The 144,179-nt window shown below is 42.7% G+C and overlaps 2 protein-coding genes and 2 pseudogenes across 9 annotated transcripts; 2 read left to right on the top strand and 2 right to left on the bottom strand.

The window, feature by feature from the left end:
- Positions 1-4,133: 4,133 nt before the first annotated feature.
- LOC138419204 (zinc finger protein 665-like) lies at positions 4,134-23,615 on the bottom strand. The gene is made up of 5 exons (XM_069551636.1): positions 21,016-23,615; positions 17,668-17,736; positions 17,091-17,161; positions 13,754-13,880; positions 4,134-6,355 (listed from the first exon to the last, which is right to left on the bottom strand). Exons 3-5 carry the CDS (start codon positions 17,103-17,105, stop codon positions 6,030-6,032), a joined length of 468 nt encoding a protein of 155 aa, XP_069407737.1. The 5' UTR covers positions 17,106-17,161; positions 17,668-17,736; positions 21,016-23,615; the 3' UTR covers positions 4,134-6,029.
- A 14,890-nt stretch (positions 23,616-38,505) lies between these two features.
- LOC138419203 (zinc finger protein 665-like) lies at positions 38,506-66,476 on the bottom strand. 8 transcript variants are annotated; one of them, XM_069551627.1, is made up of 7 exons: positions 66,385-66,476; positions 64,215-64,273; positions 56,713-56,792; positions 55,418-55,500; positions 50,064-50,190; positions 47,751-47,798; positions 38,506-41,267 (listed from the first exon to the last, which is right to left on the bottom strand). In XM_069551627.1, exons 4-7 carry the CDS (start codon positions 55,430-55,432, stop codon positions 39,106-39,108), a joined length of 2,352 nt encoding a protein of 783 aa, XP_069407728.1. In that variant the 5' UTR covers positions 55,433-55,500; positions 56,713-56,792; positions 64,215-64,273; positions 66,385-66,476; the 3' UTR covers positions 38,506-39,105. The 8 variants fall into 8 exon arrangements, with proteins under 8 accessions (XP_069407728.1, XP_069407729.1, XP_069407732.1 ...); XM_069551628.1 differs by lacking the exon at positions 66,385-66,476 and adding an exon at positions 64,850-64,931; XM_069551631.1 differs by lacking the exon at positions 47,751-47,798.
- Positions 51,015-51,413, top strand: LOC138418519 (ATP synthase F(0) complex subunit C2, mitochondrial pseudogene; annotated as a pseudogene).
- Positions 66,477-114,730: 48,254 nt separating the features above from the next.
- On the top strand, positions 114,731-115,036 carry LOC138419491 (glutaredoxin-1 pseudogene; annotated as a pseudogene).
- The last annotated feature ends 29,143 nt before the right edge of the window (positions 115,037-144,179 follow it).

Raw genomic sequence — 144,179 nt, 5'->3', positions numbered from 1 at the left:
GAGACCACTGGGCCCGGGCAACACACAGAAACACACAAGCCGCAAATGCAAGGGCACTGGGCACTCAGTATGGAGACCAAGAAACTGGCCCTCCTGGGAAAACATGCCAGGAACTGGGGATATCACAAAGTTTTAAAGGTCCTTGAGATTCGGCTTGATTGAGCTCAGTGAAGAAATCACATTGAAAGGCCCCAATTTCACTGCCACCTGTTGTCCCTGACTGACCTAGTTGGGAGATACCCCAGCTCTTTAAGGAAGCGGGCCTCCCTCATAGCCCCTTAGATTCCAAAGCTTCTGGCCACTCTAACCACAGTAAAATCAGTATCCCCCACTCTGAGTAGATAAACTGCTGAAAGCAATGTGTTTCCCCACTACAGACATTATGAAGTCTCCCATTAACAGGATTACCAATCCTCACAGGCTTCCATTCTTAAGACCTTATTACCCAATCAGCCCACATGTTGCACATCAAGACCTGAGCCTATTAATAACCCTGACTCTACATCCCACACAGCTGTGTACAGCACTCTTGTCACTGGCTTTACAATTCTAGGACAACCTCCCTTCTCCGATTAATTTTAATTCATGAAGACAACCCACTCCTACTCAACTCTATCAAAGGTCTGTTAGCTAGAAGCATTTTCAACCAACTTTTTTATCCCTGACAGTATTCCACCAACAACATTCCCACAAATAACCAGGCCTCATTACTTGACGCTAACTGCTCCTTATCCACCTGCCCCACATAATCATCTTAGGTTTAGTGTAGCACTGACAGTCAACCTTGATGCACAAAATCTAAAACTATCCCTCAAATGTCTTCAGATTCTCCGATCTTGTAAGATATTTTCCCAGTATTATACACCAATTTACTCTGCACTTGCCAACAGTCCATAATTCAGCATTATCCACACTCGGTCTCACTGACTGGAAAACTACCAACCAAAACTCACTTCTTTAATTCAAATAAAACACTAGTATCAGACCAAAGAGGCGTCCCAGATGGCTCAGTGGTAACAATCCTCCTGACAATGGAGATGCAAGAGATGGGGGTTTTATCTCTGAGTCAGAAGATCTCCGGGATTAGGAAACGGCAAACCACTCCAGTATTTTTGCCTGGGAAATCCCATGGACACAGGAGCCTGGCGGGCTACACTCCATGGGGTCTCATAGAGTCAGAAATGTCTGAGCATAGAGACCATTTTATATTTGTCTTTGATTCTAGAGCTCATACCAGTAACCAGCATCACTGAAAATAATCTCCTAAAGTGAAGAGTGTCTGTAGTCAATTTATTACCCTGGTCACATAAACCAGAAAAGGACAGTAATACGCCTCCCTAGCCTCTTTCTGAAAGTGAAAGAGGAGAGTGAAAAAGTTGGCCTAAAGCTCAACATTCAGAAAACTAAGGTCATGGCATCTGGTCCCATCACTTCATGGGAAATAGATGGGGAAACAGTGGAAACAGTGTCAGTCTTTATTTTGGGGGGCTCCAAAATCACTGCAGATGGTGATTGCAGCCATGAAATTGAAAGACAGTTACTCCTTGGAAGAAAAGTGATGACCAACCTAGACAGTATATACAAAAGCAGAGACATTACTTTGCCAACAAAGGTCCGTCTAGTCAAGGCTATGGTTTTTCCAGTGGTCATGTATTGATGTGAGAGTTGGACTGTGAAGAAAGCTGAGCACTGAAGAATTGATGCTTTTGAACTGTGATGTTGGAGAAGCCTCTTGAGAGTCCCTTGAACTGCAAGGAGATCCAACCAGTGCATTCTGAAGAAGATCATCCCTGGGATTTCTTTGGAGGGAATGTTGCTGAAGCTGAAACTCCAGTACTTTGGCCACCTCATGCAGAGTTGACTCATTGAAAAGACTCTGATGCTGAGAGGGATTGGGGGCAGGAGGAGAAGGGGACAACAGAGGATGAGGGCTGGATGGCATCACTGACTCAATGTGAGTCTGAGTGAACTCCAGGAGTTGGTGATGGACAGGGAGGCCTGGCGTGGTGCGATTCATGGGGTCACAAAGATTCAGACACTGAGCTACTGAACTGAACTGAACTGAACACTCGAGAAAGAACTCCAGCTCCCCCACCAGTTGCAAAGATGAAATTCTAAGCTAGCTCCTGAACAAGTGTTTTGGTATATTTACAAAATAATCAAGTGCCATGTCTCAATTATGACTTTCCCCCTATAAATTACTATATATTTCCTGCATGATATATGTTACCTCAGGATTTTACACTGAAAGGAAATTAGACCATGGGCCTCTCAAGGTAACAACTGAATTTACTTGGGGAGGAAAGGCTGGGGGATTAGGAAGTTCTGAAGTGACCCGAGACCACAGATATAGAGTAGAGGGGACCCTACAGGCGGAGCTTAACAAGATTGAAACGCAAAAAACAGTACCTCACTATTCCCCGGGGAGTCCGCACCTACCAACTCTCGGCTTCAGGAATTTCTGTAAACTCACCTCCTTTGAGTGGAGACACCAGAGACTCCCAAGTGTTAGGTTCCAGAGGAAAGAGACAACGAAGGGCGGAACCTAGGACACAAGCCTGCCTCTGGAAGTGTGAGAGGCTGATCGGGGGAGGGTGGGGCCGGGCGGGGGAGGGCAGGGCCCTCCGTTTGGTTCCAGAGGTATCTTATCAGGGTTAAGTAGTACTTGAGGGTCCCTCAAAAAGTCTCGTATTGCAGCATTGATTGCTCATTGGTTTAAGTAACTGTAACACTTTTAATAAAACCTTAAAAATCTGTGGGATAATCACAATGGAAAGAAAGGTTTTGGCATAACATTTGGAATCCTGCATGTCCGAAGACAGAGGATGAGATGGTTTGATGGCATCACCGACACAATGAGTCTGAGTAAACTCTGGGAGTTGGTGATGGACAGGGAGGCCTGGTGTGCTGCTGTCCGTGGGGTCACAAAGAGTCGGATACGACTGAGGGACTGAACCAAACTGTACTTGGAGACCTGCTGATGAGGCTGAAGTGATTCAGAGGCCTGGGAACTGAAACCTGGTCTGGTGGCCAGGTTGGGGTTGGGTGGGGTTGATGTGGGGTGCTGCTGGGGTGGGGCTGGATGTGGGGTGCTGGCTGGACCCAGGAATATTCCTGCAATTAGAATTTAAGCAGTTTAAGTAAACAAGAACTGGCTTTACGTAGGGATGAAAAGCTAGAATGTGAAACACACAACTCTTAGAAAGGGCTACTTCATACTAACACTTCTAAGGAGAAAAAATGTCTTGACATTCCACTCCTTCAAGGATCAAGCTTATTAGTCACTGCAGTGGCCCAGTGAAAGTGCACTCTGAGGGGAAAGCAGGATTGAGAAAAGCAGGCAGCATACTGTGCTTTGGACATTCTGGCCTTGGTATTTCAGGAAGGGTCTCTTGGGTCCATCCACCTCTTCAGCAGGGCCAGAGAAGTTTGGCAGAGTCTCTCCTGGTTTTCAGATCTCCCAGTTATTGATTGATGACCCCCATTTTGTTTGGCAGTGTTTTAACATACATAGCGTCCAGTTAAATGACATGAGTAGAACTTCCCTGGTGGTCCAGTGGTAAATAATCTACCTGCCAATGCATAGGACCCAGGTTTGATCCCTGGTCTGAGAGGATACCACGTGCCTCACAGCAACTAAGCCCGTGCAACACAAGTACTGAGCCTGTGCTCTAAAGCCAGTGCTCTGCAACAACAGTAGCCACAGCAAAGAGAAGCCTGCACACAAGTAACTAGAAAGTCGTTTGTCCTTGCTATAACTAGAGAAAGGCCACGCGCAGCAAAAAGAGGCTCAGCACAGCCAACAACAAAAAAAAGACATTGAGTCCTCTGGACTGAGAAGCCACAGCAATGAGAAGCCTGCACACAAGTAACTAGAAACTCACTTCTCCTTGCTACAGCTAGAGAAAGCCCACGTGCAGCAAAAAGGCTCAGCACAGCCAAAAGCAAAACAAACAAACAAACAAAAAAACTGACTCCTCTGGACTGACCAAAAGAAGCATCAAAATGCTAGTCTCCAACCATACCCCAGCCAAGTTTCTCTGGAGAATTCATAGCCCGATTGCTGCTGCAAAAAGAGAAAGAAGCCAGCACAATGAAGACTTCGCATAGCCAAAAATAAATTTTAAACATTATTAAAGAGAGAAAAAAACTTTTAATGAGAAATGAACTCTTCTTTATAAAAGTTTCTGTTCCATGCTTATGATGACAAAGCTTCAAACACTTATATGAGAAAAACTTGTTTACATCATAATATATAATACTTAAGTCAGTACTTCAATGTAATGGAATGTCAAATTATTATAAGATCACTTCACAGTAATTAGGCAACTTATTTCTTGTTGAAAAATTGTAAAATATTTTCTCTCATTTCTTTGTTGTCTGTTTCTGAAAGATCTGTCAGTTGTGGACAACAAAGCACATTGTAAAATATAAAGTCTTAAGACATTAGAATTTATTTTCACCAAAACTTTCAACTTGGCACTATTTATAAATATTTCTACATATATTATCTGACTGAACTCAAGTGCTAAAGGAACTGTCTTTACATTTACAGGGCACCTACTATGTTCCCTGTCATTGTATATGTGCATTTTAATGTTACAAAAGTCTCAAAATAACCCACTGACTTACGTATTTGTTAGTGTAAGGCAGGAAAGAAATGTAAATTCAACATTAAATCTGGGTCATAACATGTGGATAGAAAAAGTAACGCCAAGGAAAAACTAGTGAAAAAAAAAAAACAACAAAAGAAATAGGATGGCAGGATTTAAGAGATTAGCACTGAAACATATATATTACCATATGTAAAAGAGCCTGTGGGAGTTTGATGTATGAGCGAGTGCTCTGGGACAATCTGGAGGAATACGGTGGTGACAGAGGTGGGTTCAGGAGGGAAGGGACATATGTATGCCTATGGCCTATTCATGTTGATGTACAGCAAAAACCATCACAATATTGAAAAAAAAAAATTAAGTGATGGCGAGTTAGGCCTGAACACAGAATCAAACCTTTCCCACACCTAACACATTTGTGTAGTTTTCCTCCAGTCTGAATTTTCTGAGGGTCAAAAAGTTGATATATTTTACCACATTCTCTACATGTCTAAGTTTTCACTGCCATATAAATTCTCAGATGATCGGCAACGTCATTCCTTGTGACTGAAGAGTTTGCCACATAATAGCATTTATGTGGTTTCTCTCCTGTAGGAACTGCCTAATGCTGAACATGCACTAGAAACTGCCACATTCATTTCACTTGTATCTTTTCTATGCAGTATGAATTCTCTGAATTATAAGGCCTGAACACTGACTAAAGGCTCTGTCACACTCACGACATTTGCATTAAAATGTTTCTCACAACTGTCACATTTCTAATGTTTCTCTCTAGTATGAATTCTCCGATGGTTTCTAAGTTCGTCATTTCAAATGATGGCCATGTACATCATACTTATAAGGTTTCTCTCCTGTCTGAACTGCCTGATGATGAGTTATGGATGACTGTGCCTAAATGGTTTGTCACAATTTTTATATTTGTAAGGCTCTCTCCAGTATGAATTCTCTGATGAACTGCAAGGTCTGAAGTTTGCCTGAAAGCCTTGCCACATACATCACATTTATATAGTTTCTCTCTCATATGATACCTCCAATGAATTATAAATTTTGCAGCTTGATTAAAGGCCTTGCCACATACATCACATTTATGTGGTTTCTCTCCAGTATGAATTCTCCAATGTATTGCAAGTTTTGTAGTTTGATTAAAAGCCTTGTCGCACACGTCGCATTTATATGGTTTTCCTCCTGTATGGATTCTTTGTGGTCTAGTGAGTTCTGAGTCCTGAAGAAAGGTTATGTCATACTCATTACATTTGTCAGGTCTTTTCTTTTGTGTTTCATGGTCTAGTAGCAGTTCTGAAGGGTGCATAACAGCATTCTCATGTTTATGAGAAAAGCCTTTGCAAACATTACGAGTTCTCTGAGACGATAAACCTGAGGCGCTGACGTTTGTCACAACTTGACTACATTCAAAAATTATTCCTTCAGATTGTACCATCTGCAATTCATCCTGAAAGGTGGATCCGGGCCTTTCAAAAGGTCTATTTGCTGCATCACTTCTACTATGATGATCTCTTCCATCAGTGAGGTTTTGTTATGGGATGTAGACATTCCTTTGTCATTTCTTTCATCATCTGTCCACAGACAGTCAAAGTCATGTATATTTCCCTGGATCTTCCTGAGGCGAAAATCTTTGATTTTAAGGCTTTCAGCTCTTCCAAACATCACTCTTTGAAAAATTTCCCCTTTCCCACTGTTTGCTTTTGCCTGTAATTTCTTGGTCATATGTATATGAGACATATCTACAAGACATAAAGAACCACAGGTATTCTATTAGTTACAATTCATAAATAAATTATTTCTTGTCAAACACATGATATTGTACCAAAAGACATATCCATCCTGAACAGAATTACGAATCTTCGTAATGATGATCTTAAAACTATAGAACACTAAAGGAATAGAACTCTTTAAAAAAGAGTGATCATGTGTAATTTAAATTCACTTTAGGGTAGTGTAGTTTCAAACACAATCAGAAAACATTCATTTTATGCAAACTCATGTCAGTTTGCAAAGGAAACGTATTTTCCCACCATGACCTCAAAGCTCATCCTACTTTGTATTAAACACACTGCTGTCTCATAATTGAGGAGAAACGAATGGTATATTGTACACATTTTATGCATACTTATACATATTTAAAAGGTAAAGAACATACAGGACTAAAGAGGTGACTCAGTGGTAAAGAAACTGCCTGCCAATGCAGAAGACATGGCACAGGGGGATACAATCCTTGGGTAGGAAAGATCCCCTGGAGCAGGAAATCACAACCCAGTGCACTATTCTTTCCTGAAAAAAATTCCATGGATAGGAAAGCTTGGTGGGGTACATTTCATGAGATCACAAAGAGTCAGACAGGACTGAGCACCTGAGCAAACTAGCATCAATCAGGCAATACACTGGAATGGTAAACAATGCAAAAGAAGCATTCTAATGAATAATGTGAAAAACAAATGGCAGTTAGTAACTGTTCCACAAATACTGCACTGAGAAAATAAAGAATTCTGTAAACTATATATATATCCATATATATATATATATATATATATATATATATATATATATATATTCTTCTTCTTCTTCTTTTTTTTACTGGACCATGTGGCTTATGAGATCTTGGTTCCCTGACCATGGATTAAATCCATGCTCGCTGCAATGAAGATACTGAATCCTATCCACTGGACTGTCACGGAATTCCCCAAAATAATTTTAAAAATAAAAAAATAAACACTTTTCTAAATACCTCTTAGAAATCTATCAGTAGATAGACATATAGGCATTTTATGACTATTGATAAGAACCATTAATAAGTGGTTCATGTAAGTTCTATTGTGTAATACAAAAAGACTGTCATTTTTTAAAAACAAAAAATAAGTGAAACATTCTCTGCTTACACAATAATCGTTCAATACATCAACTCCCTATCTACACAGTAACCTAAACTCACCCAGCTCATTGGTTCCAAGATACATGTAAAGGAACAAGCTTTCGGGCTTCCCTTGTGGCTCAGAGGTAAAGAATCCGCCTGCTAGTGCAGGGCACACAGGTTTGATCCCTGATCCGGGAAACCCCCACATGCCTGAGAACAACTAAGCCTGTAGGCCACAAGTGATGATTCTGCGCTCTAGATCTGGGGAGTCACAACTACTCTGCAAACACACAGAGACCACGCATTGCAACCAGAGAACCCACTAGAATGAGAAGATCATGCACTGCAATTAGAGGGTAGCCCTTGCTCGCTGCAAGTAGAGAAAAGCCCCTGAAGCAACAAAGACCCAGTGCAGCCAAAAACAAACAAATTTTAAATAAATCTTTAACATAATGTTATAAAGATAAAGGAATGTGATTGGAAAACCTAGTTAACTAGAGTCAGAGACAACTCTCTTGGGAACAAAATGTAAAATAACAACATACAAGATGTAATGTAGATGAGACATGTGACAATAAGCATGACAGGAAGTAAATATATCTTTTAAGCAAAAGTAACCTTTGAGGCAAACTCCCCGTGGTCCAGTAGTTAGGACGATGTGCTTCCACTGTAGGGGGCACAGATTCCATCCATGAATGGGGACTAAGAACCAGACTGCCATGTGGCACAGCAAAAAAAAAAAAAAAACAACTTCTAATGTTTTTCTATAAAACACACAAGAGTCTATGCCACCTAACAGCACTAATTACCACAGGAGGGGGACAAGGGGAAGTAAATCCCTGTGAAATAGCTCATCACATGCTACCCAAAGTCAAGCAACAAAATTGACAGGAGTCAAATGACAGATTGTTGCAAAATATATAAAGACGTTGCCTTTGGGACCTCTTTTCTTGGAGTCCAATTTCCATGAAACCTCTCTCTTTAAAAAAAAAAAAAATCACTTTGTTCATTTAGAAACAGCCATCTGTAGGTCAGAAGTACTTTGTGTTTTCTTTAATAAAATGTAATTTTGAGGTAGGATTTGGAAGGGCTGCAGGTTGGACATCTCCAATCAGCTACCCTCCTCTTGCATGCCCTGAGACAAGAGATAGGTGGGCTCTGTTGAGGAATTTACAGCCAACAAAAACAGGGTAAACAGGCAGTTTGTCTCTTAATTCAAGGGAACAATCATGGCAAGGACAAAGAAAGGAAAAAACCCTGTCTGATAAAGGAGAAGATACACAAGTAGGCGCCTTGGAGTTAAAAGTCAGAGGATCAGTCCAGGCCATAATGAATTTTGCTCCTCTGAGAAGCCTTTACTTCAAGATCCAGGGTGTGCCTGTGTACTCAAGGGGAGGATCCTGAGACAAACTAACCAGGGGGGACAAAGCAAGGTGATTGGCCCACATTTCTCATACCCTTCTTAGTAAAAACACATGTCTTACTTTCCTTAAGCAACCATGAGCTGTCCATTATATTGGCATTTTGTAGACTAGTGAACATAAATAACAGTGATAATGTCTAAGAATATTTACTCTCTTATAGAGAATATCTCAGGGTGGCACCAAACGTATTCATTAATAGTCCAAAATCTCTTTAGTTTGCAGGTAAGAGGAAATGTGTTTTCAGTAATCTGTGTTTCAGAATCTTATTTTATTTGGAAATGACCTAGATATTCAACGAACTTGCATCTCTTAGTTTAGAACAACCCTAGAAATTCAGGTTATTCACATCTGGAGAGATTATTTTAGACAGACATTTCTAAAGTATAATCATTCCTAACAGAGTTTATCTAAAAGTTTATCTCCAATTGCATTTGCATTCTTTCCTTAAAAGTTTCTTCACTGGAGTTACTTTAAGTGTTGACACTTACTTAACATTAAACCTAGGTACAATTAAAGTATTAGACAATGTTGAATCTTAATTAGATTAGCAAAGAAACATTAATACTAGATATTTAATATTGAATATTTCCCACTTCACGCGAACCTGAAAATCATTTAGGTTAATTTCTCTTGTAATTGTTTGATTTGTAAGTGCTTACTTTTTTATTTTAACAAACAATTGAATTAGAGCTCATTTACAAATTCACCTCAGCAATATTATCCAAAAACAAAGACATACACTGAGACAAACATACATGCAGATCGACAGACATGAGAGCTCTCAACTTTCCTGCTTGAGATTTAAAATGTCTCTTTCACCGTTTTCTTCCCACCCCCCGCCCCGTGGTTTAAAATTCTAATTTGCCCAAGACTGACATCCCTGGAAAAATGGGTTACGTACTTCAAGGACATGGCATAGGTTGCATGCTATGCAGGGTCGCTTCAGTCCTGTCCAACCCCCTGCAACCCCGTGGGCTCTAGCCCACCAGGCTCCTCTGTCCATGATGGGACTCTCCAGGCAAGAATACTGGAGTGGGTTGCCATTTACTCCTCTAGGGCATCTTCCCTACCCAGGGATCAAATCCACGTCTCCTGTGTCTCTCCCAGGGGTGGCAGGTTCTTTACCACTAGAGTCATCTGGGAAGCCCTGGCAAAGGTTAACTTTCAGCTGTTTTTTTCGGCAGGTCTTCTAAAAAAGCTTTCTGTTTTTAATTCCACTTGTAAAAAGAACCGGTTTTGCACTTTCAAAGAAAAAGAATTCATCTTAACCAGTTTTCTCCAGAGTCTAAACAATATGGCTATCCTGTATCAAACAAGTTATCTTTCCTTTCTATAGTCGTAGATTTATGGCTAAAATACAGATCAAATAGTGGTCAAATTGACTGTGATAATAGGGCCAGAAGGACTGATAAAAATCTTGGAACGTCCCTCCAAGGAGATGCGGGTGTTTGATCAGAAGAATCTAAAGGGGTAAACAAACTTGCTAGAGTGGAGGAACCTGGGTTCCCCCTTCCCACTCAGAGACTGGGGCAGTTAGAAGGGGACCGGCTGATGGAGAGGGAGACAGAGGGTTTGGGAGGGCTGTAAGGCCACAACAGGACAAAGAATGGAGAGAGAAAGGCAGTGGGGGGTGCTGCTGGAGCTGTGGGCTGGCTAAAGAGAGTCGACTTAAAAGTGAAGATTTGATCAGCCAAAACATAATGTGACATTGTAATATGGATAATCATCTTCACAAACTGCATAGTTCTTTTTTCAGTTGTAACTTCTCTTTAGACAGTTTTAAGTTGCCTTTATTTACCTCACGGTAGGCAGAGAGGAGGATCCAGGAGCCAACTTGGATGGTGCTAAGCCTGGGGTTGGTTGGCAAGGGCACTTACAAAGGCTGAACAATCTCAATATTTGTCCTCCATTTTATCTATGGTGCTGCAAGACTTGCACTCACAGGAGACAGTCAGGACATTCACACTCAGGGCAGTTTCCATGCAGGTTGGAAGCAATGTCAGAGGAATGCCATGATTTGTCTTGAAGCCTAAACAAGACTATTTAATCTCCCTAACACCTTGGTCAGTTTTCATTCCAATTCCAAAGAAAGGCAATGCCAAAGAACGCTCAAACTACTGCACAATTGCACTCATCTCACATGCTAGTAAAGTAATGCTCAAAATTCTCCAAGCCAGACTTCAGCAATACATGAACCGTGAACTCCCTGATGTTCAAACTGGTTTTAAAAAGGCAGAGGAAACAGAGATCAAATTGCCAACATCCGCTGGATTATGGAAAAGGCAAGAGAGTTCCAGAAAAACATCTATTTCTGCTTTATTGACTATGCCAAAGCCTTTGATTGTGTGGATCACAATAAACTGTGGAAAATTCTGAAAGAGATGGGAATACCACCTAACCTGCCTCTTGAGAAATCTGTATGCAGGTCAGGAAGCAACAGTTAGAACTGGACATGGAACAACAGACTGGTTCCAAAGAGGAAAAGGAGTATGTCAAGGCTGTATATTGTCACCCTGCTTATTTAACTTATATGCAGAGTACATCATGAGAAACGCTGGACTAGAAGAAACACAAGCTGGTATCAAGATTGCCGGGAGAAATATCAATAACCTCAGATATGCAGATGAAACCACCCTTATGGCAGAAAGTGAAGAGGAGCTAAAAAGCCTCTTGATGAAAGTGAAAGAGGAGAGCGAAAAAGTTGGCTTAAAGCTCAACATTCAGAAAAAGATCATGGTATCCGGTCCCATTACTTCATGGGAAATAGATGGGGAAACAGTGGAAACAGTGTCAGCCTTCATTTTTGGGGGCTCCAGAATCAGTGTAGATTGTGACTGCAGCCATGAAATTAAAAGACGCTTACACCTTGGATGAAAAGTTATGACCAACCTAGATAGTATATTCAAAAGCAGACATTACTTTGCCGACTAAGGTCCACCTACTCAAGGCTATGGTTTTTCCTGTGGTCATGTATGGATTTGAGAGTTGGACTATGAAGAAGGCTGTGCACCGAAGAATTGATGCATTTGAACTGTTTTGTTGGAGAAGAATCTTGAAAGTCCCTTGGACTGCAAGGAGATCCAACCAGTCCATTCTGAAGGAGATCAACCAAGGGATTTCTTTGGAAGGAATGATCCTGAAGCTGAAACTCCAGTACTTTGACCACCTCATGCGAAGAGTTGACTCATTGGAAAAGACTCCGATGCTAGGAGGGATTGGAGGCAGGAGGAGAAGGGGACGACCCAGGATGAGATGGCTGGATGGCATCACGGACTCGATGAACGTGAGTCTGAGTGAACTCTGGGAGATGGTGATGGACAGGGAGGCCTGGTGTGCTGCGATTCATGGGGTCACAAAGAGTCAGACATGACTGAGCGACTGAACTGAACTGAACTGAACTGAACACCCCGGTGTCTCCATGGTAAGAATCTGCTTAGTAATTTGGGAGACATGGGTTTGATTCTTGTTCTGGGAACATCTCACATGTCACGGAGAATAAGGTGATGAGCCACAAATGCTGAGCTTGTACGGTAGAACTACGCAAGCCCGTGTGCCTAGGGCCCAGGCTTCACAACAAAAGAAGCCACCACAATGAGAAACCATGTTCCCCACAACTAGAGAGTAGCCCTTACTCGTCTCAAACAGACAAAAGTCCACACAGCAAAAAAGACCCAGTACAGGCCTAAAAAAAATGACCTTGCCTTCATCTCTGTGGAGGCTACAGCACCACTCGAGGGTGCTGTACATTTCAGAGGTCAAAGAACAGAGCTGTAAGTTAGGGAGAAGAAAAATCTCCTGTGAGAGTTCACAAACATTAAACATCTGTTTTCTCACAGAACTCTCCCATTTGGAGAGTTTCCCAAACCCCATGAACGGTGTGGCTTCCTCTCTGTCCTTGTGACAGTTGACCTGTGATCACACTGTGGATACTTTCCCACTCATCTGGATGTTTGCTATTAGCATCTCATTCTCCACAATCCAGGGGTCTTCTTACTTGTGCCCCAAGAATGGAGATAACGTTCAGATCAGAAACAGAGCTTCCTACTCAGAAGTAATGCTATATACTGTGGCTTCTTCCAGAATCCAACCTCTCTCTCTCTCTTTTAAATAAATGTATCTGTTATTTTTCATAGATTGGTGTATTCATTTCTTCTGGATCGGGTGAGTGTTCATTGCTGCTTGGTCTTTTCTCCAAGTTCAGCAAGTAGGGGCTACGCTCCAGTTGCAGTGCTCGTGGTCCTCACCTGCTGTGGCTTCTCCTGGGCACGGGCTTCAGTACTTGTCCCATGTAGCCTCAGTAGTTGCAGCTTCTGTCTCTAGAGTGCTGGTTCGTAGTTGAGGCACACAGGTGTAGCTGCTCTGTGACATGTGGGATCTTCCCAGACCAAGGATCCAACCTGTGTCTCCTGCATTGGCAGGTGTAGAATCCAGCTCTTTTGTCAGCCAAGGAGTGAGGACATTACAAACTGACAGAAAAATACTTCTCAAATGAATTTACTATCTGCCGCCTTCTGAATGCACAGGGAACAGCAGGTATCTAGTTCCTACCTAAGAACTACTGAATCAAGAACACAGGGCTAGAAAACAGGCATCTGGATATTTCAACGTTTGAAATCAGCTCTATAAACACTAGCGCGGTGGAGAAACTCCTTGTGTATCACACAGTGGGCAGGTCACCTGAAGGAAAGACAAGTTTAAACTCCTGATACCAATCGTGAAGCTTTATATGTATGAGTCAACAAGCTTTTGAGCTTAGTCAAGAAAAACAGGGGATCTCAAAAGGTTCAGAAGGAACATGCAGAGGTACCCCAGGGCAGATCGCTACTTCAGAGGGAAGTGATCCTCACCCACAGACAGCAGGTTCCTGAGGGTCTCCACCATCACATCCTGGTACAAGGTCCTCTGGGCAGGGTCCAGGCATTCCCACTCCTCAGGAGTGAAATCTAGGAACACATCCTTGAAGCTCAACTGTGCCTGAAATGAAAACACATTCCATCAATGGGCCCTGAGGAGGATTTTTAGTTTCACACAAAATGAGAAGAGGTGAGAGGGGCAAAGCTCAACTCAGTTGAAGTAATATTCCGATAAATCCATTAAAAGCTGCTTGAAGCAAACTGTTGGTCTCTAATCTAATTTAAAATTTCCTCTTTTTCTCTAGGATTATGACATCCTGCAATCAACATGAATTTATCATGTATGTGGAAAATACATGAAAATTACACAAATTAAAACCAGCACTGGGTTGTCTATGCAGAAGTGTTACATACAACACACTGAGTGACACAGTGTCACTATCTAGAAGAGTTACAGCAAGACTCGTGTCTTCAGAGACGACAAAGTCCACAGTGACTGTAAAAGAACAGACATCGTGATGATGATGACACCATCACACTCACGACAGGTGTTTCAGCACGTCCTACACACTAAGCATTACTCTAAAGACTTCACACGGATGAATTTGTCATCAACAAACAGCATGTTAGAGAAAGATCTCGTCCACCTTACTGGGGAGAAAAATCTTTCACTCTAAGAAATAGCTCAGATCAAACCGTTAAGAAATGAGGCAACAGCACCTGAGCTCAGGTGGTTGGGAGTGACAACTGAACCTAAAGAATCAACCAGTTAACTAGCAGAGAAGGAAAGAGCATCCACAGAGAGTTCCCTGAGAATACCTGAAACAAGTTCAAGGAAGCTGAAATACAATAGAACAGCATAAATGGTCACGATACAGGGTCACACCCTCTCCATGGTAACCCACACAATGTCAATACTCTGACTACAGTTTACATCATTTATGTGATGATGTAGAAAAATCAGCGCCATGAAATACACTTAAGATACAACTGAAACTGCTACAAAGCATACACCATTATTTATGAGATGATGTTTTTGTAATAAAACCATGGAGTTACATATCCATGCATTCATGCATGCGTGTGTAAACACACAATTGATTGAAACAAGAGTTGTCATTATTTTTTTTTTCTTTCATTCTATCAGATTTCATTCACCATCAGCTTTGTGCCTCAAACTTGAAATACAGCAGTGAACATGATGGAACTTACAATCTAGCAGCCAGCCAGCCAATTTCATTCACAATTTTAACGTAACTACTGAAATAAGTGCTCTGACACAGGCCTGGTGCTAAACAGAAAGTCTTAAGCTACATTGAGAAATCAGACAAGGTCTCTGTGAGGAAGAAACTTAGGATTGGCAAGGTGGGAAACAGAAGAGTGTTGCAAGCAGAGAGAACAGCCTGAGTGCCGGCTCTGAGGCACGAAGATATTTACTGAACAGAAAGTCAGCCAGTGTGACTGGGACACAGGGAATGTACATGGGGTGATGCCAGGCAGAGGCTAATTTATGCAAGATCTATGGATTTAGGACTTTATTCCAAAAGCTACTGGAAGTCACTTAAGAATCTGCAAGAGGAAAGTTAGACACTTACATTTGTTTTTCAGAGCTCAATCCACTGTGTGTAGAAGTTGTTTACTGCTTACTCATGCCAGACTCTTTGCAACCCCGCTGAGGGCATCCCGCCAGCTCCTCTATCCATGGAATTCTCCAGGTAAGAATACTGAGTGGGTTCCCATTCTCTTTATTTTACGTCTTCATTCAGTAACTTTTTCAAAATTCTATCAACATTCTATTTCTTTTTCAAGCTCATTTATTTTGCTTATGTTGGGTCCTTGCTGTGAGTGGGCTTTCTCTAGTTTCAGCTCCAGTGCCCAGGCTTCTCCTTGCAGTGGCTTCTCTTGTTTTGGAGCACAGGCTCTAGAGAGTGCGGGCTTCCGTAGTAATGGCTCCTGGGCTCTAGGGCACAGGCTCTGTCATTGTGGCCCATGGGCTTAGTTGCTCTGGGGCATCTTCCAGGACCTGGAATGGAACCCATGCACCCAACATTTGCAGGCACATTCTTAGCCAGTATACTACTAGGGAACTCCTCAACATTATTTTATTCTAGTTCAAAATAAATAAATAAATTTAAAAAAAGTAATACAAGCAGAAAATAACATACAGATTTCTTTCAATCTTTATAAAATACCTGTATTGAAAAATATGTGGGCCTCCCTATGGGTAAGTGGTAAAGAATCCACTGGGCAATGCAAGAGATGTAGGTTGTTGCCTGGTCAGAGAACCCACATGCTGAGGGGCAACTGAGCCCATGAGTCTCAATTTCTGATCCAGAGCTGTAGAGCCCAGGAGGTGAATCTACTGAAGCCAGCGTGCTCTAGAGCCTGGGCTGCAAGACAAGAGAAGCCACCACAATGAGAAGCTGCGCACCGCAGCACACCGCAACCAGAGAGTGGCCACCACTTGCCAGATAGAGGGAAAAGACACTCAAGCAATGAAGTAAGAGTACAGGAAATAAATATATTTTAAAAATTATAATGTGGTTTTTATAATTAATTTTAGGTATGTTCTTATTAACAACATCAAAAATTTATCATTTTATTCCATTAAGAAAATACTGAATCAAAATTAGTAAAGTTGGAGAATTCCCTCATGGTCCAGTGGTTAACATCCCTCACTTCCACTGCAGGGTTTCAGGTCCGATCCCTACACAGTGAACTAAGACCCTGGAAGTTGCATCATGTGGTCAAAAAAGAAAGAAAGAAAAAAGTAGTAAACCTGATTTTACAGTTTAAATTAGATGGTCTAACGAAACACTCCCTAGCCCTGACATCTCTTTCTGAATGTTCCGTTCCATTCCCAAACACTTAAGTTTTCAAGGAGGTGCTCATTTAATTTTAATGTTCTGTAAAAAGTCAGAACTGATTTCCCCTCATTGGCCTTTCCTGCAGATTTTACCATGTACTGTACATGTTAATACCTGAGGTCCACCTACAGCTTCTCTACCCTGGTTAACAGAGAGCAGACAGCGCATCCAGATGGGCCCTAAGCAACCCCTGCTGCCCCACAGCACCGAGACCCCGTCTCCAACCCGTGAGTGAGAAGCCCTGCCCAGGACGGTGCCCAGGGGAGCCTCCTCACAAGGCCAGGTCAGCAGGTCATGGGGAGATGGGATCTAAGTGGAGAAAACAGGCCTTGAGGGAAGGCCCCGGGTGAGTGTGGGTGTACAAGAGTCAGACAGGATATTTCAGAGTCAGACATGATTAGCGTGTCCAGAGAAGGGGAATTCAGGAAGGACAGACTGAGAATCCACTGAGAATATGACCTTACCAGAGAAAGAGCCATGCCTGACTCCTGTTCTTTCCTCTTCTGGGCTTCTTCGTCCGTGAGTCTTCACAGTTCTATCATGAAAGTGGAAAACATGCTGTTTAATGCTTAGGGTCAACACACCCCCTTCCTGAGCCCCAACCACACACACAGGGAAGCCCTCACCATGAGGAACAGACAGTCCCCTGTGGCCACTGTCTCAGGCGGGACTCAGGACTGTCAACTCCTGCAGAGAGGCCAACATGGGACTTTCCCACACTTTCCCTCGGATCACACTCCCCTCCTGGTGAGGCCTCATGCACACAGCAGCAGGGGGTACCTCCGCTCACCCCACGATGCCCTTCAGGTCACACAGCAGGCCCTGGTCCAGCCCCACTCAGAGCAGAGTGCCCTTCCCTCCCCCAGGGCCTGGTTTCATTCTCACAAGTGGAGGCTAAGAGCCCTGGTGCTCAGTGCAAGGTCCAGATCGGAATCATCTGTGGCTCTGTGCACTTTCCTGGGGCGAGGCCCCACAGGAGAACCTGAGGAGTTTGTCTGATGAGGGAGGGGTACCAAACATGCCTAGACCCCCAACACATACCTTTCAGTAACAGCATTGCAGGCGGATTCTTTACCAGCTGGGCTATGTAGCTCAGAACACGTTCCAAATCTGGAAGAGCATCACATAAGGCCTCAGTCTGTTTATTTGTAGCTAGACCCAGAGCCTCAGTGTTTTGCACTGCAGCGTCTATTAAGTCTTTTATCTCAGTTATAGAGTTAATCTGTTTTTTAGTTTTGTTAGTATCATTTGGTCATAAGGGTGGCTTCCTTGTCCCTCAAGAATCAGAGTGGAGGCTAATTTAACTAGAAAGTCCCTTGAGTTAAAAGAGAGGTGACAGGCACAGAAATCGATGTAGAAACCACTGGCCATTGTTGGAGCATGAAGGGCGTTCCTGGAAAGCGGGCCCTGTGTTGGTGCTGATGTTCCCATTATGTATTTTTTATGGCTGTTAAAATTTCCAGCCCTTCGGGTTAAGACGGAAAGGACTGCGCTGGTGTCCGAGGAATTCCATCTCGGCCCGCACTTCAGTGACCCCCCAAACTTCAGCACTGTTTCACGGTGCTGTAGGCAGAGCCACTTGTGACCTCGGGGCCCCTCAGTGTGGGGAAACCATCCAAGGCTGAGGGGCCCTATGGATCTCAGGTGTCTGGGGCATTCCCTCCTCCAGTCCCCTGGCTGTCTATAAAAGGGCGAGTCCACCACAGTCTCTCCTCCAGTGCCCTTCTGTCCACACAGGGCATCCTGGGTTGGTCTGGGTACTTGTGGGCCTTGTGGTCCACCATGGCCAGCTTGGCCTGCAAAGGCTGACCTCCCCTCTGCTGGTCTCTGAGTGGACAAAGCTACAATCATCATTTCAGCCCTTTGTGTATTTCTCTGGGAGTGTTCAGCCTTTTCAACCATGTCCCTATTATCGAAAACTGAATAAGCCACTTGGAGCAAATCGCTCATAGGCGTCTGAGGACTAGCAGTTGCTTTTTGAATCTCGCTCCTGATGTCTGTGGCAGGGTGCGCTATGAAATGCATAGCCAAAAGGGCCTGTCCCTCGAGGGAGCAGGGATCCACACTCCTGTGTATATAGTTTGTCTGTGCTCTGTCTTTGTTGCTGTGTGGGCTTTTCTCAGCATGGGCTTCTCACTGCAGTGGCTTCTCTTGTTTCAGAGCACAGGCTCTAGGGCCTGGGCTTCAGTAGTTTCAGCTCCTGGGCTTAACTGCTCCATGACACATGGGATCTCCCTGGATTAGCGATAGAGCCCATGTGCCCCGCATTGGCACGTGGATTCTTTCCCAGTGAGCCACCAGGAAAGCCCCTGCTATATTTTTTAAAGCTTCTATCAACCTCTCTTGAAATGCTTTCCGATTTTCATCTCACCCTTGTCGTACTACCTGCACTTTTTCATAATTGATAGGTTTAACTGCAAGTGTTTTCATAACCTCTGTTAAACAATCATGTAGCCATGGACCTGCCTCAGGGACAGTGGCAGTGCCCCCTGCCCCCCGTGTGGCCCTGTTGGGCTCGGGCTGCCACTGGGGCAGCATGGACCCTAGCTGCCTGTGGGGGAGTAAAGTCTGCAAATCTCCCTTTGGATGAGATCAAAACGTCTCATTAACTGGGTAAACTCCATCCTGGAAAGTTCAGGGTTCTCAGAAAAATGTATCAATTTATCTTCTGCTGACTTATGGACAAGGAGATGGACAAGGAGAAAGGCGGAGAAAGATGGACATGGAGAAAGGGGCTTCTCACAGAGGCGGAGCCATGAGGCAGTTGGTCCATAACTCACATGCTGCAGGTGCTGTCTGGGCTGAGATTTGGCCCTTGGGTAACTCGGGGTACAGAGAAGGAGCTCCTGAATATAGTGGGCAGTCTCCCCACCCTTGGGTGCCCTTGACTCTGGGCCAGTGGCCTTGGCTGGAGCCCCGGCTGAGACAGTCCTTGCCATTCCCCTCCCTCGAGCAGTAGTTAGCTATCCAGATGTTACGTTCCTGTGTCGCACTTCACTGTGCAGTTTAATCGGGACTTCTGCTTAAAGCTTTAGATGTTATCCCATCCGAGTAGTCTCGCAGCCAGGTGTGAATGGCTGAGATACTGTCCCAAAGGAATAATACAGACTGTGTGTCCAGTGGCCTTGACAGAGAGCTTTCAGGAACTGGCCTGGCTGCAAATTGGAAGTAAAGGGTCGGGGGCGGGGGGGAGGGTAAATCCTGGAAGCTGATTCGCTTCAGTGTCCTTGTGCAGGATGTTGAGACTACCTCATAAGAGGCATTTATCCAGGCTGGACACAGTCCTTTAAAAGATGTCTTGTTTTTTTTCTGGACATATAGTCCCCTGGATATAAATTATGGGCATCTGATCTGCATCCAAAGATAGCTTACACTGCTGAGCTTCAGACCCAAGCCTAGAATATCTTCCTAACAACTCAATTAAACATTACAAGAATATGACAAAAGTGCCATTTTAAAAGTGAGTTTTAGACAGTAGATACTGATCTCAGCCAAACTAAAATTTAATATCTATTGAAACATAATTCCTTTTTTCTTAAATCACCCTAATTTGTCCCAAATGTAGCCAAGTTTAGATTAATTTGTTTGTAAAATGAGTCTGGTTAACTGATAACATAGGCTTGTAAAATTGGTCCAGGAAAGTGAGTGTCTTGATCACTAAAAACTGTACAAAGTACACCGCAAGTGAAAAACGCATTTCGAAAATATTTATTTATTTAATTTTGGCTGTGCTGGGTCTGCACTGCTGCTCAGACTCTCTATTCGCAGCAAGCAGGGGCTACTGAGGTGCACTGACTTCTCACTGTGGCGGCTTCTCTTTTGCAGAGCACGGACTCTAGGGGGCGTGGGCTTCAGTAGTTGTGGCTTCCAGGCTTTAGAGCACAGGCTCAGTAGTTGGCTCGCATGGGCTTAGTTGCTCCACAGCATGTGGGATCTTCCCAGATCAGGGATCAAACCCACGTCTCCTGCATTGGTAAGGGGATTCTTTATTGCTGAACTCCAGCAAAGCCCATGAGTTAATTTTTTTGCAGACAAACGTCACAACAAATGTACTTACTGCCTTTGAGTAAACCTGGGTACCATAAAAACATTGTGCTTAATAGCGATGTGTCTACATGACATGTCTCTATTAAATAACAAGAAAACAACAAACTTTAATGCCAGATATTAATTTAATACTATACGTTTCTTGGGTCATACAAATTCAAAATCCATTTAGCTTCATTTCTGTTATATTTAGAAATGTTTAATTTGTAAGCACTTTTTAAAAAGACAGTTAAACAGAGCTCACCTACAAATTAACCTGAGCAATACATATATCCCAATAGAGATCTCACAGTTTCACTTTAAAACTTAGTCATAAAACAGGCATTGCAATGCAAAACTTACCAGCTAAGAGATATTTGAGGACTTCTCTGGTGATCCAGTAACTAAGACTCCATGCTTCCAATGCAGTGGGCCCAGGTTCCATTCCTGGATGGGAAACTAAATCCCACTTGCCACAGCTAAGAGTCACTGCAGCCAAATAAATAATAAATAAGCATTTATTCTTAAAAAATACATAAATAACAGGTAAAATAACCTAAATTTATAGGCTTGAGTTTTAAGAGGGTTAGACTTAGAACATAGGAGAAAAATCCCCAAATTAAGAAGAACGTCGACTTTCAGATCCTGTGAGCAGCACTCAGACAGTAAAATTTCTTCCTTCTCACATACCATCTACTCTCTCCTGCACTAGTAACAAGATCCTTTTTGTGTCTCTAGACATCAATACCACATTTCTATGGCAGCCTGTGCTGACTGAAAAAAAAAGAAAAGATAGGACATTTGTGAGGCTTATAAGTAGAGGGGGAGAGGGTGCCGCCCAGAGTAATTAGTGAGCTACAGTTTTATAATAAAAGGAGAAGTGGGGAGGTGGAGAGTGTCCTTATCTCTCTCTTCTGCTTCCTCTTCTTGAGTTGTTGTTCAGCAGCTCAAGTTGTGTCCAGTCTTTGTGACCCCCTGGACTGCAGCACACCAGGCTCCCCTGTCCTTCACCATCTCCCGGAGCTTGCTCAAACTCATGTCCATTGAGTCAGTGACGCCATCCAACCATCTCATCCTCTGTCCCCTTCTCCTCCTGCCTTCAATCTTTCCCAGCATCAGGGTCTTTTCTAATGAGTCACTTCTTTGCATCAGGTGGCCAAAATATTGAAGCTTCAGCTTCAGTCCTTCCAATGAATATTCCAGGTTGATCTGCTTTAGGATTGACTGGTTTGATCTCCTTGCCATCCTAGGGACTCTCAAGAGTCTTCTCCAACACCATCACTCAAAAGCATCAATTCTTCAACACTCAGCCTTCTTTATGGCCCAACTCTCACATCTATACATGACCACTGGAAAAACCATAGCTTTGACTAGATGGACCTTGGTGAGCAAAGTAATGTCTCTGCTTTTTAATATGCTGTCTAGGTTGGTCATACTTTTTCTTCCAAGGAGCAAGTGTCTTTTAATTTCATGGCTGCAGTCACCTTCTGCAGTGATTTTGGAGCCTAAGAAAATAAAGTCTCTCACTGTTTCCACTGTTTCCCCATCTATTTGCCATACAGTGATGGGACTTCATGCCATGATCTTAGTTTTCTGAACATTGAATTTTAAGCCAGCTTTTTCACTTTTCTCTTTCACTTCAGTTCCTCTTCACTTTCTGCCACAAGGGTGTTGTTATCTGCATATCTAAGATTATTGATATTTCTCCCAGGAATCTTGATTCCAGCTGGTGCTTCATCCAGCCTGGCATTTTGCATGATGTACTCTGAAGCTAAGTTAAATAAGCAGAGTGACAATATACAGCCTTGATATACCTCTTTGTACTCCATTCCCAATTTCGAACCAGTCCATCGTTCCATGATTGGTTCTAACTGTTGCTTCCTGACCTGCATACAGGTTTCTTGGAAAGCAGGTAAGATGGTCTGGTATTCCCATCTCTTTAAGAATTTTCCAAAATTTGTTGTGATCCACATAGTCAAAGGCTCTAGCATAGTCAGTGACACAGAAGTAGATGTTTTTCCGACATTCTCTTGCTTTGTGGATGTTAGAAATGTGATCTCTGGTTCCTCTGCCTTTTCTAATTCCAGCTTGAATGTCTGGAAGTTCCTGGTTCATGTACTGTTGAAGCCTAGCTTGGAGAATTTTGAGCATTACTTTGCTGGCATCAACACTATGAAAAGGCAAAAAGATACGACACCGAATGATGAACTCCCCAGGATGGTAGGTGCCCAGTGTGCTGCTGGAGGAAAGCAGAGAAATAGCTCCACAATGTGTGAAGAGGCTGAGCCAAAGCAGAAACAACGCCCAGTTAGGGATGTCTCTGGAGGTGAAAGTGAAGTCTGAAGCTGTAAAGAACAGTATTGTGTAGGAACCTGGAATGTTATGTCCATGAATCAAGGTAAATTGGAAGTGGTCAAACAGGAGATGGCAAGAGTGAACACCAACTTTCTAGGAATCAGTGACCTAAGATGGACCAGAATGGGTGAATTTAATTCAGATGACCATTATATTTACTACTGTGGGCAAGAATCCCTTAGAAGAAATGGAGTAGCTATCATAGTCAACAAAAGAGTCCAAAATGCAGTACCTGGATGCAATCTCAAAAAGTACAGAAGGATCTCTGTTCATTTCCAAGGCAAACCATTCAATATCACAGTAATCCAAGTCTATGCCTCAGCCACTAATTCCAAAGAAACTGAAGTTGAACAGTTCTAAGAAGACTTACAGATTTCATAGAACTAATACCAAAAAAAGGTGTCCTTTTCATCATAGGGGACTGGAATGCAAAAGTAGGAAGTCAAGAGATACCTGGAGTAATAGGCAAGTTTGGCCTTGGAGTACAGAATGAAGCAGGGCAAAGCTAACGATTCTGTTAAGAGAATGCACTGGTCATAGCAAACGCCTGTCAACTACGAAGTGGCATTGACCAAGAGCACTGCCAGTGATTGAACAACAAAGGCGTTTGCCATCTGCCTCTATGGAGAGTGAACCCCATGCTCCTATAGCTGTTGTCCTTCAACAGCTGTGGAGTGAGGCACTCCATGATCCAGGGAATCCGGTGGGATGGAGAGATATAAATGATGATGTCATCTCAGATTCTATGGCAATTCAAAAAGGGGGACAAAATTGTTCAATTACTTCTGTTGCCTTACATTTCTATTAACTCTTCTAATAACATAAGGACAAGCAGATTCAGCAGACCAAAAACAATCCTTATGGACATCACTGGTATCTCAATATGCCTGACCACATATAAATATCAAAATTAATGGTACAAGATTTTCTGGTCTCCTCTACACTGCATCTGATATTACTATTCTTTCCAAACACTTATGGCTCAAAACCTGGCCTATAGAAAAAAATCTCTTGCCAAATTGTAGGAATTTCTCAAAGCAAAGTATAAGAAATTTATCAAAATATTCAAATCTACCCATATGAAGGACCAAAAGGCCAGCCTGCAACATTAAGACCTTATGTGATAGACGCACCCCCTTAATCTAATAGGAAGGGACTTACTTATGCAATGGCAAACTCAGATATACATTCCACATTTCTCCTAGGGGCCACTGCTCATTTAACAAAGAAGGCAATGATTAAAATAACTTGGAAAAATGACAAGCCTATTTGCACGAACAATGGCCCCTTACGAAAGAAACATTACAGGCTACTAGAGAACTTATAGACAGACAATTAGAATTAAAACATATTGAGGAATCTTACTCTTCTTGGAACTCGCCTATTTTTGTTATAAAAAAGAAATCTAACAAATGACATGTCTTAACAGACCTTAGAAAAGTTAATGCATCTATGAAACCCATGGGTGCACTACAACCAGGGATCCCATCACCTACTACTATTCCTCAAAATTGGCACATTATTATTACTGATTTACAAGACTGAATTTTAAATATACCTTTACACCATTTAGACCGAGATTCACTTTCTCTCTCCCTTTTCCTAATTACATCAGGCCTCATAAAAGATTTCATTAGACTGTGTTACTTGAAGGTATACCTAACAGTCCTACTATTTGTCAAAATTTTGTGGCCAAGGCTTTACAGCCAATATGACAGCAATTCCTTCATGCATATATCATTAATAATATACTGTAACTACAAAAGGAGAAGTGATATTTTTGACACTGAATGGCCATGATATTCATTCTTTAGACTCCAGAAAAAAACTGATTAAAATAAAATCTATTTGAAATTGCAAAGCCGGTTCTTCTCACATGTGCAGTTAGGAAAAGGTTAACTTGTTAAAATACTTTTTTGGAGCTCCAATTCTGCCTGGAAAACAAAAACAGCCCTAAGAAAAAACCTAAAGTTAACTCTTATCATGTCCCTGGGATACACAACCCACGCTATCTGGGACTCTAGGCATAAACAAATTGGTGGAACGAAGGGAAAAAAAAAAAGATATATATATATCAAAAAGATATTTTAAATGTCAAGTGGAAAGCTATATCTGTCTAGGTATAATTATCTATGACTCAATGTATGTCTTGGTTTTTGGATAATATGAAATTAATGAGCTCTATTTAAATTCAAGTTCACGTGAACTGAAAAAATTCAACATTAAATAAAATGTTTAAATATAATTTAAATCGCTGAAGAAGGCTTTCTTGTCTCTTCTTGCTATTCTCGGAAACTCTGCATTTAGATGCCTATATCTTTCCTCTTCTCCTTTGCTTTTTGCCTCTCTTCTCTTCACAGTTATATGTAAGGCCTCCCCAGACAGCCATTTTGCTTTTTTGAATTTCTTTTCCATGGGGATGATCTTGATCCCTGTCTCCTGCACAATGTCACAAACTTCATTGCATAGTTCATCAGGCACTCTATCTATCAGATGTCGGCCCTTAAATCTATTTCTCACTTCCACTGTATAATCATAAGGGATTTGATTTAGGTCATACCTGAATGGTCTCACGGCTTTCCCTACTTTCTTCAATTTAAGTCTGAATTTGGTAATAAGGAGTTCATGATCTGAGCCACAGTCAGCTCCTGGTCTTGTTTCTGTTGACTGTTTAGAGCTTGTCCATCTTCGGCAGCATAGAATATAATCAATCTGATTTCAGTGTTGACCATCTGGTGATGTCCATGTATAGAGTCTTCTCTTGTGTTGTTGGAAGAGGGTGTTTGCTATGACCAGTGCATTGTCTTGGCAAAACTCTATTAGTCTTTGCTCTGCTTCATTCCACATTCAAAGGCCAAATTTGCTTGTTACTCCTGGTGTTTCTTGACTTCCTACATTTGCATTCCAGTCCCCTATAATGAAAAGGACATCTTTTTGGGTGTTAGTTCTAAAAGATCTTGTGGGTCTTCATAGAACTGTTCAACTTCAGCTTCTTCAGCACTACTGGTTGGGGCATAGACTTGGATAACTGTGATATTGAATGGTTTGCCTTGGAGACGAACAGAGATCATTCTGTCATTTCTGAGATTGAATCCAAGTACTGCATTTCGGACTCTTTTGTTGACCATGATGGCTACTCCATTTCTTTTGAGGCATTTCTGCCCGCAGTAGTAGATATAATGGTCATCTGAGTTAAATTCACCCATTCCAGTCCATTTTAGTTCGCTGATTCCTACAATGTCGACGTTCACCGTTGCCATCTCTTGTTTGACCACTTCCAATTTGCCTTGATTCATGGACCTGACATTCCAGGTTCCTATGCAATATTGCTCTTTACAGAAAGAAGCATCGGACCTTGCTTCTTTCACCAGTCACACCCACAGCTGGGTATTGTTTTTGATTTGGCTCCATCCCTTCATTCTTTCTAGAGTTATTTCTCCACTGATCTCCAGTAGCATATTGGGCACCTACTGACCTGGGGAGTTCCTCTTTCAGTATCCTATCATTTTGCCTTTTCATACTGTTCATGGGGTTCTCAAGGCAAGAATACTGAAGTGGCTTGCCATTCCCTTTTCCAGTGGACCACATTCTTCAGCAATCAATGCAAAGAAATAGAGGAAAACAACAGAATGGGAAAGACTAGAGATTTCTTCAAGAAAATTAGAGATACCAAGGGAACATTTCATGCAAAGATGGGCTCGATAAAGGACAGAAATGGTATGACCCTATCAGAAACAGAAGATATTAAGAAGAGGTGGCAAGAATACACAGAAGAACTATACAAAAAATGTCTTCATGACCCAGATAGTCATGATGATGTGATCTTTAATCTAGAACCAGACATCTTGGAATGTGAAGTCAAGTGGGCCTTAGAAAGCATCACTACGATCAAAGCTAGTGGAGGTGATGGAATTTCAACTGAGCTGTTTCAAATCCTGAAAGATGATGCTCTGAAAGTGCTACACTCAATATGCCAGCAAATTTGGAAAACTCAGCAATGCCCACAGGACTCGAAAAGGTCAGTTTTCATTCCAATCCCAAAGAAAGGCAATGCCAAAGAATGCTCAAACTACTGCACAACTGCACTCATCTTACATGCTAGTAAAGTAATGCTCAAAATTCTCCAAGCCAGGCTTCAGCAATATGTGAACCGTGAACTCCCGGACGTTCAAGCTGGTTTTAGAAAAGGCAGAGGAACCAGAGATCAAATTGCCAACATCCGCTGGATCATGGAAACAGCAAGAGAGTTCCAGAGAAACATCTATTTCTGCTTTATTGAGTATGCCAAAGCTTTTACTATGTGGATCGCAGAAACTGTGGAAAAGTCTGAAAGAGATGGGAATACCAGACCACCTGACCTGCCTCTTAAGATATCTGTATGCAGGTCAGGAAGCAACAGTTAGAACTGGACATGGAACAACAGACTGGTTCCAAATAGGAAAAGGAGTACATCAAGGCTGTATATTGTCACCCTGCTTATTTAACTTATATGCAGAGTACATCATGAGAAACGCTGGACTGGAAGCAACACAAGCTGGAATCAAGAGTGCCGGGAGAAATATCAATAACCTCAGATATGCAGATGACACCACCCTCATGGCAGAAAGTGAAGAGGAGCTAAAAAGCCTCTTGATGAAAGTGAAAGAGGAGAGTAAAAAAGTTGGCCTAAAGCTCAACATTCAGAAAAAGAAGATCATGGCATCCGGTCCCATCACTTAATGGGAAATAGATGGGGAAACAGTGTCAGACTTTATTTTTGGGGGCTCCAGAATCACTGCAGATGGTGACTGCAGCCATGAAATTAAAAGACGCTTACTCCTTGGAAGAAAAGTTATGAGCAACCTAGATAGCATATTGAAAAGCAGAGACATTACTTGCCAACTAAGGTCTGTCTAGTCAAGGCTATGGTTTTTCCTGTGGTAATGTATGGATGTGAGAGTTGGACTGTGAAGAAGGCTAAGTGCCAAAGAATTGATGCTTTTGAACTGTGGTGTTGGAGAAAACTCTTGAGAGTCCCTTGGACTGCAAGGAGATCCAATCAGTCCATTCTGAAGGAGATCAACCCTGGGATTTCTTTGGAAGGAATGATGCTAAAGCTGAAACTCCAGTACTTTGGCCACCTCATGAGAAGAGTTGACTCATTGGAAAAAACTCTGATGCTGGGAGGGATTGGGGGCAGGAGGAGAAGGGGACGACCAAGGATGAGATGGCTGGATGGCATCACAGACTCGATGGACGTGAGTCTGAGTGAACTCCGGGGGATAGTGATGAACAGGGAGGCCTGGCGTGCTGTGATTCATGGGGTCGCAAAGAGTCAGACATGACTGAGCGACTGAACTGAACTGAACTGATAATTTAAATATAATTGTTTGCTAATCTAATTAAGACATGTCTTAAATCATCATTATATAATGCTTTTATTGTGCCTAGATTTAAGGTAAACTGTTTGCCAACATAAAAGTAACTCTTTACATATACACACATACATATATATATGCATATATATATAAGGGAGATGAAATCTTTTAGATAAACTCTAATAAAAATAATTATATTTTCAAAATCTCTACCTAAAATAATGCCTTAGGATTGGGTTAACTTAAATTCATAAAATTGTACTAAATGAAATAATAAAAGTTTATTAAATAGCTAGGTCAGTTCCAATAAAGTAAGATTTTTAAACATTAATTACTGAACACTAACTTCCTCTTAGAAAAAGTTTTTCTTACCGAAAAACTAAAGAGATTTTAGACTATTAATATATAAATACATATATTTATATAAAAATAAATATATATTACAATATATAATAAATATATTCACCAAAATAAAATGCTAATATACAAGACACTTCATAGTTGCTAAGGAGAAGATGTATGCTGTTAATAAAAAGGGAAGAACTGGCAAATAAAATGATGAATACAAACATATAAAAAAGGTTTCTGAGAAATGAAAGAGAATTTTATGGCAAATGGATGGAACTCATTACTCTGAACTCTCTTCCTCTTCCTTCTTACATGTCTCGATTATACAAATTCTTCCCTTATATAGGCCACAGCTCTCCAAGATGAAACTACATGACATATTATAACCCACCTGTTAGCTTACTTTGCAATGAGAACACCTAAGTCTATAAAAACTGACAATGGCCCTGCCTGTGTTTCTAAGCAGTTCAAACAATTTTTACATTCATTCTCTACTAAACATATTAGAGACACTTCTTATAATCCACAAACACAAGACACAGTTTAACAAACACATTACACACTGAAACTACAAACAAAAAATTAAATAAAGGGGAAAACACAGGAACACTTTTATCTTCCTTATCCAGAGCAGACTTTACTAGATTCCAACTCAATATATTCTTTAAGTGTATAACTATTGTTAACATAGCTTTATTTGTTTTAATTTTTTTAAACTTACCGCAAGGAGGTATCTTGACATGAGCAGAAAGACATTTCGAGGAACTGAAGGACTCTTCTCTTCCTCTGCCCATTTGGTACCAAGATAGATTGAATAAACAATGGAAATCTGGGAAATTAATCTTATAGGGAAAGGGGTATGCTTGTATTTCCCCAGATGCATCCAACAAACTCACATGGCTTCCTCTTTGGAAGATCCGACCCAAGGGGGCCCCTGGCCTTCAACACAGAAACAAGACAACAAAAACCCCAGGAGGAAGAAATGCCAATATAGGCCATGGTGGCTCTAAAGATCTCCAGAAAGCACCGCCCTTGGTGGCATCAACCTTATGATCTCCCCTCTTGGGGATAAATAAAAACCCTTACTCATCAATCTGAAAATCCAGTTTCTCAATAGAGAATGCCTCAGAGTCCTGAAAATATTTTTGTTGCTCTGCTTGCTTGTACCTGCCCCCCAATCAGGCTGAACTAATCAATCAATCACACTTACTGGGCTGACATACACAACCCCCCTTTACTTCAGGTTGTAGAATGGACAGAGAAAGGACCAATCGTATTAACCAATGACTCCATACATATGCCTTTTCCTTGGACCCTTAAAGGGCTCTCACACCCTGAAGAAGAAGGGAAACTAATATTTCTCTAGGTTATGAAGTCCTTCTTTTGGGTATGGGACCAGGAAAACTATGCATAAATGATAGCAGACAAACTTGGGCTTTTACCCTGCCTCCAAAAGAGGACTTTCATACACTGCTTAGATTCTTTATGCCCTTTCTTTGTCCGTGAACCATGTTTATACTACTGAAACTTTAGGGAAAGAGTTAGGGAAAAAACAAAGAACACTATGCAAAGGGTTTACTAATAAGAACTTTAAATATACTCTGGTTCGTTGGGACAAATGTCAGGCCAAATCAGGAAAATTAATGTTTGTGGCTAATCATACAGTTGTCGATTGGGGACCCCATGGTATGTGATTATCTAACTGCTCAGATGATATTAACAGCACTGTATGTGATTATGCTACTCAAGTAGCATAGAAGGTTAGTAACACTATAATGGAACATTACCATGACAAAGGACTTCTTGGGTGGCTTGACAGTGGAATGGCACCCACCTCGTCCTCGAATCGTCCTCGATAAACAGATTGGGCCTGAACATTGGGACACCTGGAAACTTGCTGCGAGCACCGAAGAACGTGGAACTTGGACTGGACAGTTCACAGGGACCAGTCATAGTCATAGTAACTATTTCTTTCGTAATAATCAATCATATTTCATACAAGCTTGTCTTCCCCCTTCCTTTTGTTCTAGCTATAGGAAGTTTACAATTCAATAAGACTTTTAAGTTCTGTAACTTGTACAAATTGCAAAATCATATACTTGTCTTAACTCCTGTTTCCTTAAGAAATGAATCCCTTTTGATTCTTTGATCTTGATGTAGTCAGTGGTTACCAATAAATCTCCAGCGGCCCTGGGAAGAAGGCCCCATGGCTGGACTTGCTTCCCGGTTACTTACTAAACTGCTCCAGTGATCGAGACGATTCATTCGATGGCAGATTCTTGGTACTTTGGGATTAATAGCTACTTGCACCACTGCTGCCGAATGGGCACTGCTTTACAAACCTCAATTCAAACACATAATTTTATCCAAAACTGAACTAAAGATGCTCATACTATGTGGGCCACTCAGATTCAGGTAGATGAGGATATTCATGATGAAATACAGGAATTAAAAACAGTCATCAAATGGGTAGGAGATCAATGAATAAATATACAAAAACAGGTGATACTAAAGTGTGACTGGAATTCTACTCAATTTTGTGTTCAGTTCAGTTCAGTTGCTCAGTCATGACCTACTCTTTGCGACCCCATGAATCGCAGCACGCCAGGCCTCCCTGTCTATCACCATCTCCCGGAGTTCACTCAGACTCACGTCCATCCAGTCAGTGATGCCATCCAGCCATCCCATCCTCTGTCGTCCCCTTCTCCTCATGCCCTCAATCCCTCCCAGCATCAAAGTCTTTTCCAGTGAGTCAACTCTTTGCATGAGGTGGCCAAAGTACTGGAGTTTCAGGTTCAGCATCATTCCTTCCAAAGAAATCCCAGGGATGATCTCCTTCAGAATGGACTGGTTGGATCCCCTTGCAGTCCAAGGGACTATCAAGAATCTTCTCCAACACGACGGTTAAAAGCATCAATTCTTCGGCGCTTAGCCTTCTTCACAGTCCAACTCTCACATCCAGACATGACCACAGGAAAAACCATAGCCTTGACTAGACAGACCTTTGTTGGCAAAGTAATGTCTCTGCTTTTCAATATGCTATCTAGGTTGGTCATAACTTTTCTTCCAAGGAGTAAGTGTCTTTTAATTTCATGGCTGCAGTCACCATCTGCAGTGATTCTGGAGTCCCCAAAAATAAAGTCTGACACTGTTTCCCGTTTCCCCATCTATTTCCAATGAAGTAATGGGACCGGATGCCATGATCTTCGTTTTCTGAATGTTGAGCTTTAAGCCAACTTTTTCACTCTCCGCTTTCACTTTCATCAAGAGGCTTTTTAGTTCCTCTTCACTTTCTGCCATAAGGGTGGTGTCATCTGCATATCTGAGGTTATTGATATTTCTCCCGTCAATCTTGATTCCAGCTTGTGCTTCTTCCATTCCAGCGTTTCTCATGATGTACTCTGCATAACAGTTAACTAAGCAGGGTGACAATATACAGCCTTGACATACTCTTTCTCCTATTTGGAACTGGTCTGTTGTTCCATGTCCATTTCTAACTGTTGCTTCCTGACCTGCATACAGATTTCTCAAGAGGCAAGTCAGGTAGTCTGGTATTTCCATCCCTTTCAGAATTTTCCACAGTTTATTGTGATCCACAGAGTCAAAGGCTTTGGCATAGTCAATAAAGCAGAAATAGATGTTTTTCTGGAACAGAACACTCTTGCTGTTTCCATGATCCAGCGGATGTTGGCAATTTGATCTCTGGTTCCTCTGCCTTTTCTAAAACCAGCTTGAACATCAAGAAGTTCACAGTTCACATATTGCTGAAGCCTGGCTTGGAGAATTTTGAGCATTACTTTACTAGCATGTGAGATGAGTGCAACTGTGCAGTAGTTTGAGCATTCTTTGGCATTGTCTTTCTTTGGGATTGGAATGGAAACTGACCTTTTCCACTCCGGTAGCCGCTGCTGAGTTTTCCAAATTTGCTGGCATATTGAGTGCAGCACTTTCACAGCATCATCTTTCAGGATTTGAAATAGCTGAACTGGAATTCCATTACCTCCACTAGCTTTGTTTGTAGTGATGCTTTCTAAGGCCCACTTGACTTCACATTCCAGGATGTCTGGCGCTAGGTGAGTGATCACACCGTCGTGATTATCTGGGTCGTGAACATCTTTTCTGTATAGTTCTTCTGTGTATTCTTGCCACCTCTTCTTAATATCTTCTGCTTCTGTTAGGTCCATAAAATTTCTGTCCTTTATCGAGCCCATTTTGCATGAAATGTTTCCTTGGTGCCTCTAGTTTTCTTGAAGAGATCTCTAGTCTTTCCCATTCTCTTCTTTTCTTCCATTTCTTTGCTTTGATCCTGTTCAATTCAATATAGGTACCTACAACTGGGAATAAATCAAATTTCATTTACAAAAAATACATGATAATGCCTCTCTGAATGTACAATTATTATAAAAAGAAATCTTTGAAACCTTTTCTAAAAATCTGCCCTCTTCCACTAATTTGCAAACTTTAGCTGAACAACTAGCTGATCAATTATCTGGGTTAGACCCATACGGATGGTTTCAAAGCATTACTCACGGCATTGGGCCTGGAACTGTAATTTTGGTGATTGTCTTGACAATTATATTTGTCATTCACCGTTGCCTTCATGCAAAAATTGTTAAAACTAAACAAACTCAAATGGTCAGAACCCTTTTTTACAAATATTATAAATAAGTGGGAATTGTCAGGGAATGTTTAACAGGAGGATTCCAACGTGCTGTTCCTCATAAATCCTCTGTTTCTTATCAGTTTCTATGGTCAAAAACCATTGGAAACCATTTCCAGGACTGAGGTCATCGGGTGAGACAGGCTTGAAACGCCTTCAGTATACATTCTCCTCACCTTGTAACCATTAATTCCTTGTTCCCTTTGGTAACGGTTGCCGTACGTTTGGTTTTCTGATCTTTATCGAAAGAAATTTCTTGTACAACAGCCTATATTACTCTAGAAATATCATTAAACCACCTTTGCTCCATTAGAGCTTGGGTGCCCATGTCTTTCTTTCTTTCTCTTTCTTTCACATTCTTATCGTCGACTCTGGACCGCCAGGTTCCAGTCCATTAAAGGACCCCAACAGATTCCAAAGCAATATGTTCTTTAATCCTATAACTATAGTTAATTCAGCATTATTTGTTTAAAATTTTTAAACTTGATGCAAGGGGATATTTTGACAAAGCAGAAAAACATTTTGAGGCATTCAAGGATACCTCCCTTCCTCTGCCCATTTGGTATCAAGACAGGTTGACTAAATGGAAATCTGGAAAATTAATATTACAGGGAAAGGGGTATGCTTGGATTTCTCCAGATGGACCAAACGAAATCAGTTGGCTCCCTCTTCGGAAGATCTGCCCCAGGAGAGCCACGGGCATTCAAGATAGAGAAGAAACAGCGAAATACCCAGGAGGAGGAGTTTCTAGTACAAGCCATGGCGACTTGAAAAATTTCCAAGAAACGCCGCACTCAAGGTCATCGACCTTATGATTTCCCCACTTGGGGACAGATAAAAACCCTTAATAACCAAGCTGAAAATCTGGTTTCTCAACAGAGAATGCCTCGGAATCCTGAAAATATTTTTGTCGCTATGCTTGCTTTTGCTTCCCCCGCTCAGGCTGACTTGATTAATCACATTTACTGGGCTTATATACCTATCCCCCTTTACTGCAGGTTGTAGAATGGACAGACATAGGACCGGTTGTATCCACTAATGACTCAGTACATATGCCTCCTCCTTGGAGCTTGGAGGGGCCCTCTCATCCTGAGGATGAAGGAAGATTAATTAACATTTCTCTAGGCTATAAAACTCTTCCTTTATGTATGGGCTCAGAAGAATTATGTATTAATGTTAGTCGACAGACGTGGGCTTTCATCCAGTCTCCAAAAAAGAACTTCCACACATTGTTTAGACTGTTTACTGCCCTGTCCTTTTATGAGAACCATGTCAATACTACCAACACTCTAGGAAAAGGACAAAAGTTGGAATGTAAGGGGTTTACTTAAAAGGATTTTAAATATACTTCTGTTTGTTGAGATAGATGTCAAGCTAAATCATGGAAATTCATGTTTGTAGCCAATTACAGCATTGTTGATTGGGGACCCTATGGTATGTGGTTATCTAACTGCTCAGATGATATTAACAGTACTATGTGTGATTATGTTACTCAAGTACATGGAAGATTACCAACAGTTCAATAACACTTCCATGACAAAGGACTCCTTGGCTGGCTTGATGGTGGAATGGCACCTCCTCGCCCTCAAATTGTCCTCAATAAACAAATTGGGCCTGGGCAATGGGACATCTGGAAACTTGCTACAAATATTGACGTTCTGTGACTTGTATAGGTTGAAAATTGTATACTTAATTCCTCTATTTCTCTAAAAAAAAAAAAAAGAATCCCTTTTGATTCTTCGATCTCGATGTAGACCGTGGTTGCCAGTAGATCTCCAACAGCCCTGGAAAGAGGGTCCCATGGCAAAACTTATCTCCCAGTGACTCACTAAATTACTCTGACAATCTAAGTGATTAATTAGATGCTTGATTCTTGGCATTTTGGGGTCAACAGCAATTTGCCCCACTGTTGCTGTCACAGACACTGCTTTACTAACTTCAATTCAAATACAAATCTTTATTCAAAATTGGACTAAAGATGCTCATATGATATGGGTCACTCAGGTTCAAAGATGAAAAAGTTCCAGATAAAATTCAGGAATTAAAAACAGCCATCCAAATGGTTGGAGATCAATTAATAGCTTTACAAAAACAAGTATTATTAAATTGTGATTGGAAATCTACTTAATTTTGCATCACTTCTCTTCGGTTCAACCATCAGTTCAGTTCAGTTGCTCAGTCATATCCGACTCTTTGAGACCCCATGAATCACAGTATGCCAGGCCTCCCTGTCCATCACCAACTCCCGGAGTTCACTCAGACTTGCATCCATCGAGTCAGTGATGCCATCCAGCCATCTCATCCTCTGTTGTCCCCTTCTTCTCCTGCCCCCAATCCCTCCAGCATCAGAGTCTTTTCCAATGAGTCAACTCTTCACATGAGGTGGCCAAAGTACTGGAGTTTCAGGTTCAGCATCATTCCTTCCAAAGAAATCCCAGGGATGATCTCCTTCAGAATGGACTGGTTGGATCCCCTTGCAGTCCAAGGGACTATCAAGAATCTTCTCCAACACCACAGTTCAAAAGCATCAATTCTTTGGTGCTCAGCCTTCTTCACAGTCCAACTCTCACATCCATACATGACCACAGGAAAAACCATAGTCTTGACTAGACGGACCTTAGTCGGCAAAATAATGTCTCTGCTTTTGAATATGCTATCTAGGTTGGTCATAACTTTTCTTCTAAGGAGTAAGCGTCTTTTAATTTCATTGCTGCAGTCACCATCTGCAGTGATTTTGGAGTCCCCAAAATAAAGTCTGACACTGTTTCCACTGTTTCCCCATCTATTTCCAATGAAGTGATGGGACCGGATGCCATGATCTTCGTTTTCTGAATGTTGAGCTTTAAGCCAACTTTTTCACTCTCCGCTTTCACTTTCATCAAGAGGCTTTTTAGTTCCTCTTCACTTTCTGCCATAAGGGTGGTGTCATCTGCATATCTGAGGTTATTGATATTTCTCCCGTCAATCTTGATTCCAGCTTGTGCTTCTTCTAGTCCAGTGTTTCTCATGATGTACTCTGCATAACAGTTAACTAAGCAGGGTGACAATATACAGCCTTGACGTACTCCTTCTCCTATTTGGAACTAGTCTGTTGTTCCATGTCCATTTCTAACTGTTGCTTCCTGACCTGCATACAGATTTCTCAAGAGGCAGGTCAGGTGGTCTGGTATTCCCATCTCTTTCAGAATTTTCCACAGTTTCTTGTGATCCACACAGTCAAAGGCTTTGGCATAGTCAATAAAGCAGAAATAGATGTTTTTCTGGAACTCTCTTGCTATTTCCATGATCCAGCAGATGTTGGCAATTTGATCTCTGGTTCCTCTGCCTTTTCTAAAACCAGCTTGAACATCAGGAAGTTCATGGTTCACGTATTGCTGAAGCCTGGCTTGGAGAATTTTGAGCATTACTTTACTAGCATGTGAGATGAGTGCAATTGTGCAGTAGTTTGAGCACTCTTTGGCATTGCCTTTCTTTGGGATTGGAATGAAAACTGATCTTTTCCAGTCCTGTGGCCACTGCTGAGTTTTCCAAATTTGCTGGCATATTGAATGCAGCACTTTCACAGCATCATCTTTCAGGATTTGAAACAGCTCTACTGGAATTCTATCACCTCCACTAGCTTTGTTTGTAGTGATGCTTTCTAAGGCCCACTTGAGTTCACTTTCCAGGATGTCTAGCTGTAGATGAGTGATCACACCATCGTGATTATCCAGGTTGAATATCTTTTTTATGTACAGTTCTTTTGCGTATTCTTGCCATCTCTTTTTAATATCTTCTGCATAGTGCTTACAATTGGGGAAAAAATCAAATTTCATTTGCAAGATATGCATAATAATGCTTCCTTAAATGTACAATTATTGCAAAAGGAAATCTTAGAAACCTTCTGTAAGAGTCTACCCTCTTCTAACAATATGGGAAACTGAACAGCTAGCTGATCAATTATCTGGGCTAGACCCTCAAAGATGGTTTCAAGGCATTACACATAGTATTGGATCTGGAACTATAATGGTGATAATTATCCTGGTGATTATAATTGTAACATACTGATGCCTTTCAATTAAAATTGTTCAAACCAAATAAACTCACTTTCTCAGGGCCTTTTTCACACAAGTATCTACAGTCACCCCCAACTATGAAAAAGTAAAAAAGGGGGAACTGTCAAGGGACATTCAACTTTAGAGGATCCAACATGCTATTTTCTTCTTTTGTGTGCTGTTTCTCAAGGACTCTATTCTTTATCAGTTCCTGGAAAACAGGAACGAGCAGAGCTGCACGCAGTTCTCAGGACTGAGGTCATGAGAAAGAGCATCTGCTTGGATTCCCTTCAGTGACTCCCTTCAGTGGCCTTTTACTTGAAGGTAATCTATTCAGTTATGCCCCTCTTCCTCAGGATATGGAATGCTTTCTGGCCCTTTCAAGATTGTTATTTGCTTCGCTTTTTCTTCAATGTGTTTATTGCCTAAAGCTGCCTTGTATAAAGATATATAAACATGCATTTTTGCAAATAAAGCAACCTTGTTTCACTCGAGACATGGGTCCCCTGCTTCCTTCTTCTCGTCAACTCCATTCCTCAGGTCCCAATCTACAAAGACTGTGACAGCTCTGTCTTCAATTTCCACAAATAAAAGTAAGTCTTCTTTAATCATGGATACAACAGTTATTTCTATCCAATAGAGAACATGACCCTATTCCTATGCTTTGTTCCTAGCACACCATCAGTCCCTGGTAACTCTCCCTCTCCTCCTACGAAAAGCCCAGGCCTTTTAACATCTTGCCTACTCTGTTCAAGGCCAGTTGGTAGAACATTATGTTTTATAACAGGCTGGACTATGTACGGAAGGGCTTCCTGATCCTACTGACCATGATGAGTCATGTCCTACTTTTACATTATTTTCTCCCCTCCCTGTTGCTAATTCACACACACTATTGAATTCTGTAATTCAGGCTGTGTGTTTTTCTAGGGAACAGGGATGTGAATGAATTGTGCCTAATGAAGTCGGTCCCTTCATCTCATTGATTTCTTCCCAGAGACCATCATGAAACGCATGTAGCAAATGCATTTGATCAATGATTTCCAAAGCCAAGCTCTTAGAGCTCACCACACAACAGTCCAATAAACTCAGAGACTACTTGTTGGGCAAGGAATAGTGAGTTTATTCAGAAAGCCAGGAAACCAAAAAGATGGCGGATTATTGTCCCAAAGAATCATCTTTGCTGAGGTAGAATTTGGGTTTCTTTTACACGGAAAGATCTCTAGCTTCTCAAATATGGAGTTACTGCAGTTGCTGAGTACCTGAACTAAAGTCATCAAAGAATACATATAGTGAAAAAGGTAAAGGATTTGCCACAATCACTGAGTCTGGGAAGTATGGCTCCACTATGTTCCTATGTTGTGTCTTTTGGGTAAGATCCTTGCCATGCACATTACATTGCTGTGTGTTTTCTCCAGGATAAATACTCTGATACTACTGGTGAAATGTGAGGATAGGGTTATTATTTTTTAAAAAACAGCTGTGAAATTGGTGAGGAATCTTCTAGAATGAATTCATGTTCTATACGACCTGACTAATAAATACATTTATATCTCCCTTCTATCCAGTATGAATTTTCTCATGAAGCCTAAGATGTTGCCACACTCATGATATTTGTATGGTTTCTCAGTAGGATGAATTCTCTGAGCAACAGTAGGGTGTGAAAGACTTCTACCATATACCACATTCACATGAGTTTCTCTCATGTATGGATTTTCTGATGTTTAGTGAGTGCTGAGACCTGAGTAAAGGATTTTCCACACTCAAAACATTTGAAAGGTTTTTCTGTATGTATTCCCCGATGTCTTTTAAGGTGTGAATTTCGACTGAAGAACTTGCCACACTCATTACATCTGAAAGGTCTCTCTCCAGTATGAATTCTCCAGTGATGTTCAAGATGTGGTTTTTGACCAAAGATTTTTCCACACTCATCACATTTGAAAGGTTTCTCTATATGTATTCTCTGATGTTTTTTAAGCTGTGAATTTTGACTGAGGAACTTGCCACACTCATTACATCTGAAAGGACTCTCTCCAGTATGAATTCTCCAGTGACGCTGAAGATGCGGTTTTCGACCAAAGACTTTTCCACACTCATCACATTTGTAAGGTTTCTCACCAGTATGAACTTTCTGATGCATTAAAAGGATTGACTTTAGACGAAAGGCACTGCCACACTCATCACATTTGTAAGGTTTCTCACCAGTATGAATTGTCTGATGCTTTATAAGGGTTGACTTTACAGGAAAGGCCTTGCCACACTCATCACATTTGTAAGGTTTCTCTCCAGTATGAATTGCCTGATGATTTAAAAGGATTTTCTTTAGACGAAAGGCACTGCCACACTCATCACATTTGTAAGGTTTCTCACCAGTATGAATTGTCTGATGCTTTATAAGGGTTGACTTTACAGGAAAGGCCTTGCCACACTCATCACATTTGTAAGGTTTCTCTCCACTATGAACTGTTGTCTGATGCCTTAAAAGGGTTGGTTTCAGAGGAAAGGCCTTGCCACACTCATCACATTTGTAAGGTTTCTCACCAGTATGAACTGTCTGATGATTTAAAAGGTTAGACTTTGCACAAAAGGCCTTGCCACATTCATCACATTTGTAATGTTTTTCACCAGTATGAACTGTCTGATGACTTAATAGGTTTGACTTTAGACGAAAGGCCTTGCCACACTCATCACATTTGTAACGTTTCTCTCCAGTATGAACTGTCTGATGCCTTAAAAGGGTTGACTTTACACAAAAGGCCTTTCCACACCATTCACATTTGTAAGGTTTCTCTCCAGTATGAACTGTCTGATGACTTAAAAGGCTTGACTTCAGACGAAAGGCCTCGCCACACTCACCACATTTGTAAGGTTTCTCACCAGTATGAACTGTCTGATGACTTAAAAGGGCTGACTTTACACAAAAGGCCTTGCCACACTCACATTTGTAAGGTTTCTCTCCAGTGTGAACTGTTTGATGCCTTAAAAGGGTTGACTTTAGACGAAAGGCCGTGCCACAGTCATCACATGTGTAAGGTTTCTCACCAGTATGAACTGTCTGATGAGTAAAAAGGGCTGACTTAACACAAAAGGCCTTGCCACACTCATCACATTTGTAAGGTTTCTCTCCAGTATGAACCCTCTGATGACGAGCAAGGTTTGAATTTTGGCTGAAGACTTTGTCACATATATCACATTTAAATAATTTCTTTCCTGTATGAATTTTCTTATGTCCTCTGAGGTGTGAGCTGTGAGTAAAGGCCTTGCCATGCTCATCACATTTGTAAGGTTTCTCTCTAGTATGAACTGTCTGATGACTTAAGAGGACTGACTTTACACGAAAGGCCTTGCCACACTCATCACATTTGTAAGGTTTTTCCCTCTGTGCTTTGAGTTCTTGTTTTATTCCTGAAGGATTCATAAAACCATTCCCATATATATTAGAAACACTGGTTTGGACACAAGGAGGAATTCTTTGAACTGGTGAAAATGAGAAACTGTTGTTGACAGAACTCTTAACTTGATTATATTCAGAAATCATCCCGCCAGTTTGAAATATCTGCAGTTTACCCTGAGACTTAAATCCAAACCTCTTTCCAAAGGGCTTGATCTCTGCATCCTTTCTATCATGCGAATCTCTTCCATCAGGCACATTTCCATTAAGGCTTACAGGTGTGCCTTTGTAATTTCTTTTGTCATCTCTCCCCTGACACTCAAAGTCACACATATTTTCCTGACTTTCCCAAAGATGAAAATGTTTGATTTCACAGCTTTCAGGGCTTCCCAGCATCAATGTTTGGAATGTTTCTCGTTTATCACTGTTCGCTTTGGGTTGTAAATGCTTCATCACATGTGTAGGAGAGATATCTACAAGATAAAAAGACTCATAGGTATCTTGCTCACAATAATTCAAAAATAAATGTTTCATGTTGAATATATATTACACCAAAAGTAATACTTACATCAAGTTATGAAACACTACAATGATGACCTTAAGTGTTTAGAAACACTAAAGGAATAGAATTCTTAACTTAAGAAAGCATAACATAAATTCACTGTTATGGTAGCCTAGTTTTAAAAACAATATGCCAAACATACTCACGTTGGACAATCTTATGCCAACTTTCAAAAACACAGTGTTTTTCTACCAGAACCCTTAGGAACGTATCAATCAACAGTTGTCTCAAATTGAAAAGAAAAATATTACACTATCATTGTATTTTGCAAACTTACTGTACATAAATAAATTCTAAACAATATATTATATATTATAACTGTAAATAATCCAAAACCATGCTTACCCAATTAATAATTAACTATTCATAATTGGTTGTTTACAATTGAAAACAAATAAGATAATGAAAAATATGACTAAAAAATTTTTTTGGAAACAACATAGTTTTTTAAATCTGCTATAGAACTATGTACCCAAAGAGAAAAGGCATTTTACAATGTTAACAAGTAGTATGTGTCAGGTGTATAGCAGAATACATGCGAAAAGACCATCATCTGTAAATGACATGTAAATTAAGATGTATAATATTCACCGGTATTCTAACAGCCAATAAACAATGCAACCCCTACATATGTTGTTGTTTTTCAGTCGCTCCGTCGTGTTTGCCTCTTTGCGACACTGTGGACTGTAGCTCACTGGACTCCTGTCCATCGCATTTCCCAGGCAAGAATAGTGGAGTAGGTTGCCATTTCCTTCTCCATGGGATCTTCCTGACTCAGGAATCAAACCTGCATCTTCTGCATTAGCAGGTGAACTCTTTACCACGGAGCCACCAAGGAAGGCTAATCTCTGCTGCTGATGCTGCTAAGTCGCTTCAGTCGTGTCCGACTCTGTGCGACCCCACAGACAGCAGCCCACTAGGCTCCTCTGTCTCTGGAATTCTCCAGGCAAGAATACTTGAGTGGGTTGCCATTTCCTTCTCCAACGCATGACAGTGAAAAGGAAAAGTGAAGTCGCTCAGTCTCTTAGCAACTGCATGGACTGCAGCCTACCAGGCTCCTCCATCCATGGGATTTTCCAGGCGGGATTTCCCAGGCAAAAATAGTGGAGTGGGTTGCCATTTCCTTCTCCATGGGATCTTCCTGACTCAGGGATCAAACCTGCATTTTCTGCATTAGCAGATGAATTCTTTACCACAGAGCCACCAAGGAAGGCTAATCTCTAGCCATGCACTATTCTTAATTACCTAGTTTAATGGCACCAAAATATAATAAATAAAAAGTGAGTGCTTTGTGTATTTATTGATTAGGGTCCGACACAATATTGCTGAAAAATGTTGCAAGTGAAACGCATACAAGATATAATGTAGTTAAGGTTCGACAGAAACCAAAATTCGGTAAAGCCATTATCCTTCAATTAAAAAATAAATAAAATTTTAAGAAGATATAATGTAGAGCTAGAACAAATAATTTCACAATTTGTATGGAAATACAAAAAACCTCAAATAGCCAAAGCAATCTTGAGAAAGAAGAATGGAACTGGAGGAATCAACCTGCCTGACTTCAGGGTCTACTACAAAGCCACAGTCATCAAGACAGTATGGCACTGGCACAAAGACAGAAATATAGATCAATGGAACAAAACAGACCTAGATGGCCATCAGCAGATGAATAGATAAGAAGGCTGTGGTACATATACACAGTGGAGTATTCAGCCATTAAGAAGAATTCATTTGAATCAGTTCTAGTGAGGTGGATGAAACTGAAGCCTATTATACAGAGTGAAGTAAGCCAGAAAGAAAAACACCAATACAATAAACTAACGCATATATATGGAATTTAGAAAGATGGTAACGATAACCCTGTATGCGAGACAGCAAAAGAGACACAGATGTATAGAAAAGGCTTTTGGACTCTGTGGGAGAGGGAAAGGGTGGGACAATTTGGGAGAATGACATTGAAACATGTATAATATCATATATGAAATGAATCGCCAGTCCAGGTTCGATGCATGATACTGGATGCTTGGGGCTGGTGCACTGGGATGACCCAGAGGGATGGTACGGGGAGGGAGGAGGGAGAGGGGTTAAGGATGGGGAACACGTGTATACCTGTGGTAGACTCATGTTGATGTATGGCAAAACCAACACAGTATTGTAAAGTAATTAACCTCCAATGAAAATAAATAGATTTATATTAAAAAATATAATGTAAAGTCGTATCATAAAGAACATGACAGAATATAGATATTACCTTTTTTAAACAAATAAATTTTGAGTATTTACTATAAAACATGTTCTACTGACAACACTAATTTGCTTTAAAAGGCTTGAGGTAAATTAACATGTTTTTCTCTAATTAGAGCAGGAGACACATCCAATTGGCCCACAAAGTGGTAAGAGAACCAGGATATGAATTTGAACCTACTGGGACGACTGATAAAAGTTATTTGTAAACATGACCACCCACCGAATGAATAGACTGCTCCTGCTGCTGCTAAGTCGCTTCAGTCGTGTCCTACTCTGTGCGACCCCATAGATGGCAGCCCCCCAGGCTCCCCCGTCCCTGGGATTCTCCTGGCAAGAACAATGGAGTAGGTTGCCATTTCCTTCTCCAATGCATGAAAGTGAAAAGTGAAAGTGAAGTCACTCAGTCGTGTCCGACTCTTCACGACCCCATGCACTGCAGCCCACCAGACTCCTCAGTCCATGGGATTTTCCAGGCAAGAGTACTGGAGTGAGGTGCCATTGCCTTTTCCGATGAATAGACTAGAAAATATTAAAAAAAAAAAAAAAACAAGGAACTTAGAAAATATCAAGGAAGATACAAGACAGAAGTAGTCTGTTTAACTATTATTCAACTATCCCATCTCGAAATGGGTTGTGAGTCATCATGGATGCACAGAGCGATTTAGGTCATGTCCTGAGAAACGTGTTCAATAAATTATCAGAGATTATCTTTACAGTGAGAGTATGTAGAAGGTGGAGGGATGTGATAGGTAAGAACAATGTTTCCACCCACATCAAGGTACTATGTGAGGACTGGTCAGGACTAAGAAAGGGCCTGCGTGGAGCATAGGGTACACAGGTGTATGTCAGATATCAGCTTATGACTGCATCTCTTTGTGAAAATAACTGAGAGCACAAACTAATATACTGACCTTAAAAGAAAAGAACTGGTTCAGCAAGTTTATGGGCATTATACTATGGGTATGGGACAGAAACAAGAGAGATTTTAAAAGTGACTGTGATATATGGAGAAAGCAGGATGATACCTGTTATACTATTTACAATGTAATGTATCCAACTCTGATTTTATAACTTACAATAGAATGCTTATATTCAAGAAAAACATACACAATATTCCAGGATATTGTGAAAGAATCTTATTAGCAGAAATCAGAAGGAAAATCCAGGAAAAGGCTATCTAAACCTGGGTTCCTCTGCCAAGTATGATTAACCTCTCTATTAGACATTTATTCCATTTCGTCTTCCACACATGGTCATCTCAAGACTGAGGAGTATCAAAGGAAAGGAGGGATTGACACTGACTCTGGAAGACGTTCCCAGTTACAAAAGCCTTTCTGAGGCATCCAACTCTTTTTTGTAGGAAAAGGCTTTATTCTCCTACACCTTCCCTGAGTTCAAAAGAGCATATTCAAACAGTTACTAATACATTAAAGGACATAAAAGGATGATCAAGTGGGATTTATTTCAGGGACGCAAGATTTCTCAATATCCACAAGTTAATCACTATGATACACCACAGTAACAGTTGCAGACTAAAAACCATATGATCGATAAGACTCAGAAAAGGTTCTGACAAAATTCAAGTGCCATTTATGATAAAAACCCTTCAGAAAGTCAGCACAGATGGACCCTACCTCAACATAATTAAGACTGTATATGTCAAACACACAGCTAACATCATACTCAGCAGGGAAAAACTGAAAGCACTCCCCTTAACAACATGAATAAGACAAGAATGTTCACTATTGCCACTTTTATTCAACATATTTTTGGAAGTCCTAGCCACAACAATCAGAAAAGAAAAACAAATAGAAGGAATTCAAGGTAAAAAAATAAAGAAGAGGTAAACTGTCACTATGATGCTACACACAGAAAATCCCGAAGATGCCACCAGATGACTAGACCTCATCAATGAACAGAGTAAACTTGCTGGATACAAAATATATAGAAAACTGCTGCATTTCTATACACTAATAATGATATATCAGAAAGTGAAATTAATGAAACAATCCCATTCACCACCTCAGAGAAATAAAATTCTAAGGAATAATCCTACCTAAAAAGTCAAAAGAATTGTACTCATAAAATGGTAAGATCAGAAAGTGAAATTAATGAAACAATCCCATTCACCACCTCAGAGAAATAAAATTCTAAGGAATAATCCTACCTAAAAAGTCAAAAGAATTGTACTCATAAAATGGTAAGATGCTGATGACTGATACCAAAGATGACACAAACAGATGGGACAAACATATACCATGTTCTTGGATTGAAAGAAGTAACACTGTCACAATGATCATACTATCCAAGGCAATCTACATATATAATGCAACCCTTATCAAATTAACAATGACATATTTCATAAAACAAAGAAAAACTTAACTTCTACCAAAATACAAAAGACTCTGATATCTAACATGATCTTGAAAAAGAAGAACAGAACTGGAGGAATCATGTTCCCTGAGTTCAGACTATACTACCAACTGACAGTCAACAAAGTGAAAGTGAAGTCGCTCAGTTGTGTCCAACTCTTTGTGACCCCATCAACTATAGACTACCAGGTTCCTCTGTCCATGGGATTTTCCAGGCAAGAATACTGAAGTGGGTTGCCATTTCCTACTCCAGCAGATCTTCCTGACCCAGGAACTGAACCTGGGTCTCCTGCATTGTAGTCAGATGGCTTTACCGTCTTAGCCACCAGGGAAGTGGTATGATGATGGCACAAAACAGAAACACACATCAGTAGAACAGGACAGAAATCCCAGAAATAAACCAATTTACTTAGAGTCAATTATTCTATAACAAAGGAGGAAAGAATATAGAATGAAGAAGTCTCTTTAATAAGTGATGCTGGGATAAATGGATAGTTACATGAAAAAGAATGAAATTCCAACATTCTCTAACACTACATACAAAAATAAACTCAAAATGTGTGAAACATCTAAATGCAAGACCAGATACTATAAAATTCATAGTGGAAAACAAATGCAAAACACTGACATAAATATCAGCAAAATTTTTTTGAATCTATCTCTTAAGAGTCATGGTAATAAAAGCAAAATCAAACAAATGAGACCTAATTAAATTTAAAACCTTTTTGCAAAGCAAAGGAAACCAAAAAAAGAATAAAAACTAAACTTTTGGACTAGAAGACTATATATGCAAATAATGCTACCTATCAGGAATTAATTTCCAAAATATACAAACAGTTCATAGAGCTTAATATCAAAACAAACAAAGAACCCAATCAAGAACTGGGCAGAAGATCAAAACAGATACTTCTCCAAAGGAGACAAACAGATGGCCAACAGTCACCTGAAAAGATATTTGACGTCTCTACTTATGAGAGAAATGCACATCAAAACCACAAAAATGTATCACCTCACACTGGTCAGAATGACCACCATCAAAAAGTCTACAAACAATAAATGCTTGAGAGGGTGTGGAGAAAAGAGAACCCTCTTACACTGTTGGAAGGAACATAAATTGGTACTGCCACTTTGGAGAATAGCATGGAGGTTCCATAAAGAACTAAAAATACAGCTATCACATGAACCAGCAATTCCAATCCTGGGCATATATCCAAAAAGGAAGAAAACTAATTCAAAATGATACATGAACCCCAATGTTTTTAGCAGCACTATGTATACCAGCCAAAACATGGCAGCAACCTAAATGTTCACTGGCACACAAAGGGATAAAGAATATGTGGTACATATATACAAGGGAATATTGTGAAGTGAAAATAGCTCAGCCATGTCCAACTCTTTAAGACCTCATGACCAGCAGCTGGCAGCCTACCCTGTCCATGAAATTCTCCAGGCAAGAACACTGGAGTGGGTTGCCACCTCCACAGCATAAAACACAATGAAGTAATGCCTTTTACAGCAATATAGACAGATTTAGGGATTATTCTAAGTGAAATGAGAGAAAGACAAATATCATAGGATATTATATGCTGAACTGAAATAAATGATACAAATGAACTTATTCACAAAATAAACTCACCAGAATGAAAAACAAACTTATGGTTACCAAAGGGGATAGTACAGGACGTTGATGGGGGCAGGGAAGGGAGAGATAAATCACCAGTCTGAATATTTACAAACTAATGTATATACAAAATAAATAAACAACAAGAACCTACCATATAGCTCAGGGAATTGTACTGAGTATCTTGTAAACTGCAGTATACCTGAAACACAACATTATAAATTTACTTAAAGAGTGGAGAAGGAAATGGCAAGCCACTCCAGTAGTCTTGCCTGGAGAATCCCAGGGACAGAGGAGCCTGGTGGGCTGCCATCTATGGGGTGACCCAGAGTTGCACACAGCTGAAGCGACTTGGCATGCATGCATTGGAAAAGGAAATGGCAACCCACGCCAGTGTTTTTGCCTGGAGAATCCCAGGGATAGAGGAGCCTGGTGGGCTGCCGTCTGTGGGTAGAGTCAGACATGACTGACGCGGCTTAGCAGCAGCAGCATACCTAAAAAGAATGGTTAAAGCAAAAACAAAAACACCCTTGCAGAGATGTTCAAAAGATGTTTCACAAAGGTGTAAAAACTACCAAATGGGGGAAGCAGTCTATGAAACAAGGTATGTTGACAAAACTGAATACCCACCAGCAAAAGAATTTACTTGGAACATTATCTTACACTACAGACAAAAAGGAACTCAAAATGGTTCAAAGACCTAAACCTAAGTCCCAACTGTATAAAACTCCTAGAAGTAAAGGTGCAGGAAATGTTTCTGGAAATTGGACCCACAAATGATTTACCAGATATAACACCAAAAGCACAGGCCACAAAGTAAAAGCAGATATCAATAAACTGAACTACATCAAAATTATAAACTACTCTGCATTAAAGTGCAGTGAGTTTGAAAAGACAATCAACAGTAAAAGAGAAAATATGTGGAAATCATACATCTGATAGTAAATGAGTACAAAGAATATATAAAGAATTTTAAGAGGGACTGATCACCAGTTCTACCATAGGGACCATTCCCCAATCAACCATCCAACGCATTGCAAATACAAAACAGAAAAACTAAGAGTAACACAGAAATTTGAACTCAATGATAAAATAAAAAAATACCTACAATGCACAGAACAATAGTGCAACCAACAGCCTCATAGATATGAGAATGTGAACTTGGACAAAGTTGTCCTGGGATAAATTCCTATACCATTTACAGAGGCTAAAATATATGGTCCTTGATACACATGAACAACACTGTCTTGGGGCCCTTGACAGAGTCTCCAAAGCCAGAAAATAACCTGGAAAGATGTATCAGGCTCTCGTGATACTTTCTCTCTCATCATCCTAGAACATACTGATCACTCTACTGGATAGCATCAAGTGGTGACTTTGTACAGAGCAAGAAAGTAACATTAGGAATACTGTCTCCATCACAGTTTTCTGTTACCTACTAAATCCACTCCACAGAGACTCACCAGAGGCTGCCAATTAAACATAGGTGGATTATCACAGCAAGGAAACCAGATAAAATTTCAGACCCTCAGGAATATATTTCAAATAAATTGAAGAGGTAAAATGATACAAAGTAAGGAGAATGGAACATCAGGTATAGTTGACATTCTCAGACTGGGTAGAGCAGCACAAGAGTAAAACTAATACAACATGAAGGTCAGACATTACAGCATCTTGAGATGGGACCATGCGCTCAACCTACAGATGGCAAGCTAAGAGCCTGCGAGATTCACATATGCTCCCCTCGTAGGATCTAGGATCAAAAAGACGATCTCTCTAGCCAATCTTACACTTTCCTAAGTAACAACCACAGAGGATCCAATCCACCAACTTGTCCCACTCCTAAACAGAAAAAAACACCCCTTTTGAGATACTCGTTTTTCTTTATATGTTGTATTTTTGGCTACTTTTATATCACTCCCTACTCTCCAGAGCTTTTTCTCAGGCTCTAATGTGGAGATAATATTCAGATCAGAAACAGAAACTCTGGGACTCCCCTGGTGATCTAGCGGTTAAGATTCTGCATTTCCAATGCAGGGGGTGTGGGTTCGATCCTTAGTCAGAGAACTAAGATCCCACATGCAGAATGGTGCAGCTAAAAAAAGTAAACAAGCAAGTGAAAACAAACAAATAGATATTCAGAGTTATCAGAAGAAAGAAATCTAAAGTGCTGTGGATTTTTTTAAACACTGAGCAAAAGTCAAAAGGAAGAAAATAGGAAATTGGGGTTTTTGGTATTTTTTTTTTTAACATTTGCCAGTGAGCTTTGTACATAATTAAGCTCTGGGACAACCTCAGATATTACATGAAACAGACACAGCATCTGAAGAAGGTCAGTTTAACCTTCTGAAGCTGTCTCATGCCCCAGTCACCAGAACTCTCACATGAAAGACATCAGGGCCTTCCAAAGGGCACACAGGGAAAATGCAGATACCCAAGGGCAGCTCTGGAAGGAAATCATTCTCACCCAAGGAGAGCAGGTTCCTGTAGGTCTCCAGCATCACGTCCCTGTACAAGGCCCTCTGAGTAGGGTCCAGGAATTCCCACTCCTCCTGAGTGAATTCGATGGCCACATCCTCAGAGGTCAGTCGTTCCTGAAATGAAACAACATGTCACCAAAGGGGCCAAGAAAAGTTCTCATTTTCATGCAAAAGAGAAAGGGTAGTAAGGTGTATGGATTGACTTGGTTGAAGCTTGTGTTCTAACAGATCCATGCAGGGGTATCTGGAGAAATTATGGATCTCTAATTTTAATTTCTTTGCTAAGACCTTATGAGATCCTCCAATTAATATGCGTTTTACATCAGTGTTCAAAATCCATGCAATATATAAAAATTAAGCTCAACACTGTTTTGCCTATACAGAAGTGTCAGATATTATGTTCTACCCAGTGAGTGCAACTCATTATCTCGATGAGGTACAGCATGAGTGGTGTCTTCAGAGACGACAAAGTCCACGGCACTATTAATGGAAAGGTCAAAATTTTCAGGTATGATGTAGATAATAGGAGCAAGGACCAAATGTTTCAAGGCTTCCTGTTGCTCTAAATTACTGTAGTATTACTCTAAACATTAAATAAGTATTTTACAGGCAAGAACCTGTCATCAATATAAAAGCTCATTAAAGGACCGTCTGTTCCCACCTTACAGAAGCAAACCTGTGTCACAGACACTCTGAGAAACTCGACTCAGATCAAGAAGGTAAGAAATGTTACATCAAGCACCTGAACTCAGAAGCTTGGGCTCAGCAACTGAAGCTTAAGCATCTAACAATGAAGTAATACAGAGAACATTACAAGTCCTTTGACAGAGGGCTCCTAAAGAAAACTTGAAAGGAGTCCAAGGTGAGCCTCTTCCCTGCCACTCTGTCTTCTCTGCAGGGAAACCAGCTCTCGGGCCTCCAGTCTTCATCCCTTGAAAATGGACACCTGCAGCAAATTCGTCTCTACCCCCTCCCTGATCGGGAGAACCTCCCTCCTGTTGAGTGATCACTGTCCACAGTGGTGGTGAAGGACCAGAGACACTGACTGATGAGAGCCACAGCAGCTTTGCAGCCCCAGGTCCCTGGACCACCTCACTTATTTCTAGCCACAGCTTCCAAGCCAGTGCCATTTCAAAGGACTCTGACACAGCAGCCAAGTTCCCTGGAGCTGGAGCTGCCACACCAGGGGTGGCTGGCTCTGGGGCTGGAAGTGGGACTTTGTTTGGGAGCTTCATCACTGTTATGCCAGGCACCCTTCTCTGAAACAGTAGCTCTTCTACACCACGGGCTTGGCCCTCTCAAAGGCCATGGGGCTCTTTTGCCTGATGGTGGTCTAGTTCATCTTCTTCACGATATGAAGGAGCTATTTCCACCTCCCGTAGTTCTTTCTCCTATGTCTGCCCTGTATGTTCCCTTTCCTGTAACTCCCCAGGCAGCCTGGGGAAAGTGGTGGGCTCAGGGTTTGACAGAAGGAAAACAAATAAATATTGTATTAGTATGAAAAAAAAAAAAAGTCCAAGGTGAACAATGTGGAATGGCATGAAAGGTCATTATAGATGTGGATACAGAAACACAACTGTTAGTAATTTACTACTTAAAACACTAACAGGATTGTTTAGAAAATTTCAAGGCCACAAATTATACAATTATATTTGTATACAAATTATACAAATGATAACATAATTTCAACTGAAAAAAAAAAGGTGATATATAGTTTTAAAATCATGATGTCTTCTATCTAAACCACAGACTCGCACATGCATGCATGCTTATTATAAAAAATTAACTGACATGAGAGGATTCGTCTTTTGACAGATTTTTTGGACAATTTTATATCATCCTTTCATTCACATGTGCTTCAGCATCTTTCAGATGATAAAAATGTATACTTTGTACTCAGCTGAGTTTTTCAACAGGATTCTATACTAGGCTACAAAAAGAAAACTGGTAAAAACATTAAAAAAAAAAGAATACTTGAACTCAATTCATAATAAAATTACCATATACAAAGATACAAATATAATTTTATCCATTTAGATTTACATAGCAAGGCATTAACAAAAGCCAAAGACTTTGTTTTTTCTTTCCATTAATAAAACAGTGATTTGAAATTAGAAGAGTTATTAGATCATGACCAAAATAAATATCACAATAGCAAAGTAAAAAAACTTCTTGGAGAATTAAAAATCATGGCAAAAACTAACATGAAAAAATATAGTTATTAAGTAAGACTATCTCAAGAAATATCATGATAGGAAGGAAATATTCAATACATTCCTTTTGAAATTACAGTGGCATGAAAGGAGCTGTCCAGGGTGCCTGTCTTTCACCACCATATGATGCACAGGAGCAGGGGCCACTAGAAGAACTAACAGGAGGAAAAAACCAGGGCAAGAAACACAGAGTTTGTCAGAGAGTTGAAACAGGTAGTACTCACAAACCTAAGGACATGGACAGGTGAAAAGTGAAAGGATGGAAAAGGTCCATCCTAAAGAGAGCAGGGGAGACTGTTATAGCAGACAAAATAAACTGAAGAAAAAAAAAAGTGCAATGAGATAAATATTGCATAACGATAAAACGGTCAATTTACCAGAAAGTTGTAACAAGTGAAAATATATATACGTCTAACATTAGATATCTCAGAAAAATGAAGCAAACATTGAACTGGCATGTACAGATCACACTGCCCAAGAAAAGCAGAAAACACATGTATCTCAAGGACACAGAAAACATTCTCTATGAGAGACCACACGTTAGGCCAAAATTAACCATTTTAAGAGACGGATACCATAAAAGTATCTTCCCTAACAACAATGAAATAAACACAAGAAAAAAAGAAAATTCCTCAAATGTGAACATTAAACAACTCACTCTTATACCACAAATGGGTCTAAGAAAAAAATCACATGGAAATTTTTAAATACACGGATGAAAACGAAAAGACAACATTACAAAATTTATAACACACAGAGAACACTGTACTAAAAGGCAAGTCTGAACTGTTAAATGCTTACAGTACAAAAAAGAAAAGATCTTAAATCTGAAATCTATTTTTAGACCTCTAGGAAGCAGAAAACAGAAAACAAACTAAACTCAATTTAGCAGAAGGAAAAATGTAAATAAGAAAGATTAAACCAGAGATACAACAGAAAGTAGAAAAATATAAAAATCAACAAACCAAGAGGTGATCTTTTGAAAAAACTGTATAGGAAAACCCCCACCTAGACTAAGGACAAGAGAAAAAAATATTCAAATAATTAAAAATAGATATGAAACAGGAGTGATTACAACTGAGGTCAAAAAGATAAGGAAGTATTATGACTGATAATGACTATAAATGACAGAATATAGGAGATACTGGCAAATTCTCAGAAACATACAAACTATTTTACTTATTAAGAAATAAAACAATTGAGAAGTGTTAAAAGTGAAAGTAATAGCCATCCAGTCATGTCTGGCACTTTCTGACCTCATGGACAGTAGCCCACAAGGCTCCTCTATCCATGGAATTTCTCCAGACAAGAATACTGGACTAGAGAGCCATTCCTTTCTCCAGGGAATCTTCCGACCCAGGGAGAGAACCTGGGTCTCCTGCACTGAAGGCAGATTCTTTATGATTTGAGTCACCAGGGAAGCCCATTATAACTAGAGAGATTTAAAAAGTAGTCAGAAACCTCTAAGAAAAATACAGGACCAAAATCTACCAAACATTTACAGAAGAACTACCACTAATCCTGCTAATTCTATGGAGCAAGCATAGTTCTAATAATTTGCTGATTTCCCAAAGACACAAGAAAGGAAAACTAGAAACCAATACCCCTGACGAATACTGATGCAAAATTAAAATACTTGCAAACCAACTTCAACACATATTAAAAAGAACTGGGGAAACAGACACAGAAAACAGATGGAGGTGGGAGGGGAGGAAGGAGAGGGTGAGATGTACGGTGAGGGTAACATGGAAACTTACATTACAATATATAAAGTATAGAGCCAATGCGAATTTCCTGACTGACTCAAGGACTCAAACAGGGGCTAACAACCTACAGGGGTGGGATAGGAAGGAGGATGGGAGGGAGGGGACATATGTATACGTATGGCTGATTAATGCTGGTGTTTGGCAGAAAATAACGACTTCTGTAAAGCAATTATCCTTCAATTAAAATAACTTAAATAAATAAATAAAAAGATCTGACACCATGACCAAGCGGATTTTATTCATATAAGGCAAGGAGAAGTCAACACACAAAAATCAATTAATATGACAGATTAAAGGAGAAAAAAAAAACCAGGATCAACTCGATGCAGAAAAAAAACATTTGACAACAATTTGACAACCTTTCAAGATGGAACACTCAACAAACTACAAACAATAAATTATACCAACATCAACATAATCAATGCCATTATGAAAAGAGTACAGCAATGGAGAAAGAATGAAAGCTTTTCCTCTGAGGTCAAGAAGAAGGCAAGGATGCACACTCTGCACTGCAGTTCAACACAGCACTGAAACTCTTAGAGCAATAAGATGAGAAAAAGAAATCAAAGGTCCCCAAATTAAAAAAGAAGTAAATGTATCTTCTTTCCCACATGACAAAGTTTCATCAGTAAAAATAATAGATTACAAAAGAAACATGCTATATCAAAACAGATTCTTTAATAACCACACAAAGTGTCAATCAACCAATTAACTCATTATCAAAATTTCCATGACAATCTTTGTAGAAGCAGAATAAAACATCATGAAAGTCATAGAACTATTCAAAGAGCAAACAGCAAAACTCTTGAAGAAGGAAGATGGACGTCTTTCTATTTCAACACCTATTACAAAGTAATCAAGGTGATGTGGTACTGGTATAAAAACAGACAAATAAACCAACTGAACAGAACACAGTACTCAGAAATAATTCTTTGTGTATATATATATGTAAGGTATATTCACAAGGATGTCAGATACACAAAAGGGAAAGGACAGGCTCAATTGCTCAGATTCTCAGATTTTACCAGCTATTCCACGTGCAGTTTCCTTACCCTGGTTGACAGAGCAGACAGCGCATCTAGATAGGCCCTAAGCAATCCCTGCTGCCCAACAGCACTGAGACCCCAGCTCCAACCTGTGGGTGAGAAGCCTTGCCCTGGACGGTGCCCAGAGGAGCTTCCTCACAAGGGCCAGGTCACCGGGTCATGGGGAGATGGGATCTAAGTGGAGACGACAGGGCCAGAGGGAAGGCCTCGGGTGAGTGTGCATGTACAGGAGTCACACAGGACACTCCAGCGTCCAACACGATTAGCGAGTCCAGAGAAGGGCATTTCAGGAAGGACAGACTAAATATGACCTTACCTGAGAAAGAGCCATGCCTCACTTCTTTTTTTTCCTCTTCCTTAACTTCAGGGCTTCCTCAGGCAACACGAGTCTTCAGAGGTCTATCATGAAAGTTGAAAACATGCTGTTTAATGCTTAGAGTCAACACATCCCCTTCCTGAGCCCCAACCACACACACAGAGGGAAGCCCTCACCATGAGGAACAGACAGTCCCCTGTGGCCACTGTCTCAGGAGGGCCTCAGGACAGTCAACTTCCGCAGAGAGACCAACATGAGACTTTCCCACACTTTCCCTTGGATCACACTCCCCTCCTGCTAAGGCCTCATGTACACAGCAGCAGGAGGCACCTCTGCTGACTAGGCAATCTCCTTCAGGTCATACAGCAGGTCCCAATCCATCCCCACTCAGAACAGAGTATCCCCTCCTCAGCCCAGATCTCAGCCCTCAGGACTGCGAGGGCTCAAGACTCCTGATGCTCAGTGAGGGATCCAGACTGGAATCAACTGGGGCATCTTAAACATTCTCGAGCTGTGGACCAACAAAAACTATCTGAAGGGGAACCTCTGGTCAGTGGGTACAAAACATGTGTGTCGGGAGCCGCGTTAAGACATTACTGACAAAATGGAGGCACGGCCTCAACCTCCTCTCCTTGTCCCGCAGGCATGGACCCTGGATGAAGGAGTGAGGTCTTGTGATTCTGACTTGTTTTTTCCTTTCCTCGGTTGAGTTGACTGAAAAGAATGTTAAGGTGCTTACTGTCCTTGAGAGGAGCATGAGAAGGCACAAAGCCTTCTGCAGTTGTGCCCAGAGAATAATCCGTAAAGTTAACCATTGACATTTGTTCAAGGATCTTTACAAATGTTTATGGCAACGGAAGTTTGCCGAATTTACGGTTTAGAAATAATTAAGAATACTTAGAAGCTAAAAATTGAAGGAATGTGGTAGTGCTAGCATGTTTTACTATAGCTTTACAGATTAGGAATTTCAGAGATACTAATAGCTAGAAGCCTTTTTAGGGGATAGTGAGCTTAGGATGCTAGGGGCAAACAGGATTTAGAAAGATAAGAAATAAACTGAGGAAATGTGGTTTGCAGCCCAGACATAAGCATGAGTTACAATGTAATCATAAGTTAAAGTAAACAGGATTCTGAGAGAATAGCTGAAGCAGAAACTCTGTTTGAAGGGCAACAATGTTTTATAGAGACAATAAATCTGGGTGAGGGGAAACTGAAAATGCCAAACCTCTGAGCTAATGCTTTTGTCAATGTATAAAAGAGAACCTGAAGCTTGAAATAAACATGCAGTCCCTTACCTTGAGTCAGAGGCTGCATCATTCTCCGCCAACACCGCTCAAATCTTCAGGCTGATTCCCTGGCTGCTGGAGCTGGGACTCTGGCACATGTGTATGCAAAACGCGTCATCAGTGAAACGTGAACCCTGGACTGAGCACCATTCAGAGGAGAAAAGCACCGCCCCTCAACTCTCTTTTTCTTTCCCAGCCTTACTAAGGTGTAACTAACAAAAATGGTATAAATGTACTGTGTACAAAGTGATCATGTGATAGACTCATACACTGAGTAATTATTATAGTCAAGGAAGTTACACTTCCACCTATGACTACACTGTATTATTTCTCTCTGGGCGAATTTCAAAGATATAGAAAAACTACCAGCAGCATGCAGTACCTCAAATCCCCAGAACTTACTTATTTTACAACGGAAAATCTCCACTCTTTGACTACCAGTGCCCCATTTCCCCGTCCACCCACCTCCTGGTAACAGCCTTATTACTCGATGGCTCTATGAGTTTGACAAGTCTAGTTTCCACATAGTGCCTGTCCTCCTTTGTCAGGCTTATTTAACTTGGTATAATGTTCTCTAGGTTCATTTATTCTGCCATAAATGCAGGATCCTTGGTATTTATATTCATATACAGAGGAAAAAATAGTTCATGAATATACAGTATATAATAAACATTTCTATACCACACTTTTGTAACCTATTCTTTTGTCAAGAGACATCTGGGCTTTGTCTATGCCCTGGCTACTGCAAATCCAGTTACACTCATGGGACTGTGGACATATCCCTGAAAAACTGATTGCTTTTCCTTTGGATATCTGTCAGAAATGGGTTTGACACACTGTAGGCCTCTTCTGCGTTAATTTGTTAAGGAACTTCCATTTTATTTTCCAACATAGCAGTACCATTTACATTACCACCAACAGAGCAGTTAAGATTCCATGTTTTCTGTACTGTGCCTGTATGTGTGTTTATTTTGGGAGGGACAGGAGTGGATAACACAGAACCCAGCCTGGCAGCAAGACAGTTGCAGCTGCATCTTCTAGAGGACAAGCCTCCAGGCTGCAGATCACTGTGGCATCACTGCCCTCTGATTTTTTGGAGCCATCCTCCCCTACATCACAGGACTTTATGATTCTCCTCAGGCTGGGCCCAGAGATCCCTACTGACCAGGACCACCTTGTAACAAGCATTCTGTGATCTTAACCTTAGTACTCCTATTTTCCCAGCAGGACTCAAACAAACTTACAAACTTTCATGGTGTCCAACAGAGTGTCCACAGAGCCCATAATAAGCCTCTAACCCTCTTACACAAACACAAAGCATTCCAAGCCCTGATAGCTCACGCATGAGGCAAAATACAAAAGAGGACACCCAAGGATCCACAGACACAAGACACCATATTTTCATTTAGAGTGAGTGATCCAGGTCAAACATCAAAATCTCCAAAGACTATGAAACAGAGGGATAATTCCAATGATGCACATGGCCCACTGAGAACTCGGCATCTTCCAAGGAAACACTCCAGATTCTCTTGATATCTTCCCAAATGCACATGAACCTTTCTGCACCGGCAACCCCAAGTACACAATGATACCAAAGTTGATGCAAAAAATGACTTGAGATTTTCCCTGTTACTCTACAGTGCCTGCCTGCTAAAAGAGCCAACAAAGGCCAGGGAGTGGAGTGGATGCTGGGGGCACCTGCTAGAACCAGCCCCTCAAGCCCAAGGCTCCCATCCTCCTGCACCCACAGCTGCCTGCAGGCTCAGCCCAGGCCACCGTTCTAACAGTGGAAAAGACTTCTCTTGGCTGAATTCCACGTTCTTCATTGCTGCTCACGTGTGGTCACGAGTTGTCAAATCAAACCTGTGCAGGCACATGTTAGCCTCAGCACTGCTGTCCTGGGGAACACGAGCTCAGGCAGTAGAACCTCAAACCACTCCATGCAGGCTCTCCAACAAACTCTCTTCCAGGTGCCCCAGCCTGAACGGAGACATTCTCTTCCAACAGATCCACACACCCCTTGTCCCTGCAACTACACTTGGGATGGGCACACGCTCCATTCACTGGGCTCACCTTGATGCTCCCAAGTACTGCCACAACCCTCCTGCAGACCTCACCTGGCTCCCTCCGCTTTCCCCATTTGTCTACCTCTCCTCCCTGATGACTGGACTAAGCAAGACTAAAGCGCACAGGGGTTTCCTGGCAAAGGGGATCACAAGAGTGCCCACGAGCTACCACCCAAAGGACACTGCACACGCAGTATGAAAATCAAGAGATTGACCCTCCTGGGAAAGTCTGCCACCACCTGGGGACATTATGGAGTTCACGTACAAAGGCGTTTGAGATGAGGAAGTCTCAAAGCAAGGGTCTCCAGGTCCCACTATCTTCTGTTTTCTCCACCCACACCTACTTGGAAGATATTCTAGCTCTTGGGGGTTGCAGGGGGCTCATCCTCAGTGCACTGAAATCACAACGTTTACACGGAGCACATGAACTCCTAGATGGCAAAGCTGCTGTCCACGATGGTGACTGGTCTCTGGATGGAGAGAGCTTAGATCTGGGGGCTGCAGAGGATGAAACCCAGCAGACTGAACATGGGGACATCTTAGACCACTGCTTGAGGACACCAGTTCTGTAGGGCTTTTCAGGACTTCCTATATTTCTTGGCTCATCTTTTGAGTAATTAAGTAGTCACAGGGGGCAAAGATCAATTACAGCTGAAATGTCTAGAACATGGGAAACATCTTCATCACCTGCCCTGTTCTCTTGGTCTTTCCTGAGGATTATTCAGCCCAACCCATAGTCCTGTCATCTACAGACATTTCCAGTAACAGGTACTGCAGCCATGCTGGGAAGAAGAGGAACACTATGAGCCCTAAAAAGAGGGGAACCAGGAAGGACTCAAAATAACCCATGAAGAAGGGCACTGACTTCTGCTGATGGCAACTGATACACAGGCAATAAACTTGGGTAACATGAGAGAGACTGTTAGGAGGGGTTGGGGAGACCTCCCTGAGCCTAGACTTGAAGGGTGACAAAGGGCCTGAGGCACGGTGACCTGAAGGTGAGAAAAGGAACTACAATGTCAGACAGAAATGGTTTGGGTATTTGGAAACAGAAAAGGTAAATGGGACCAGGACAGGCTGAACCATGAGCAAAGGGTCAGCTCCCAGGATGAGGCTGGAGGCACTGACAGGGCCCTGAGCTTGACAGAGGGTTGTGGAGAAAAAGCAAGGAGTCAAGCTTTTGACCCAAGAACAAATGAAAGCAGTGGAGGTCTGAACGTCAGGACATAAAATAAAATCTCCCTTCAGATTTAGCCTTATTCATAGAAGTCACCTAATTCTGAGCCTGTGATCCTGCCTCCATCCTACAGTTTTCCCTTTCGTTTTTCATTCAGGGAGGACTGGGATCTATTTAAAATTCTCATTACCACCAGAAACTCCCTCCAAACCAGAACTGCCACACACAGACACACAGCCAATTTGCCTAATCATTTCAGGGGTCAGTGTTGCTCACACTCAGAGATTCCACTCTAGTCTCTCATCTGCATGTTACAAGTGGGCTCCCTCAGGCCCAGAGAGAAGTCATTTACGACAAGGTCTGAGCTGAGTGAAGAGAACTGGGTATAACTGAATAATGAAATGGGAGACTGAAGGGCAAGTGAGCCAAGTTTGTCCTTATTGCCCATCCCATTTAAGACCAGGAACATCTGTCATGTATCTGAGCAAAAGAAACTTTTCTTTCAAGATTGGGTCAAACTGATACCAAGCAGGTAATTCTTTATTATATGACTGCAATAAAATATTTTAAAAATACAGAATTGCAAATATATATCCACTGGTACAACAAACATTGTAAGGGGTCAGCTTGGAAATAGGATCTGAGTAGTCTTTTTCATTATGAAGAGAGAGGCTCTGTTGGAAGGTTCCAGGTCAATCCAGCCCATCCTTCCTCATTTGCACAGAAAAGTCACAAAGGGACCTGAGGGAAACATCTTCATATCACCGCACAACTCACTTTTTTTCACTGATCATAGAAAATGGAGAAAACAGACCATTAGACTAACCAGTTAAACTAGGTGTTTTGTTTTTTCTTTTTTTTGAAAGGAAAGAATGAAGCATTTTGGTGGTTTTATCATGTTAAATGTTCTTTTATTTTCCCATTTCTCAAAGAAATGCCTTTAATTGCACAAGATCTAATGTCATACCTCCGTCATTCTCTGGTAAAGAGCTGAGACCAGAAATATCCATTTGTGTGTGCACACATACACACATACACACAATTCATGTCTTTGGTAAAACCACAATTGAAAATATGTCTATTTTACTACAAGATGTTGAGAAGGTAACAGGCAGGAAGGCCAGGGGTCTCCAAATGGAGGAAATAGGCTGCAAGTGTCAGACATTTTTATCTCTCTTAAGCAGCAGGAGGAAACAAACAAGCAATATTTTTTTCCTTCGCTATTCAAATCTAAAAGGAGGTTTCTCTTAAAATACTGTGTCCTTATAATAACACCTGGGGTCCGACTCTCAAGACAATCAGGACTGAAGGTGCCCAGGGGTCCCCACACAAGCTCCTGTCCTAATTACACCTGAGGAACCCCAGGTATTAATAACTGTGGGGGGCCAAGCCGTCGATTTCCTTTTAGATACTGGGCAACTTACTCCATGCTTACTGAAGCCCCTGGCCCACTTCCTTCCGGATCCGCTTCTGTAATGGGACTGTCTGGATGAGCTAAAGGGTATTATTTCAGTTATTCTTTGTGTTGTAACTGAGATTCTGTGCTATTTTCACACGAATTTCTGATTGTGCCAGAGTCTCCCTCACCCCTTTTGGGGAGGAATATACTGAATAAGGTCCATGCCTCTGTTTTCATAAATACGGAGCCCTCCCTTTCTCTCCCTTTAGTTGAATAAAATGTAAATCCTAGAGTATGGACTGATGGAAAATCTGTGGGTCGAGCACAAAATGCTATTCCTGTAGTTGTCAAGCTCAAAGACCCACTTATTTCCACATAAGCAGCAGTATCCACTGAAACTTGAGGTTAAGGGTTAAAACCCATCATCGAAAATTTAAAGGAGCAGGGATTATTAGTTCCCTGTAACAGTCAATGCAACACTCCTATTTTGGGTATAAAGAAATCAAATGGTAAATGGAGACTAGTTCAAGATTCCAAGAAGGCAATGGCACCCCACTCCAGTACTCTCGCCTGGAAAATCCCATGGATGGAGGAGCATGGTAGGCTGCAGTCCATGGGGTCGCTAGGAGTCGGACACGACTGAGCGGCTGCCCTTTCCCTTTTCACTTTCATGCACTGGAGAAGGAAATGGCAACCCACTCCAGTGTTCTGGAATGGAGAATCCCAGGGACTGGGGAGCCTGGTGGGTTGCCGTCTACGGGGTCGCACAGAGTCGGACGCGACTGAAGCGACTTAGCAGCAGCAGCAGCAGCAGTTCAAGATTACAAATAATAAATGAGGCTGTAGTTCCTTTACACCTCATGGTGCCTAATCCTTATACTCTATCATCTGAAATTCCTGAATGAGCCAAATATTTCTCAGTAATTGATTTGAAAGATGCTTTCTATTCTGTGCCTTTGGCGGAGGAAAGTCAATTTCTATTTGCCTTTGAAGAGCTAAGCAGCCAGCTTCTCAGTTAACCTGGACAATTTTGCCCCCGGGATTTTGTTAAAGTCCTCACTTATTTGGACAAAGTTTGTCACGGGATCTACAAAACTTTAATGGCTTCGAAGTGGTGCTGTTACAATATGTAGATGATATTTTGCTCTGTGCTGAGACAGAGGAAGCTTGTGCCCGAGCCTCAGAAGATTTCTTTAACTTTCTGGCAGGCTGCAGTTATAAGGCATCAAGAGAAAAGGCTCAGCTTTGTCAACAATCTGTTAGATATCTGGGCCTAATCATATCAGAAGGGACTAGGGCCATAGGCCCTGAGAAAATTAAACCCACACCAAATCATCCCCTACCTATGACTTTAAGACAATTGAGAAGATTTCTGGGAATCACAGACTACTGTCATATTTGGATTCCGGGTTATGGGGCACTTGCCCGGCCTTTATATAAACTTATAGCTGAAACTCAGCAGGCCCAAACAGACAAACTGCTTTGGTCTCAGATACTCAAAAGGCTTTTAAGGTCCTTCAGACTGCCATCCTGCAAGCTCCCGCTTTGAGCTTGCCCACAGGGTCAGGATTTAATTTGTTTGTCACTGAAAGAAAAGGTATGGCCTTCGGAATTTTGACACAAGCCCGAGGGCCTCACCAGCAACCTATTGCTTATCTAAGCAGAAAAACAGATGTAACTTCACATGGGTGGCCCCACTGCCTAAGAATAATTGGGGCAGCGGCTTTATTAGCACTTGAAGCTTTAAAAATAATTAATCGACAAAATCTTACTGTCCTGACTTCTCATCATGTGAATGGAATCTTAAATTCTAAGGTTAATATTTGGATGACAGACAGTAGGCTTCTTAAATATCAGTCATTGTTGTTAGAAGGACCAGTAACTAAGCTTAAAGTCTGTGGACATTTAAATCCTGCCACTTTCCTTCCTACGTAGGAAAATGAAATAGCTGATCATGACTGTTCCCAATTTCTAACTTTAAACTATGCAGCTTGGGAGGATTTAATGGATACTGTTAGGTAGGTAGAACAGGGAAAAGGAGTCCAAAAAAGCGGTGGCTACAAGACAAAGAAGGGAAAAGCCCCAGGGGAGCCTGGTGGGCTGCCATCTATGAGGTCGCATGGAGTCGGACATGACTGAAGTGACTTAGCAGCAGGAGCAGCAGTGACTATAATGGCACCCCACTCCAGTACTCTTGCCTGGAAAATCCCATGGATGGCGGAGCCTGGTAGGCTGCAGTCCATGGGGTCGCTAAGACTCTAGGAGTCGGAAACTACTGCATGACTTCACTTTCACTTTTCACTTTCATGCACTGGAGAAGGAAATGGCAACCCATGCCAGTATTCTTGCCTGGAGAATCCCAGGGACAGAGGAGACTGTTGGGCTGCCGTCTATGGAGTCGCACAGAGTCGGACATGACAGACACGACTTAGCAGCAGAAGCAGCTCCCCCATTCTGACCCTCTTCCACCTCCCTCCTCACCAGATCTCTCTGGGTTGTTCCAGAGCACTGGCTTTGGGTGCCCTGCTTCATGCATTGAACTTGCACTGATCATTCCATTTTACATATGGTAATTTACATGTTTCAGTGCTATTCTCTCAAATCATCCCACCCTCAACTTCTCCCACTGAGTCCAAAAGTCTGTTCTTTACATCTCTGTCTCCCTTTGTTGCCCTGCATGTAGGATCACTGGTACCATCTTTCTAAATTCCATATACATGCATTAATATATAGTATTTGTCTTTCTCTTTCTGACTTGTTTCACTCTGTATAATAGGTTCTAGGTTCATCTACCTCATTAAAACTGATAAACGAGGTGACACTTTTGCTAAGTATGGCACAAAATAGTCTAAGATGATTTACTACTTACCAAAGAAAATTTCAAATGTATGAGATGAAGGGAAGAAAGCACTCAGGCAAGGAATGAATCTGAAAAAAATTTGAAAAAAAAAAAAAAAAAGAATTATTTTTAATCTAATAATCTAGTGTCAAAGTTTAAAAAATTGTGGAGAATAATCATATTTAGAAAAGGATGGTAAGAGTAGAATACTGGAAACTAAAAAAGCTTATTTCTGAAGTTAAAAATGAGTACAGAAACGGAATGAATTAAGACCTATTTCAACCTACAAAAAGCACCATACATAAAGAAAGGAGAAAATGTGAGTCTGTTTTTTGTTTTTAAAAAGTGTTCCTTTAAAAATGCTACCCAATAATGATACAGTGGATAAGAATCTGCCTGACAATGCAGGGGACATGGGTTCTATCCCTGGTTCAGGAAGATCCCACAAGTACAAGCAGCTAAGCCGGTGCACAACTACTGAGCCTGTGCTTTAGAACCTGGGAGCCACAACTCCTGAGCCCATGGCACAGCACAGCCAAAAAAATTCATTAAAAAAAAAAATGCTACCACAGAGTGACACTTTAGAGTCAGTCATTTCTTGCCCCAGGTCTCTTCTTCCCTGACCTCTATCTTATGATAGGACAAGGGAAGGGGGTCACTCACACCTCAGTGAATCAAGCCACTGCCCCAGGCTCAACAGGGTTTGCAAATGAAAGTCATCTTCTGCCACAACTAATAAAAAAAGACACAAGCATTATAGACAGGAGTTTTGAAATTGTCATTCTCCTCTGTATAACTAAAAAAATCATCTGTATCCAAACAACTGGCCACACCTGGATCGAGCTTACCCCTCTGTTCACCTATCTCCCTATTTCATCTGGGTCTTGGTGTCTCTTTTTCTCCCCCTCTGCTCTCCTGCTGTTCCCGTCCTATTTCCTCCCTCACACGTGTCCTGTCCCAGGCTGCTGCAATTCGTTCCCCCTCGAAATGCTCTCTCTCTCCAACCTTCCTGAGTCTTTCAAAAATCCATACCTATGTCTGCCTCTTTCTTCCCCCATTTCGGCTCCCTCTCTGCGCTCCAGATTACTCCCCTCCTCTCGCTGTGACTCTCCCTTCCTCCCCACTCTCTGGCAGGCCAATGGCTATGCTTCCTTCCAGCCCTTTCTTCCTCTGCTCCTACCTTTCTCTGCCTACACCATAAAACCGGCCACCTCAGATTGAGATTTGAACCCTTGTGGCAGGACTCCAACCGGGTGAAAACACAACTCGGGACTCTAAACGGAAGAGGCCTGGACTCAAACCCGGCTGAAATCGTTAGGGACTCTCCACCTCTGACGTCCCTCACCGCCCTTCGCCTCCCCGCTCCCATCACTGAGACAGGGCAGTTCTCCCTATGCTGTTTCCCAGTCCCTGGAGATCTGGCTTCCTAATTTACTAATACTTCTCTATTTTACTCACTTGGCTATTTTCAAGGCTTAACCTCTCAGTTTTCCCATTGGTTCTCCCTGATGCTTTTCTCCTCGGTTTCAGTTATTTCTCTCAGTCCTTCTGACTCTGCCTCTCCTGATCCTCCTGCCTCCTGAATTTACTGAGTGGGCGACAGAACGAGACGCCCCCGGACCGGAAGAGCACCTTTTCCCCCGAGTTGAATTGGGAATGGAACAGCACTGGCTGTCACATGGCTGGCCCAGGTCACCTACCCTATCCGGGCTGAGGGGACGGGCTGACAGGAAAGGGGGCTGCTGCGGGGCAGAAGGACTGGCCTCAGGAGACGCGAGGACAGAGGGGCTGGGAGGGAGGGGGCTCAGGAGCGGGGCGGCCTCTCCGGAATCCCAGGACCGGGGAGAGGGCGCGCGGCCTATCTCGGCTCTGCCTCCAGCGGTCGAGAAGGCGACGCGGCGGGCGCGATTCCAACTCGCGAGAGAGGGCTTTACTGGGCAAGGCCAGAGGTCAAAAAGGGGATTAAGCAGGAATATGTAGCCAGAGGTGGTGTCTACGCAAACCGAGGGCCGATACCGCCTCAGCAACACTTAAAACCCAAACGAAAACATAACTGGGCCGCAACGGCAGCGACAGCGTTTATTCGGGGCCGAGCACTGGGTGCCAGGGTGTTCAGGTCGCTGGCAATTCCCACACCATAAGGACAAGTGAGCGGGGGCGGAGGTGGGGACTGGAGGGGTGGCGAGCTCTGCAAACTTACTCTTGAAGGAAGCTTAGACGCCGCTCGGGGACCTCGGCTCTGCGCTCTCCAACTTCCGGCTCCGTGTGAAAGGGCTTTTGGTTTTAGAGCCCAGGCTTCCGACGAGGGGCGGGGCGAGCACTCGCGGTGCGCAGAGTTCGTGGGAGGGGCGGGGCGCGGGGCGCGGAGGGGGCGGGGCCTGTTACCTTGACAGCATTAAGTTACCATCTGTAACACTGCTCAGGTAAAAGCTTCAAGTTATGTCGGAAGCCAAGATACTTCCTCTTAAGACTAAAAGGGCTTATTCTCAATAAAAAGCTGTTTTTCACAGCATGTTGTGCTCAGATCCTGCTAGTGAGGGTGAAGCAACTCAGGGATCTGGGAACTCGGGCAGTTTCAAGAAACAAAAACGAGACTAGTCTCTGTATTACAAACACTCTGTATTACTCTGCCTGGGTAGAAATGGGCTATTCCCTACTCATACCCTACAAAACAGCAAACTTAACATAGTGCTGGGTTCAACAAACTCAGGGTCAGTACCTGGGTGTCTGAGATGGAGGACTTAAGGGATGAGACCATTTGGGTCACTAACCACAGCCTTTTAACAGCAAGAAACTTTAAATGATTAAAAACTGCATTATTGTTTCTTGTATCCAACGTGTTTAATTATTTCCCCTTTCTAAACCCAACTCTTTAAACAGTGTAAAAAGGGGGTTATATAAGCAACTCTTACAATGATAAATATCATTGTGTAAGTTTAAGCTACAGAGAAAATATTAACTGATACGTATACTGTGAAACAATTATCACAATAAGTTTGCCTAGAATCCATAATTTCATATGAGTTCAGTTCAGTTCAGTCGTTCAGTCGTGTCCGACTCTTTGCGACCCCATGAATTGCAGCACGCCAGGCCTCCCTCTCCAGCACTAACTCCCGGAGTTCACTCAGACTCATGTCCCTCGAGTCAGTGATGTCATCCAGCCATCTCATCCTCTGTTGTCCCCTTCTCCTCCTGGCCCCAATCCCTCACAGCATCAGAGTCTTTTCCAATGAGTCAACTCTTCGCATGAGGTGGCCAAGGTACTGGAGTTTCACCTTCTTCCTTCCAAAGAAGTCCCAGGGTTGATCTCCTTCAGAACGGACTGGTTGGATCTCCTTGCAGTCCAGGGGACTCTCAAGAGTTTTCTCCAACACCGCAGTTCAAAAGCATCAATTCTTCGGTGCTCAGCCTTCTTCACAGTCCAACTCTCACATCCATACATTACCACTGGAAAAACCATAGCCTTCACTAGACGGGCCTTAGTCGGCAAAGTAATGTCTCTGCTTTTGAATATGCTATCTAGGTTGGTCATAACTTTTCTTCCAAGGAGTAAGCATCTTTTAATTTCATGGCTGCAGTCAGCATCTGCACTGATTTTGGATCCCCCAGAAATAATTCTGACACGGTTTCCACTGTTTCCCCATCTATTTCCCATGAAGTGATGGGACCAGATGCCATGATCTTCGTTTTCTGAATGTTGAGCTTTAAGTCAACATTTTCATTCTCCACTTTCACTTTCATCAAGAGGCTTTTTAGCTCCTCTTCACTTTCTGCCATAAGAGTGGTGTCATTTGCATATCTGACGTTATTGATATTTCTCCCGGCTATCTTGATTCCAGCTTGTGTTGCTTCCAGTCCAGAGTTTCTCATGATGTACTCTGCATAGAAGTTAAATAAGCAGGGTGACAATATACAGTCTTGACGTACTCCTTCTCCTATTTGGAACCAGTCTGTTGTGTCATGTCCAGTTCTAACTGTTGCTTCCTGACCTGCGTACAGATTTCTCAAGAGGCAGGTCAGGTGGTCTGGTACTTCCATCTCTCTCAGAATTTTCCACAGTTTATTGTGATCCACACAGTCAAAGGCTTTGGCATAGTCAATAAAGCAGACACAGATGTTTTTCTGGAACTCTCTTGCTGTTTCCATGATCCAGCGGATGTTGGCAACTTGATCTCTGGTTCCTCTGCCTTTTCTAAAACCAGCTTGAACATCAAGAAGTTCACGGTTCACGTATTGCTAAAGCCTGGCTTGGAGAATTTTGAGCATTACTTTACTAGCATATGAGATGAGTGCAATTGTGTGGTAGTTTGAGCATTCTTTGGCATTGCCTTTCTTGGAATGAAAACTGACCTTTTCGAGTCCTGTGGCCACTGCTGAGTTTTCCAAATTTGCTGGCATATTGAGTGCAGCACTTTGACAGCATCATCTTTCATGGTTTGAAATAGCTCAACTGGCATTCCATCACCTCCACTAGCTTTCTTTCTTCATAGTGATGCTTTCTAAGGCCTGCTTGACATCACATTCCAGGATGTTTGGCTCTAGGTGAGTGATCACACCATCATGATTGTCTTGGTCATTAAGGTCTTTTGTGTACAGTTCTTCTGTGTATTCTTGCCACCTGTTCTTAATATCTCCTGTTTCTGTTAGGTCCATACCTTTTCTATCCTTTATCAAGCCCATCTTTGCATGAAATATTCCCTTAGTATCTCTAATTTTCCTGAAGAGATCTCTAGTCTTTCCCATTCTATTGTTTTCTTCTATTTCTTTGCATTGATCGCTGAGGAAGGCTTTCTTATCTCTTCTTGCTATTCTTTGGAACTCTGCATTCAGAGGCTTATATCTTTCCTTTTCTCATTTCCTTTTCACTTCTCTTCTTTTCACAGCTATTGGTAAGGCCTCCTCAGACAGTCATTTTGCTTTTTTGCATTTCTTTTCCATGGGGATGGTCTTGATCCCTGTCTCCTGTACAATGTCACGAACCTCCATCCATATTTCATCAGGAACTCTATCAGATCTAGTCCCTTAAAACTATTTCTCACTTCCACTGTATAATCATAAAGGATTTGAATTAGGTCATACCCCACACACATATGGACACCTTATCTTTGACAAAGGAGGCAAGAATATACAATGGAGTAAAGACAATCTCTTTAACAAGTGGTGCTGGGAAAACTGGTCAACCACTTGTAAAAGAATGAAACTAGATCACTTTCTAACACCGTACACAAAAATAAACTCAAAATGGATTAAAGATCTAAATGTAAGATCAGAAACTATAAAACTCCTAGAGGAGAATATAGGCAAAACACTCTCAGAAATAAATCACAGCAGGATCCTCTATGATCCACCTCCCAGAATTCTGGAAATAAAAGCAAAAATAAACAAATGGGATCTAATTAAAATTAAAAGCTTCTGCACAACAAAGGAAAATATAAGCAAGGTGAAAAGACAGCCTTCGGAATGGGAGAAAATAATAGCAAATGAAGCAACTGACAAACAACTAATCTCAAAAATATACAACCAACTTATGCAGCTCAATTCCAGAAAAATAAATGACCCAATCAAAAAATGGGCCAAAGAACTAAATAGACATTTCTCCAAAGAAGACATACGGATGGCTAACAAACACATGAAAAGATGCTCAACATCACTCATTATTAGAGAAATGCAAATCAAAACCACAATGAGGTACCACTTCACACCAGTCAGAATGGCTGCGATCCAAAAATCTGCAAGCAATAAATGCTGGAGAGGGTGTGGAGAAAAGGGAACCCTCCTACACTGTTGGTGGGAATGCAAACTAGTACAGCCACTATGGAGAACAGTGTGGAGATTCCTTAAAAAATTGCAAATAGAACTCCCTTATGACCCAGCAATCCCACTTCTGGGCATACACACCGAGGAAACCAGAATTGAAAGAGACACATGTACCCCAATGTTCATCGCAGCACTGTTTATAATAGCCAGGACATGGAAACAACCTAGATGTCCATCAGCAGATGAATGGATAAGAAAGCTGTGGTACATATACACAATGGAGTATTACTCAGCCGTTAAAAAGAATTCATTTGAATCAGTTCTGATGAGATGGATGAAACTGGAGCCAATTATACAGAGTGAAGTAAGCCAGAAAGAAAAACACCAATACAGTATACTAACAAATATATATGGAATTTAGGAAGATGGCAATGACGACCCTGTATGCAAGTCAGGAAAAAAGACACAGATGGGTATAACGGACTTTTGGTCTCAGAGGGAGAGGGAGAGGGTGGGATGATTTGGGAGAATGGGAATTCTAACATGTATACTGTCATGTGAGAATTGGATCGCCGGTCCGTGTCTGACGTAGGGTGCAGCGTGCTTGGGGCTGGTGCATGGGGATGACCCGGAGAGATGTTGTGGGGAGGGAGGTGGGAGGGGGGGTCATGTTTGGGAACGCATGTAAGAATTAAAGATTTTAAAATTAAAAAAAAAAATTAAAAAAAAAATGAATTAGGTCATACCTGAATAGTCTAGTGGTTTTCCCTACTTTCTTGAATTTAAGTCTGAATTTGGCAATAAGGAGTTCATGATCTGAGCCACAGTCAGCTCCCGGTCTTGTTTTTGCTGACTGTATAGAGCTTGTTCATCTTTGGCTGCAAAGAATATAATCAAGCTGATTTCGGTGTTGACCATCTAGTGATGTCCATGTGTAGAGTCTTCTCTTGTGTTATTGGAAGAGGGTGTTTGCTATGACCAGTGCATTGTCTTGACAAAACTATTAGCCTTTGTCCTGCTCATTCCGTATTCCAAGACCAAATTTGCCTGTTACCCCAGGTGTTTCTTGACTTCCTACTTTTGCATTCCAGTTCCCTATAATGAAAAGGACATCTTTTTGGGGGTGTTAGTTCTAAAAGGTCTTGTAGGTTTTCATAGCACCGTTCAACTTCAGCTTCTTCAGCATTACTGGTTGGGGCATAGACTTGGATTACTGTGATATTGAATGCCTTTCCTTGGAAATGAACAGAGATCATTCTGTCGTTTTTGAGATTGCATCTAAGTACTGCATTTTGGACTCTTTTGTTGATCATGATGACTACTCCATTTCTTCTAAGGGATTCCTGCCCACAGTAGTAGATATAATTGTCATCTGAGTTAAATTCATCCATGCCAGGCCATTTTAGTTTGCTGATTACTAGAATGTCAACATTCACTCTTGCCATCTCTTGTTTGACCACTGCCAATTTGCCTTGATTCATGGACCTGACATTCCAGGTTCCTATGCAATACTGCTCTTTATAGCATCGGACCTTGCGTCTGTCACCAGTCACATCCACAACTGGGTATTGTTTTTGCTTTGGTTTCATCCCTTCATTCTTTCTGGAGTTATTTCTCCACTGATCTCCAGTAGCATATTGGGCACCTATCGACTTGAGGAGTTCCTCTTTCAATATCCTGTCATTTTGCCTTTTTATACTGTTCATGGGGTTCTCAAGGCAAGAATACTGAAGTGGTTTGCCATTCCCTTCTCCAGTGGACCACATTCTGTCATCCTCTCCACCATGACCCACCCATCTTGGGTGGCCCCAGAGGGCATGGCTTAGTTTCACTGAGTTAGACAAGGCTGTGGTCCGTGTGATTAGATTGACTAGTTTTCTATGATTATGGTTTCAGTGTGTCTGCCCTCTGATGCCCTCTCACAACAGCTACCGTTTTACTTGAGTTTCTCTTACCTTGGATGTAGGGTATCTCTTCATAGCTGCTCCAGCAAAGCACAGCCACTGCTCCTTACCTTGGACGAGGGGTATCTCCTCACTGCTGCCCCTCCTGACCTTGATCGTGGAGTAGCTCCTCTCAGCCCTCCTGCACCCGTGCAGCCACCACTCCTTGGACGTGGGGTTGCAGCTGGCAGAAGAAACTGTAATTCAATACTGTAGTCACTGCCGAAGGGGACTTCAGCCAGGGGACTGCTCCTTGGAGAAAAAGTTACGATAGAGCTAGATGGTGTATTAAAAAGCAAACGAATCACGTTGCCAACAAAGCTCCCTATAGACAAACTATGGTTTTTCCAATAGTCAGCTAGGGATGTGATTAAAAAGGGGATTTAAGAGTTGGTCCATAAAGCAGGCTGAGCATAGAGAAACTGATGCTTTTGGATTGTGGTGCTGGAGATCAGTCTTGAGAGTCCCTTGGAGAGCAAGGAGATCAAACCTGTCAATCCGAAAAGAGACCAACTGTGAATATTCATTGGAAGGACAGATGCTGAAGCTGAGGCTCTAATACTTTGGCCACATGATGCAAATATTGGACTCATTGGAAAAGACCTCGAGGCTGGGAAAGATTGAAGGCAATAGGAGAATTAAACAATAGAAGATGAGATGGTTAGCTAGCATCACCAACTCAATGGACATCAGTTTGAGCAAACTCCAGGAGATGGTGAGAGACAGGGAAGCCTGGCGTGCTGCAGTCCACAAGGCTGCAATGAGTCAGTCATGACTGAGCGACTAAACAGCAACAACACATCACTGATACAGCATAGACTGAGGATTCCTAGAGTGTGTCTCTGGTTTTTTCCCAGGGAAACAGGGAGCTGAGCTGGGGGTCTTAAATCAGCGATAATGAGGAAGTGTGGCTTTTGGCAGTAAGCCTTTTCCTGGAAGTGAAGTGGGAGAATTTTTTAATCTTTGCTCTTTTCCATAATTATAGGATCTGAAGTAAGCTTCAACTCCGTCATCATAAGCTATAATACCAAAAAAAGTCAAAGAAGTTAAATATACATGCACTAGTTTAAAACAAGGAACCTTAGGAATATTAACACAATAATAATAAAACAACAACAAAGGCCTGAGAACCTCAGTGTATGTACCTTAGAACGTCAGTGAGGGGCCCTGCGTGTTCCTTTGGGCTGTGTTGTGTCTGGTCCTGTCACATCTTAGAGACATCAGAATGTGTTGAAAGATGTTCCTCTGAATCAACAAGTCAGGGGTCTGGGTTGAAGCAGAACCCAGAGGTTATACTGACGCCAAAATCTTGGCTCTCTCTGCACAAATGCCAAACTGAAATACAAATGCAGAGTTATCGAAGAGTAAGAGTGGCTTTCTATATGTTTGAGGATAAAAGGGCACACTTTAGGCCCCCTCCTTGGTGAGTAGGGAGAGGTTATATTGTCCGCTAGGGATATATGCTAAGGATCAAGGCAGTAACAGTCTAGTCTCAGTGTACAAAAAAGATCTTCACGGCCCAGATAATCACAATGGTGTGATCACTCACCTAGGCCCAGACATCCCGGACTGTGAAGTCAAATGGGCCTTAGAAAGCATCACTATGAACAAAGCTGGCGGAGGTGATGGAATTCCAGGGGAGCTATTTCAAATCCTGGAAGATGATGATGTGAAATTGCTGCAGTCAATATGCCAGCAAATTTGGAAAGCTCAGCAGTGGCCACAGTATTGGAAAAGCTCAGTTTTCATTCCAATCCCAAAGAAAGGAAATGCCAAAGAGTGCTCAAACTACCGCACAATTGCACTCATCTCACACGCTAGTAAAGTAATGCTCAAAATTCTCCAAGCCAGGCTTCAGCAATATGTGAACTGTGAACTTCCAGATGTTCAGGATGGTTTTAGAAAAGGCAGAGGAACCAGAGGTCAAATTGCCAACATCCGCTGGATCATGGAAAAAGCAAGATTTCCAGAAAAACATCTATTTCTGCTTTATTGACTATGTCAAAGCCTTTGACTGTGTGGATCACAATAAACTGTGGAAAATTGTGAAAGAGGTGGGAATACCAGATTACCTGACTTGCGTCTTGAGAAATCTGTATGCAAGTCAGGAAGCAACACTTAGAACTGGACATGGAACAACAGACTGGTTGCAAATAGGAAAAGGAGGACATCAAGGCTGTATATTGCCACCCTGTTTATTCAGCTGATATGCAGAGTACATCATGAAAAACGCTGGGCTGGAAGAAACACAAGCTGGAATCAAGACTGCCAGGAGAAATATCAATAACCTCAGATATGCAGATGACACCACCCTTATGGCAGAGAGTGAAGAGGAACTCAAAAGTCTCTCGATGAAAGTGAAAGAGGATAGTGAAAATGTTGGCTTAAAGCTCAACATTCAGAAAACGAAGATCATGGCATCAGGTCCCATCACTTCATGGGTAATAGATGAGGAAACAGTGGAAATAGTGTCAGACTTTATTTTTGGGGGTCCAAAATCACTGCAGATGGTGATTGAGTCATGAAATTAAAAGATGCTTACTCCTTGGAAGGAAAGTTGTGACCAACCTAGATAGCATATTCAAAAGCAGAGACATTACTTTACCAACAAAGATCCCTCTAGTGAAGGCTATGGTTTTCCCAGGGGTCATGTATGGATGTGAGAGTTGGACTGTGAAGAAAGCTGAGAGCCGAAGAATTGATGCTTTTGAACTGTGGTGTTGGAGAAGACTCTTGAGAGTCCCTTGGACTGCAAGGAGATCCAACCAGTCCATTCTAAAGGAGATCAGTCCTGGGTGTTCTTTGGAAGGACTGATGCTAGAGCTGAAACTCCAATACTTTGGCCACCTCATGCAAAGATTTGACTCACTGGAAAAGATTCTGTAGCTGGGAGGGATTGGGGGCCAAAGGAGAAGGCAAGGACAGAGGATGAGATGGCTGGATGGAATCACCAACTCAATGGACATGAGTTTGGGTAAACTCCAGAAGTTGGTGATGGACAGGGAGGCCTGGCTTGCTACAGTTCATGAGGTCGCAAAGAGTCAGACATAACTGACTGACTGTACTGAACTGAAAAGACAAGGAAATAGAAACAGCAGAGGATACATCACCAAATTGGCTTCTGACCCACATGCCGACTGGAGCAGCCCTGGGAAGTCCCAAGACACAGCACATCAGGAGTCTCAATCGGGTAAAGATCCCCAGCAGCCTGTCCACTCCATGAGTGGGGCTTTAACACTGCAGTTTGGGGTTCCTGCTTATCATCCCAGGATGCAAACTGATATCATCAATCTGTGAGGAAACAGAAGCTCTGGTTTCATCTTAATGCTGTTTGTTTTGACTTACAAAACTTGGATGTTCCTCAGCCTGGGGCTGGGTTGGTCAGAGCCTCTTTGAACAATCTCAAAGTTGAACAGTCTCAAGATTTGTGTGCTAACTTATCTATGGTGCTGCAAGCCTTGCACTCACAGCAGGCAGTCAGGGTACTCACAGTCAGCGTGTGTCCAGGCAGGTTGGAGGCACTGCTTTGTCTTGAAGCCTAAACAGGACTATTTCTTTAATTTCCCTAACATCCTGGTGGCCACATGGTGAAAAGTTAGCTTGCCAATGCGGGAGACGTGGGTCCGATCTTTGTTCTGAGAAGATTTCACATGCCAGGGAGCAACTAAGCTGAAGGACAGATACTGAGCCTGAGTAGCGAAACTACTGAAGTGCGTGTGCCTAGAGCTGGTGCTCATAACAAAAGAAACCATCGCAACGAGAAGCCATGCACCCTGCAAGCAGAGAGTAGCCCCCACTTGTCTGAAATAGAGAAATGGCCATACAGGAAATAGACGCCCAGTACAGCCAGAAAAAAAAACACCCCAAAATCCTTGCCTTTGTCTCTGTGGGCACTAAAGCACCACTGGAGGGTGATGTACATTTCACAGGTCAAAGAACAGAGCAGGAAGTTGAAGAGAAGAAAAATCTCTTGTGAGAGTTCACACAGAACTCTCCCACTTCAAGAGTTTCCCAAACTCAGTGAATGGTGTGGCTTCCTCTCTGTCCTTGTGACAGCAGACCTGAAATCACACTGTTGATCCTTTCCAATTCATCTGATTTTCTGCTAATTAGCACCTCATTCTCCACAATCCAGGGATCTTTCTCGTGCTATAAAAATAGAGGTATGATTTAGGTCAGAATCAGAAATTCCTGCTCAGAAGAAATGTCATACTTGGCTTCTTCCAGAATCCAAACTTTCTTTTTTTTTTAAACAAATGCATTTGCTATCTTTAATAATTTTGTTTATTCATTTACTTTGGCTGGAGTGAGTGATCCTTGATGCTTGGACTTTTCCCCAAGTTGGGTAAGTAGGGGTTACTCTCCAGTTGCAGTGTTTGGCTTCTCATTTGCTTTGGCTCCTCCTGGGTGCACGGGCTTCAGTAGTTGTCCCATGTGGGCTCAGTAATCGCAGCTTCCAGGCTCTAGAGTGCTGCTTTAGTAGTTCAGGCCCACGGGCTTAGCTGCTCTGTGACATGGGATCTTCCAGACCAGGGATTGAACCTGTGTCTCCTGCATTGGCAGGTGGAAAATGCCAGCTCTTTTGTCAGTCAAGAAGTGAGGACATTATGACAGACAGAAAAATATTTCACAAATTACTTTACTATTTGCCTCCTTCTGAATGCACAGGGAACAGTATAATATACAGTATAATATGTATCAGGTGGGGAAGGCAATGGCACCCCACTCCAGTACTCTTGCCTAGAGAATCCCATGGATGGAGGAGCCTGGTAGGCCACAGTCCATGGGGTCGCTAAGAGTCGGACACGACTGAGCGACTTCACTTTCACTTTTCACTTTCATGCACTGGAGAAGGAAATGGCAACCCACTCCAGTGTTCTTGCCTGGATAATCCCATGGACGGAGGAGCCTGGTGGGCTGCCGTCTATGGGGTTGCATGGAGTCGGACACGACTGACGTGACTTAGCAGCAGCAGAAGCATGTATCAGGTATCTAGTTCCTTTCCTAGAGTTACTGAACCAAGAACACAGGGGTATGAAACAGGCAACTGGATATTTCAAAGTTTGAAATCAGCTTTATAAACACTCAAGGTCTGGAAAAACTCCTTGTGTATCACACAGTGGTCAGGTCATCAGAAGGAAAGACAGGTTTGAATTCCCAACGGCAAACACAAAGCCTTACATGTCCGAGTGAACAAGGTTTTCGTCTCAGTCAAGAAAAACAGGGCTCCCAAGAGACAGCGAGGGAAAATGCAGATACCCCAAAGTAGATCCCTAGTTCAGAGGGAACTGATCCTCACCCACAGACAGTAGGTTCTTGAGGGTCGCCACCATCACAACCTTCTACAAGGTCCTCTGGGCAGGGTCCATACAGTCCCACTCCTCGGGAGTGAAATCTATGAACACATCCTTGAAGGTCAACTGTGCCTGAAATGAAAACACATTTCAATGGGCCCTGAGGAGGGTTCTTATTTTCACAGAAAAGGAGAAGTGAGACAGGTAAGGTCAATTCAGCTCAAGAAATATTCTGATACATCCATGCAAATCTATATGGAGCAAATTGTTGCTCTCTAATTTAATTTCCTGTTTTTCCATAAGATGATGATATCCTTCAATCAACATGAATTCATCATGGGTGTGGAAAAGATGTGAACAATATACAAGTTATAATCAACAGTGCGTCATTGATGCAGAAGTGTTACATTCTACACACTGAGTGACATTCACTATCTACATGAGTTACAGGAAGACTGCTGTCTTCAGAGATGACAAAGTCCACAGTGGCTTTAAAAGAACACAGACTGTGATGAGGATGTCATCATCACACTGATGAGAGGTGTCTCAACACTTCATACACACTAAGCATTACTCTAAAGCCTTTATCCATATGAACTTGTCATCAACATAACAGCAACAGTAGAGAAAGATCTGTATCCATCTTACTGGGGAGAAAACTCTGTCACTCTAATAAATAGCTCCCATCAAACAGTTAAGAAATGAGGCAACAGCACCTGAGCTCAGGTGGTTGGGAGAGACAACTGAACCTAAGGAATCAAAGAGTTAAGTAACAGTATAAAAGACCATCCCCAGAGAGTTCCTTGAGAATACCTGAAACAAGTTCAAGGGAGCTGAAGTGCAATGGAACAGCATAAATAGTCACTGTACAGGGTCACCCCCTCTACCCCCCAACCCACACAATGTCAATAATCTGACTATTATTTACATTATTCATGTGTTGAGGTGGAAAATATTAAAGGCCATGGAATACACACTTAAGATACAACTGTAACTGCTCTAAGCATAAACCATATTTATGAGATGGTTTTGTACTAAAATCATGGAGTTACACATCCATGCACTCATGCATGCACATGAAAATACACAACTGACTGAAACAAGAAGAGTTGTCTTTATTTTTTCTTTCGTTCAATCAAAACTCAGCAAGTATCAACTCTGTGTCCCTAACTGGGAGTACAGCAGTGAACATGACGGAGCTTACCATCCAGCAGCCAGCCGGCCAATCACATCCATAATTTTAACATCACTATTTTTATATGTTCTCTGAAACAGGCCTGGTGCTAAGAAAGTCTTGACCTACATCAACAGAAAGTCTTGACCTACATCGAGAAGTCAGACAAGGTCTCTGTGAGGAAGAAACACTTCGGATTGGCAAGGTGGGAAATGGAAGAGTTTTGTAAGCAGAGAGAAGAGCCTGAGTGCTCTGACACAGAAAGATATTTACTGAACAGAAAACCAGCCAGTGTGACTGCACCGTGGGAACGAGGATGGGATAATGCCAGGTAGAGGCTGATTTCTGCAAGGCGTATTAATTGAGGACGTTATTTCAAAAGCAACTGGACATGACTTAAGAATCTGCAGGAGGAAAGTTAGAGGTTTAGGTTTGTTTTTCAGCACTTACTCTGCTATGCGAGGAAGTTGTTGTTCAGTTGGCTCAGTCATGTCAGACTCTATGGGAGTCCATGGACTATAGCCTGCCAGGCCCCTCTGTCCATGGGATTCTCCAGGCAAGAAAACTGGAGTGGGCGGCCATTCCCTTCGCCTGTATTTTGGCATCTTTGGGACATTAAAAGTGAATCAAATGTAAGTTTGATTCAGTAAGTTTGTTAACATTCTATTTCCTATTTAGAGCTTATTTGGTTTGTTTATGCTGGGCCTTCGTTGCTGTGATCCAGCTCTCTCTACTTGTGGCTGCACTGCATGGAGTTGTGTCTGCAGTGCCCAGGCTTCTCACTGCAGTGGCTTCTCTTGTTTCGGAAGACAAGCTCAAGCATGCGGGCTTCAGTAGTTAAGGATTCCGGGCTCCAGAGCACAGCCACAGCAGTTGGTGGGCATGGGCTTAGTTGCTCTGTGGCATCTTCCAGGAATTCGGATGGAACCTGTGTCCCCTACATTGGCAGACACATTGCTATCCACTGTATCACCAGGGAAGTCCTCAACATTATCTTATAGTATTAAAAACATGAAAAGTAGTACAAGCAGAAAATACAGAAAATACTTTAATCCCAATCTGTATCAAATACCTATATTTAAACATAATATGATGGCATCCCCGGTGGCTCAGTGGTAAAGAGTCCACTGACCAATGGAAGAAACACAGGTTGTTGCCTGTTCCGGTAAGATCCCACATGCTGAGGGGCAACTAAGCCTGTGAATCGCAACTCCTGAGCCAAGGCTGTAGAGCCCAGGAGGTGAAACTACTGAAGCCGGCGTGCTCTAGAGCCTGGGCTGCAGGACAAGAGAAGCCACCACAATAAGAAGTGTGCACACCGCAACCAGAGTGGTCACCGCTCTCCAGAACTGGGGAAAAGACACTGAAGCAACGAAGTCAGAACAGGAAATTGATATATTTTAAAAATCATAATGTGATTTTTATCATTAATTTTAGGTATGTACTTATTAACAAACCCCAAAATTTATTATTTTATTCTACTAAGAAAATATTGAATCAAGATTAGTAAAGTTGGAAAATTGTCTCTTGGTCCAGTAGTTAAGATCTCTCACTTCCACTGCAGGGTTTCAGGTTCGATCCCTACTCAGCTAACTAAGACCCTGGAAGCTGAATCATGTGCCCAAAAAAGAAAGAAAAAAAAAATTAGTAAGCCCGATTTCACAGTTTAAATTAGGTGATGTAATAAAACACTCCCTAGCCCTGCCATCTCTTTCTGAACGTTCCATTCCATCTCCAAACACTTAAGTTTTCAGGGAGGTGCTCATTTAGTTTTAAATGTACTATAAAGAGTCAGAACTGATTTCCCCTCATTGGCCTCTTTGGCAGATTTTACCGTGTACTGTACATGTTAATACCTGAGGTCCACCAAAGCTTCTTTACCCTGATTGACAAGAGAGCAGACAGCGCATCCACATGGGCCTAAGCAACCCCTGCTGCCCAACAGCACCGAGACCCCATCTCCAACCTGTGGGTGAGAAGCCCTGCCCAGGACGGCGCCCAGGGGAGCCTCCTCACAAGGGCCAGGTCACCGGATCATGGGGAGATGGGATCTAACTGGAGACAACACTCACCCGGGGAAGGCCCTGGGTGAGTGTGCGTGTACAGGAGTCAGACAGGATACCTCAGAGTCAGACACAATTAGCGAGTCCAGAGAAGGCCATTTCAGGAAGGCAGTGTGACAATCCACTGAGAATATGACCTTACCTGAGAAAGAGCCATGCCTAACTCCTGTCCTTTCCTCTTCTGCGCTTTTTGACCATGAGTCTTCACAATTCTATCATGAAAGTGGAAAACATGCTGTTTAATGCTTAGGGTCAACACACCCCCTTCCTGAGCCCCAACCACACACACAGAGAGGCCCTCACAGTGTGGAATGGACAGTCATCTGTGCCCACTGTCTCAGGAGGAACGCAGGACGGTCAACTCTCACACAGAGTCCAACATGGGACTTTCCCACACTTTCCCTCGGATCACACTTCCCTCCTGGTGAGGACTTATGTACACAGAAGCAGGGGCACCTCCACTGACCCCACGATCCCCTTCAGGTCACACAGCAGGCCCTGGTCCAGCCTCACTCAGAGTAGAGCACCCTCCCCTCCCCCAGGGCTTGATCTCTGGCTCAGAAGTGGAGGCTAAGAGCCCTGGTGCTCAATGCAGGATCCAGATTGGAATCATCCGCGGCCTGTGCACATTCCTGGGCCGAGGCCCTGCTCGAGATCTTGAGGGGTGTGACTTTTGGGGGAGGGGCAAAAACATGTCCTGGCAAATGCCTCATGATCTCATTTGAAGTCTGGGTTGATCACTAGTGAAGGATTAAGGCCAGGCCACCTCCCACTTTCTTCTTTTAAAGCTTTACTGAGACTAACAAGAAGGGTTATGTTTACATATACCATATACCATGTGATCACGTGACATGTGTACCCTGTGAAATATTTATCACAATCCACGAACCAACACATCCATCACCTCCAAACGCCCATGTTCTGTGTGTGGTGAAAACACTGATGACGGACTCTCTTGACAAATTCCTAGCATGCAGTAACAGAACAGGATTAACTACGGTCAGCGTGCTGCACACACCTCCCCAGGACGCACTCATTTTACAACTCAAAGTCTGTACCACCCTTCCACCAACATCTCCCCAACCTCCCCAGCTCCCAGCCCCAGATAACCACCATCCCACTGTCTGGTACTAGTGAGTTTCACTTTTTTACATTCTACATATAAGCAAGCACATATAATATCAGTCTCACCCTGTCTGTTCTAATTCACTTAGCATAATATTCTCTACATTCATCCAAGCTGTCCCAAATGACAAAAATCTCCAACTACACAGGAAGGGATAAGAAAACCCTCCTCAGTGATCAATGTGAAGAAATAGAGGAAAACAATAGAATGGGATAGACTAGAGATCTCCTGAAGAAAATTAGAGATACCAAGGGAATATTTCATGCAAAGATGGGCACAATAAAGGACAGAAATGGTGTGGACCTAGCAGAAGCAGATGATATTAAGACATGGCGAGAATACACAGGAGAACTGTACAAAAAAGATCTTCATGACCTAGATAACCACGATGGTGTGATCACTCACCCAGAGTGAGAAACCCTGGAATGCAAATTCAAGTGGGCCTTAGGAAGCATCACTATGAACAAAGCTAGGGAGGTGATGGAATTCCAGCTGAGTTATTCCAAATCCTAAAAGATGATGCTGTGGAAGTGTTGCACTCAATACAACAGCCAATCTGGAAAACTCAGCACTGGCCAGGGGACTGGAAAAGGTCAGTTTTCATTGAATCCCAAAGAAAGGCAATGCCAAAGAATGTTCAAACTACCACACAATTGCACTCAGCTCACATGCTAGCAAAGTAATGCTTAAAGTTCTCCAAGCCAGGCTTCAACAGTATGTGAACTGTGAACTTCCAGATGTTCAAGTTGGATTCAGAAAAGGCAGAGGAACCAGATATCAAATTGCCAACATCCAGTGGATCATCAAAAAAGCAAGAGAGTTCCACAAAAACATCTACTTCTGCTTTATTGAATCTGCCAAACCCTTTGACTGTGTGGATCACAACAAACTGTGGAAAAATCTTAAAGAGATGGGAATACCAGACCACCTGACCTGCCTCCTGAGAAATCTGCATGCAGGTCAAGAGGCAACAGTTAGAACTGGACATAGAATAACAGACCGGTTCCAAATTGGGAAAGGAGTTCATCAAGGTTGCATACTATTACCCTGCTTACTTAATTTACATGCAGAGCACATCATGTGAAATGCTGAGCTGGATGAAGCACAGGCTGGAATCAAGATTGCCAGGAAAAATATCAGTAACCTCAGACATGCATATGACACCACTCTTACGGCAGAAATTGAAGAAGAACTAAAGAGCCTCTTGATGAAAGAGAGAGAGTGAAAAAGTGGGCTTAAAACCCAACATTCACAAAACTAAGATCATGGCATCCGGTCCCATCACTTCATGGGAAATAACTGGGGAAACAGTGGAAACAGTGACAGACTTTATTTTGGGGGGCTCCAAGATCACTGCTTATGATGACTGTACAAATGAAATTAAAAGACGCTTGCTCCTTGAAAGAAAAGCTATGTCTATGACCAACCTAGACAGCATATTAAAAAGCAGAGACATTACTTTATCAACAAAGATCTGTCTAGTCAAAGCTATGGTTTTTCCAGTAGTCATGTATGGATGTGAGAGTTGGAGTATAAAGAAACCTGAGTAGCGAAGAATTGATGCTTTTGAACCGTGGTGTTGGAGAAGACTCTTGAGAGTCCCTTGGACAGCAAAGAAATCCAACTAGTCAATCCTAAATGAAAGCATTTCTGACTATTCATTGGAAGTATTGATGCTGAAGTTGAAACTTCAATAGTTTGGCCACCTGATGCAAAGAACTGAGTCACTGGCCAAAACCCAGATGCTCAGAAAGATTGAAGGTGGGAGAAGGGGATGACAGAGGGTGAGATGGTTGGATGGCATCACCAATGCGATGGACATGAGTTTGAGTAAGTTCCAGGAGTTGGTGATGGACAGGGAAGCCTGGCATGCTGCAATCCATGAGCTGGCAAAGAGACAGACATGGCTGAGCAGCTAAAGTGAACTGAATATGCCGTTACAAATAGGTGTGTATATTTGCCTGGGTTACCAATGAGGACTTCCTTGGGAGCTCAGAAAGTAAAGAATCTCCTAGCAATGCAGAAGACCCAGATTTGATCCCTTGGTTGGAAAGATCCCCTGGAGAAGAGAATGGCAACCCACTCCAGTACTCTTGCCTAGAGAATTCCATGGACAGAGGAGCCTGGCAGGGTACAGTCCCTGGGGTCACAAAGAGTGTGACATGACTGAGTGACTAAGACTTACACTTACATGTTTTCACCTGGATCCTGGGGCTCTTTAATCAATAGAAATAGATATGAGACCAGAGGGGAATTTCAAGAAAGGCTTTACTGGGACTCTTGCTGCAGTAAGGAGAGACAGAAAAAGAAGTGTGTGCCCTTGCTCCTCCCCAAAACGGGGGTGAGCTGATCTCTTTGGTTAAGGCTGGAAGGAAGCTGAGGTGATCTGCCCCGCCTCGGGCCCCCTGGTGGTGCTGTGAGCAGGGGTCACGGGAAGTGACCTGATTTTGCTTCTGGAGCCTCAGAAATCAAGCTTGGTTTGTGGTCCTTTTACTTATTGTTCAGAATTGCTGTCTGCTCATGAATGTGGGTATAGTTTCTTTGTTCAATTACACATCCTTTGTGGTCTGTTGCCCGAGAAGATGTTCGTCCAGGTGCAAGAACTGCAGTAAAAGGTCCCAGGACCCAGCCTGTCTCATAGACACATCACGGTTTGATCATCCACTCGGTTGAGAACAGACATTCAGGTTCTTTCTACAACACATGGCTGTTGTGAATCATACAGTATGGGTTACGGGAGTGCAGGTTACTCCTTCAAAATACTGATTTTTGCACAGGATTTCCCTGGTGGTCCAGTGGTGAAGAACCTGCCTAGCTCTGTGGGGGATGTGGGTCCAATCGCCGGTGGGGTAACTAAGATCCCACAGGCAGCGGAGTGACTAAGCCCGAGCACCACACTAGAATTTCAGTGCACTGAAACCAAAGATCCTGAAGGATGCAGGTGAAGCCAAATACATAAACAGTTTTTAAAATTTTCCTTTTCTTAGCTGCATAATTAGAAGTGAGATTGCGCGATCCTATGCATGTTCTATTCTTAATCTTTGGGTAACTCTGTACTGTTTTCCATGTACCATTGACATTGCCTTCAGCCGTTTACAACCATTAACTGTACTGTGCATGGACATGGCAGATGCCCGAGATCTGTAAAGATGATGAGAGAACAGTAGAGGAATCCACTGGGCTGGCAGCAACAAGTAGCAGATGAGTCATCTCCAGAATAAGCCTCTGTACTACAGGTTGCTGTGGAGCTGATAATCCTTGGATTCTAAGAACAAGCCTTCACTGCATCATACAAAACTTCTGCCATCAAAGCTGAGGCCCAACCATTACCCTCTGAGGCTGAAAGAAACTTCGAAACCTGCATCTGGGCCAACACACTTCCCAGAGACCTAGTAATAATCCACCCATCCTGCTATGCAATCCCCAGAAGGTTCCAAGCCTTAACAACTCCTGTGTTAATGATGGAATAATATACACGAAGACAGCCAAACACCAACCAGACTCAAGACACCTTATCAGTTACAGTGACCCCACCAGCCCCAAACTGTCATCACCAAAATCTAATAATACAAGACAGATGTGTAGGCTGATGCACACACCCCAGTGCAACTTCACCATCTTCCAAGGAACATGCCAACTTCTCTTTTTTTACCTTCCATCTGAAATCTTCATCAGCAACTCAAACTAATAGAAAAACTATAGGTAATCCGCAAAGTGATCTCTGGAATTTTAATGACAGTTATTCTATGGGCCTGATTCTAGCCCTCCCTAAAGACCCCACAGAATCCACTGTGTGGAGGGGGTGCTGTGGGGCACCTCCTGGATCCCAACCCCTTTCGCTGAGACCACTGTGCCCATCCCCCTGCACCCACACCTCCCTGTGGGCTCAGCTCAGGTCTTGATTCTAACACACTGCAGGGTAAGAGTCCTCAACCCAATTCCACTTCCTTCCTTCCTCCACAGGTGTGATCATGCGTTTCCCAATGAAACCCAGTCGTGCAAACCTCAGTCACAGCATCTGTGTCCCAGGGAAACTGAGCTAAGACACTATGGCATGCCCACCATTCCACGCAGCCCACAATTGGCCATGAGCCCACATCCAGGTCCTCCAGGTAGAACTGAGACCACCTTTGTCAACAGTTCCACACATCCCATGATCCCACAAGTATGAATGTCTCTCTCTTTCTCTCACACACACACACACATACACACACATACACACACACCCCCATTCACTGGGTTCATCCAGAGGCCTACTCTTGCTGCCACAGCTCTTCTGGAGACTGTGACAAGCTCCCCTTCACTTTCCCCCAATTTTCTACCCCTTCATGCATGGTTGAACAAGAGGGCTAAACAGCAGAGACCAAGGGCATGAGCATCGCAGCAGAGTGGCACACAAGCTGCAAATCCAAGGACACTCGGCACTCAGTACAGAGACCAAGAAGCTGGCCTCCTGGGAAAACCTGCCAGCAACTTGCGACATCAGAAAACTTTACAGGCCCTTGAGATTTGGTTGGATTGAACTCAGTGAAGAATTAACAAAGATAGAGAGACCCCAGTCTCACTGACCCCTGTTCTTCCCAGTGAGAGCTAACTGGAAGATATCCCAGATCTTTAAGGAGGGGTGGGGGGAACTCTCTCATATTCCCTTGGATTCCAAACCTTCTGGCCACTCTAACCACAGTAAACTCAGCAACCCCTGATCTGAGGAGATAAACTGCTGGAAGGCAGAGCTGCTGTCTAAGACGGCAACCGGTCCCTGGGTGGACAGAGCTTAGAAGACCTGGGGGCTGCAGTGAGCAGTGACACAGCAGACTAAAACATGGGGACACCTCAAGACACTAGATCTATCGGGCTCATCAGGACTCCCCATATCTTTTTGCTTTTCAGTGATTAAGTGTCCACATGGGGTAAGGATCAATTAGAGTTGAAATGTTCAGAACAGATACAGGAACCATCATCACCTACTCTGTCCCCTCTGTCTCCCCTGAGAATTCTTCAGCCCAACCCACATTCCCAGTCCTCACCTCCAGAGTGAGATGCTGTGAGCACCCAGGGAGGAAGAGGAACACGGTGCATCCTTCAGTGGAGGAAAAAAAGCAAAGAATCCAAACAGTCAAAGGACAAGGGCATTTCTGATGAAGGCAATTAATATAGAGGCAGGAAACCTGGTTAATGTGACAGAGAATATGAGAAGGAGACGGGGAGACCTCGCTGGCCTAGACCTGAAGGAACAGAAAGAGCAAGGGCCACGATGATTAATGACCAAACGCAGGTGTAGAAACTAAGATCCAAGACAGAGAAGGTTTTGGTGTCTATGAACAAGGACTAAGTGAATGTGACCAGGACAGACTGACCATAAGAACAGGGTCAGCTCCCAGGATGAGGCTGGAGACACTGGCAGCGACCTGAGGGTGACAAAGGGCTGTGGAGCCACCTGAGGAGTCAGGATGCTGCCCTGAGGACATGGGGAAGCCAGTGGAGGTGGGAGGCCTCCCTGCAGATTGACCGTTATTCATAGACGACATCTGCTGATAATCTATCTCACTCTAAGCATATGTTCCCGCCTCCATCCTACTGTTGTCCTTTTTCATTTTGCAAAACTGGGACCCATTTCAAATTCTAGTAACAACTGGGCCCTCCCTCCAAGAAGAACTGCCACACACAGTCACACACCCAATTTGGCCAATCATTTCAGCAGTCACTGTTGCTCAGATGCTGGACCCGAGGGAAACATCATCAGATCACCTCATTGCTCACTAGTTACCAGATCACATAAAAGAGAGGAAAATGGAGAATCAGACAAACTGCTTAAATTAGGTCATGACTCTTAATATGAAAGATCACTGACATTCTTCCTAAGTACTCATCAAAACAGTCTACATCTCTTTACTAGTTACCAGAAAAAAGCTTTGAAAATATAACATCAAGAAGAAACAGCAAATGGGACTCAAACATGAAACAAGCCTAACCTGAATCAGCTTGTTAAAAATTTTTCCACTGAAGAATTAAGGTGTCAAGTGAAAAAAACACTTTTGAGAACACAGCATACTTAGAAAACAATGACATGAATTAACTACAGGAGGGCAACAAATCTTATTTCAGAAGCGAATAATTCTTTATGTCGGTATTGAATGACCTAATCTATCCCAAGCTACAAAAAGAATTAAATGTAAAGAAAGGAGAAAGCAAAAAGGAAAATGATCACCAAGAACATATTTAATGTTCCTGGAAAAGGTACCATGTAGTAAGAGAGTCAGTCTGTTCTGCACATGGATATTATCTTCTAATACAAATAATTACAAAAGGCACAAGCCTTACAGACAGAACTTTTGCAATTCTCATCTGTATAATGTAAAGAAACAAGTTTTAAATTTATTAGATCCTAAAGCCAAAAATCAATGTGTTGGTTTTGTCACTAAGTCGTGTCAGACTCTTGTGATCCCATGGACTGTAGCCAGCCAGGCTCTTCTGTCCATGAGATTCTCCAGGCAAAAATACTGGAGTGGGTTGCCATTTCTTTCTCCAGGGGATCTTCTGCACCCAGAAATTGAATTCGGGTCTCCTGCATTGCAGGCAGATTCTTTACCGACTGAGCTATGAGGTAAGGCAAAAATGCATCACGACTTCATAATCCTTATCCAACCAATTCAGCACTCTCCTGGATCCAGTCCCCTCCCCCACCTGCACACTACTTGTTTCCACTTCATTTAGTTCATCTGCTTCCCTACTTCTTTCTCTGTCTCCCTTTCTCTTCCCCTCTGCTCTCTGGCTGTCCTCCTCTCTGCTTCTTCCCTGACTCCCATCCGACCTCTCACTGCCATCTGTTTCCTGTAAAATGCTTCTAATCCAGCCTCCTTGAGGATCCCAAATCTCCTATGAATTTCTGCCTTTTCCTCCATCTCTGCCCTCCCTTCCTCCCAACTCTCTGGCACCCCCAAGTGGCTATGCTTCCTTTCACCTTGCTTGCTTTCTCAGCTCCTCCAATTACTGGATGAGTGAAAGTCGCTCAGTCCTGATGACTCTTGCGACCCCATGGCTGTAGTCCGTGGAATTCTCCAGGTCAGAATACTGGAGTGGGTAAGCTGTTCCCTTCTCCAGGGGATCTTCCCAACCCAGGGATCAAACCCAGGTCTCCCGCATTGCCAGCGGATTCTTTACTAGCTGAGCCACGAGGGAAGCCCGATCACTAGGGAAGCCCGATCACTAGGAGTCCCCTTTCTCTCCTGCAAGGTTCCAACTCTTGTATCCCCTTTAGGGGCTCTCGGTGTGAACCGCCTCTCCACTGTCGCCCTCTTTGGGACCCCTGATTTACAGCCCCTCTACTTGAAGGGTATAGAAGGGGTCGGCAGAGGATCAGATAGTTAGATGGCATCCCTGGACTCAATGAACATGAATTTGAGCAGACTCTGAGAGATACAGGGGTCGCCAAGACTGGGACTGAACACCACCTTCCTATTTTGCTCGCCTTTAACTCTCCGGAGATCCTGCTTTTCTCTAAACTTCTCTCCTTGCCTACCCGCAACCTTCAAGACTTCCTCTCTTTCATGTTGCCTTCTCTTCGCAAGTTCCTAACCAATTCTCTTGTCATCGATTCTTCCTCAGGCTTTTTTCAGTTTTCTTTTTCTCTCGAAGTTGATGTCTTTGCTTCTAATGACACCACACTCGACCCCACCCCACCCCACCCCACCCCCACTATTTCCAGAAATGGGGGCTGAAGAAGCCCTCCTTCTGCAAGAGCCAAATTCCAGCTGGAATTTGGCAGGGAAGAACCACAGGGGTCAAGTGGCTGGCCCAGGTCACCCACCCCGACACAGGATCAGGGGGAAGGTCATTATGAAGACAAGGCCGAGGAGACACAGGCGCTGAGAGGGAGTGGGTCTCAGGAGCGGGGCGCGCTCCCCAGAATCCCGGGACCTGGGAGAGGACGTGGCCTCCAGGGGCCGAGAAGGCGAGGCTGAGGACCGCGGAGCGTAAATACCCACCTCGTGGAAGAGAATTTTATGGGGTGCAGGAAGTGCAGAGGGGACAGTAAATGGTTTTAAGATGGAAGGAGATGCCAAATGCAGCGTTTCGGAGCTCCAAAAGCAGAAACCAGCTTCAGTGCAGACTTTAAACCAAAAGGGAGGCGCCCCTTCACCGCCCACGGAGACGTCTGAATTTGCTGGGGTTGGTGGGGCGGGCGCAGGGATTTAGAGGCAGCAGAGACCCTCAGACCCGGGGTACCGAGGGAAGCCGAGTGAGAGCGGCACGTGTGACTAAGAAGAGAGAAACTCACGCCGCGCTGCTGAGACAGCTGCACCGCCGGCTCTCCGCTTCCGGATGTGGGAAGCTGCGCCGGCCGGCAGGGAAACGGCGGGGGCGGCCTGGGGATGCGGCCTAAACGGAGACAAGCTGTCAGGGTGCGGGTCGTGGAGGGAACCCGGGTCTGCCCTGCACCTTGCGAAGGTGAGGTGGGCGGAGCCGAACAATTCAATAGGGTAATCTCTGAGGAAGGTGACTGCAGGAAACTTCCTGGAAGGAAAGTTAAAAAGCAAAGGCATCACACTGACAACAAAGGTCCCTATACTCAAAATAACGTAATGTTAGTTGCTCAGTCGTGTCCGACTCTTTTCGACCCCATGGAGTTGGACTCCTCTGTCCGCCAAGCTCCTCTGTCCCGGGAATTCTCCAGGCAAGAATACTGGAGTGCCTGCCTATTTCCTTCTCCGGGGGAGCTTCCTGACCTAGGGATCAAACCATGTCTCCTGCAATGCAGGCACATTCTTTACTGTCTGAGCCACCAGGGAAGCTCAGATATAATTAAGTGCGATGGAAATAGATGAGATGAGTGGCAAATTCAAGTTGTGTTTTTGGGAATATCATGGAATTTTCCCCCCCAATATTTTCCATGCTTCGATTGAATCCATGGATATGCAGATAGGAAGGGTCGACTGTACTTTCTTCTCTCCAAATATCAAATTCCTAGCAAATATGTAATATCATATAGAGTTTTAAATTAAATTCACGGGTTTTTGTTTGATTTTGCTTTAACCTGTCATGAAACATACTGCCATTGAATCTTTGGATGTGGCATCTAACCAAAAACAGCTGCATATGGTAACCCTCTGTATGAGAGGTGTAAATAGGTAAGAAGACATTTTTGTGGACTATTTTAAAAACATGATAAATGGCATTATCAACATTATTCACGACTTAAATATTATGTATACATTACAGATCATCTCCATTTCAACACTTATGTAAGGGGAGCACTAGAAAATAAAAATTTTATCATGTTCTTATGCAGTGCTTAAGCAACTGAATGTTTTATCTGAAGAACCTAAGATATAAAAATTAGAATCAAAGTTTTGCGTTTTGAATGCTGGTCCATAAAGAAGGCTAAACATACAAGAATTCATGTTTTTGGACTGTGGTGCTGAAGATGACTCTCGAGAGTCCCTTGGACAGCAAAGCGAGTCGTCTAGGACCATCAATCTCTTGGAGTTGCTTTGAGGAGGGCAGGAAGAACTGCATCTTGAGGCCTGTCAGCCATCTTAAGACAGCAGCTAAACTGAGCCTGAACTTGGCCCAAGAATGAGGAAACCATCCTTAAAGTAAAACCAGGTCTCCTTGGAGACCTCTCTCCCCACAGATGGCAAAGATTGGAGTTAAGGTCAGGCTGCCCCAGTTAGATTAACAATGAAGATATCCCCCTTGACGTAGAATTACTGTTCCCCTTTAACCTTGTTAGTTTTCTCTACACCTACATGCTCTAAAACTAAATCATACACATCAAAAAAAAGTTGTGAACATGTGAACACTCACTTAGTGAGGGGTATAAAACCGAGTCTCTGGAAAATGTTGGGGTCCTTGTTCGGAACTGATTCCCCTGGGATGTGCTGGGGTAATAAACTGTTGTCCACTGTCTTGAGTGTCCTCCGAGGTGTGCTTTGCGACTCTGGATTCTCATTTTTCCATAACAAATCCTAAAGGAAATCAACCCTGAATATTCCCTGGAAGGACTGATGCTGAATCTGAAGCTCCAATACTTTGGCTACCTGATGTGAAGAGCCGACTCACTTGAAAAGACCCTGATGCTGGGAAAGATGGAAGGCAGGCAGAAAAGAGGATGGGATGGTTGGATGTCATCACGGACTCGATATACAGGAGTTTGAGCAAGTTCCGGAGATGGTGAAGGGCAGGGAACCCTGCCTGGTACAGTCCATAGGGTTGCCAAGAGTCCGACAGGACTGAGCAACTTAACAACGACCCACTCCAGTATTCTTGCCTGGGATCCCATGGACACAGGAGCCTGGCAGGCTACAGTCCCTGGGGATCTCAAAGAGCTCTGACTGAGCACTGCGACCATTTTATCTTTCTCTTTGATTCTAATGCTCATACAAGTAACCAGCATCACTGAAAATAACCTCCTAAAATGAAGTCTTTGTAGTCAATTTACTACCATGCCCATATAAAACAGAAAAGGATAGTAATACATCTCCCTAACATTCAAGAAAGAACTTCAGCTCAAGCACCAGTCCCAAAGCTGAAATTCTAAACTAGTTCCTGAACACGTGATTTGATATTCATAAAATTTTCAAGTGCCATGTCATAATTAAAATGACTTTTTCCTTATAAATTACTATGTGTTTCATGCACTGTATCTGTTACCTCAGGATCTTACATCGAGAGGAAATCAGACCCTGGGCCTCTCACAGCGAGGGCTGAATTTATTTGGGCTGGAGGAAGGGGTCAGGGAATAGGGAGGCGTGAAGTGGCTGGAGACTATGGATAGGGAGGAGAGGGGATGCCACAGGCGCAGCTTAACAAAAAAAGCAAAAACAAGTACCTGACGTTTCCAGTGGTCGACCGCAACTACCAAGTCTCAGCTTCGGGAATTGGCTGTAGAATCGCTTGCATGGAAGTGAGGATGCTACACTCCTCAGCCATTGGTATCAGAAGAATGCCGCAGCGAAGGGCGGGGCGTAGGGCACACGCATGCCGAGCCGGCCGAGCCTGGCCAAGAAGACACCTGCTGTGTTCTTCCTTTCGGTTCCCAGGTATCTTGTCAGGGTTTAGAAGTACATGAGGGTCTTTCCCGTCTTGTGTTTCATCATTGATTCCTCATAACTGTAACAGTTTCAAAGTAAAAACTTAAAATTCTGTGGGATAATTGCGTTGGAGAGAAAGGTTTCCTCTTAACAGGATTCCTGCTGATGAGGCTGAAGCAGTTCAGTATGGGAACTGAAACACGGTGTGGTGGCCGGGCTGGGGGTGGGTTGGGGTGGGTGGGGGTTGATGTGGGGTGGTGGCTGGACCCAGAAATATTCCTGCAATTAGAATTAATTTAATCAGTTTAGTAAACAAGAACTGGCTTAGTGTACGGATGACAAGCTGGAATGTGAAACACACAGCTCTTAGTAACACCTCATAGTAACACCCAGAAGGAGAAAAATATCTTGACATTCCACTTGTTCAAAGATCAAGCTTATTAGTCACTGCAGCAGCCCAGTGACAATGCACCCTGAGGGGAATGCAGGCTGGAGCAAAACAGGTACCATTCTGAGCTTCTGACATAGTAGCCTTGGTAAATCAGGAACAGCCTCTCGGGCCCATCGTCCTCCTCAGGAAGTCCAGGTAAGTTTAGGGGAGTCTCTCCTGGTTTTCAGATCTCCCAGTTATGGGGTGATGACCCCAAATTTTATTTGGCAGGGTATTAACAGTTAAAAGACACAGGAGGATCCTGGTTGAAAGTTACTGGGATTTGCTCAGTTGAAAGCCACTCAGTGACACTTCCCTGGTGGTCCAGTGATAAAGAATCCACCTGCCAAAGCATGGGACACAGGTTTGATCCCTGGTCTGGGAGGATACCATGTGCCTTGGAGCAACTAAGCCCGAGCAACACAAGTACTGAGCCTGTGCTCTAAAGCTTGTGCTCTGCAACAAGAGTAGCTATAGCAGTGAGAAGCCAGCACAGCAATTAGAGTAGTCCCTGCTTGCTGCACCCAGAGAAAGCCCACGTGCAGCAAAAAAGGCTCAGCACAGCCAAAAGAAAAAAAAAAAAAACATCGAGGGATCTAGACTGACCAAAACAAGGAGATTCAGAATGCCAGTCTCCAACCAAACACTAGCCACGTTTATGTATTTTATGTACAGAATTTATAGCCCCTGCTCACCGCAAGGATAGAAAAGCCAGAGACACAGTGAAGACCTAGCACAGCCAAAAATAAATTTGTAAAGTTATTAAAGAAGAGAGAAAACATTTCCTGTCATGAAAACTGCATTCTTCTTTATAGAAACTTTCTGTTCCATGCTTATGATGACATAGCTTCAAATACTTTTGAGAAAAACTTGTTTATATCTTAATATATGTCATATACATATAAACATCATGAGAAATGCTGGACTGGAAGAAACACAAGCTGGAATCAAGATTGCCGGGAGAAATATCAATAACCTCAGATATGCAGATGACACCACCCTTATGGCAGAAAGTGAAGAGGAACTAAAAAAGCCTCTTGATGAAAGTGAAAGTGGAGAATGAAAAAGCTGGCTTAAAGCTCAACATTCAGACAATGAAGATCATGGCATCCAGTCCAATCACTTCATGAGAAATAGATGGGGAAACAGTGGAAACAGTGTCAGACTTTATTTTGGGGGGCTCCAAAGTCACTGCAGATGGTGACTGCAGCCATGAAATTAAAAGACGCTTACTGCTTGGAAGAAAAGTTATGACCAACCTAGATAGTATATTCAAAAGCAGAGACATTACTTTGCCGACTAAGCTCCATCTAGTCAAGGCTATGGTTTTTCCTGTGGTCAGTTACGGATGTGAGAGGTGGACTGTGGAGAAGGCTGAGCGCCGAAGAACTGATGCTTTTGAACTGTGGTGTTGGAGAAGACTCTTGAGAGTCCCTTGGACTACAAGGAGATCCAACCAGTCCATTCTGAAGGAGTTCAGTCCTGCGTGTTTATTGGAAGGACTGATGTTCCATGTACTATTTACATTCCCACAAACCATTCACAAGAGTTTCTGTTTATCTGTATTGTGCAAGTATGTGGCACATGCACGTGATTTGGAAAGACATGGCGAGAAGCCCACTGCACTGGCAGCAAGAAATAGCAGCTGCATCATCTCCAGAATAAGCCTTTGTACTCCAGATTGCTATGGAAATGATGGTCCTCAGAGTCTACGAATAATCCTTCCCTGTGCCCGTGAGCTAAGTCGTTTCAGTCATGCCTGACTCTTTGCGACCCTATGGACTGTAGTCCACTAGACTCCTCTGCCCATGGAGTAGGTTGCCATGCCCTCCTCCCGACTCAGGGATCAAACCCGCGTCTCTTATGTCTCCTGCATTGGCAGGTGATTCTTTATCACTAGCACCACCTGGGGAGCCCGATCCTTCCTTACATCCTGAGATTTAATGGCCCCTCCCTAACGAAATCCCTCTGCCATCAAAGTTTAGCACCATTTTCCTTCTAGGTTGAAAGACCCTTATGAAATTTCATCTGGTTCAACACACTCTCCACACATTCAGTAATAGTCCATCCATCGTACTATGCAATCCCCAGAAAGATTCCAAGCTTTAACAACTCAGGCATTTATGATGGAATAATACACATGAAGGTGCCCGAGCAGCAAACAGGATTCAAGACAGCTTCTTATCAGTCACGGTGACCTCAGCCAGCCCAAAAACTGTCATCTCCAAACTCTAATAATAAAAAGAAGATGTATATGCTGATGCACATGTCCCAGGGAGACTTCAACAACCTCCAAAGATACACTGCAAGGTCTTTTTTCCCTTCCAAATCCATCAGAAACCTTCTTCATTACAACTCAAAATCACAGAAAATACTAAAAGTAACCAATAATATCATCTCTGGGATTTTACCAACAGTTATTTTAAGGTTGCATAGTGATTCTTGCTCTTCCAAAAGACATCACAAAATCCACTCCATGGAGTTGATGCTGTGGGGAACCTTCTGGATCCCACCTCCAGGACCAATGCACCCATCCCGCCCTGTGGGCTCAGCTCAGGCCTTGATTCTAACACACTGCAGGGTGACAGTCCTCTTCCCAAGTCCACTTCCTTTCCTTCCTCCACAGGTGTGATCATGACCTTCCCAATCAACCAACACACACAAACCTCAGTCACAGCATCTGTGTCTCAGGGAAACTGAGCTAAGACACTGTGGCATGCCCACCCTTCCAGGCAACCCACAATTAGCCATGAGCCCACATCCAGGTCTTCCAGTCAAAACTGAGACCACTCTTGTCAACAGTTCCACACAACGTGATCCCACAACTGTTGCAGGGAAGAGCCAATTCTGATTCCAAGTTGGAATGGTTTCTTTGCCTTGCTTGTCACTGCTGTGGTTATTGTAATCCTCCATAATGGCTGGCCTCAGAGGACCCTACCTCTTGGCCTAACTGTTAAACTAAAGTGCCTTTGTTGAGCTCACAGGGGGATGCTCTGACCTCCCAACCTGTGAATGGCTGCAGGAAAGAAGAGATGAACACAGGAGGCTGGCTGTCCCTGAGATGTACTGCAAGACTGATGGCCCTTTACTGATGGCCCTTTTTACCTTACTTCCCCATGGCCTCTCCCTCTTGATCCTCCCTTCTGACTTTATTTCCTCACTGCTTCTTTCTCTGGTTTCATAAAAGAATCTGGCATCCAGACACCAACAAGATGGCTATTTTGAGATATTAGTTAGCCATCTTCTTGGTCGGTGGGTTTTCAAAATGAAGTCCCATTGTTTGCCTCAAGAAGTCGTCTCCCCAAAGCACTGGCCTCTCTCGCAGGCAGCAGAGCGAGCCTGAACTGGGTCACACCACTGTGCTTGCAACACACGCATACACCATTCATAGGGCTCATCCAGAGGCCGAAACCTGCCTCCTCTCACAACTCTCCTAGACCCCCGATAGCTTCCTCTCCACTTTCCCACATTTTTTCACCACTTTTCTGTGCTCTGTTCAGCAACATGGCTAAACAGTAGAGACCACTGGGCCCAGTCAACACACAGAAACGCATAAGCCGCAAATGCAAGGGCACTGGGCACTAGTATGGAGACCAAGAAACTGGCCCTCCTGGGAAAACATGCCAGGAACTGGGGATATCACAAATTTTTAAAGGTCCTTGAGATTTGGCTTGATTGAGCTCAGTGAAGAAGTCACAGAGAAAGGCCCCAATCTCACTGCTGCCTGTTGTCCCTGACTGACCTAGTTGGAAGATACCCCAGCTCTCTAAGGAAGTGGGGCCTCCTTTACAGCCCCTTAGATTCCAAACCTTCTGGCCACTTTAACCACAGTAAAATCAGTATCCCCCACTCTGAGTAGATAAACTGCTGAAAGCAATGCGTCTCCCCACTACAGCCCTCATTATGAGGTCTCCCCTTAACAGGACTGCCAGTCCTCACAGGCTTCCATTCTTAAGATCTTATTATCCAATCAGCCCACATGTTGCACATCAAGACCTGAGCCTATTAATAACCCTGACTCTACATCCCACACAGCTGTGTATAGCACTCCTGTCACTGGCTTCACAATTCTAGGACAACCTCCCTTCTCCGATTAATTTTAATTAATGAAGACAACCCACTCCTCAACTCTATCAAAGGTCTGTTAGTTAGAAGCATTTTCAACCAATGTTTAATCTCTGACAATATTCCACCAGCAACATTCCTACAAATAACCAGGCCTCATTACTTGACGCTAATGGTTCCTTGTCCACCTACCCCACCTGCCCCACATAATCATCTTAGGTTTAGTGTAGCACTGACAGTCAACCTTGATGCACAAAATCTAAAACTATCCCTCAAATGTCTTCAGATTCTCCGATCTCGTAAGATATTTTCCCACTATTATACACCACTTTCCACTGCACTTGCCAACAGTCCATAATTCAGCATTATCCACACTCGGTCTCACTGACTGGAAAACTACCAACCAAAACTCACTTCAATTCAAATAAAACACTAGTATCAGACCAAAGAGGCTTCCCAGGTGGCTCAGTGGTAACAATCCTCCTGCCAATGGAGATCCAAGAGATGGGGGTTTTAATCCCTGTGTCAGAAGATCCCCAGGATTAGGAAATGGCAACCCACTCCAGTATTCTTGCCTGGGAAATCCCATGGACACAGGAGCCTGATGAGCTATGCTCCATGGGATCTCAAAGAGTCGGAAATGTCTGAGCATAGAGACCATTTTATATTTGTCTTTGATTCTAGAGCTCATACCAGTAACCAGCATCACTGAAAATAATCTCCTAAAGTGAAGAGTGTCTGTAGTCAATTTATTACCCTGGTCATATAAACCAGAAAAGGACAGTTATATGCCTCCTTAACACTCGAGAAGGAACTCCAGCTCCACCACCAGTTGCAAAGATGAAATTCTAAGCTAGTTCCTACCAGTGTTTTGGTATATTTACAGAATTATCAAGTGCCATGTCTCAATGATAATCACTTTCCCCCTATAAATTACTATATATTTCATGCATGATATGTTACCTCAGGATTTTACACTGAAAGGAAATTAGACCACTGGCCTCTCAAGGTAACAACTGAATTTACTTGGGGAGGAAAGGCTGGGGGATTAGGAAGGTCTGAAGTGACCCACGACCACAGATATGGAGTAGAGGGGACCCTATGGGTGGAGTTTAACAAGACTGAAAAGCAAAAAACAGTACCTCACTATTCCTGGGGAGCCCGCACCTACCACATCTCGGCTTCAGGAATTGCTGTAAACTCACGTCCTTTAAGTGGAGACACCAGAGACTCCCAAGCGTTAGGTTTCAGAGGAAAGGGACAAGGGGTGGAGCCTAGGACACACACCTGCATCTGGACATGTATCCAGATGTGTGTCTGGACGTGAAAGTGCACCCTGAGGGGGAAGCAGGATTGAGAAAAGCAGGCACCATACTGTGCTTTGGACGTTCTGGCCTTGGTATTTCAGGAAGGATCTCTTGGGTCCATCCACCTCTTCAGCAAGGCCAGAGAAGTTTGGTGGAGTCTCTCCTGGTTTTCAGATCTCCCAGTTATTGATTGATGACCCCCATTTTGTTTGGCAGTTTTTTAACATACATAGAGCCCAGTTAAAAGACACTGAGTAGAACTTCCCTGGTGGTCCAGTGGTAAATAATCTACCTGCCAATGCATAGGACCCAGGTTTGATCCCTGGTCTGGGAGGATACCACGTGCCTCAGAGCAACTAAACCCGTGCAACACAAGTACTGAGCCTGTGCTCTAAAGCCTGTGCTCTGCAACAACAGTAGCCACAGCAATGAGAAGCCTGAACACAAGTAACTAGAAACTCGCTTTTCCTTGCTACAGCTAGAGAAAGCCCACGTGCAGCAAAAAGAGGCTCAGCACAGCCAAAAAAAACAAAAAACAAAAAACTGAGTCCTCTGGACTGACCAAAAGAAGCATCAAAATGCCAGTCTCCAACCAGACCCCAGCCAAGTTTCTCTGGAGAATTCATAGCCCGATTGCTGCTGCAAAAAGAGAAAGAAGCCAGCACAATGAAGACTTAGCATAGCCAAAAATGAATTTTAAAGATTATTAAAGAGAGAAAAAAAACATTTAATGAGAAATGAACTCTTCTTCATAAAAGTTTCTGTTCCATGCTTATGATGACAAAGCTTCACATACTTATATGAGAAAAACTTGTTTACATCATAATATATAATACTTAAGTCAGTACTTCAATGTAATGGAATGTCAAATTACTATAAGATCACTTCACAGTAATTAGGCAATTTATTTCTTGTTGAAAAATTGTAGTATATTTTCTCTCATTTGTTTGCTGTCTGTTTCTGAAAGATCTGTCAGTTGTGGACAACAAAGCACATTGTAAAATATAAAGTCTTAAGACATTAGAATATATTTTCACCAAAATTATCAACTTGGCACTATTTATGAGTATTTCTATGTGTATTATCTGACTGAACTCAGGTGCTAAAGGAACTGTCTTTCTTTACATTTACAGGGCACCTACTATGTTCCCTGTCATTGTCGACATGCATTTTAATGATACAAAAGCCTCAAAATAACCCACTGGCTTATGTATTTGTTAGTGTAAGGCAGGAAAGAAATGTAAATTCAACATTAAATCTGGGTCATAACATGTGGATAGAAAAAGTAACGCCAAGGAAAAACTAGTGAAAAAAAAAAAACAACAAAAGAAATAGGATGGCAGGATTTAAGAGATTAGCACTGAAACATATATATTACTATATGTAAAAGGGCCTGTGAGAGTCTGATGTATGAGCGAGTGCTCTGGGACAATCTGGAGGAATACGGTGGTGAGAGAGGTGGGTTCGGGGGGAGGGGACATATGTACACTTATGGCCTATTCATGTTGATGAATAGCAAAAACCATTACAATATTGAAAAAAAAAAATTAAGTGATGGTGAGTTAGGCCTGAACACAGAATCAAACCTTTCCCACACCTAACACATTTGTGTAGTTTTCCTCCAGTTTGAATTTTCTGAGGGTCAAAAAGTTGATATATTTTACCACATTCTCTACATGTCTAAGTTTTCACTGCCCTATGGATTCTCAGATGATCTGCAGGGTCATTCCTTGTGACTGAAGGGTGTGCCACATAATACCATTTATGTGGTTTCTCTCCTGTATGAACTGATGCTGAACATGCACTAGAAACGGCCACATTCATTTCCCTTGTATCTTTTCTATGCAGTATGAATTCTCTGAATTATAAGGCCTGAACACTGACTAAAGGCTCTGTCACACTCACGACATTTGCACTAAAATGTTTCTCACAACTGTCACATCTCTAATGTTTCTCTCTAGTATGAATTCTCCGATGGTTTCTAAGTTCGTCATTTCAAATAAAGCACCGGCCATACACATCATATTTATATGGTTTCTCTCCTGCCTGAACTGCCTGATAATGAGTCATGGATGACTGTGCCTAAATGGTTTGTTAAAATTTTTATATTTGTAAGGTTCTCTCCAGTATGAACTCTCTGATGAACTGCAAGGTTTGCATTCACACTGAAAGCCCTGCCACACATACCTCATTTATATGGTTTCTCTCCAGTATGAACTCTCTGATGAATACCAAGGTTTCCAGTATGACTAAACGCCTTGCCACACACATCACATTTATGTGGTTTTTCTCCAGTATGAACACTCCAGTGAACAGCAAGGTTTGAACTTCCTCTGAAAGCCTTGCCACATATATCACATTTATATGGTTTCTCCCCAGCACGAAGTCTCTGATGAACAGTAAGGTTGGCAGTATGACTAAATGCCTTGTCACATACATTGCATTTGTATGGCTTCTCTCCAGTATGAATTCTCTGATGAAGTTCAAGTCTTGCAGTTTGATTAAAGGCCTTGCTACATATATCACATTTATACGGTTTCTCTCCAGTATGAACTCTCTGATGAACAGCGAAGCTTGAACTTACACTGAAAGCCTTGGCACATATACCACAATTACATGGTTTCTCTCCAGTATGAACTCACTGATGAATAGCAAGTTTTCCAGTATGACTAAATGCCTTGCCAGACACATCATATTTATATGGTTTCTCTCCAGTATGAATTTGCCAATGAACTGCAAGGTTTGCAGTTTGACTAAAGGCTGTGCCACAAATATGATATTTATGTGGTTTCTCTCGTGTATGGAATCTCTGATGAACTGCAAGCTTTGCAGCTAAATTAAAGGCCATGCCACATATATCACATTTATATGCTTTCACTCCAGTATGAAGTCTCCAATGAACAGTAAGTTTTGCAGTATGACTAAATGCCTTGTCACACACATTGCATTTGTATGGCTTCTCTCCAGTATGAATTCTCTGACGAACTGCAAGTTTTGAAGTTTGACTAAAGGCCTTGCCACATACATCACATTTATGTGGTTTCTCTCCAGTATGAATTCTCCAATGCATTGCAAGTTTTGTAGTTTGATTAAAAGCCTTGTTGCACACGTTGCATTTATATGGTTTTCCTCCTGTATGGATTCTTTGAGGTCTAGTGAGTTCTGAGTCCTGAAGAAAGGTTATGTCACACTCATTGCATTTGTCAGGTCTTTTTTGTGTGTGTGTTTCATGGTCTGGTAACAGTTCTGAAGGGTGCATAAGAGCATTCTCATGTATATGAGAAAAGCCTTTGCAGACATTACAAGTTCTCTGAGACGATGAACCTGAGGCGCTGACATTTGTCACAACTTGACTACATTCAAAAACTATCCCTTCAGATTGTACCATCTGCAATTCATCCTGAAAGGTGGATCCGGGCCTTTCAAAAGGTCTGTTTCCTGCATCACTTCTACTATGATGATCTCTTCCATCAGTGAGGTTTTGTTATGGGATGTAGACATTCCTTTGTCATTTCTTTCATCATCTGTCCACAGACAGTCAAAGTCATGTATATTTTCCTGGATCTTCCTGAGGCGAAAATCTTTGATTTCAAGGCTTTCAGCTCTTCCAAACATCACTCTTTGAAAATTTCCCCTTTCCCACTGTTTGCTTTTGCCTGTAATTTCTTGGTCATATGTATATGAGACATATCTACAAGACATAAAGAACCACAGGTATTCTATTAGTTATAATTCATAAAGAAATTATTTCTTGTCAAACACATGATATTGTACCAAAAGTCATATCCATCCTGAACAGAATTACAAATCTTCATAATGATGATCTTAAAAGTATAGAACACTAAAGGAATAGAACTCTTTAAAAAAGAGTGATCATATGTAATTCAAATTAACTTTAGGGTAGTGTAGTTTCAAACACAATCAGAAAATATTCATTTTATGCAAACTCACGTCAGTTAGCAAAGAAAACATTTTCTCACCATGACCTCCAAGCTCATCCTACTTTGTACTAAACACACTGCTGTCTCATAATTGAGGAGCAACTAACGGTATATTGTACACATTTTATGCATACTTATACATAGTTAAAAGGTAAAGAACATACAGGACTAAAGAGGTGACTCAGTGGTAAAGAAACTGCCTGCCAATGCAGAAGGGGCACAGGGGCATACAATCCTTGGGTAGGAAAGATCATCTGGAGCAGGAAATCACAACCCAGTGCACTATTCTTTCCTGAAAAAAATTCCATGGATAGGAAAGCTTGGTGGGGTACATTTCATGAGATCACAAAGAGTCAGACAGGACTGAGCACCTGAGCAAACAAGCATCAAACAGGCAATACACTGGAATGGTAAACAATGCAAAAGAAGTATTCTAATGAATAATGTGAAAAATAAATGGCAGTTAGTAACTGTTCCACAGAAACTGCATTGAGAAAATAAGGAATTCTGTAAACCATATATAATAAAATTTGTTGGACCATGTGGCTTATGAGATCTTGGTTCCCTGACCATGGATTAAGTCCATGCTTGCTGCAGTGAAACTACTGAGTCCTATCCACTGGACTGTCAGGGAATTCCCTAAAATAATTTTAAAAATAAAAAAATAAACACTTTTCTAAATACCTTTTAAAAATCTACCAGTAGATAGACATATAGGCATTTTATGACTATTAATAAGAACCATTAATAAGTGGTTCATGTAAGTTCTATTGCGTAGTACAAAAAGACCAACATTTTTTAAAAAAATAAGTAAAACATTCTGTGCTTACACAATAATCATTCAATACATCAACCTCCTATCTACACAGTAACCTAAACTCACCCAGTTCATTGGCTCCAAGATATATGTAAAGGAACAAGCTGTGGGGCTTCCCTTGTGGCTCAGAGGTAAAGAACCCGCCTGCTGGTGCAGGGCACACAGGTTTGATCCCTGATCCGAGAAATCCCCACATGCCTGAGAACAACTAAGCCTGTAGGCTACAAGTGATGATTCTGTGCTCTAGAGCTGGGGAGTCACAACTACTGCGCAAACACACAGAGACCACGCATTGCAGCAGGAGAACCCACTAGAATGAGAAGTCCATGCACTGTAACTAAAGCAACAAAGACCCAGTGCAGCCAAAAACAAACAAATTTTAAATAAATTTTTAACATACTGTTATGAAGATAAAGGAATGTGATTGGAAAACCTAGTTAACTAGAGTCAGAGACAACTCTCTTGGGAACGAAATGTAAAATAACAACATACAAGATGTAATGTAGATGAGACATGTGACAATAAGCATGACAGGAAGTAAATATATCTTTTAAGCAAAAGTAACCTTTGAGGCAAACTCCCTGTGGTCCAGTAGTTAGGATGATGTGCTTCCACTGTAGGGGGCACAGATTCCATCCATGAATGGGGAACTAAGAACCAGACTGCCATGTGGCACAGCAAAAATATAATAATAATAATAACTTCTAATTTTTTCTATAAAACATGCAAGAGTCTATGCCACCTAACAGCACTAATTACCACAGGAGGGGGACAAGGGGAAGTAAATTCCTGTGAAATAGCTCATCACATGCTACCCAAAGTCAAGCAACAAAATTGACAGGAGTTAAATGACAGATTGTTGCAGAACATATAAAGACATTGCCTTTGGGACGTCTTTTCTTGGAGCCCAATTTCCATGAAACCTCTCTGTTTTGTTTTTTTTTTTTTTTAATCACTTTGTTCATTTAGAAACAGCCATCTGTAGGTCAGAAGTACTTTGCATTTTCCTTAATAAAATGTAATTTTGAGGTAGGATTTGGAAGGGCTGCAGGTTGGACATCTACAATCAGCTACCCTCCATTTGCATGCCCTGAGACAAGATATAGGTGGGCTTGGTTGAGGAATTTACAGCCAACAAAAACAGGGTAAACAGGCAGTTTGTCTCTTAATTCAAGGGAACAATCATGGCAAGGACAAAGAAAGGAAAAAACCCTGTCTGATAAAGGAGACAATACACAAGTGCAGAAAGGAGCCTTGCAGTTTAAAGTCAGAGGATCAGTCCAGGCCATAATGGGTTTTGTCCCTCTGAGAAGCCTTTACTTCAAGATCCAGGGTGTGCCTGTGTACCCAAGGGGAGGGTCCTGAGAAAACTTAACCAGGGGGGACAAAGCAAGGTGATTGGCCCACATTTCTCATACCTTTCTTACAAAAAACACACGTCTTACTTTCCTTAAGCATCCATGAGCTGTCCATTATATTAGCATTTTGTAGACCGGTGAACATAAATACCAGTGATAATGTCTAAGAATATTTGCTTTCTTATAGAGAACATCTCAGGGTGGCACCAAACATATTCTTTAATAGTCCAAAATCTCTTTAGTTTGTCTGTAAGTGGAAATGTGTTTTCAGTAATCTGTGTTCCAGAATCTTATTTTATTTGGAAATGACCTAGATATTCAACCAACTTGCATCACTTAGTTTAGCACAACCCTAGAAATTCAGGTTATTCAAATTTGGAGAGATTACTTTAGACAGACATTTCTAAAGTATAATCATTCCTAACAGAGTTTATCTAGAAACTCCAATCATATTTGCATTCTTTCCTTAAAAGTTTCTTCACTCGAGTTACTTTAAGCGCTGACAAACTTACTTAACATTAAACCTACGTACAATAAAAGTATTAGACAATGTTCAAGACACAAGACGTCTTAATTAGATTAGCAAACAAACATTAATCCTAGATATTTAATACTGAATATTTCCCAGTTCACGTGAACCTGAAATTCATTTAGGTTAATTTCTCTTGTAATTGTTTGATTTGTAAGTGCGTACTTTTTTTTTTTTAACAAACAATTGAATTAGAGCTCATTTACAAATTCACCTCAGCAATATTATCCAAAAACAAAGACGCACAATGAGACAAACATAAATGCAGATCGACAGACATGAGAGCTCTCATACTTTCCTGCCTGAGATTTAAAATGTCTCTTTCAGCTTTTTCATCCCACCCCCCGCCCCGTGGTTTAAAATTCTAATTTGCCCAAGACTGACATCCCTGGAAAAATGGGTTACATACTTCAAGGACATGGCGTAGGTTGCATGCTATGCAGGGTCGCTTCAGTTCTGTCCAACCCCCTGCAACCCCGTGGACTCTAGCCCACCAGGCTCCTCTGTCCATGATGGGACTCTCCAGGCAAGAATACTGGAGTGGGTTCCATTCACTCCTTCAGGGGATCTTCCCTACCCAGGGATCAAATCCACGTCTCCTGTGTCTCCCCCAGGGGCTGGCAGGTTCTTTACCACTAGAGTCATCTGGGAAGCCCTGGCAAAGGTTAACTTTCAGCTGTTTTTTGGGGTAGGTCTTTTTAACAAGCTTGCTGTTTTCAATTCCACATGTAAAAAGAACCAGTTTTGCACTTTCAAAGAAAAAAAATTCATCTTAACCAGTTTTCTCCAGAGTCTAAACAATATGGCTATCCTGTATCAAACAAGTTATCTTTCCTTTCTATAGTCATACATTTATGGCTAAAATACAGATCAAAGAGTGCTCAAATTGACTGTGATAACAGGGCCAGAAGGACTGATAAAAATCTTGGAACGTCCCTCCAAGGAGATGAGGGTGTTTGATCAGAAGAATCTTAGGGGTAAACAAACTTGCTAGAGTGGGAGAACCTGGGCTCGCCCTCCCCACTCAGAGACTGGGGCAGTAGAAGGGGACCAGCTGATGGAGAGGGAGAAAGAGGGGGTTGGGAGGGCTGTAAGGCCACGACAGGACAAAGAATGGAGAGAGAAAGGCAGTGGGGGACACAGTTGGAGCTGTGGGCTGGCTAAAGAGAGTCGACTTAAAAAGTGAAGATTTGATCAGCCAAAATATAATGTGACGTTGTAATATGGATAATCATCTTCACAAATAACATAGTTCTTTTTTCAGTTGTAATTTCTCTTTAGATAGTTTTAAGTTACCTTTATTTACCTCACGGTAGGCAGCGAGGAGGATCCAGGAGCCAACTTGGATGGTGCTAAGCCTAGGGTTGGTTGGCAAGGGCCCCTGCAAAGGCTGAACAATCTCAAGGTTTGTCCCCTATCTTATCTATGGTGCTGCAAGACTTGCACTCACAGGAGACAGTCAGGACATTCATACTCAGGGCAGTTTCCATGCACGTTAGAAGCAAGGTCAGAGGAATGCACTGCTTTGTCTTGAAGCCTAAACAAGACTATTTATTTAATTTCCCTAACACCCTGGTGGCTCCATGGTAAGAATCTGCTTAGTAATGCGGGAGACATGGGTTTTATTCTTGTTCTGGGAACATCTCACATGTCACGGAGAATAAGTTGATGAGCCACAAATGCTGAGCTTGTATGGTAGAACTACTCAAGCGCGTGTGCCTATGGCCCAGGCTTCACAACAAAAGAAGCCACCACAATGAGAAACCATGCTCCCCGCAACTAGAGAGTAGCCCTCACTCGTCTCAAATAGACAAAAGTCCACACAGCAAAAAAGACCCGGTACAGGCATAAAGAAATGACCTTACCTTCATCTCTGTGGGTGCTACAGCACCAGTCAAGGGTGCTGTACATTTCACATGTCGAAGAACAGAACCCTAAGTACAGAGAAGAAAAATCTCCTGTGAGAGTTCACAAACATTAAACATCTGTTTTTCACAGAACTCTCCCACTTGGAGAGTTTCCCAAACCCCATGAACGGTGTGGCTTCCTCTCTGTCCTTGTGACAGTTGCCCTGTGATCACACTGTGGATACTTTCCCACTCATCTGGATGTTTGCTATTAGCACCTCATTCTCCGCAATCCAGGGGTCTTCTTCCTTGTGCCACAAGAATGGGGATAACGTTCAGATCAGAAACAGAAGTTCCTACTCAGAAGTAATGCTATATACTGTGGCTTCTTCCAGAATCCAACCTCTCTCTCTCTTTTTTAAATAAATGTATCTGTGATTTTTAATACATTGGTGTATTCATTTCTTCTGGATCGGGTGAGTGTTCATTGCTGGTCGGTCTTTTCTCCAAGTTCAGCAAGTAGGGGCTACGCTCCAGTTGCAGTGCTCATGTGCCTCACTTGCTGCGGCTTCTCCTGGGTGCACAGGCTTCAGTAGTTGTCCCATGTGGGCTCAGTAGTTGCAGATTCCAGGCTCTAGAGTGCTGGGTTGTAGTTGAGGCACACAGGCGTAGCTGCTCTGTGACATGTGGGATCTTCCCAGACCAAGGATCCAACCTGTGTCTCCTGCATTGGCAGGTGTAGAATCCAGCTCTTTTGTCAGCCAAGGAGTGAGGACATTACAAACTGACAGAAAAATACTTCTCAAATGAATTTACTATCTGCCGCCTTCTGAATGCACAGGGAACAGCAGGTATCTAGTTCCTACCTAAGAACTACTGAATCAAGAACACAGGGCTAGAAAACAGGCATCTGGATATTTCAACGTTTGAAATTAGCTCTATAAACACTAGCGCGGTGGAGAAACTCCTTGTGTATCACACAGTGGGCAGGTCACCTGAAGGAAAGACAAGTTTAAACTCCTGATACCAATCGTGAAGCTTTATATGTATGAGTCAACAAGCTTTTGAGCTTAGTCAAGAAAAACAGGGGATCTCAAAAGGTTCAGAGGGAACGTGCAGAGGTACCCCAGGGCAGATCCCTACTTCAGAGGGAAGTGATCCTCACCCACAGACAGCAGGTTCCTGAGGGTCTCCACCATCACATCCTGGTACAAGGTCCTCTGGGCAGGGTCCAGGCATTCCCACTCCTCAGGAGTGAAATCTAGGAACACATCCTTGAAGCTCAACTGTGCCTGAAATGAAAACACATTCCACCAATGGGCCCTGAGGAGGATTCTTAGTTTCACACAAAATGAGAAGAGGTGAGAGGGGTAAAGCTCAATTCAGTTGAAGTAATATTCTGATAAATCCATTAAAAGCTGCTTGAAGCAAACTGTTGGTCTCTAATCGAATTTAAAATTTCCTCTTTTCCCCTAAGATTATGATATCCTGCAATCAACATGAATTTGTCATGTATGTGGAAAATACATGAAAATTACACAAATTAAAACCAGCACTGGGTTGTCTGTCTACCCAGAAGTGTTACATTCAACACACTGAGTGATGTAGTGTCACTATCTAGATGAGTTACAGCAAGACTGGTGTCTTCAGAGACGACAAAGTCCACAGTGACTTTAAAAGAACACACATTGTGATGATGATGACACCATCACACTGACGACAGGTGTTTCAGCACGTCCTACACACTAAGCACTACTCTAAAGACTTCAGACGGATGAACTTGTCATCAACAAAACAGCACGTTAGAGAAAGATCGCGTCCACCTTACTGGGGAGAAAAATCTTTCACTCTAAGAAATAGCTCAGATCAAACTGTTAAGAAATGAGGCAACAGCACCTGAGCTCAGGTGGTTGGGAGTGACAACTGAACCTAAAGAATCAACCAGTTAACTACCTAAGAAGGAAATTGCCTCCACTGAGAGCTCCCTGAGAATACCCGAATCAAGTTCAAGGAAGCTGAAATACAATAGAACAGCATAAATGGTCACGATACAGGGTCACACCCTCTCCCATCGCAACCCACACAATGTCAATAATCTTACTACAATTTACATCATTCATCTAATGATGTAGAAAAATCAACGCCATGAAATACACTTAAGATACAACTGAAACTGATACAAAGCATACACCATTATTTATGAGAGGATGTTTTTGTAATAAAACCATGGAGTTACATATCCATGCATTCATGCATGTGTGTATAAACACACAATTGATTGAAACAAGAGTTGTCTTTATTTTTTTTCTTTCATTCTATCAAATTTCATTCACCATCAGCTTTGTGCCTCAAACTTGAAATACACAAGTGAACATGATGGAGCCTACAATCTAGCAGCCAGCCAGCCAATTTCATCCACAATTTTAATGTAACTACTGAAATAAGTGCTCTGACACAGGCCTGGTGCTAAGACAAGATTAAACAGAAAGTCTTAAGCTACATTGAGAAATCAGACAAGGTCTCTGTGAGGAAGAAACTTAGGATTGGCAAGGTGGGAAACAGAAGAGTGTTGCAAGCAGAGAGAACAGCCTGAGTGCCAGCTCTGAGGTACGAAGATATTTACTGAACAGAAAGTCAGTCAGTGTGACTGGGACACAGGGAATGTACATGGGGTGATGCCAGGCAGAGGCTAATTTATGCAAGATCTATGGATTTAGAACTTTATTCCAAAAGCTACTGGAAGTCACTGAAGAATCTGCAAGAGGAAAGTTAGACACTTAGATTTGTTTTTCAGAGCTCAATCTGCTGTGTGTGGAAGTTGTTGTTTACCTGCTTACTCATGCCACACTCTTTGCAACCCCGCTGAGGGCAGCCCGCCAGCTCCTCTATCCATGGAATTCTCCAGGTAAGAATACTGATTGGGTTCTCATTCTCTTCTTTATTTTACTTCTTCATTCAGTAATTTTGTCAACATTCTATTTCTTTTTCAAGCTTATTTATTTTGCTTATGTTGGGTCCTTGCTGTGAGTGGGCTTTCTCTAGTTGCAGCTGCAGTGCCCAGGCTTCTCCTTGCAGTGGCTTCTCTTGTTTTGGAGCACAGGCTCTAGAGAGTGCGGGCTTCTGTAGTAATGGCTCCTGGGCTCAAGGGCACAGGCTCTGTCGTTGTGGCCCATGGGCTTAGTTGCTCTGAGGCATCTTCTGGGACCTGGGATGGAACCCGTACACCCAAAATTTGCAGGCACACTCTTATCCACTATACTACCAGGGAACTCCCCAACATTATCTTATTCTGGTTCAAAAAAAAATAAAAATAAAAAGTAATCAAGCAGAAAATAAGATACAGATTTCTTCCAATCTTTATAAAATATCTGTATTGAAAAATATGTGGGCCTCCCTATGGGTAAGTGGTAAAGAATCTACTGGGCAATACAAGAGATGTGGGTTTTTGCCTGGTCAGAGATCCCACATGCTGAGGGGCAACTAAGCCCATGAGTCTCAATTTCTGATCCAGAGCTGTAGAGCCCAGGAGGTGAATCTACTGAAGCCAGTGTGCTCTAGAGCCTGGGCTGCAAGACAAGAGAAGCCACCACAATGAGAAGCTGTGCACCACAACCAGAGAGTGGCCACCACTTGCCAGATCTAGGGAAAAGACACTAAAGCAATGAAGTCAGAGTACAGGAAATAAATACATTTAAAAAATCATAATGTGGTTTTTATAATTAATTTTAGGTATGTACTTATTAACAACATCAAAAATTTATTACTTTATTCCATTAAGAAAATACTGAATCAAAATTAGTAAAGTTGGAGAATTCCCTCATGGTCCAGTGGTTAACATCCCTCACTTCCACTGCAGGGTTTCAGGTTCGATCCCTACTCAGCAAACTAAGACCCTGGAAGCTGCATCACGTGGTCAAAAAAGAAAGAAAAAAAAAGTAGTAAACCTGACTTTACAGTTTAAATTAGATGGTCTAACGAAACACTCCCCAGACCTGACATCTCTTTCTGAATGTTCCGTTCCATGCCCAAACACTGAAGTTTTCAGGGAGGTGGTCATTTAGTTTTAAAAGTATTGTAAAAAGTCAGAACGGATTTCCCCTCATTGGCCTCTTTGGCAGATTTTACCGTGTACTGTACATGTTAATACCTGAGGTCCACCTACAGCTTCTCTACCCTGATTAACAGAGAGCAGACAGCGCATCCAGATAGGCCCTAAGCAACCCCTGCAGCCCAACAGCACCGAGACCCCGTCTCTAACCCATGAGTGAGAAGCCCTGCCCAGGACGGCACCCAGGGGAGCCTCCTCACAAGGCCAGGTCACGAGGTCATGCGGAGACGGGATCTAAGTGGAGAGGACAGGCCCTGAGGGAAGGCCCCGGGTGAGTGTGGGTGTACAAGAGTCAGACAGGATATTTCAGAGTCAGACATGATTAGGGAGTCCAGAGAAGGGCAATTCAGGAAGGACAGACTGAGAATCCACTGAGAATATGACCTTACCAGAGAAAGAGCCATGCCTGACTCCTGTTCTTTCCTCTTCTGGGCTTCTTCGTCCGTGAGTCTTCACAGTTCTATCATGAAAGTGGAAAACATGCTGTCTAATGCTTAGGGTCAACACACCCCCTTCCTGAGCCCCAACCACACACACAGGGAAGCCCTTACCATGAGGAACAGACAATCCCCTGTGGCCACTGTCTCAGGAGGGACTCAGGACAGTCAACTCCCACACAGAGTCCAACATGGGACTATCTCACACTTTCCCTCGGATCACACTCCCCTCCTGGTGAGGCCTCATGCACACAGCAGCAGGGGGTATATCTGCTCACCCCACGATGCCCTTCAGGTCACACAGCAGGCCCTGGTCCAGCCCCACTCAGAGCAGAGCGCCCTTCCCTCCCCCAGGGCCTGATCTCAGTCTCAGTAGAGGCTACGACCCCTGGTGCTCAATGCAGGATCCAGATTGGAATCATCTGCGGCTCTGTGCACATTCTTGGGGTGAGGACCCAAACGAGAACCTGTGGAGTCTGTCTGATGAGGGAGGGGTACAAAACATGCCCGGGCCCCAACACATACCTTTCAGTAACAGCATTGCAGGCGGATTCTTTACCAGCTGGGCTATGTAGCTCAGAACACATTCCAAATCTGGAAGAGCATCACATAAGGCCTCAGTCTGTTTATTTGTAGCTAGACCCAGAGCCTCAGTGTTTTGCACTGCAGCGTCTATTAAGTCTTTTATCTCAGTTATAGAGTTAATCTGTTTTTTAGTTTTGTTAGTATCATTTGGTCATAAGGGTGGCTTCCTTGTCCCTCAAGAATCAGAGTGGAGGCTAATTTAACTAGAAAGTCCCTTGAGTTAAAAGAGAGGTGACAGGCACAGAAATCGATGTAGAAACCACTGGCCACTGTTGGAGCATGAAGGGGGTTCCTGGAAAGCGGGCCCTGTGTTGGTGCTGATGTTCCCATTATGTATTTTTTATGGCTGTTAAAATTTCCAGCCCTTCAGGTTAAGACGGAAAGGACTGCGCTGGTGTCCGAGGAATTCCATCTCGGCCCCTGCTTCAGTGACCCCCCAAACTTCAGCACTCTTTCACGGTGCTGTAGGCAGAGCCACTTGTGACCTCGGGGCCCCTCAGTGTGGGGAAACCATCCAAGGCTGAGGGGCCCTATGGATCTCAGGTGTCTGGGGCATTCCCTCCTCCAGTCCCCTGGCTGTCTATAAAAGGGCGAGTCCACCACAGTCTCTCCTCCAGTGCCCTTCTGTCCACACAGGGCATCCTGGGTTGGTCTGGGTACTTGTGGGCCTTGTGGTCCACCATGGCCAGCTTGGCCTGCAAAGGCTGACCTCCCCTCTGCTGGTCTCTGAGTGGACAAAGCTACAATCATCATTTCAGCCCTTTGTGTATTTCTCTGGGAGTGTTCAGCCTTTTCAACCATGTCCCTATTATCGAAAACTGAATAAGCCACTTGGAGCAAATCGCTCATAGGGGTCTGAGGACTAGCAGTCGCTTTTTGAATCTCGCTCCTGATGTCTGTGGCAGGGTGGGCAATGAAATGCATAGCCAAAAGGGCCTGTCCCTCGAGGGAGAAGGGATCCACACCCCTATGTATATATTTTGTCTATGCTCTGTCTTTGTTGCTTGTGGGCTTTTCTCAGCATGGGCTTCTCACTGCAGTGGCTTCTCTTGTTTCAGAGCACAGGCTCTAGGGCCTGGGCTTCAGTAGTTTCAGCTCCTGGGCTTAATTGCTCCATGACACATGGGATCTCCCTGGATTAGAGATAGAGCCCATGTGCCCTGCAATGGCACGTGGATTCTTTCCCAGTGAGCCACCAGAAAAGCCCCTGCTCTATTTTTTAAAGCTTCTATCAACCTCTCTTGAAATGCTTTCTGATTTTCATCTCACCCCTGTGGTACCACCTGCACTTTTTCATAATTGATAGGTTTAACTGCAAGTGTTTTCATATCCTCTGTTAAACAATCATGTAGCCATGGACCTGCCTCAGGGACAGTGGCAATGCCCCCTGCCCCTCACGTGGCCCTGTTGGGCTCGGGCAGCCACTGGGTCAGCACGGACCCTAGCCGCCTGTGGGAGAGTAAAGTCTGTAAATCTCCCTTTGGATGAGATCAAAAGATCTCATTAACTGGGTAAACTCCATCCTGGAAAGTTCAGTGTTCTCAGAAAAATGCATCAATTTATCTTCTGCTGACTTATGAACAAGGAGATGGACAAGGAGAAAGGCAGAGAAAGATGGACATGGAAAAAGGGGCTTAGGTAAATTGGAAGTGGTCAAACAGGAGATGGCAAGAGTGAACATCAACTGTCTAGGAATCAGTGACCTAAGATGGACCAGAATGGGTGAATTTAATTCAGATGACCATTCTATTTACTACTGTGGGCAAGAATCCCTTAGAAGAAATGGAGTAGCTATCATAGTCAACAAAAGAGTCCAAAATGCAGCACTTGGATGCAATCTCAAAAACTACAGAAGGATCTCTGTTTATTTCTAAGGCAAACCATTCAATATCACAGTAATCCAAGTCTATGCCTCAGCCACTAATTCCAAAGAAACTGAAGTTGAACAGTTCTATGAAGACTTACAAATTTCATAGAACTAATATCCAAAAAAAGATGTCCTTTTCATCATAGGGGACTGGAATGCAAAAGTAGGAAGTCAAGAGATACCTGGACTAACAGGCAAGTTTGGCCTTGGAGTACAGAATGAAGCAGGGCAAAGCTAACGATTTTGTTAAGAGAACGCACTGGTCATAGCAAATGCCTGTCAACTACAAAGTGGCATTGACCAAGAGCACTGCCAGTGACTGAACAACAAAGGCGTTTGCCATCTGCCTCTACGGAGAGTGAACCCCATGCTCCTATAGCTGTTGTCCTTCAACAGCTGTGGAGTGAGGTACTCCATGCTCCAGGGAATCCGGTGAGATGGGTCTTTAGACATTTGGATTTTTTTTTAAATGTTTTTAGGAACAGATTTTATGGTCTCTATCATTGCATCTCCTCCTATCTAGAGAAGCACTAAATCCCTTTATGGTGACATCATATCCTCATGACTAACAAAAAACCTTTTGTAAAATAAGTGCTTCGTGGTATTGAACTTCCCATTCACCAAAACCTTGTATATTGCCCTTCCCCACTGCCGTTTGAAGCAGTCTCTCAGAGCTGTCTGAGATGCTGCGCCCTGGGTACAGTCCTCATTTTGCCCTCATTTTGTTTGGTGCCATCCTAAAATGTTCTCTCTCAGAAAGCAAAGGTTTTAGAAATTATCACTGGTATTTATGGTCACCAATCTATAAAATGCTAATATAAAAGTCAGTTCTTGGCAGTTAAGGTGTCCTCCCAGGAGAGGCAGCATGGCTCAAGCATTTGTAAACTGCAAGATCCAGTCTGGGAAGGTGATCGTGTTCAACCCAACCTGCCCCTACTGCACAAGGACTCAGGAGCTCCTCAGTCAACTGCCCTTCAAACAAGGGCTTTTGGAATTTGTCGATATCACAGCCAAAGGCGACACCAATGAGATACAAGATTACTTGCAACAGCTCACTGGAGCCAGAACGGTACCTCAGGTCTTCATCGGTAAAGAGTTCACTGCTCTAGTAAATATTCATGAGAGAGGGGAACTGTTGACACGGATAAAGCAAATTAGAGCTCTGCAATAATTACAGAGCAGATCCAGGCTGATATCCCCCTTGAAGACTGGATGGCATTCCGATAATGACATCCTCCATTCCTGGAGGATGGACCTGGGCAACTTTACCCAGTCACAGCAACTGTTTACTTAAAACTCGGAAAAATATTCACCTCAATAAAAAGGGATGGGCACTTTGGGAGGCCAAAAACAACTTCTTTTGACTCAGTATTAAAAATGGCCCAACTTGCCAAAAAAAAAAAAAAAAAAAGAGTCAATTCTTGGTTGCTTAAGGAAAGTACGAAGTGTGTTTTCAGTAAAGAAGGTATGAGGAATGGAATTGCATTTTGTGAAGGGAAAAGGAAGTAAGCCTGACTTACAGGTGGCTTTTTAGGATGGAAGAACAAAGTAATGGGTACGGAAAGTGATAAGGTTTTTGAAAAGTGAAACTTGAGAAGTGAGTTTTGTACATGGTTTAAAATAAGTGTAAAATAAATTGAATTAAGTTTGCCTTTTAAATAAAGTAAAATTTATTTAGCTTTGAATTTTGCTTTTCCATCTGTTGCAAAACTTGAATTCAGCTTTTCTGTCTGTTAAGATGACACCTTTTTTTCAGATGGTGACCTGCCTTTGATAACAGATTTAAATTTCTTTATCTCTTAAATGATCTGTTCTGAAATCTTTTATTGTTACTTTAGCTATATGAAAAGCTATTGTTTCACAATGACCTATAATCCTATCTGACTTAGTGTGCTAAACCTTTTTGATATTTGTTGACAAAACTTCCTAAGTCATTTTAATGAAGAACTTGATTTCTAGCTAACTTTGGGATGCTTCAGAGGGCCCTGAAACACCCCAAAGAGAGATATTACACCAATTCGTCTTACGTTCTGTACAGAATGACATGGGAAGTATTGCCAAGTGAGGAATAAGTCTCGGGTTACATTGTATGGTGATGGACAGGGAGGCCTGGCCTGCTGCAGTTCATGGGGTCGCAAAGAGTCGGACACGACTGAGCGACTGAGCTGAACTGAACTGATATTGTACGGTAAATGTTACTAATATAGATATCGTAGAAACCATACAGGGCCCCTATAATTCTGATATGTTTGGGTAAAATGTTATCAGGCATAATTCTAATTATCTCAAAATATTGTCATAGCACTAATTAAGTTTTGCAAGAATACTTGCTCTTCAAGAAGATGTACAGAAAGGACTTTTGGATAAATACCACTTTCTGAACTGGGTAAGGATTCTAGTGCAAAATCTGATGACTTCACAAAGCTTAACAGAAGGACTAATGAATATGCTTATAACTTTTATGGTTTGTATCTGAAAAATTGCTGGTTAGAATAAGTGTTTTCCAGGTGTAAGGAAAAAAAAAAAAACCTTCCCCTGAAACTAATTATGACAGCAACTTGGGAAAATTATATTTTATACACAAATTGAAACATTTCCTTTTTCTATCTGAACCCTTCTGGAATGGAAAAGTAGGAAGTCAAGAAACACTTGGAGTAACAAGCAAATTTGGCTTTCGAGTACAGAATGAAGCAGGGCAAAGGCTAACAGAGTTCTGCCAAGAGAACACACTGGTCATAGCAAACATCCTATTCCAACAAAACAAGAGAAGACTCTACACATGGACATCACCAGATGGTCAACACCGAAATCAGATTGATTATATCCTTTGCAGCCAGTGATGAAGAAGCTCTATACAGTCAGCAAAAACAAGACCGGGAGCAGACTATGGATCAGATCATGAACTCCTTATTGCCAAATTCAGATTGAAATTGAAGAAAGTAGGGAAAACCACTAGACCACTCAGGTATGACCTAAATCAAATCCCTTATGACTATACAGTAGAAGTGAGAAATAAATTTAAGGGACTAGATCTGACAGACAGAGTGCCTGATGAACTATGGACGGGGGTTCATGATATTGTACAGGAGACAGGAATCAAGACCATCCCCAAGAAAAAGAAATGCAGAAAAGCAAAATGGCTGTCTGAGGAGGCCTTAGAAATAGCTGTGAAAAGAAGAGAAGTGAAAAGCAAAGGAGAAAAGGAAAGATATACCCATTTGAATGCAGAATTCCAAAGCATAGCAAGGAGAGATAAGAAAGCCTACTTCAGTGATCAGTGCAAAGAAATAGAGGAAAACAATAGAATGGGAAAGACTAGAGATCTCTTCAAGAAAATTAGAGGTACCAAAGGAACATTTCATGCAAAGATGGGCTCAATAATGATTGGACTTGAAGCAGTTGATCAAATGTATAGCCCAATATGTGATCAGTGATTGTAATGATGTTACTGTAGATATAGGAGTAACTTCCCCTTCCAGATGTTCAAGCTGGGTTTAGAAAAGGCAGAGGAACCAGAGATCAAAATGCCAACATCTGCTAGGTCATCAAAAAAGCAAGTGTTCCAGAAAGACATCTACTTCTGCTTTATTGACTATGCCAAAGCCTTTGATTGTGTGGATCACAACAGATTGAGGAAAATTCTTAAAAAGATGGGAATACCAGATCACCTGACCTGCCTCCTGAGAAATCTGTATGCAGGTTAAGAAGCAACAGTTAGAACTGGATATGAAACAACAGACTGGTTCCAACCTGGGAAGGGAGTACATCAAGGCTGTGTATTGTCACCCTGTTTATTTAACTGATATGCAGAGTAAATCATGCAAAATGAAGGGCTGGAGGAAGCAGAAGCTGGACTCAAGATTGCTGGGAGAAATATCAATAACCTCAGATATGCAGATGACACCAGCCTTATGGTAGAAAGTGAAGAAGAACTAGAGACTTTTGATGAAAGTGAAAGAGGAGATTGAAAAGGCTGGCTTAAAAGTCAACATTCAGAAAACGAGGATCTTAGCATCCAGACCCATCATTTCATGGCAAATAGTTGGGGAAACAATGGAAACAGTGAGAGACTTTTTTTTTTGAGGGTGGAGGGCTCCAAAATCACTGCAGATGGTGATTGCAGCCATGAAATGAAAAGACATTTGCTCCTTGGAACAAAAGCTGTGACCAACCTATACAGCATATTAGAAAGCAGAGACGTTACTTTATTTAAAAAGGTCCATGTAGTCAAAGCTATGGTTTTTCCAGTAGTCATGTATGGATGTGAGAGTTGGACTATAAAGAAAGCTGAGCACTGAAGAATTGATGCTTTTGAACTGTAGTGTTGGAGAAGACTTTCGAGAGTCCCTTGAGCTGCAAGGAGATCCAACCAATCCATCCTAAAGGAAATCAGTCCTGAATATTTATTGGAAGGACTGATGGATGCTGAAGCTAAAATTCCAATACTTTGGCCACCTGATGTGAAGAACTGACTCATTGGAAAAGGCCCTGATGCTGGGAAAGAATGAAGGCGGGAGGAGAAGGGGACGACAGAGGATGAGACGGTTGGATCGATCACCGACAAGATAGACATGAGTTTGAGTAAGCTCTGGGAGTTGGGGATGGACAGGGAGGCCTAGCGTCCTGCAATCCATGGGGTTGCAAGGCCTGACACGACTGAGTGACTGAATTGAATTGAGACATGGGAAGATGCAACAAGAAGGAATACTTTTCTGGACCATAACTAGAAGACAGGTCCGCAGAGATCTTTGACTATGGAGACCTAGTCCAGTAATAGCACATTGAGTGACTTGTCAGCAAAGCCTTCTTCAGAACTGGGAAGGAGCCTTCCCAGCAACGTGAGACAAAATGTTCATGAAATGCCCCCCAAAACATGATCGGATGTATAGCCACAAGAGGGCCATGTCATCTACAAATTGGCACTTACCAAGGGCATGCCAATGAGTGAACGGCAGAGGCATTTACCCGCTGCCTCCACGGAGACTGAACCCCATTCTGCTAAAGCTGCTGACTTTCAACAGCCCTGGAGGGACTTCAGAGTGGAGCGAGACAACTCTGCTCCAGGGACTCTGGTGGGACTGGTCTGTAGATAGTTGGATGTTTTTAGGAACAGACTTTATGGTCTCAATCCTTGCACTTCCTCCTATCTAGAGAAGTACTAAATCCCTTCATGGTGACATCAGATCCTCATGACTAACAAAAAAGCTTTTGTGAAATGAGTGCTTCATGGTATTGAACTTCCCCTTCACCAAAACCTTATATATTGAACTTCCCCCACTGCTGCTTTGGAGCAGTCTCTCACAGTGCTCAGACTATTCTCCTGATATGACTGTTTAGCAAATATGACCCTACTTTGGAGGGCATTTCATGACCATTTGGTCCCACATTGCTGGGAAGGCTCATTCCCAGATCTGAAGAAGGATTTTGCTGAAACACCACTCAATGTGCTATTACTGGACTAGGTCTTAATAGTCAAAGATCTCTGGACACCTGTCAGAGCTGTCTGAGATGCTGCCTCCCTGGCTGCAGTCCTCATTTTCCCCAAATAAAACTTAACTCGCAACTCTCAAGTTGTACATCTTTTTGAGTTGCACACCCTCTTCTGAAAACACGAGACGACTCTACACAAGGACATCACCAGATGCTCAATACTGAAATCAGATTGATTATATTCCTTGCAGCTGAAGATGGGGAAGCTCTATACAGTCAGCAAAAACAAGACCAGGAGCTGACTGTGACTCAGATCATGAACTCCCTACTGCCAAATTCAGACTGAAATTGAAGAAAGTAGGGAAAACCACTAGACACCATTCAGGTATGACCTAAATCAAATCTCTTTTGGTGGAAGTGACAAATAGATTTAAGGGATTAGATCTGGTAGACAGAATGCCTGAAGAACTATGGACAGAGGTTCATGACATTGTACAGGAGGCAGTGATCAAGACCATCACAAGGAAAAAGAAATGCAAAAAGGCAAAATGGTTGTCTGAGGAGGCCTTACAAATAGCTGAGAAAAGAAGAGATGTGAAAGGCAAAGAGACAAGGAAAGATAAACCCATTTGAATGAAATGTTCCAAGGAATAGCCAGGAGAAATAAGAAAGCCTTCTTAAGTGAACAATGCAAAGAGAGGAAAGCAATAGAATGGGAAAGACTAGACATCTCTTCAAGAAAATTAGAGGTACAGAGGACAGAAACAGCATGGACCTAACAGAAGCAGAAGAGATTAAGAAAAGGTGGCAAGAATACACAGAAGAACTATACAAAAAGGATCTTAATGAGCCAGGTAACCATGATGGTGTGATCACTCACCTAGAGGCAGACATCTTGGAATGTGAAGTCAAGTGGGCTTTAGGAAGCATTACTGTGAACAAAGCTAGTGGAGGTGATGGAATTCCAGCTGAGCTATTTCAAATCCTCAAAGATGATGCTGTGAAAGTGCTGCACTCAATATGCCAGCAAATTTGGAAAACCCAGCAGTGGCCACAGGACTGGAAAATGTGAGTTTTCACTCCAATCCCAAAGAAAGGCAATGCCGAAGAATGTTCAAACTACCACACAATTGCACTCATCTCACCCGCTAGCAAAGTTAAGTTCAAACATCTTGATTAGAAGTCAGCTTCCATCGTCAGCTCCTTCTCCTCATTGGGCGGGGGAATTTTCTTGTCCTTACATGGTCAAGCTTGGACTCTCGTGGCTCAATGGAAATACACAAAAATTTGGTAATCATCTCAGGTTTCAATAATGTCACCCTTTCCTTATATTTTTGTTTTTAGCACACACAAAGAAGCATGTCCTTGGGGGTCATTAACTTACTGAGCCCACTGGGCAGGATGTGGGGCTCATGACACAGCTGTTTTATTGTTTGCAGGTGCCATGCCTTTGCCACACAGTTTTGTTGCTGAGCAAACTTACTGTCTTGAGTGATCCTTTAACTTACAGAGTCTCCCATACTTTTTTCTTTACTTACAATCCCCTAGTGGGATTAACTATTTAATCACCCACTCTGTCTCTTTTCTCTATCCTTATCCACTTGATTTACCTTAGTCTACTTGCCAGTTTGGACGACCCAGGTTCCTGTGTTGGGTCCCCACCTGGGGAGGTCTGACAGCAGTCTTTATTTTTAGCATGAATCATGCAAGTTTGAGGGGCTTGCTGGATGGTCTTCCACAGGTTAGGCTCCATTATGAGCTTGTGAATTCTTTGTGGCATCTCTCCTGGTGTGGGTGCTGTTACAGTGGGGTGTGGCACGGTGTGCAACAGGGCCTCAGTAGTCAGGACAGCTCCACATGCACACATCTCCCCCGGGTGTGGTGTGGTCCAGAGTGAATCCTCACTCCTTTTCTGGATACACCACCTGGTATTTTGACAAGTTGATCTGCAGTGAGCCTCTCATGGCTTGAGAATCGCCTGCCTTTGCTGCCTGCCTTTGCAGCGTGGTCAGGTGAGAGACGTGCACAGTGGTGGGCTGCCCCAGGGTGAACTGCTCGGTTTCCTGAAGTCTGGCACAAGGAGTTGCCACAGCTCGAAGGCTAGGGGGCCACCCTGAACACTCTGTTTTAGTTGAGAAGTAAGTAGTGGGCTGAGGGATGTTCTCCGGAGCTTGAATTAATATGTGAGGCTCAGGCCTTGTCTCTCATGGACCTACAGTGTGCAAGGTTTAAGTCTGCTAGTTCCAAAGCTGGAGCCGAGACTAACCTTGTTTTTATCATATCCCAGGCTGTTTGGTGCTCTTTTGTCAAAGTAAGAGCTCAAGATATGTTCTTTTAAAGCCTGAATTCGAGATCCTAATTTGACAGAATCCTGCCTTTCCCAGAAGCCCCTCAGCTCTGTGTGTCTTGGGTGTTCCCAAGCTGGCAGTTGCCTATTTTCTGTCAGGCAGAGTATGAAACCCAGGTACGTGACTTGTTACATACTTGAGCCTTCTTCTGGGAGTCGTTCCATCCACAATTGGCCGAGTTCAGGGTTCTTACGGTATTTTTTAGACACTTTGCTTGTTGTGAGCAAGTCTCCCCCACACATTGGAGTAAGAGCCCGAGCCAACATTTCCCCAAACAAGGTAGGGGAAATCTTCAGTCCCTGAGGCAACGCTGTCCAGCAGTACTGCTGGACTCCCTGTGTTTCTGGGTCCTGCCACCAGAAAGCAGACAGCTGCAGTGGTTCTTCTGCAGTAGGAATGCAGGGAAAACTGTGCTTCAAGTCCAGAACTGAGCACCAGCAGTATTGTCCCACAGTAGCTGTGAGCAGAACATATATGGATTACTTACTACAGGCTGCCAATCTTGGGCTGTCTCACAAATGGCCCTCACGTCTTGGACAATGATTCGTACACTGCTGAGTTCGGCTCTTTGGGAGGATAGGAGTTTGATATAGGAATCTACAAGGTTTAATTAGTCCCAGTTAAGCCAACTTTTCAAGAATTGTCTGAATTATCTTTGGGGTCTCTTGCCTCAGAAGGTATTGTTTTAAATTAGGTGTCCCAGTGTCCCCTTTTTTGTTTTATTTTGGCTGTCCTGCACAGTTTGCAGGATCCTAAGTTCCCTCACCAGGAACTGAACCCGGGCCACTGTAGCAAAAGTGCCAACTTGTAACCACTGACCCACCAGGGTATCCCTCCAGTGTCCCTAATAACAGGATTTGTATTGGCCATGTGTTTGTCAGCTTTCCCTGTGGTGCTGTCAGTCCACACTTCCTGCCTTACCTTTTTGTATACCTGGGGAGGGGGAATCAGTCTCCTTCTCCAGAATGTCCACCAATATCATCTGCCTGCTTACCAGGTGCCCTGACAGGATGCAGAGGTCAAGCTGTTCTGGTGAAAAAAATCATTTGTGCATTTAATTTACAGAAGAGGGATTGGACATGTTGGCATATATAAGAAACTGTGTTTCAGGTTGAGGTCCCCTCATTGGCATTGCAGGGGTTGTAAGAAAGAACAGCTTTGCATTTCTCCAGAAACTCCTGTGACTGGGATGGACTGAGTCGTTCTCTGCACCATCTTGGTATCTACCAGAGTGTGCCACACTGTAGCTATCAGAAGGTCAGTCAGCTTGTCCCCACTGTCACAGGTACCTGGGGCTCCTGGGGCATCATCAGAGTGTTCATCTCTTTCTACTGCAGTGACAGGCTCCTGTCTGTTACTGCTTTCCTTCTTACTCCTTAGCCAAGGACAGTCTGTTTTCCAGTGCCCTCCTTACACTAAGCGTGTTGTTCCCTCCCCCACGGTGGCTCACCTGTCCTCAGGTTACTCGTGCTCTGGGAATCCACTGCTGCCACCAGGTAATGTGGCTTTCAGTCTTGCATCTTCCTGCTTCTTTTGTTGTCCCCTGTTGTTGAACACTTTTAAAGCAACATCTGCCAGTTGAGAAGGGGTCATTCCAAGTGGACCATCTAACTTCTGTGATTTTCTTATGTCTGGGGAGCTTTGTCCAAAAAAGGTTATGTTTACCATTGTCATTATTTTCAGAGGACTCAGGTTTTGCATCAGAGCAGTGCCTATAAGTATGATAAATTCTTTCTAGAAACTCTGATGGATCGTCATTGGGTTTTTGGTGTATCTCTTGAATTTATCTAAGCTCTTTTGCCTGGGTACTCCTTTTCAAAGCCCTGTTCAGATACACTTACTGTAATGCTCTCAATTCAGTTCAGTTCAGTCTCTCAGTCATGTCTGACTGTCTGCGACCCCATGGACTACAGCATGCCAGGCTTCCCAGTCCATCACCAGCTCCTGGAGCTTACTCAAACTCATGTCCATTGAATCAGTGATTCCATCCAACCATCTCATCCTCTGTCATCCTCTTCTCCTCTTGCCTTCAATCTTTCCCAGCATCAGTGTCTTTTCCAATGAGTCTGTTCTTTGCATCAGGTGGCCAAAGCATTGGAGTTTCAGCTTCAGCATCAGTCCTTCCAATGAACACCCAGGACTGATTTCCTTTAGGATGGACTGGTTGGATCTCCTTGCAGCCCAAGGGACTCTCAAGAGTCATCTCCAACATCGCAGTTCAAAAGCATCAGTTCTTCAGCACTCAGCTTTCTTTATAGTCCAACTCTCACATCCATACATGACTACTGGAACAACCATAGCCTTGACTAGATGGACCTTTGTTGGCAAAGTAATGTCTCTGCTTTTTAATATGTTGTCTAGGTTGGTCATAACTTTTCTTCCAAGGAGCAAGTGTCTTTTAAGTTCATGGCTGCCGTCACCATCTTCAGTGATTTTGGAGCCCCCAAAATAGTGTCTCACTGTTTCCATTGTTTCCGCAAGTATTTGACATGAAGTGATGGGACAGAATGCCATGATCTTAGTTTTCTAAATGTTGAGTTTAAGCCAGCTTTTTCACTCTCCTCTTTCACGTTCATCTAGAGACTCTTTAGTTCTTTACTTTATGCCATAAGGGTGGTGTCATCTGCATGTCTGAGGTTACTGATATTTCTCCTGGCAATCTTGATTGCAGCTTGTGTTTCATCCAGCCCGGCATTTCGAATGATGTACCCTGCATATAAGTTAGATAAGCAGGGTGACAATATACAGCCTTGACGTACTCCTTTCCTATTTGGAACCAATCTGTTGTTCCATGTCCAGTTCTAACTGCTGCTTCCTGACCTACATACAGATTTCTCAGGAGGCATGTCAGGTGGTCTGGCATTCCCATCTCTTGAAGAATTTTTCATAGTTTGTTGTGATCCACACAGTCAAAGGCTATTCAATGAAGCAGAAGTAGATGGGAGGACTGTTCTATTTAAGGGGCAGGGTTTCTGGAAATTGGGCCTCTGCCTGCCTTTTGGCCTTTTATAGTTACCCTGTGAACTATCATTGTGCCTGTGTGTGTGTCGTTTAGGGGATGTGTTGGAGTGAGAGTGTAATGAGGCTAAAGGTCAACTGGAAGTAGACTCTTCCACCATCTTGTGCCTAGTTTTTGTCATATCCTTTTTTCTCAATGACTGTGGCATCCCGTCCCCCCACTTCTTTTAATGGCTGTGTCCTGCCCCCTTCCTTCTCTCTCATTGTGATCCTTTAGAATACTGAGAATGTTGTCTTCTAAGGAGTGATGTGGCTTGGTGCCAGAGGAAGAAAAATTGATCTTTATGGTTGAACAGGTTCTTCCATCAAGGTCCGGTTAACAGAGGGCTCATGCGAGAGGAGGGAGGGGGCCAAAATGGGCAGAGGAAAAGTTTGCATTTAATTTTCCTATCTTGCCTAAACTTTTGAGTTTTTATTTCATCAGTGCTCTCTCAGGAGGCAGACATCTTAGTGCATCCCACCTACTCTGAATATGTGGGCAAGAGGGATCAGGAGACAGAGTGACTGAGAGAAATAGAAACATGAGGAGAACAGAAGAGTGGGTGAGATCAGAGGGCAGTGTGGAGGATGGGTGTTTTGCAAAGAAATGGTAAGAATGAAAGAATAAACAGTGAAAGTAGCAGATGGTAAAAAACAAAGTGAAAGAAAGTTGGGATCTCTTGGGACATGAAGGAGTAAAGACAGAATAGGAGAGGAGCTCCTGACCAGTATGAAAAGGGGTTAGTCTCTTAGTTGTGTCTGACTTTTTGTGATTCCCATGGACTGTAGTCCACTAGGCTCCTGTGTCCATGGAATTCTCCAGGCGAGAATACTGGAGTGGGTTGCCATTTCCTGCTCCAGGGCTGATCAGTATAGTGAGGGTATAAAAGGGTGGAAGACATGACCTAGGGACAGACTTGATGCTGGGAGAGAAGGGCTGGAGTGGGGACAAAGTGAGCAGAGGAAGAGAGAGTGGAAAGGTAGTTCGGCCACCAGAGGCGGGACAGAGTGGGGATGAAGGGCGTGTCACAGATTCAATGGTGGTAACCTGGAGGACTGAAAGAGAGGGACACAAGGAAAACAAGTCAGAAAGGTTGAGGGGGAACAACGTACAGAGAGGCAGGACAGCAGAGGGGACCAGAGAGACAAACCAAATGAAAGGGAAAGACGTGGAAGTGAGGGGGTGCAGATCTGGACCCAGATGAGTGCTGAGCTGTTTGCTTATGCATGATTAAGTTGTGATGTATTTGATTTGTGGCTTTGGACTCCAAAAAATACCTTGTAAAATTATTCTGATAAGGATGAGAATTGAAAATGTCCTGTCTGTATGTGTGCATCTCGTAATTATTTGTATCATAATAGAGCTTCCATCTGCCATCCTGTTCAGCCCAGGGGACAGTGCCTTGACTCAGACAGCTGCGGCTCACCCCTTCTGTTTCCTGGTGTGGAGTAGAGGACGGGGAGACTGGTGGAGCCAGAAATGACATGTGTCACCATGCGGTGCCTCTCTGAAGGAATGTTGCTGCTGCTGCTGCTAAGTCATTTCAGTCGTGTCCAACTCTGCGACCCATAGATGGCAGCCCACCAGGCTCCCCCATCCCTGGGATTCTCTAGGCAAGAACACTGGAGTGGGTTGCCATTCCTTCTCCAATGCATGAAAGGGAAAAGTGAATGGACTGTAGCCCTCCAGGCTCCACCATCCGTGGGATTTTCCGGGCAAGAGTACGAGAGTGGGGTGCCATTGAAAGGTGCTTTTATTCCTTCTGGTGATGGTTTTGCTTTTTGCTTTACATTGAATTGTTTTCTATAAAGATTTATTCTGAAATGTACTTTGCTGGCTTCCTATAATCCACTTATATTCTTATGCTATATTCTAAAAGCTTTTAAAATAGTTGTCTAGGCTGGGTCTTAGTTGTAGCATGTAGGATCTTAGCCACTGGACCCCTAGGGTAGTAGGAACATGACACCAGACTTTTTTTAAATTAGAAAAAACTGTATGTTTTTTTTTAAATTCATTTAAGGTTAAATCAGGACTTGTATGCTTTCTCCTCTTTATGCTACATGTTGAAAAAGTTCATTGGTAATAACTTAATAATTTTACACTTTTGATGAGTACTTGGTAAGAAGTATTACCAAGTATTACCAAGTACTTGGACTGCAGTCTGCCAGGCTCTTCCATCCAAGGGATTTCCCAGGCAAGATTACTGGAGTGGGTTGCTACGCCCTCCTCCAGGGGATCTTCTGGACCCAGGGATAGAACCAGGGTCTCCGAATTGCAGACAGACTGTTTACCATCTGAGCCACCAGGAAAGCCCAGTAAAGAAAGTTGATGATCATTTAATAGTCTCTTTTCTTCCCTTTTTTATAATGTAAAGCAGTGAGCTCTGAGGTACTAAATAGACATTCACCTAAGTCCGTTCTCTGTAAATGAGAATCTGTCTATTCATGATGAGATAAATAGACATGTCTGTTTAGCATATTTCTAACCTAACTCCATTTCAGTGTTTTCCTGAGGAGTAGCTATGCTTTTGCAACTCAGTATTTTTTTTTAAGTATTTTATTTAGATTTTTCTGGCAAAGAGGAATTACGTGGTTGGTCTATGTGACTAGGGATTCCTTGTTTCCTCAGTGGTAAAGATGCCACCTGCCATACAGGAGGCACGGAAAGACCCTCTAGAGAAGGAAATGGCAACCCACTCCAGTGTTCTTGCCTGAAGAATTCCATGCACAGATGAGCCTGGCAGGCTATATAGTCCATGGGGTTGAAAAGTTGGACTGTGAGCAACTAAACCACCACCAGTGTGATCAGATCTTAAAAGAGAGCTTTCCTTTGGGCTTATGGACACAGAAGATGGTCCCAGTGTTTTTAAGTGGGATGCACACTAAGGACAAACTGCCCACTGACTAGCCCATCATGCGACCTCTCCAGAATTCAGTTATAACTGGTTCTTTCACTCAACTCAAGACAGTTTCAGAAATGTCTCCCTGGTGGGCCTGAGGGAGATTGAGAGACCCCTGAAGTGATTGGCTCAGTTGGGGGTGTGTGTGTTCACGAGGGTAGTGCCTACTTGTAATTCAAATTTTGAATGGATCCCAACAAATTCTCTGGCGGTCCAATGGTTAGGACTCAGTATTTTCACTGCCTCCGGCAGGGACTTGAGGAACTAAGATGCACTAGTCATGTGGAATGCCAGTCCTTTCAGAATGAAAAACAAAAAATTCCAGAGTGCAGGCTGGTGGAGTCATATGTCTTTCTCTGCATTAGGATAAACATGAAAAATTATGTGCTCCACGGGCTTCTAGCTGTCTGTCCTCTGGACATGTAGTCACAACCCCACCCTAGGCACGGGCCATTTTCTCATGGTTCACTCTGCTCCGGTCACTTTCACCTTTTCTTTCTCAAAGTTGAGGTTCCTGTTCCTCCCCTTTGTCTCTCAGATCTTCAGGTCTAGGCTCAAAGATATCTTCCCGTCCATCATGTACTTTTATGATGGTTTTATGGCCTCCCTGTCAATAACCTATCAACAACCACATCAGAACTGCCCATCTCCTTTGATTGAGTTTTCCTTCCTTTCTCTTCATCGACGGGCACATAATGTTTATTTTCTTCCCTGAATGCCTGCAATATGTCACTCTGGGGATGTCTGTAGGGATGTGTGTAGGGGTTAAGATTGAGTAATCCTTAGGAAAGAGCAAGGGATCAGGGCCGGTCTGGATGGTTCCATCTTTGTTCTGCAAAGTTCAAATGAACAACCAATTCTTGGATTTGCAGCTTATGTGCATTCCTGTTGTGATACCAGTGCCTAGAGGGAGGAGAGAGTGGAGCTCTAGAGGCACCCAGTGAATGGTGTGCATCGCAGGTGATTGTGGGATCAAGCAGTGTGTGGAACTGCTGGACATCTCACGTCTGATTGGAAGCCTGAGGCTGAGTTTATGGGTAGTTTCAGGATCAAGGAATGGGTGTGAGGTGCCTCAGTGGGTGGTGAAACTCAGATTTGCATGCCTGGGGTTTTAACTGGGTAGTTGATAATCATATCTGGCACAGAAAGAAAGGAAGTGGAATTAGGCAGAGAGAATATTATTAGAAACCAGCCTTGAGCTGCGTTCACATGCAGTGTGCTCAGTGAAGAACAGGGACCTTGGTCCTGCAGTATTTATTCTTTTTGATATGGCAGACTGGGAGTTAAGGAAAACTCACATTTGCCTGCCATTCCTTAATTTCTCTTTCTTACTTTTAGTGTACAGAAAATACAACAGATTTCTGTATGTTTAATATCCTGCAACTATTATCAAGTTCACTGATGTGGGCTATAACTTTTGTTTTCGTGATACATATTTATCATGTCCCCAGACAGTGACAGTTTTACTTGAATTAAAGCGGTATTGGGCATCCTTGCCTTATTTTTTGATCTTAGAATGTTTTTAGCTTTTCAGTCTCAACTGTGATGTTAAATGTGAATTTTATGAAAAGGTCTTATTTTGCATGTAACATTTACTTGACTGGAGTCTTTTCTTATGAATACCACAGGTGTTAGTTTGTTTCCGCAAAAATCCCACAATCAAAATGTTAATATGGTCTGGTATCACATGGATGGAGTTACAATTATTAACTATTTCCTTGTGCCCATGGGAGATCCACTTGATCATGGTGCTGATTCCTTTTAACCATTTCTTTTTACCAAGGTGTTTGGTGGAGGCCTTGTTGAAGAAGTTTTAGAAGCATCCTTTTCTCTAATTTTTTGGAATAGCTTGAGAGGAATCAGTGAAGTCTGATTTAGAAATCGCCCTGTAAGCTGATCTGGTATTTTCTTTGTGGTTCATATTTGTCCATTTCATTGGCCTAGAGTTTTTTTATTCTTATGTATTTTGTGGTGTTGATAGTAATTTTTTAATCATTTTATTGATTTTGACCCTCTTTTTTCTCGACTTCATCGATCTTTTTTATTATCTTCTAAAATTTCATTTCTTTCTATTCTGATCTCTTTGGGTTTTCTTCTTTCTCTAGGTATAAAAATTCTTTCAGATTTTCCTTATATCCTGAGGTAGGTGGTAGGTATAATTTTCCCACATGTGAATTGTGTTTTCCTTTCATTTTTGTCTCAGTTCGGATCAGTTCAGTTCACTTCAGTCGCTCAGTCGTGTCCAACTCTTTGCGACCCCATGAATTGCAGCATGCCAGGCCTCCCTGTCCATCACCAACTCCTGGAGTTCACTCAGACTCATGTCCATAGAGTCCGTGATGCCATCCAGCCATCTCATCCTCTGTTGTCCCCTTCTCCTCCTGCCCCCAATACCTCCCAGCATCAGAGTCTTTTCCAATGAGTCAACTCTTTGCATGAGGTGGCCAAAGTATTGGAGTTTCAGTTTTAGCATCATTCCCTCCAAAGAAATTCCAGGGCTGATCTCCTTCAGAATGGACTGGATGGATCTTCTTGCAGTCCAAGGGACTCTCAAGAGTCTTCTCCAACATCACAGTTCAAAAGCATCAATTCTTCGGCACTCAGCTTTCTTCACAGTCCAACTCTCACATCCTTACATGACTACAGGAGAAACCATAGCCTTGACTAGATGGACCTTTGTTGACAAAGTAATGTCTCTGCTTTTCAGTATGCTATCTAGGTTATTCCTTCCAAGGAGTAAGCATCTTTTAATTTCATGGCTGCAATCACCATCTGCAGTGATTTTGGAGCCCCCAAAAATGAAGTCTGACACCTTTTCCACTGTTTCCCCATCTATTTCCCATGAAGTGATGGGACCAGATGCCATGATCTTCGTTTTCTGAATGTTGAGCTTTAAGCCAAATTTTTCACTCTCTATGTTCATTTTTATCAAGAGGATTTATAGTTCCTCTTCACTTTCTGCCATAAGGGTGGTGTCATCTGCATATCTGTGGTTATTGATATTTCTTCCAACAATCTTGATTTCAGCTTGTGCTTCTTCCAGCCCAGTGTTTCTCATGATGTACTCTGCATATAAGTTAAATAAGCAGGGTGACAATATACAGCCTTGACGTTCTTTTTTTCCTATTTGCAACCAGTCTCTTGTTCCATGTACAGTTCTAACTGTTGCTTCCTGAACTGCATATAGGTTTCTCAAGAGTCAGGTCAGGTGGTCTGGTATTCCCATTTCTTTCAGAATTTTCCACAGTTTATTGTGATCCACACAGTCAAAGGCTTTGGCATAGTCAATAACACAGAAATAGATGTTTTTCTGGAACTCTCTTGCTTTTTCCATGATCCAGCAGATGTTGGCAATTTGACCTCTGGTTCCTCTGCCTTTTCTAAAACCAGCTTGAACATCTGGAAGTTTACAGTTCACGTATTGCTGAAGCCTGGTTTGGAGAATTTTGAGCATTACTTTACTAGTGTGTGAAGTGAGTGCATTTGTGTGGTAGTTTGAGCACTCTTTGGGATTGGAATGAAAACTGACCTTTTCAGTCCTGTGGCCACTTCTGAGGTTTCCAGATTTGCTGGCATTTTTTTATGCAGCTTTAAAAATTTATATATCTTGTCTTTGCACTTTTTCCCCTTGTAGTTTGATTCTCCCTCTCATAGCAGTCAGAGAAGAATCTTGATATGGTTTCACTTCAATTTACCGAGACTATAATGTTCTATGTGCAGTAATGTGTAATGAGCATTTTTAAGAACACCGTGTGGTGACAGAAATTCCTCACTGTTACTGACAAATCACAAAACCATATATTGTTTGGCCTTTGAGCAATCCTTTATGGTTGGTCAGCTACCAGGATGGCATGACTCCTAGATTGGAGGGCCCTGGGTTAAAGGATACCAGACACAGAACAGGTCCAGAGTTTGATGAGGACTACAAAACTTCCCTGGTGGCTCAGATGGTAAAGTGTCTGTCTACAATGTGGGAGACCTGGGTTCAATCCCTGAGTTAGGAAGATCCCCTGGAGAAGGAAATGGCAATCCACTCCAGTACTATTGCCTGGAAAATCCCATGGAAAGAGGACCCTGGTAGGCTACAGTTCATGGTGTCCAAAGAGTCGGACATGACTGAGCGACTTCACTTTCACAAACCTTATACTGAGCATCTCAAATATAAACCTTATTCCTCGACAAATCAGATCATGTACTTGTGGAAGCTAACTTACCTGTTGTGTAATTTTATCTAGGTGGGTGTGGTGTATAAATTACATATTTCACATTGGGGGTAAGGGAAAGATTTCTTACAGGTGCTCCCCTACCAAGAGTCTGCTATGACTTTCATTATACTTGTTATTAAACTTTGCAGGGAAAGTAATGCCTAGAGAAAGATTAAAAGGTAATATGTCAAAGTCAAGCATTCATGTTTAGCAAACAGGTCACACATCCCTGAGGAATTCCAGCCATGGGAGGAGCCAGATGTCTTGAGTATATCTTTTTTTGGATTAAATGAAGACATAGATAAGGCAGAAGGAGAACATGGTAGATAGATTAGGTTACATATCAATTAGGTGTTCAGTTCAGTTCAGTCGCTCAGTCATGTCCGACTCTTTGCAACCCCATGAACCGCAGCACACCAGGCCTCCCTGTCCATCACCAACTGCCGGAGTCCACCCAAACCCATGTCCATTGAGTCGGTGATGCCATCCAACCATCTCATCCTCTGTCGTCCCCTTCTCCCCCTGCTCTCAATCTTTCCCAGCATCAGTGTCATTACCAGTGAGTCAGCTCTTTGCATCAGGTGGCCAAAGTATTAGAGTTTCAGCTTCAACATCACTCCTTCCAATGAACACTCATGACTAACTCCTTTAGGTTGGACTGTTTGGACCTCCTTGCAGTCCAAGGGACTCTCAAGAGTCTTCTCCAACACCACAGTTCAAAAGCATCAATTCTTCAGCGCTCAGCTTTCTTCACAGTCCAACTCTCACATCCATACATGACCGACCACTGGAAAAACCATAGCCTTGACTAGATGGACCTTTGTTGACAACGTAATGTCTCTGCTTCTTAATATTCTGTTCAGGTTGGTCATAACTTTTCTTCCAAGGAGTAAGCGTTTTTTAATTTCATGGCTGCAATTACCATTTGCAGAGATTTTGGAGCCCATAAAAATATAGACAGCCACTGTTACACTAGTTTCCCATCTGTTTGCCATGAAGTGATGGGAACAGGTGCCATGATCTTCATTTTCTGAATGTTGAGCTTTAAGCCAACTCTTTCACTCTCCTCTTTCACTTTCATCAAGAGGCTCTTTAGTTCCTCTTCACTTTCTGCCATAAGGGTGGTGTCATCTGCATATCTGAGGTTATTGATTCCAGCATATCTGAGGCAATTTGATCCCAGCTTGTGCTTCTTCCAGCCCGGGTTTCTCATGATGTATTCTGCATATATGTTAAATAAGCAGGGTGACAATATACAGCCTTAATATACTCCTTTTCCTATTTGGAACCAGTCTGTTGTTCCACGTTCAGTTCTAAGTGTTGCTTCCTGACCTGTATATAGTTTTCTCAGGAGGCAGGTCAGGTGGTCTGGTATTCCCATCTCTTTCAGAATTTTCCACAGTTTATTGTGATCCACACAGTTATAGGCTTTGGCATAGTCAATAAAGCAGAAATACATTTTTCTGGAACTCTTGTTGACTTCACAAACTAAACAGTTTTATCACTTACTCGATCTGAAAATGCCACACACCAGTGTATCACTAACTGAGGATTCAGCTTGTTTTTTGTGGCCTTAACAAGCATGACCAAGAGGAGCTGCCCCACGTCCAAGGTCAGGGGCAGCAGCTGAGAGGACCTATCCCATGTCCAAGGTCAGGGGCAGCGGTGGAGAAGAGCTACCCCATGTCCAAGGCCAGGGGTGGTGGCCAAGAGGACCTACCCATGTCCAAGGTAAGGAGCAGCGGCTGTGCTTTGTTGGAGCAGTCATCAAGAGATACCCCACATCCAAGGTAAGAGAAACCCAAATAAGATGGTAGGCACTGAGAGAGGGTATCAGAGGGCAGAAAGACTGAAACCACAGTCATAGACAACTACCCAGTCTGATCACACGGACCACAGCCTTGTCTAATTCAGTGAACCTAAGCCATGCTGTGTGGGGCCACCCAAGAAGGATGGGTCATGGTGGAGAGGTCAGACAGTATGTGGTCCACTGGAGAAGAGAATGGCAAACCACTTCAGTATTCTTGCCTTGAGAACCCTATGAACAGTGTGAAAAGGCAAAAAGATAGGATACTGAAAGAGGAACTCCCCAGGTCAATAGGTGCCCAATATGGTACTGGAGATCAGTGGAGAAATAACTCCAGAAAGAATGAAGGGATGGTGCCAAAGAAAAAACAACACCCAGTTGTAGATGGGACTGGTGATAGAAGCAAGGTTCAATGCTGTAAAGAGCAATATTGCATAGCAACCTGGAATGTTAGGTCCATGAATCAAGGCAAATTGGAAGTGGTCAAACAGGAAATGGCAAAAGTGAACATCGACATTTTAGGAGTCAGAGAACTGAGGTGGACTGAAATGGGTGAATTTAACTTTGACCATTTTATCTACTACTGCAGGCAGGAATCCCTCAGACGAAATGGAGTAGCCGTCATAGTCAACAAAAGAGTCCAAAATGCAGTACTTGAATGCAATCTCAAAAATGACAGAATGATCTCTGTTCGTTTCCAAGGCAAACCATTCAATATCACGGTAATCCAAGTCTATGCCCCAACAAGTAACACTGAAGAAGCTGAAGTTGAACGGTTCTATGAAGACCTAAAAGACCTTCTAGAGCTAACACCCAAAAAAGATGTCCTTTTCTTTATCGGGCACTAGAATGCAAAAGTAGAAGTCAAAAAACACCTGGAATAACAGGCAAATTTGGCCTTGGAGTACAGAATGAAGCAGAGCAAATGTTAATAGAGCTCTGCCAAGAGTTTCTCTTTTAGTCCTCCATTAATAATGATATGATTTCTAATAGAAAATAAATTTTTGTTACTCTAAAGTGTTTTATCGCTTACTCATGATTCTCTTCTAAATCTCAGCAACCACAATCTTGTCCAATTATTTCAGTAGTTGGCACCAATATACACTTGTTCTTGACTAAAAGGAAATGTGTCTTCTCTATCAATCAGAATGAACATCTCTTGCCTAAACAAATAAAACTTCACCTTGCATAGTCTCTCTTCTAGGATTATATGGTAATCAGTGTACCTACATCTTATTTAAACATTCATTCACAACACTGATGAAATGAAACTAATGACATGGTCTGGAGATATTGTGGGTTCATTTCTGGACTACCATAACAAGGCACTTATCACTGGGTCATGGTGGCGCTAGTGGTAAAGAACAATTTGATCCCTAGGTCAGCAACATACCCTGAAGGAGAGCATGGCAATCCACTCCGGTATTTTTGCCTGGAGAATCCCATGGACAGAGGAGCCTGGGGGCACTACAGTCCATAGGGTCACAGAGTCAGTCATGAATAAAGCACCTTAGCAAATACACATTATGCATATAAAAGTTACATTTTCACTATTCTACAGACTAAACTATGCAACAGAATTATGTCTTAAAAGAAAAACAGTCTAAATACATTAATGAAATGTTTATTCTTTGTCTTTTTCTTCTGGGAGGTGGCCCAATGGACACAGATATTTATTGGGTTGGCCAAACAGTTTTGTTCAAATTTTTCTGTTAAGTTCTTCCAACAAATCTTTGTAAATACACTGAGGTCATCCTAACTGACCAGCAGCATTTGATTTTCATGGGCGCAGAGCTGGTGGATGGCCCTACTCAGAATTACTATATGCAGAGAGTCCACCTGCACCTGGTCTGCTGTCTGAGGTGCCATCTCAGGGAGCCTCCTCTTAGCTGTTCCCCCAGAAATATAACTGGGACAAGGTGACTCATCCCACCCTTTGTGCCTGCCTGCACCTCGGCCCTGTCAACTGCACCAAGAATTACTGTAGCCATGCCAACAACTTGGCCTCAGTGTAGCAACATGGTGAAGAGATCTTTGAGGCGAGACAATGTGGATTCAAGCTCCGATTCAGTCACTTCCTGGGATGGGGTGCTTTTGTTCCATTCAAGTTCCATCATATGGGAAACGAGAAACAATGTCAGTACTTATTTTAGAGTTCAAATTCAAAAAGATAGCATGCATAAAGTATTAAAACCAGGGATTCTCAAACTGGGATTTAAAAGTGATTTTGAGTCGAATTTAACATCAATTATCAAAAGTATTTTCGGTTGGGAACAAAGAACACATCTCACTTTCTCTGCAAGATCTTCGAGCTCTGAATATGAATGCAACACTGAGAAACAGCAGGATGGCTTGCAAGCATTTGGCACTGGAGACTATTTCCCTGTCACAAAATACAGTTGGAATCCATAGTCATTCCCTTCACTGTGTGCTTGTACAACTCTTCTCACTTGACTTTCAAGCACCTGATCACAGCCAACTCCCAAATGAAACATTTCATTTCACAATTTGGCCATTTCAGTTTTTTCATGGAAGTGAACCCCATCCCTAAAGAAACTCAGCTTCTTCACTGCACCTACTTTGTACACGTCATGGCATTTATGAGCATATTCAGGTCACAAAAGTTTGAAAACAACCCACTGATTCATATATACCTTGGTGTAAAGAGGACAGCTTCTGGGAGCACCTGTTTATTTACCAGGTGGGATACTGACCAACCCATAAATCAATGAATAAGGCCATAGGGATCTTTAATATTTACTTGTGAAGACCAGTGAGCCCTGATTACAGGAGCCCCACAGAAATGGGGAAAACAGAGACTTCACTCTTAACAGGTGTAGATGAAGCCTCATGCACACTGAGACGAAGCTGAGATGAGCAAAGCACAATCGTTTGCTAGGATCCTGGATGGTGTGACCTGCCTGCTGGTCTTGAAGGATCTCCGGGGGGTGGGAGGTGGGCTGTGGCTCACTGTGGGGACACAGATCCTGAGGGCAGAACTATGAGTGAGCACTCATCTGCGTGAGATCTCCATCTTGGCCCGACACTGGCTCCACTCAGAACCTGTAGGCCTCAGCAATGGGCCCCCTAAGGCCAAAGGATGAAAGGGCCAGGATGCAGCCCTAACCAACAGCAGACAGGCTGTCCAAAGGCTTCCTGTACACATGCCTTTCAACGTAACTCTACCCACAAAAGGGTCAAGACCCAGTTCTAACCATCCGTGCAGGCACAAGCCTCCAGACCAGCCTCACCCAGCAGGGCTGTTGTTCAGCTGCTCAGTCGTGTCTGACTCTTTGCAACCCCATGGACTGCAGCACGCGAGGCTTCCCTGTCCTTCACCATCCCCTGGAGTTTGCTCAAACTCATATCCATTGAATCGCTGATGTCATCCAACCCTCTAGTCCTCTGTTGCCCCTTTCTCCTCCTGTCCTCAAGCTTTCCCAGCATCTGGGTCTTTCCCAATGAGTTGGCTCTTCACAGCAGGGGGCAGACACCAAATTAAGAAAAGTAGAGACCCACCAAGTCCACAAATACACGTGGGACACCACCCTGGGATCAGATGTCCTCTGCCTCTTGGATCGGGAGAAGGATGCCTGGGATATCTTCTGCAGACGGCCACTTCTCCAAGGTCAAGAAACGTAACTATGCTACCAGATAGATTAAAATACAAATAAAAATTTACACAAAACTAGGTGACAGAGGAATATGTTTCAGAGGGAGGAACAAGACAAAAACCTAGAACTAAATAACATGCAGATAGACAATCTACTTGAAAGAGTTCCGAGTAATGATAGTAAACATGATCAAGAACTTGGGAGAAGAATGCATGACCTGAGAAATGAGAAGTCTTTAACGAAGACTTAGAAAATATAACAACCAACCAAACAGAACTGAAGAATATAGTAACGGAAATGAAAAACAAAACAAAACAAAACAAAACAAAATAAAAAACCAGAAACTAAAATGAATCAGAACAGGCTAAATGAGGCAGAAAACACATCAGTGAGCTAGAAGAAAGAGCACTGAAAATCACCACTCCTGAACAGAATAAAAAAGAATAAAAGGAGGACGTTTTAAGAGACCTCTGGGACAACAAGCCACTAATATTTGCCCTGTAGGGTCCCAGAAGAAGACAGGAAAATCTTAGGAGGAGAAAACAGCTGAAACCACTCTAATCTTGGAAAGGAAACAGTCACCCAAGTCTAAGAATCATCAAGAGCCCATATCTAAATAAAGACTTCATAGTAAGGACAAGTCAAAAATCTGTGATACACAATGAAAATGCACATGAAAATACCCTCAACATCCTGAGACTGTCCACTGTGTCAGGCTCCTTGGTGCACTCATTTACCAGGTTGAATTCTGCCCAATGCATCAATCACTGAATAGAACTAATTAGGGGCTTTCCCAATGGTTCAGTGGTTAAGAATCCGCCTGTCAATGCAGAGGATACAGGTTCCATCCTTGGTCTGAGAAGATCCCACATGCCACAGGGCAATTAACAGCGTGTGCTGCACCTACTGAGTCCGTGCTTTAGAGCCTGGGAGCTGCAACTACTGAGCCCTCGCACCCAGAGGCTGTGCTCCCCAACAAGAAAAGCCAACACACAAAGCAACTAAAGAAAGCTTCCATGTAGCAACGAAGACCCAGCACAGCCAAAAATAAAAATAAAGCAAATTAGACCTTTAAATTTATTTGATGCAATTTTTGCACATTAATGAAAGTCAGTCTAAAATGCACTGCTGCGCTATTTGGATTACAGTCATATGAATGTTCTGGTATAGAGTGTAGAGAGAGTAACTTTAGTTACAAGTTATGACTATGTACCCCCGAAATTTTATGTTGTTTGATTCCATGGTGACAAGAAATTGTTCTAGATTCATTTAAACCTGGCAACCCACTCCAGTACTCTTGCCTGGAAAATCCCATGGATGGAGGAGCCTGGTTGGCTGCAGTCCATAGGGTCACTAAGACTGAACGACTTCACTTTTACTTTTCACTTTCATGCATTGGAGAAGGAAACGGCAACACACTCCAGTGTTCTTGCCTGGAGAATCCCAGGGACGGGGGAGCCTGGTGGGCTGCCGTCTATGGGGTCACACAGAGTCAGACACAACTGAAGCAACTTACCAGCAGCAGCAGCAGCAGAGAGCCTAATGCTCCCTTCTTAGCTGCTGTTACAAAGTGCTGAAGTGAGATAAAACTGTGTTGATGGTACAATAATTCATCCTGAGTTAGGACACAAGCGTATCTATTTTATTCATGGAAACAGGAAACCTTGATACATTCAGAATGTAGTTCTTTGAATACAACAGTAGCAAATGGTAATGACAGCTGTTAAATGTGATTCATACACATACAGATATTACCCTGGTTCTGATCAAATTTGATGCTCAAAATAATTGCTCTCTGTCAGGGGACGTTCAACTTTAAGGGATCCAATATGTTATTTTCTTCTTTTGTGTGCCATTTCTCAAGGACTCTCTATTCCTTATCAGTTCCTGGAAAACAGGAACGAGCAGAGCTGCACGCAGTTCTCAGGACTGAGGTCATGAGAAAGGGCATCTGCTTGGACTCCTTTCAGTGACTCCCTTCAGTGACCTTTTACTTAAAGGTAATCTATTCGGTTATGCCCCTCTTACTCAGGATATGGAATGCTTTCTGGCCCTTTCAAGATTGTTATTTGCTTGGCTTTGTTTTTCCTCAATTTTTTTTTACTGCCTAAAGCTGCCTTGAATGAAGATATAGAAACATCCGTTTCTGCAAACAAAACACACTTGTTTCACTCGAGACTTGGGTCCCCTGCGTCCTTCTTCTTGTTGACTCCAGTCCCCAGGTCCTGGTGTACAAAGACTGTGACAAGTGGCGCCCAAATAGGGACCTGGTGAACGCCCTTGGCAAGCGGATGGAGAGACTGTTAGGACCTAAGGAGGTCAGTAAGTGCGGGGTTATAGGACAAACGGCTGGAAAGCCCCACCAGTTTTCTACTTTCCTTCATCATTTATTTAAGGTTCAAGAACTTTCAGTTTTGCGTCAATGGATAGAGGCTTGTCTCCAAACAGTGGTTAAATATAATCCCTGGTTCCCCGATGAAGGCAGTTTTGATTTAGAAATTTGGAGACGGGTTAAAGAAAAGGTGAGCAAGCTGCAAGACGGGAGAAAATACTCCAATAAGTTTCTAGCCCTTGTGGGCCCTCATTAAAGCTGTGACCTTGCCATTTCAAGGTAATTCTAGCCCCCTTGATATTGGTCAAGTGGAATGCTCATTATATGAATATAAATTAGATGAGAAGACTTTACAGAAGGGCCAATTACAGCAACATAAACTGTTTTAAAACATTCCCACCATCCCTGCTTCGTCTGTACCAAGTGCTCCTCCTCCTCCTCTTGTAATGGGCATGAAACTGAAGGTCCCCTCAATTAGAGGACAAAATTAATCTGATGATGATTCTGCTGAGCTCTCTTTGACCCTAAAGCCAACAATACTTTTTTTGATGACAATGATAAGCCCCTAACACACACTCATGTTTATGAAAACAGATGATCCACTCATTCTCCTTCATGACGAAGGCCTTCTGATTTACTGGCTTTGCAAACTCGAGTCTCTGAGGCAGATGATCTTTTTGCCTTTCCTGTGTTAGGAAATGTTTATGCTCAAGGGCAACTAATACTGCAATATGAAGGCACTGATTTTTCTCACAAGCAAGAGATGAAAAAGGCTGTAACTGTGTACAGCCCTCATTCACCTTTTACTGAAAAACTTCTAAACGCTATGGCATCTTCTACTGGAAACTTTATTCCTATGATTGGCTAATTTTGATAAAAGCTCTTCTTAAACCATAACAATATCTTCAATGGATAATGTGGTTTCAGGATGTGACCCGAGATCATGCCAATTATAACGCTCAAGCTGGCACTACCCAAAACCAAATTACTTTAAAAATGTTAACTGGTATGGGGCAATTTGATTTGGTGAAAGCTCAGATACAATGTCCTCTTTTGTTGCATGAGCAATTGAAAGAAGTTGCCCTTGAAGCTTGGGATCGAATTACTCCTCAAGGGGAACCTAATAGTAACTACACAAAGATATTACAAGGGCCTAATGAAGCCTATGGAGAAGGCAGTGACACCCCACTCCAGTACTCTCACCTGGAAAATCCCATGGATTGAGGAGCCTGGTAGGCTGCAGTCTATGGGGTCGCTGAGGGTTGGACATGACTGAGTGACCTCACTTTCACTTTTCATTTTCATGCATTGGATAAGGAAATGGCAACCCACTCCAGTGTTCTTGCCTGGAGAATCCCTGGGATGGGGGACCCTGGTGGGCTGCCGTCTATGGGGTCACACAGAGTCGGACACGACTGAAGCGACTTAGCAGCAGCAGCAGCAGCAGCAGCAATGAAGCCTATGCTGATTTTTTAACTAGACTGGGAGTTGGTATCTCCCATAATTGTTGTCAGAGAAGAGACAAGAGTGCAATTAGAAAAACTGCTTGCATATGAGAATGTGAATGAGGAGTTTCAAAGAGCCATTGCTCCAATTCGTGAGATCTGGAATGTTAATGATTATTTGAAGGATTGTCACAACTTAGGATCAGAAACTCAGACAATGCAAATGTTAGCTGAAGCAATGGCTGCTGCCTTTACAAAGGGGGATGAAGGATGTTTTGTTTGTGGAGATAAGAGCCATTTAAAAAACGACTGCCCTAAAAAACACACAGAAAAAAATAAAACTACTAAAAAACCTCCAGGAGTCTGCCCTCAATGTCATAAAGGGGTACACTGGGCTAAAAAATATTGATCTAAGTGTGATGTTTAAGGGAACCCTATTTAAGGAAACTCAAAGATGGGAACTCCCTGGGTCCCCATCCACAAAAACCAGGGGCAAACTCCATCTTTTCCCTCAAACTTTCAACATCCAGCAATGCTGCCATCAATATACCAGCCCTAAATGATTTTCTTCGTTTTCCTCAAGCAGTCCCTGCTAGAATACCTACCAACCTTTATGGACCCCTACCCCCACAAACCTTCAGCCTTATACTTGGCCAGTCTAGTCTGACTTCTAAAGAAATTACTATTCACCTTGAAATAACTGATTCAGACTATGAGAAAAAAATTTAAATTATGATGTCATCTCAGATACTATGACAAGTCAAAAAGGGGGACAAAATTGCCCAATTACTTCTTTTACATTTCTATTAACTCCTCTAATATACAGACAGGTGAATTTGGTAATACAGATCAAAAGCAATCCTTATGGACAACGATAGTATCTGAATATGCATGACCAAATATCAATATCAAAATGAATGGCAAAAGATTTTCTGGTCTTGATACTGGATCCAATATTACCATTATTTCTAAACATTTATGGCGCAAATCTTAGCCTATACAGAGAATTCCTTGCTAAACTGCAGGAATTTCACAAACCAAAATACAAGAGATTTATCAAAATATTCTAATATATCCATATGAGGGACCAGTAGGCCACCTTGCAACATTACAAACTTATGTGATAGAAGCACCCCTTAATTTAATAGGAAGAGATTTACTTATGCAATGGCAAACTCAAATATATATTCCACATTTTTCCTAGGGGCCACCACTCATATAACAAACAATGTAATTATTAAAATAACTTGGAAAAATAATGAGCCTATTTAGACAGAGCAGTGGCCCCTTCAGTTCAGTCACTCAGTCGTGTCCAACTCTTTGCGACCCCATGAATTGCAGCACACCAGGCCTCCCTATCCATCACCAACTCCCAGAGTTCACTCAGACTCAAGTCCATCGAGTCAGTGATGCCATCTCATCCTTGGTCATCCCCTTCTCCTCCTGCCCCCAATCCCTCCCAGCATCAGAGTCTTTTCCAATGAGTCAACTCTTCGCATGAGGTGGCCAAAGTACTGGAGCTTGAGCTTTAGCATCATTCCTTCCAAAGTAATCCCAGGGCTGATCTCCTTGCAGTCCAAGGGACTCTCAAGAGTCTTCTCCAACTCCACAGTTCAAAAGCATCAATTCTTCGGTGCTCAGCCTTCTTCACACTCCAACTCTCACATCCATCCATGACTACAGGAAAAACCATAGCCTCGACTAGACGGACCTTTGTTGGCCAAGTAATGTCTCTGCTTTTCAATATGCTATCTAGGTTGGTCATAACTTTCCTTCCAAGGAGTAAGCGTCTTTTAATTTCATGGCTGCAATCACCATCTGCAGTGATTTTGGAGCCCAGAAAAATAAAGTCTGACACTGTTTCCACTGTTTCCCCATCTATTTCCCATGGAGTGATGGGACCTGATGCCATGATCTTCGTTTTCTGAATGTTGAGCTTTAAGCCAACTTTTTCACTCTCCTCTTTCACTTTCATCAAGAGGCTTTTTAGTTCCTCTTCACTTTCTGCCATAAGGGTGGTGTCATCTGCATATCTGAGGTTATTGATATTTCTCCCAGCAGTCTTGAGTCCAGCGTGTGTTTCTTCCAGCCCAGTGTTTCTCATGATGTACTCTGCATATAAGTTAAATAAGCAGGGTGACAATATACACCCTTGATGTACTGCTTTTCCTATTTGGAAACAGTCTGTTGTTACATGTCCACTTCTAACTATTGCTTCCTGAACTGCATACAGATTTCTCAAGAGGCAGGTCAGGTGGTCTGGTATTCCTATCTCTTTCAGAATTTTCCACAGTTTATTGTGATCCACACAGTCAAAGGCTTTGGCATAGTCAATAACGCAGAAATAGATGTTTTTCTGGAACTCTCTTGCTTTTTCCATGATCCAGCAGATGTTGGCAATTTGATCTCTGGTTCCTCTGCCTTTTCTAAAACCAGCTTGAACATCTGGAAGTTCATGATTCACGTATTGCTGAAGCCTGGCTTGGAGAATTCTGAGCATTACTTTACTAGCATGTGAGATGAGTGCAATTGTGCGGTAGTTTGAGCATTCTTTGGCATCACCTTTCTTTGGGATTGGAATGAAAACTGACCTTTTCCAGTCCTGTGGCCACTGCTGAGTTTTCCAAATTTGCTGGCATATTGAATTCAACACTTTCACAGAATCATTTTTCAGGATTTAAAGTAGCTCAACTGGAATTCCATCACCTCCACTAGCTTTGTTCGTAGTGATGCTTTCTACGGCCCACTTGACTTCACATTCCAGGATGTCTGGCTCTAGGTTAGTGATCACACCATCATGATTATCTGGGTCGTGAAGATCTTTTTTGTTCAGTTCTTCTGTGTATTCTTGCCACCTCTTCTTAATATCTTCTGCTTCTGTTAGGTCCAGACCATTTCTGTCCTTTATTGAGCCCATCTTAGCATGAATTGTTCCCTTGGTATCTCTAATGTTCTTGAAGAGATCTCTAGTCTTTCCCATTCTGTTGGTTTCCTCTATTTCTTTGCATTGATCACTGAAGAAGGCTTTCTTATCTCTTCTTGCTATTCTTTGGAACTCTGCATTCAGATGCTTATATCTTTCCTTTTTTCCTTTGCTTTTCGCCTCTCTTCTTTTCACAGCTATTTGTAAGGCCTCCCCCAGACACCCATTTTGCTTTTTTGCATTTCTTTTCCATGGGGATGGTCTTGATCCCCGTCTCCTGTACAATGTCACGAACCTCATTCCATAGTTCATC

The sequence above is a fragment of the Ovis canadensis genome, chromosome 14 (genome assembly GCF_042477335.2).
Source record: "Ovis canadensis isolate MfBH-ARS-UI-01 breed Bighorn chromosome 14, ARS-UI_OviCan_v2, whole genome shotgun sequence".
NCBI lineage: Eukaryota > Metazoa > Chordata > Mammalia > Artiodactyla > Bovidae > Ovis > Ovis canadensis.
Note: the sequence above shows the minus strand (reverse complement) of the source record. Positions and strands in the feature narration are given on the sequence as shown.

Bases quoted from the DNA above. Each gene is read 5' to 3' on its own strand.
- LOC138419204 (XM_069551636.1), bottom strand. The intron at 6,356-13,753 runs GTGAGGATCACT...TATGTCTTGTAG, and splicing joins CAGGAACCTGCTGTCTGTGG to ATATGTCTCATATACATATG.
- LOC138419203 (XM_069551627.1), bottom strand. The intron at 47,799-50,063 runs GTGAGAATGATT...GTTGTGTTTCAG, and splicing joins CAGGAACCTGCTCTCCTTGG to GTATACTGCAGTTTACAAGA. The intron at 41,268-47,750 runs GTAGGTTCTTGT...TTTATCTTGTAG, and splicing joins ACAATTCCCTGAGCTATATG to ATATCTCTCCTACACATGTG.